We start from the raw sequence: 113,815 nt of genomic DNA on the forward strand, positions 1-113,815 counted from the left end.
ACTCAACAATCAACGCAAGGCAAGTTAACGTTAACGTTTTAGCTAAAATGCGTGATCCCAGGATTTGGGTTGAGGGAGAATGCATCGAGTCGCTATATAAAGCAGCCGCAGCGCCGCTACCTGCATATAAACTGTGTTGCGGACACCCCCATATTGAAATGACGCTATGCATTATGGGGCTCCCAGGGGCAGATAAGAGTTGGTCTCTCTCCGAGAATAATTATGAATTTAACAATGATTACTGCCTGATGACATTTTCCCAAATCTGCAAATCTCACTGGAAGGACACAAACCGAGGACAATATTTTCCTGATACAGGGTTTATTACTCAAGTAAGGGTAAAAAAAGTATCTGATAAGAAGGCTACTTGGGTACTGAGTATCATCTGATCTAATATTTTTAAAATGATGACATCAAACAGACAAAAAATAAGAAGTTATTGGCAAATATCGGTATTTTAAAGACTAAAGGGGAAAAATGTAAACACATAAATAACATAATTACGAAATAACACATTTTAGGCAAAATTTAGACACAAACCGAGGACAATATCTTCCTGATATACAGGGTTTATTTAGTTGTCTGAAAATGTAACACGTTTAAAAAACACTGCAATAATAGCAAAAAACGTGATAATTTTGGTCACAATCACCGTGAGGTTAAATTTTCACACCGTGACAACCCTGGTTGAGAGTCACTGTCTCTTGAAAGGCACATCTTTGTTCTAATTTCAAATTTAATAAAATATTAGCTTCCTCTTTATCATTGTTTAGCTTCCGAATCACTCACACATGGCATCCGTAGTGGAGGAGGAAGAGAAGGAGGAGGAAGGGAGGGATCCATTGCTTCCATGTAACGAGATTCCCAGCTAATCAGTGACTTTCCTACCTTATCTCTGCTATCAGGACGCTTGGGAGGCCGAGTAACCCAGGATGAGCTGATGTCATGCTGAGATGGGCAGAGAGGGGAAGAAGTGTGTGTGCGTGTGTGTGTGTGTGTGTGTGTGTGTGCGTGTGTGCGTGTGTGCGTGTGTGTGTGTGGGGGGGGGGGGGGGGGTGTATATCTCAGGGGCTTGTGTTTATGAGCACGAGATTGATTCTCGTCTGTATTTATGTGGTTTTCGTTATACACTTTTTTTTCCACAGAGATGATGTCAAGTCATGTGAGAATGACTAACTGAACATAAACCATGTGATGTAACCAACAGAAATGATTGCTGATGCATGTCTGCATCTCCGTGAGGACATTTAGGCTGGCACTCGTAACTTTAGATGGCTGCTTGGGGATTATTGTTTGGTCCGTGTGGCTTGGGTTGAAATAGTTAGAAAGCTAAATATTATAGATTTTATTCTTCTAAAGGGAAGCCTCAATGAAATATCAGACAACTAATTAATATAACACAAAAATATTTTCTGAACATGCTTTAGCATGGTGAATTAATGTTTTTCAAAGGCACAATTGGCATGCTTGCTTTTACCACCCCCTAGTGCCCATTATTAATTACCTGTGGTCAAAGCAAATGTGAAACATATCTCCATGCTGTGTGTTCATCCTTTTAACACCTTAATCTAACAACTGAAATGTCTCCCCAACCTTTTTTAGCCTACAGGAGTGATTCATCACTAAACAAAACAAATCAGCTGTGTTCATGATCTAAAACATGCAGGAAACATGCTGGAAGCAGACTCCAGCTCCACCATGTCCAGCATGTAACAGCAACTTCCACATAATGTCTCTGTGTCTAATTTATCCATCCATCCATTTTCTTGACCCACTTTTCCACGCAGGGTTGCGGGGTGACTATCTCCAGTTGTCTTCGGACAAAAAGGCTTGCACAGTCCATCGCAGGGCAACACCAAAACACACAACCATGCACACACACTCACACCTAAGAACAATTTAGAGAAACCAACAGTCATGTGTTTGGACTGTGGGAGGAAGCCGAAGGGAACTCATGCATGCACAGGGAGAACATGCAAAGTCCTTGCAGAGAGACCCCAGACCGTAATGTAAATGCAGGACCCCCTTGCTGCAAGGCAGCAGCGCTAGCCACAGTGCCACTGTACAACCCTGTCTAATTTGTACTTAATGTTAATGTGCTTAGAAAAGTTTTGCTTTCACTTTACAAAAACAGAGTCAAGAAGAAGTTAACAAAATACTGAAATTAGAAGAAAATAATGAGCCAGGCTTTGATTGAAGTTAATTGAAGTCCATCTCCTTGCCCAGCTAAGTTTAAGTAACAGTGAGCAGTTTCACACTCCCCCTGCCTACTGGTTGAAAGTAGAGCAACAACTGTCTCAAACAACCCTGCTGCAGCTAGCGCTAACAATGAGCTAACACTGACATGAGCTAACTTATAGTAAAATAAACCACAAAGTAAAACGATCTACACTGTTGGACAAAAAAAACATTATTACTTACAAGTCCAGAAGCAACAAAGCCAGGTCACCATCAGTTTGTGATTTTGTAGCCTCCTTTAGCTCCCTCAAACTAGTGTAGGCCATGCAAATGTTCACATGTTATTCCTCCAAATACATTACTCTCTGACTTTTACTTAAAAAAAAACAACCTTTTTCTTTATCTTCTTCTTGTGCTTTTTACCATTTCAGTGCCCTAGTGGTATGAGTGTCTGCCCTGGGACTGGGAGATCAGGGTTCAAATCATACCAAAGACTTTAAAAATGGGACCGAATACCTCCCTGCTTGACACTCAGCTTTAAGGGGTTGGATTGGGGGGTTAAACCACCAAAAGGTCCCCGAGCACGGCTGTGTCTGCAGCTCAACACTCCCCCGGGGGACAGATCCAATGCGGAGAAATTAGTGAAATTTGTTCTCAGTGTTCACAGGTGAATCAACGTTCATATTTTCGGACTTTTTCTGCTATTTGTTCTTCAATCTGTTCTGGGTCTGCTGATAAATATCTTCTTAATTTTTAACGAGGCAATGCCGGTGCTGGTGAAGAATTTACAGAAAGCAGTGTCCTGACCAATCACAAGATTGAAATCTCCATCACTTTCGATGGATGTAAAAATTTTGGGCATGTCTCCGTCACCCTCTGTGAGCCTGTCAGAGGACCCTTGTGCCAACGCATAATGGTGTTGCATGTCTCCGCACCAACGAAGACGGAGAAGTATGAATCAGGCTTGACTCAACAATCATTGAGATCGATGTTAAAGTTATTGCTTAATGTTCACAAAACTATCTATTGTTACTTGAAAGTTCTTTTTGTCTTTCAGTACCAATCACATGCTTTGGGAGTCTAAACAGACTTTCTACTTCAGGTTGACAGCTTGCATCATTGCGGAAGTCAACCAACGTGTTCTCTGGTCACCACCACAATTTAGAGGTTAAACACCCATGTGACTTTGTTCCACTTGACTGAATAAATGACCCCCCCACCCCCTAATCCCCATTTCCACCCAATGTCCCACTTCACACTCCAGCTTCTGAGTCGCAAAACACTCAGCGTAACTATAGACAATAACATTTGATTAGGAATCACATTTCTGATGCATACATTTTAAATGGAAAAAACTTGTGAAGTAAATAAAGAACACAGATTAGATGACTCAAAATCTGGACTTTTTTTTTTAACTTCAAAGGAATCTACCTCTTAAGGGGAGTTTTGTAAACAGACTAGTTCGTTTAAGCAGTTTTTGTGTTTTTCTTTTGGATATTTTCTTTCATGTTGATGTTTAGTAAAGAGATGAAAAGACTGGGTAACATAAACAATGAAACCCATGAAGTGAGTCCAGCTGTTGGATAAAACGTTTCACTTTGTTGTAAATGTTAAAAGTTATTTTCAGTCTTCACACATCATTTATTAGCAGAACACATGAGTCATTTACAGCTTGTTTGCAGTCCAGACAAATGGATCCAGTGTTTTAATTTGCTTTTCATACCACAACTCATTTGATTTTATCAGCAAATCTAAACTATGAGAATTTAAATGTGCATCCCTCCATCCATTTTAATCTGCTTATCCGGAGTCGGGTCGCAGGGGCAGTAGCCTAAGGCGAGAGGCCCAGACTTCCCTCTCCCCAGCCACTTGGGCCAGCTCCTCCGGGGGAATCCCAAGGCGTTCCCTGGCCAGGTGAGAGACATAGTCCCTCCACCGTGTCCTGGGTCTACCTTTAGGTCTCCTCCCAGTTGGACGTGCCCAGAAAACCTCACCAGGGAGGCGTCCAGGAGGCATCCTGACCAGATACCCGAGCCACCTCAACTGGCTCCTCTCGATGTGGAAGAGCAGCGGGTCTACTCCGAGCCCCTCCCGAATGACCGAGCTTCTCACCCTATCTCTAAGGGAGAGCCCAGCCACTCTTCGGAGAAAACTCATTTCGGCCGCTTGTATCCACGATCTCGTTCTTTCGGTCACTACCCAAACCTCATGACCATAGGTGAGGGTAGGAATCGACAGGTAAATCGAGAGCTTCGCCTTCTGACTCAGCTCTCTCTTCACCACAACAAACCAGTACAACGCCCGCATCACTGCAGATGCAGCACCAATCCGCCTATCGATCTCATGCTCCAGTTTTCCCTCACTCGTGAACAAGACTCCGAGATACTTAAACTCCTCCACTTGGGGCAGGACCTCATCCCTGACCCGGAGAAGGCATTCTATCCTTTTTCGAATCAAGACCATAATCTCAGATTTTGAGGAGCTGATTCTCATCCCAGCTGCTTCACACTCGGCTGCGAACCGCTCCAGCGAAAGCTGAAGATCACGTTCTGATGAAGCCAACAGGACCACATTATCTGCAAAAAGCAGAGACCTGATCCTCAGGCCACCAAAATGGATGCCCTCCATACCTTTGATGCACCTAGAAATCCTGTCCATAAAGGTTATGAACAGAATTGGTGACAAAGGGCAGCCTTGGCGGAGTCCAACTCTCACTAGGAACGAGCCCGACTTACTGCCGGCAATGCGGATCAAGCTCTGACACAGGTCATACAGGGACCTAACAGCCCGTATCAGAGGGCCTGGAACCCCATGCTCCCGTAGTACCCCCCACTGGGCCCCCTGATGGACGTGGTCAAACACCTTCTCCAAATCCACAAAACACATGTAGACTGGTTGGGCAAATTCCCATGGACCCTCCAGGATCCCCCTAAGGGTATAGGGCTGGTCCAGTGTTCCACGGCCAGGACAAAAACCACATTGCTTCTCCTGAATCTGAGGTTCAACGATACGACGGACCCTCCTCTCCAGAACCCCTGAATAGACCTTACCAGGAAGGCTCAGGTGTGTGATCCCCCTGTAGTTGGAACACACCCTGTGGTCCCCCTTTTAAATAAGGGGACCTCCACCCCGGTCTGCCAGTCCAGTGGGACTGCCCCCGATGTCCATGTGATATTGCAGAGTCGCATCAGCCAACGCAGCCCCACAACATCCAGAGCCTTAAGGAACTCCGGGTGGATCTCATCCGCCCCCGGAGCCTTGCCACAGAGGAGATTTTTAACCACCTCAGTCACCTCAGCACCAGAGATTTGAGAGGCCAACCCAAAGTCCCCAGACTCTACTTCCTCACTGTAAGACGTGTCGGTGGTATTGAGGAGTTCTTCGAAGTATTCTGCCCACCGATCCACAACGTCCTGAGTAGAGGTCAGCAGCACACCGTCCCCACTATAGATAGTGTTAGCGCACCCCCCCCCCCCCGAGGCACCGGATGTTGGACCAGAATCTCCTCAAAGCCGTCTAGAGGTCTTGCTCCATGGTCTCACCGAACTCCTCTCCTTGCCTGGGTTTTTGCATTGACGACCACTCGAGCCGCGTTCCGCTTGGACTGCCGATACCCGTCAGCTGCCTCTGGAGTCCCACAGGCCAAAAAGACCTGATAAGACTCTTTCTTCACCTTGACAGCATCCCTAACCGCCGGTGTCCACCAGCGGGTTCGGGGGTTGCCACCACGACCGGCACCGACGATCCTGCGACCACAGCTCCTGTCAGCCGCCTCAACAATAGAGGCACGGAACAGGGTCCATTCAGACTCAATGTGCCCCGCCTCCCCCGGAACATTTTGGAAGTTGTGTCAGAGGTGGGAATTGAAGCTCCTTCTGACAGGAGACTCTGCCAGACGTTCCCAGCAGACCCTACGAATACGTTTGGGCCTGCCTGGTCTGACGGCATCCTCACCACCATCTGAGCCAACTCACCACCAGGTAGTGGTCAGTTGACAGGTCCGCCCCTCTCTTCACCCGAGTGTCCAAGACATGCGGCCGCAGGTCAGATGAAACAACAATGAAGTTGATCATCGAACTGCGGCCTAAGGTATCCTGGCGCCAAGAGCACATTTGGACACCTTTGTGTCTGAACATTGTGTTCATTATGGACAATCCATGACTGGCACAGAAGTCCAGTAACTAAACACCACTCGAATTCAGATCGGGGGCGGGGGGGCGTTCCTCCCAACCACACTTCTCCAGGTCTCACTGTCGTTGCCCATATGAGCATTAAAGTCCCCTAGCAGAATGAGGGAGTCACTGGAAGGAGCGCTTTCCAGCACCCCCTCCAAGGTCTCCAAAAAGTGTGGGTAGTCTGAACTGTAGTTTGGTGCATAAGCACAGACCACAGTCAGAACCCATCCCCCCACATGTAGGTGGAGGGAGGCTACCCTCTCATTCACTGGGGTAAACCCCAACGTACAGGCATCAACTAGTATGCCCACCCCTGCTCAGGGCCTCTCAGTGGGAGCAACTCCAGAGTGGTAGAAACTCCAACCCCTCTCAAGGAAACTGGTTCCAGAGCCAGAGCCATGTGTTGAGGTGAGTCCGACTATATCTAGTCGGAACCTCTCAACCTCACACACCAACTCAGGCTCCTTCCCCACCAGAGTCTCATGTGCCAAGAGCCAACTTCTGTACCCGAGGATCAGACCCCCAAGGTCCCCGCCTTCGACTACCACCCGTCACACACTGCACCCGACCCCTTTGGCCCCTCCCATGAGTGGTGAGTCCATGGGAAGGGGGACCCACGTTTCCTCTTCAGGCTGTGCTCGGCCGGGCTCCATGGGTGAAAGCCCAGCCACCAGGCAGGAACACGGTTTCCATTTATATAATTCATCATAAGAGGTCTTCGGGCTGCCCTTTGTCTGATCCCTCACCTAGGACCTGTTTGCCATGGGTGACCCTACCAGAGGCAGAAATCCTCAGAAAACTTAGCTCCTAGGATCATTGAGATACTCAAACCCCTCCACCATGGTAAGGTGGCAGCCCAGGGAGAGACACCCTAAAGGAGCATTTAGTTGTAAATGGACAGGTTTGGACGGGAAAACAACATGCTATTACTACTTTTCTGTTGACAAGCTAGCATCTTATATTTGAAGACATTCTTCATGCATCATCTTTAGGAGAGTCTGAATATTTGTGTTTCAGTTTTATCACACAACTTCATGTGTTCTTTTATGATGGACGTATTATTTGTTTCCCTGCTTGGTTCATCTACTGACAGTGTTTTTAAATTTGAGCAAAAATTTAAGAAGAAAAACTTGACTTCATCAAAGGTTTAGCCTTTAGCGTGTGATTAATCTAGAGTTGAAAATGAAATAGTTTTCTTGTTTAAAAGTCATTTAGTTCAATTGTTTGAAACTTAGAAAATGATCAGTGTTTTTAATCATTGGAAACACTTTTTGAAATTATAATAAACAAATTGTTTGATTCTTGAAACTGGGACCATTAATGCCTCTTGTGATGTTAATTTCTGTGTTTATTAGTTCTTCAATTAGATCCTGTATTTTAGTGTAACTGCCTACAGCCCAAGACACTTTCTCACAAACGTTACATACAAACAATGATGAGCAATAGGAAAACGTGTGTGAACGCAGGTAGACAGGCAGGCCAGCAGAGAGACAAAAGGCAGACAAGCAGCATCTCCCTCATTGCCACAGGAGATGTCCGTTACATTGGTCCACTTCACAGTCAATGGAAAAATGATCTCCCTTCTTCAAATGACTTAATACCCTCTTGTGAGAATGAGAGAGACCTGACATCAGTGCAGCTTTACCTGAGAATAGCATGAGAGGGGAGCAGTCACCTCAACAGAGGCCCAAGTTTCCCAGTGGAAGATTGTTTTATTTCATACTACATGCCCTCTAAACATGGTCTAAGAAGTACAAAAACAGGCTGGTTTGCTATATGAGACTGGTAACCACTCTGAAACCCAGACTTGGCAGGTTTTATTTGTATCAACATGAATTTTTACTTTCTAGATATAAGTATTAAAAACAGACAACTGTTTGTTTACTCCTGAAGTATATCCTAGAATAATGCATGAATAAAATGAGAATCAGAAAGAGACATCTCCTGTTGTCAGACAGAAACTCTGCCTTATAAACAGAAATGAACTCTTTGTGGTCGCAAACTCTGTCCATCACTAAAGCTACAGTAAGATTTGAAAGGTGTCCAAAAGAACTGAATCTTGCTAGAACAAGAAAATTTTGAAAGATGCAGATATTAGCATAATAGCAATAATATGAATCATGGTAGTACTAAGAGAAGAAACTAAATAATGTAACCATAAAAGAAAACTGAGCTGAGACATGACCCCTGTGGAACCCCAGAAAGAGACTTTTTATTCTAGTAGGAATCTTATCTATATTTTGACTCATGAAGTTTTCTGTCCCTTGAGCATAATTAAAATTCACAAAGAATTTGACTAAACTCACTGGTGACTGATTGATGTAAAAAACATCAGCATGATCCAACAAAACTAAAAAAGAACTTCTTAAAGCAATTTTAAAAACTTATAGAAATAGTTTGATGATGACAGCACAAGAACTTAATTTGAGGAATATGGAGCCTAAGTCACGCCCACCTACTTTCGCACCACGGGTCCCTGGAAGAACAAAAAAATGAATGCAAGTCAATGAGACTAAAAACACTATTTTTCAATCCCGCTTGTTTATGTGCCATGGATGTCACATATGATGTCCGTGAATTTTAAAGAAGCATTTTGATACCAAGAAAGCACTTAACGGGGGAAACACAGTATTAGGTTTTGTGTGAAAATAAGTCCAAGACTACAAATGTGCATCACAAAAGTGACGTCATCAAACCAGACACGGAGGAAAACAGAGGGAAATTGGCTGTAAGTTTAGCAAACTTACATTCCTTCCTTCAGGAGGAAAGAAGCACCATAAATCTGGCCACGTGGTAAGTAGCAGCTACGCTAGAGTAGAGAAGATTCTGTGGTTACATCGTATATGTGATGTGCTGATGTCTGATTTGTAGCAGCAGTAGCTCAACAGGTTGAGCGGGTTTTCCAGTAATCGGAAGGTTGCAGGTTCAATCCCGGCTCCGGGCAGAGAATTCTGCTGTTGTGTTCTTGGGCAAGGCACTTAACCCACCTTGCCTGCTGGTGGTGGTCGGAGGGTCCGGTGGCGCCTGTGCTCGGCAGCCTCGCCTCTGTCAGTGCGCCTCAGGGCAGCTGTGGCTACTTCGTAACTCATCCCCACCAGTGTATGAATGTGTGTGTGAATGGATGAATGATACGCTGTAGTGTAAAGCGCTTTGGAGTCCTTACTCTGAGAGGCGCTATACAAGTGCGGGTCATTTATCATAGTCTTTTAACAAGCTGATAAATCTCTAAGTATGTGACTGGTGTGGTCGAAACACCCATCATTAGTTTTCATTTAAATTGCAGTACAACATATGTGTGATCCAGGGTCTAAGGCAAAGCGGGTTAGAAAATAGCTCTTTTAGCCCCGTTGAGTTGCATTCATTCTTTCGTTCTTCCGGAGACCCATGAGCCGACCGGAAAGGAAGGAGACTTATGCTCCCTATAACATCTTTCAAATCTTTGCTACATTTTAAATATGGACATTAAGCGTATGCTAATAGTAACTTAGTCAAATAAAACAACAAAGCTGGTCAATTAATTGTTTTAGTAAATGCTTTTCTGGATTAGAAAGTTTTTTATTTATTTTGAAATTCATGTGAATCAATAGAAAAGGAAAATGAAGCAGAATTAAAATAATTGTTCGTGCTCCAAAACACATAAGCTTTGCTCTGCTTGATTGACATCAGCAGATAGATTACATTAAATATTGTTCATTTTAACAAGGAAAAATCTTACAATGTGCTGTTTACACACAATAACCGTTCCCCTATTGTCCCTAATGAGAGAAACATGTTTGAGTCTAATAGTGAAGAGCTAGCCCAGTAGTCTAACTTTTTCTTAACACTAATAATAAAAGCCCTATTAGCCAACAATGCAATGGACAATCTATGCTTAGTGGTTTGATTCAGTGAGCTCATTATGTGCTCTGTTTTAGGTCAAAGTCCAAATTCCCCATTAGGTCCCAGACAACTCAGAACTGTCCAACTGTGAAATCACCAAGTGCTCAGGGGCTTTCTTCTTGCAACTTTTCCAAGACTTATATTCACCGCTTAATTGCATTCTTAGTTAAAAATAGGCACATTGTGGTCTAAGATAATCAATAAGTTGGTTGAGTTATATAAATTGCAAAACTGACACCCATTCCACTTTTTCACATTGTTAGAAGAGCGTTCTCTTATCCCAGTAATGGAATTTTAGAGGAATACAACACTCCAACAACAGTGCATGCTCATATGAGGGTGTGAACCTCCACTAAAAGTAACCTCCAGTTACTATAAATGTTGAGCTATTACCAACAGGCGTCATGTATCTGTCAAAGGATTCATTAGTGTAACATCACATGATCCCACTGGTATTAACACCCCCAAGGACACAGCTCATTGTAAAGGCAGTGAAAACACATCCACGCCGCTCCTGTTTAGATCAACCAGTACACCATCAAAGCAAACCCTCAGATTCTTGGCCCAGATGGTGCCTGATGCCACTAGTGCTGCTCACACATCCCCTGCCTCTAACTTCAAAAGACAGTCTGTAGTGTTGACTATTTTGTACCCATAGGAGATCAGCTCATCCCTACAGAGAAGGGTCACCTTCCATCTGTTGAGTTGCTGTAGTTGTCAGCGGGGTATGTTGAAGCTGGTAATAAGATGACGTGTATATCTCTGGAACAACTCGGATCTAACACCCTGACAGCCTTTGTCAGTTCAAAACATTTAAAGGGATCTGGAATAGTTCAAGTGTTGAGAAATAAATGTAGCATCGAAATGAAACGTATTACTCTTTTTAAATAAAACCTACAGATCTGCAAACATCTCAGGCAGAAACGGGTGTCATAACTCCGTGATTTAAAAATTCTATTAACATGTTATATTTGGGCTCTGTGTATCCCTCGAAGACTGACTGTCATGTTTTTCAGGACATCTGCCATCAAATTGAGTGATTGTATCTCTCATTTTTGTATGAAGCCAAACCAAACACAACCACCCACTAACTCAGGCCTCCAAACAGGGCTGTATGTTGTTTTGGTGGAAAGATCTGGAGGCATTGTTTACACCTCAGAGTTTACGAGGACTGAGAGTCAACACAAAATGAGACCAGTTCCCCAAAGAAAACAGTACAATAAGGGATCGCAAGACCGTGAAACCCCAACTAAAATGTGGAGCAGGGCTCAAACAGGCTAAAATAACTTGTATTAAACAGTTTCTTGTGTTCCCAAATCAAAACTAACCATTGCATTATGCCCAAACCATAATAGATATCCTTTTCATCAGAGTCCTGCCATCAACACGCCGTTGCTTTTGAGTTAACAGAAAGAGTTTTGATGAAGGGGAGCACATGCCTCTGGGCCTGTCCCACTGGTTTTCCCCTTATATGGATAAATAAACCAGCTGCATTGCTATAAATGACATAACAAGGGCTTTTTTGTTCTCTGACATTAGCATGGAAATTAAATGGAAAATGGGATATAAATGGAAATGTGGCTTCAGAGAGCCCTGGTGGCAACAATAGGAGGTTTTACTCAAAACTGGCACAATGTGAGCGGTTAGTAAGAGAGAGACATCAACAAGGCACCGCTGTGTCCTTTTACTGCTTTTAGAACAAAAACAATGCCTCCCACCCACCACACTCTTTGGTCTCTGAATGTTCCCTGGCTCGTAAAACAGCGCTCCTTTCATTGTGTCTACATCTAAACATGAATACATGCAAATCTGACTCTTTAAAAGAGGCTCAATTTACATAAAATGACTGAGGGTAAATGTGTGTGGGGTACAAATTTGGATGCAACATATAAAACAACTTCCAGCTCTCTCTTAACGCTTGTAGCTTCAAACAATGGTGTTCAATACTATCATCTTAGTTTAAAATAAAAACTTGATCGTGAAAAATTCAGTATTTAGATTTAAAGGTGCAATATGCAAGAATGAAGAGAGAATGAAATCCTGTGGTGTAATCTAGGTACTGCTGTCCATTTGTAGGAACAAAAACTCACTTTCTCACTACTGTTCTGAGTTTCATGGCCGTTGCCAGTTATATATCGGCACTAAAAGATTCTAGATGACAAGCAAAGATGAGTCATACATAGTTAGTTGATCAGCTGATAACATTGTCATATCTGGTGTTAGCACTCATGGGTGTGTTATGGTAGGATGCACTTACTACACATACCATGGTAGTATGTCTCGCATTACAAGGAGTGAAATGGTTTTACCGACTTGATGTTACCTTGTTGTTTTAGTTCTGAACGACTCATTAAAGGAAGTAAAACACCATGGTGTCTCGTTATTCACTTCACAAATACATCTCCCTGTAATATTGATTTGTTTGGAATTGAAATAGTAGGTTGAGATGTTTTAGAGCATTTGCTTCTGATTTACAATTAGCATTGATAGCACCACGTTAGCCTCTAGCCTGCTTCATCCGATATTAGAGCAAAACAAGCAGATGCCATAGATTTTTAGGAGCACAAGAAATCACTCCTGTTTACTGGCTTCTTCAAACAACTCTGGAGTTTTTTGCCTACTGATGTCGGATTACAAATGCCAGTGCTGCTGCGTTAGCTCACTGCAGATTCAGCAACCACACAAACTCACTGATTTAAACTGTGTTCCTCTTTGATTTTTTCCAAAAGGAGAACAACCTACAATCTCACAGCCGGCTGATCTGTTTCAGTGTAACCTTCCTTCCAACATAACTGAGACATTAGACTGTTTTGTGAATATTTCATTGTAAATTTCCCAGAAACTGTACCTTAAATTTTAAAATGTATAATGCAATCCAAGAAAACAATGATGATCCCAAATTAAAAGAATCAAATCTAAACAAACCATTCATTCACTCACTAGCTCGTTTATTTTCGTTACATACTCTTGTTTTTTTTTCACTTTTTGAGCATTTGTTATGAAAAATATATATATATATTATTTTACCTTTATTTAACCAGATGAGTTGAATGAGAACTCATTCTCGTTTGCAATGACGATCTGGCCAAGAGGCAGCAGCAACAGACACATACCGTAGTTAGCTTTACATCAAAGAACAACAGATGAGATTAAAAAAATACAAAATCAAAATAAGATAAAACAATTAGACATAAAGACAATGGACTGTTCTTATTTATGATGTGTACAGTCAATCAAAATAGACTAAAAACAATCTTTATCATCAAATCACTATTAAGGAATAGGGATAATCTAGTATTTCTGGTCAGTCATTCAGTTCGGTTCAGTCTATTTATATTGCACCAAATTACAACTAGAGTCATCTTAAGGAACTTTACAAAAGAAACATTCCAAATGAACCTTCTTTTGGGTCCAATCACTTAGACATTGTACCCAGAAAACACCTTGAGATTATAAATAAATCATAATGAGCAAAATACCCTGCTGTAAGGTATCTGAGAAGAAGATCCTATCCTCCAATCTCTCCCAGAAGATTTTGCACAAAATGATTCTGAGTAAGAAAACCCCAATGGTTTTCCATCCTGTTACTGATGCCAAGATTAAATTTCAATAATTACATGAGTATCAGCTTCATTTTCTACTTTCTATGCTATTAAAAAGCAAATTGGCTTTTGCTTGTGTTACTTTGGAAATTCTTAGGGCTGGATATTTTGATCTTTTCTCTCTTTTCTAAACAATAAGAAATGAGAATAGTTGTGTGTTTAAATTAACCAACTGTACTTACAAATATAATTCAGCACATTTAAATGTCTTGAATTTTAACCATTAATATGAGTTTTAACGTGTGTGTGTGTGTGTGTGTGTGTGTGTGTGTGTGTGTGTGTGTGTGTGTGTGTGTGTGTGTGTGTGTGTGTGTGTGTGTGTGTGTGTGTGTATGTCTAGGAGATTTTAGAGTCAGCTTTGTGTTTGTGTGTCTGGCAGCTTCAGCTGGGCCGGTGCAGCTGCATGGCAGCCACTCCTCTGCAGGACTACTAGTCAAAAACACCCCTATAAATGCTATTGTGCTCACCTGATTGATCTTTCACATGCCCAGTTCAGGCCAGACGGGCTGACTGTGGAGCGGAATGGCAAAGAAACGGTCGGAGAACAAACAAGTAGGCCAGTGTCTGCAGCCGCAGAGGCTGGGCTGCAGGTGGCTAGAAGGCACGCCTGGGTTGGCGCACTAGCTGTCGTCAGATGCCAACAGTGACATTTCCTGACTATGGGTTTACACAAGCAGGAATCCCAGCAACGGAGCAGTGTCATGGTGGAATGAAAAGAGGGATCTTGGTCTGATTTTTACAACACACATGGGCAAAGAAGAGACAAATGTATGCAAGTGCACATGCACAGAGGTATGCATTAAACATGAAACAGACACTTTCTCATTTAAAGATCCCTTTAATACACACAACCTCATCACAACAAAGAAAGTAAAGCTTGTTTGGGAATTCAAAAGGACTGCCAGGAAGTGACAGGGAGGCCAGAAACTGGGACTAATTCTGCATGTCCCCTCCAGAAGCTACATCACATCACCAAGAATCAAAAACCAAAAAAAAAACTATTCTTTAGACCAACATCCAGTTGTATGTTGGTTTTAATATTTATTCGTTTACATAAATTAGTGTCCTGAACCACCTTGAGCAGCAGCTGTGAACGGTGGAGCTTGTCGCCTTTTGTAAGATCACGCTACAGAGGGAGCTCATTAAGCTGCTGGGATTCAGGGTCTCCTTTTTTGTCATAAGGCAGATCACATGACCACAGGTGAAAATTTGAACATAGACAGATCAGTAAATACAGAGCACCTTTGAGCACAGTTATTTTCACCACAACAGACCACCCCAACTCCCTCAACACCTGCAAAGCACACATCCACCAGCCTTATCTCTCTCACCCTAAAATCTCCAGTGAAGACACAAAGAAACTCAAACCCATTCTGCTTTTGAGGCAGTTTGGTGACCAAATTGTGAAAAAAATTGGTTTTAAACTGAGACATACTCAACTTAGACATTACTGGACTTCTGTACTCATCATGGATTGTCCATAATGAATACCATGTCCAGGCATAAAGGGGTCCATATGTGCTCTTGGCACCAGGATAACTTAGGTTCAATGATTATCTTTGGCTGCCTTCACACTGAAGGTCTTGATGCTCAATTCCGATTTTTGAGTAAATTCGATTTTTGGGTTAAACACTCTCCAATGTGAACAGTTCACGACACCAAAGCGACCCAAAGATAAGATGTCACACAGTGGAGTTGAAACCAGGAGAGGTGAAGTTGTGATCTGAAAGCCTGCACTGACCGTTCATAAACAGTTTCAGGATCACACCTGTCAAGTCTCTGGTTTTCAGTTGGAAACTGTTTGACAAACTTTAAACATTTTACTTTTTATTCTTGCTATCTTCCCGTATTAGTATTCCCTGAAAATGTTCCGTCTTTGAATTCTTTCATGGAGGGGAACCCCACCCCCCACCCCTTGCGTTCTCACAGTGACCAGAGAGACACTTGGCCCCAGCAGCACCCCCATCCCTATTCTCACTCTCTCCCGTATTTATATTCCAAAACTTGACAGGCTGTCCAGACAGACCCCTGAATGTCTGTCAGAACTGCTCCTCAGTAACGTAAGAAAATGGTGCTCACCTCCGCTGAGTCAATGAGATAAGAAGCGACATGATTGTTCAGACTGAAGTCGCTTTCAAACACATCAGATACATATTAGATTCCGTGCCACATAGGAAAGTGACCTGGATCAGATTTGCATCGGTCCATGTTGGTCTGAGTAGTGTTCCTGGAAAGCCATCTTTTGTCTCTCGGCTGGCCAGGGAACGCCTTAGGATATCCCCAGGGGAGCTGGCCCAAGTGGTCTGGGTCCCTCAACTTGGGCATCCCCTACGACCCCAGAAACTGAAGAAAATGGATTAATGGATAAATGGACGAATGAACATACTTTGTTTATTTTGTGACTAAATAGAAACATGAAAAGTCACAACTTTTTGCAATTATGCCACATGCCACATGTGACCCAGCCATTTTGTATCCAAAAAAATGTGTTGTATGATTACTATATTCAATACTTTCTCACAAATTTATATCTCCAAATTGTGGGCAACAGGCATAGCCCAGTGGGATTCCAGCTTCATGATAAAATAATTGCAGTATGTCTGTTTAGATTAACAAATGAATGTAATATGGAATCTTTTTGGGAAGGTTGGAAACCCAAGTAATCCAGCTTGACCTTTGGCGGAAGTGTTCAACAAAATCGTGCAACAAACAGAGCGGTCTCTATTTTGACTGAGGTTATTTTGAGGTATGTATTGTTTGCTTCGGAAACAGGCTCCTGGATATAAATCAGCTGCTGTGGCTTTTCACACGGACAGGACACAAGGCAGCCCTGGGGTGTCCAGATTTGGCAGCATGGCTTAATAAGGATGTGAGATTGTTGAGAACTTACATAGAGTTCCGTCACCTTTGAAGAGAAACTGCGGAAGAATTGTTCTTGGCGCAAACACACGAGACACTCACACCCACGCTGCCCTGTTTCACACAATACGTGTTTGCATTAGGAATCATTTTCCAGTTGGTGAGGCACAAAGGCTTGGTTCACACTTCAAACAGGCTGAAAAACAGTAAGCCGGGGGGGAGGGGTAAATCCTCTGATCTCTAATGTCCAAAACTATTCAAATGACAAAATGAAAACTTTTTGATTCATAGTATTTTTGAAGACGTTTAATTGCTAAGTGCTCTTGATTTTTTATTTATTTATATTTTTATGTTGATTTACTGATCAATTTACATATGTGCACAATGTTATGAATTGGTAGACCAGAGCTGTAGAGCCCTGTGCAAAACAATTTTAAAAACTCTGCTCCTGCTTATTTTGTGACCATTATCACCTGCACCTACAGTCCATCTCTGTCACTTCCGTATGATCCTGCAATAGTTGCATCCAACCCACTTAGACACAACAATCATTACAACAACAAAAAAAAACATACTTTATCAATCAATCAATCAATCAGATTTGATTTATAAAGCGCTTTTCAAGCATAGTGCAACTCAAAGTGCTTTACAGAATTAAAATGACCCCAGATTCCCATAACAATTTAAAAACATTAACAGACATATGCACAGATGCACACACACACACACACACACACACACACACACACACACACACACACATCACATCAGTAAAAATTTATATTCAACTAAGTCCAGATGAGCCAAGTAAGGCAAGGCAAGGAAACACCATCAGAGGAGTCGTCTGCCCCAGCAGCATCAGGTCTTCCACAGCAACTAAGTCAGGGCGCCCAGAGGAGGGAGAGCATAAACCCCCACCTCCACTTAAACACTACCTGTAGAGAATCCAGGAAGAAACAGTTGACCACCGCCCCTGGGGCAGAGGGCCCCTACAGAGAAAACACTGGATTAAAATGCATAAAAATATGAAAATAAAGAGCTAATATTAATGACAAAAGTAAGAAAATGTATAATAAATAAAATGATATGGACAGCAAAATAATAACATTATTAAATAATGAAACTGTGCTAAAATATAATCATATAAAACATGCAAAGCAAGCAATGAAATATAACCATGTAAAACCAGAAATAAAAATATAATAAATAATTAGATAAAAGCTAAAAAAGATGGGTCTTGAGCCTGGACTTAAAAACATGAACGTTCTCTGCGGCCTTGAGGTCCTCCGGCAGCTCGTTCCGGAGGCGAGGGCCGCAATACTGGAAGGATGCCTTGCCATGAGAGTGTGTCCTGACTTTAGGGACCAGGAGATGCCTGCCAGAGGAGCGTAGAGGCCGTGAGGGTTCATATGGTAAAAGCAGCTCTGAGAGATAAGAAGGCCCAAGACCATTAAGACACTTAAAAACCATTGGAAGAACCTTAAAATTGATCCTGAAACGTACAGGGAGCCAATGCAATGAATCTAAAACTGGTGTAATGTGCACCCGCCTCCTGGTCTTCATCAGGACACGTGCCGCCGAATTTTGTAGAAGTTGTAAACCTGAGATGCTCTTTTTGGGAAGACCAGAAAGTAGGGCATTGTAATAATCTTTTCTACTGGTGATAAAAGCATGCATCAACATCTCTGTATTGGCCAGAGAGAGAATAGGGCAAACTCTGGCAATATTCTTTAGATGATGAAAACCTATTTTTGTGATGTTTTTAATGTTTTTATGGGTAGATATGCTTAAATACATGGAGAGTCTCCATTCTTTTCTTTAGTTTTATACTCTCTAGTCCCTTTTGTTACCACACTCAGCTGTACTCACCGTCTGACTACCAAATTTGGGATCCGAGAGTTTATGGTAAATGGCCTGTATTTGAAATCAGGATTCAAGATGTTGAACGGGTTGTCCAGTAATAGCGCAAGATTGCAGGTTCAGCAGCATCGTCTCTGTCAGTGTGCCCCAGGGCAGCTGTGGCTACATTATAGCTCATCACCACCAGTGGGTGAATGTGTGTGTGAATGGATGAATGATACACTGTACTGTAAAGCGCTTTGGAGTCCTCTGACTCTGAAAGGTGGTGTACAAGTGAGGGTCATTTATCATTCATTAGAAGAAGAAGAAGAAGAAGAAGAAGAAGAAGAAGAAGAAGAAGAAGAAGAAGAAGAAGAAGAAGAAGAAGAAGAAGAAAATCTCATTTCTATGGCGCCTCTCAAGATAAAAATCACGAGGTGCTTCACAAAAACAAAAAATGTAAAAATATATTATCATCAAAATAATATATCATCAAATATTATCAATTATATGGCACCTGTTTAGGGTTCTACAACTCCCCAAGGTGCTTCACAATACAGTCAATCAATCATCCATTCACACGCTGGTGGGGATGAGCTACAACATAGCCACAGCTGCCCTGGGGCACACTGACAGAGGCGAGGCCTGCCAAACACAGGCTCCACCAGGTACTTACCAAGGACGTTGGATTAAGTGTCTTGCTCAAGGACACAACAGCAGCATTCTCTGGTCTGAGCCAGGATTGAACCTGCAACAACATAGGGCTCTACAGCACCAATGTAGAAGAAAGAAGAAGAAAATATCATTTCTATAGCGCCTCTCAAGATAAAAATCACGAGGCGCTTAATGTAATTTTGGAGTTCAAGTCAGATCATGAGTGTCTAGTCCTGTTTCTAGAGGACCACTATCAAATATATTTTAGTTGTTTCCCTGCTCCAACACACCTGATTTGATCAGCAGGTGATTGCCAGGCTTCTTCAGAACTCAATGAGTTGTTGAAAAGGTGACTCAACCACTGAATCAAGGGTATTGAAGCAGAGGAACTACTAAAATATGCTGGAAAGTGATCCTCCAGGACCAGGATTGGGCACCCCGATCCAGATACATCAGTTTATTATATTTCTAGCATTGGGGTAACTACAAGGTAAAAGTCTGAAAGCAGGTTTGAGTTTTATGCATCTATAGGGCTTGAGATTATGTCGTCATCACCAGCATGGCCGCCATGTTGGTAATTTCATTACTTGTTTCTTGTTTCTTCATACAACAACGCTCTCAGTCTTGCGGGATCATTTAATCTATTATTCATTTGATTGGTTGTTACTCAACCATGGTAAATTGTTGCTGTGTTGTGGGATGCATACGTAGTATTATCATGTGATTGCCAGTAAAAAAAGGTGGAAAACGGGCTAACTTTTCAATTTTCCAGCTGAGAAACTATACCCCTCCAGCGTGTCCTGGGTCTTTCCTTAGATCTCCTCCCAATTGAAAATGCCTGAAAAACCTCACCAGGGAGGCATCCAGGAGGCATCCTAACTACATGCCCGAGCCACCTCAACTGGTTCCTCTCATGTGGAGGAGCAACAGGTCTACTCCGAACCCCTCCCACATGATCAAGCTTCTCACCCTATCGCTAAGGGAGAGCCCAGCCACCCTGCGGGGAAAACTTATTTCAGCCGCTTGAATCCATAATCTCGTTCTTCCAGTCACTACCAAAAGCTTGTGACCATAGGTGAGGGTAGGAACGTAGATCGACCAATAAATCGAGAGCTTCGCCTTCTGGCTCAGCTCTCTCTTCACCACGACAGATCAGTACAATGCCCGCATCACTGCAGATGCAGCACCAATCAGCTTGTCAATCTCAGGCTCCATCTTTCCCTCACTCGTGAACAAGACCACAAGATACTAAAACTCCTCCACTTGAGGCAGGACCTCATCTCTGACCTGGAGAAGACATTCATCCAAATTCCATTATCCTTTATTTACAGTTTGTTTGAATAAATGGGTAAAATTTGGAAAAAGTAAGGAAATTGCCAAAGTTCAGTTTTGACACACAAAGATTTCATTTCTGTTTTGGTAAACTAAACACTTACATGTGTGAGATGCCTTTATGGTGGTTTCATTGACAAACTTTATGTATTCAAAATGTTCCAGGACTGTTGATCATCTCATCTGTTCAGATGGTTTTAATATGTTTCTTTAAAATCAAAAAACAAACATCATCCTTTTTTTTTACTTTCATATCAAAATTCTTCATGGGTGTGATTGTTTCCAATGGTCGGTGCTCCCAGTAAATCTTCATGCGATGTCCTTGTATTGTCAGTAATCTGTATTTGTGTATCAGTCACCATCAACGTTATCGAGAGAAGGGGAGGAGAGACTAAAAGCTTTAGAGGAGTGACCCAGAGGTGTTGAAACCATGACCCCCCCCCCCCCCCCCATGACCCCGCAGATCTCACAAACCTTTTTTCTCCACATCCTCTTCTTCTCACTGTTGTTTTTGTTTGCCCGTTCAATCAGACTTTGTGAAAATATTCCTCAGATCAACTGTTCATCTTACCTCCATTTCAACACATCTCACTGTCTCTCCATAACTACCATAGCAGAGGCTATAATAACATTTCATCCATCCATCAAGCAGAGCCAGCTTGATCAATAAGCACTTTGAGTCCTCTCCACAGCTTGGCTCTGAACTTAAAATGTCTCCCTTCTGTCTCCGTCGGTACTTATCTCCCTGCTGACGAGGCTGGATGAGACTAAGAGGTAGAGGACTATTACTTCATGAAGCTTTGTGTGTGTGTGTGTGTGTGTGTGTGTGTGTGTGTGTGTGTGTGTGTGTGTGTGTGTGTGTGTGTGTGTGTGTGTGTGTGTGTGTGTGTGTGTGTGTGTGTGTGTGTGTGTGTGTGTGTGTGTGTGTGTGTGTGTGTGTGTGTGTTCTGTAAATGAAATACATGTTAAACGATCGATGGCTTCTGCTCAATGTTCTTCACTTTTACAATTCATCCAAAAGCATCTGGATATGCTGTAAATCTTGTGCGAGTTTTAAAGCCATTGTTATACCAGCACAGCAGCAGATGACTGAATATTTATTGTGTTAGTGCCTTTTAAACATGTGCTGCACTACAAACCTTTAGTGTATGCTTTAATTGTCCATTTATTGCATGCTAAAACATGTTGTGACCATTGCTCTTAAACTGGCTATTTGGCGGCACAGACAGCACCAAATAGCCAGGAAGGTTCCAGGTTCAAATCCTGGCTGCGGGCATTCAGTGTGGAGTCATCATGTTCTCCCAATGCATGTGTGGTTTTCCTCCCCTAGATCAAATGCATGCATGTCAGGCTGACTAGAGACTCAAAAATTCCTCTATGTGTTTGAGTGTGTGACTGGTTTGTCTGTGGACTGGCGAACTGTCCAGGCTGTCCCCTGCCTCTCACCTACTGACTGCTGATAAATGGCTTACAAGATGAATGAATGAATGAATGAATGAATGAATGAATGAATGAAGGAATGGATAATGAATGAACGAATGGATAATGAATGAATGAATGAATGAATGAATGAATGAATGAATGAATGAATGAATGAAAATCTATAAACTGTGTTTTTTGTTTCCCAATCATCCTGTTAATCAGTCCATCTCCTTAGTAATTGCTTCTCCCTTCACATGTTCCTTGAAAAACCCCCTATGATGTCAAATGTCCTTATTAATGGGGTCTTCAGGCACTTGGTATATAGCAGCCCCTTCATTATGTCTGACAGAACATAGAAAGTTGGTAAGTTTTATGCATAAAACTTCTGTAAAGAGGTCCAGTTGGTTTATCGTTGGCATGGCAGTGAATCCTTGACTCCATGTAGCCTCATACAAGCTTCAACCCATCATGTCACCAGCATCTTTTTAGCTTGTCGTGATCCTCTTCCATGCCGATTCCATGGGATCTACGGTTGTTTTTTCAAACGGTTGTCTCCACATACTAGTAGACAATGCACAACATCACATACTGCTACAGATTTTAGTCAACGTGGCAGTCTTTTTTCTAAATAAAGGACTTAAGTGCCTCTATCTGTTCTTGACTCAAAGAAAAGCCTATGTCTAAATAATCCGAAGTTGATGCCAAAGCCGTTTTAAATGAGCCATTGCCATCTTAGTTGTTCCACTCCATTGCATCATCTTGATGAAGCGCTGTGGTTTGCCCACCCAGCTGATAGACCACCAGATTGTCCATTATCTTTGATTTGATTGATTGATTGATTGATTGATTGATTGATTGATTGATTGATTGATTGATTGATTGATTGATTGATTGATTGATTGATTGATTGGTCAGGGCTGCAGAGGGTTGCAGAGGTTCCAGTGAAGCACAGCTAGACCGACATGCAGAGCAAAATCATTTCTTTCTGCTACTGTCTGTCTAGATTTCTAGGCTACTTGAGCGCTACCATTGCCACCACAGGCTGTTCACTTAAAAACAACCAAAGGCTCCCTGATGCTACCTTAGCTTTGCAACAAAGTGGCATCACAGTTTTATGAAAGAGGTTACTAAAATGTATCTTTTGGTGGTTAAGAAATTATATATTTTCAGAAATTACTGGCGGTAGGATCCCGACACCATCAAATTTCAGCTGTTACTCGGATTTATAATCTTTTTTTATTACATACATTTCTTCCTGGGCTGCCACCTCACCATGGCGGAGGAGTTTGAGTGTCCCAATGATCCTAGGAGCTAAGTTTTCTGAGGCTTTACACCTCAGGTAGGGTCACCAATGGCAAACAGGTTCTAGTTGAGGGATCAGAAAAAGTGTAGCCCAAAGACCTCTTATAATGATTACCTCAAACAGAAACAGTGTTTTCTCGCCCGGACGTGGGTCATCAGGGCCCCCCTCTGGAGTCAGGCCTGGAGGTGGGGCATGTCGGCGAGCGCCTGGTGGCCGGGCTTTCACCCATGGAGCCTGGCTGGGCACAGCCCAAAGAGGAAATGTGGGTCCCCCTTCCCATGGGTTCGCCACTTGTGGGAGGAGCCAAAGGGGTCGGGTGCAATGTGTGATAGGTAGTGGCCGAAGGCGGGGATCCATAGAGGTGTGGTGGGGAGGAATGACCCCCCAGTTCTGAATTTGAGTGGTGTTTTGTTATTGGACTTCTGTGATCACCATGGATTGTCCATAACACCATGTTCAGACATAAAGGTGTTCATATGTGCTCTTGGCACCAGGATACCTTAGGCCACAGCTCAATGATCGACTTTGTCGTCATCTCACCTGATCTGCGGCTGCATGTTTTGGAAATTCAGGTGAAGAAAGGGGCAGAGCTGGCAACTGACCACTACCTGGTGGTGAGTTGGCTTTGATGGTGGAGGAGGATGCAGGTCAGACTTGGCAGGCTCAAACATAGTGTGAGGGTTAGCTGGGAACATCTGGTGGAATCTCCTGAAAGAAGGAGAACTTACAAAATGTTCCGGGGTAGGGGTGGGACATTGAATCTGAGTAGGCCGTATTCCGTGCTTCCGTTGTCAAGGGTTGCCGCAGCCTGTCGTGGTGGCAATCCCCAAACCTGCTGGTGGACACCGACTGTTAGGGAAACTGTAGAAAGAGTCTTATCAGGTCTTTTTGGCCTGTGGGACTCCAAAGACAGCTGATGGGTACTGGCAGGGCAAGAAGAATGCAGCCCAGGCTGTCACAGAGGCAAATACCCGGACATTGGAGGAGTTAGGTGAGACCATGCATGAAATCCATACGACTTTGAGGAGATTCTGGTCCACCATCCGGCGCCTAAGGAGGGGAAAGCAGTGCATTACCAACACTACACACTTTACCACACTAAAGTGGCAAAGCTGTGCTGTTGATTTCTTCTCAGGACGTTGTGGATCGGTGGGCAAGTTACTTCTAAGACCTCTTCAATCCCACTGGCACATCTAGTGAGGAAGCAGAGTCCAAGGACTTTGGGCTGGGCTCTCCAATCTTCGGTGCAGAGGTCGTCACTGAGGTGGTCAAAAAGCTCCTCAGTGACAAGGCTCCGGGGGTGGATGAGATTCGCCCAGAGTTCCTTAAGGCACTAGATGTTGTAGGGTTGAGTCGGCTGACGCTGCTCTGCAATATCGCGTAGACATCAGGGGCAGTTCCACTGGATTGGCAGACTGGTGTGGTGGTGCCCCTATTTAAAAGGGGGACTGCAGCATGTGTTCCAACTAAAGAGAGATCACACTCCTGAGCCTCCCTGGTAAGGTCTATACAGAGGTTCTGAAGATGAGGGTCCGGCAGATTCAGGAGGAACAATGTGGTTTTTGTTCTGGCCGTGGAACAGTGGATCAGCTCTATACCTTTAGGAGGGTCCTGGAGGGTGCGTGGGAGTTTGCCCAACCAATCTACATGTGTTTTGTGGATTTGGAGAAGGCGTTCAACTGCGTCCCTCAAGGGGCCCTGTGGGGGGTACTCCGGGAGTATGGAGGACAAGGCCCTCTGATACGGGCTGTCAGGTCCCTGTATGACCGTTTCAGAGCTTGGTCCGCATTGCCGGCAGTAAGTCGGACTCGTTTCCTGTGAAAGTTGGACTCACGAGTGAGGGAAAGATAGAACACAAGATCGACAGGCGGATTGGTGCTGCATCTGCAATAATGCACTGATCTGTCGTGGTGAAGAGAGAGCTGAGCTGGAAGGCAAAGCTCTCGATTTACCAGTCGATCTACAATCCTACCCTCACTTATGGTCAGGAGCTTTGGATTGTGACTGAAAGAATGAGATTGTGGATACAAGTGACCAAAATAGGTTTTCCCCCACGACCCAACCCCAGATAGGCAGCCAAAACTGGATGGATGGATGGATGGATGGATGGATGGATGGATGGATGGGAATTTCTTGTTATTGTTCATATTTAAGAATCATGAAGTTTGTTAACCTTAAATAAAATAAAAAATAAAGTTTTTTTACATTGTCTCTCACAGTTGAAGTGTGTGATGAAAATTACAGACGTCTCATCTTTTTAAGTGGGACAACTTGCACAATCAGTGGCTGCCAAAAGCAAGTTTGCTCAACTGTACATGTAATTAATGGGTTTTATATTGAGTAAAAGTAAACAAAATTAGCAGCTATCCTGCCTCATAAAAACTATTCATCACTGCTGTATGGTGTGGACCTAACATTTACAGCCTTTTGCACATCTAAATGAGCATCTAAAAAGCATTGCACAGGAAGTAACCTGAGCAGACCAGAGGGTAGCAGAAGGGGGAACGCTTTTGATTCGCCTTCACTGTAAACACAAATCACACCATAACTTCGTTTTCTTTCTATTATTCAAAGCTTTATTAAACATTTGAATAAGTAACATTTCACAGCGCTTTTGCCCAAGCTTCCCAGTGAGCTCTAAATCCTGTGGTTTTCTCTTGGTGTGGACTTAAAACCACAAATATGCAACGAAGAATATTCCTCTAATTATTTATGTTGGATTTAAAGCTCTTTTTAAAATCTACATGACTTGTGGCACTTTATGTATCTGATCCCTGACACTCAGAAGAAACTTAAAAGCAGGTAAACAAGCAGAGCTTGGCAGAAGCAGAAAAACATGTCTAGACTTTCGTGCCAGGGCAGGTTTTTATGAATGAACTTTTTTTTTCCTTCCCCCTCTTTCTGTTTGTGAATGAAAAACAACTGGAAAATCTGGTAGAAAAAAAGCCCCACAGTCTGTCAGAGCTGATTGGACCACTTTGATTAAAGCTCCGCCTACCGTTGCTAGGAGCCTGACGAACCGGTTTCTGATTGGCTCAGCGATGGACGAAGACTTCATTCATAAGTCGGCGAATTCAACCGGACAAAAGCAAGAAATCTGACCTCTTAAATGAAATCCACCAATCAGAAACGTCCTCTGGTCCGACCTGGACGGGAGAAGCTCCATATTCTCACTAAATCACCTCTGCTGTGAGCAAATGACAGCGCACAAAGTCTGACACACTTTAAACAAACTCCGCTAAACTGTTATCTTCAGTTCTGATCCAGACATGTTTTTGTTGTTGTTGCTGTTGTTGCAACATCTGTTTCCCCTCAAGTCCCACAGAACCTGGAAATCTGTAAGACGTGGCAGAAATCACGCAAAAGATGGTTCGAATATGAGGCACCGTTCCGTTTTTAAAGTTTGATTTTCTTTTTGTTTTTGCACAAATTGGGGCCAAATTTGCATCGTTCAAAAGCTGATAAGTGGTTTAAATGCGCTCTCTCGCTCTCTCTCACACACACACACACACACACACACACACACACACACACACACACACACACACACACACACACACACACACACACACACACACACACGGAGAGAGACAGGTTTGTAAAGAGCCCGCTGGGTAATCACTCGCCATCACTTCCCCTCGGTATTTTTTTGTGAATGGAGCTCATTATGCATGCAGCCTCCACGCAGCTCCATTCACAAACAGCTCCCTCCTCTCCTCTCTCCCTGCAGGCTGCGTGGATCAGCTCAGCCTAAATGACCACAAACGGTTAACGGATGGATTATAAGATGGATGGATATTTGGACCAGCAAGTGCCTTACCCTTTAGCAAATGTACGTATGGATCAACTTTTGTTTTTTACGCGTCTTTTTGCCTCGTTTTCTTCGCTTTCATGTGTCTGCGCGTCGCACGAGTTTTGGCTCAGACTGCAGCTGCGGGACAGAAAACTGTTTAAGTCCAGTTAAAACTACCGAAAACCTCCACAAACTGAAACACATAAGTGTTTGGTGGGCGGGTTTTGGTTTTATTTTGTGCCAAATGGGTACTTTGGTGATAAAGACGCACAACAGAACAGCGTTTGTTTGTTTTTCTCCCCCAGCGTTTATCTGCCTAGCTTGATGTTCTGCACCAAACTTATTTCTCCTAATGATTTCATCAGCGTGGTTGCTGTTGTTTGCGGGCCCCTCTTCACGTGTTTTATCAGAGTAGAACTGAACTGTTTTGACTCTGATGTTGTGGAAGTGCCCTGCTGTAGTCTCTTACTCACTCCTCTCCTGTGGGTTTTGCAGAAGTCGCAAGGAAATGGGCCCCTAAATAGACTGTTGATGGCAGCAAAAAGGAAATTCATGGACACAGAATTACCCCCTCAGGAATCTGAAGGTAAAAAAAACTTCACAGCTTAGCTTCTTCACATAAAAGCAGAGATGTTGGGTTTTCTCATCTCAGAAAGGTTGTTTTACACTTTCCTTTTTTCTGTTTCTGCTCAGACCTCTTCCAAGATTTAAGACAACTCCAAGAGACATGGCTCACAGAAGGTGAAAGCTCATTTTTTCCTCTTTAGTGCTTTTTTTTTTAATGTTGATTTGTAGCTTTCTTGAAAGTCATTGATTAGTAGAGCTACTGGGATGAGTGGGAAATCACAGCGACGATTATTGTGGCCATTAAACCATTGTTATTCTTTGCATGGTAATACTAGAGTTCACAGGGAATCCCTGAGTGGTCTTGGGATGGGTAAAATTACTCTGTCTTATAAAAATCAATGGATAGATGGCCTAAAAAATGGTTGTTGAGATAACAAAATGCTTGTAGATATTAGACTCATTTTACAACTTAATTTATCTGTTTTAAAAGAATGTGCTAATTTAAAGGCAGAGAGGAGTCCAGAGGTCCAAGCAGGAAGTGAAAATGATCTTTTTCTAGGAGCTTTTATGTTTGGAAAGTTGACAAGATGGAAAATATTTTAAGGTATGGTGGTACAGAGCATCAAATATATTGAAGGCATTTTCTTTCATGAGCCATATGCCATCAGTGTGTTTTGCCCTCATTCTGCCATCTTAGTTATTTTCAAGCACAAAATATTTTAGTTTTAGTCTTCAGTGGAGGAAGATATGCTCATCACCCCATAGGCTAAGCATGATGCTGAATGTGACAAAATCTGTAAAAATGTCACCCTAAAATTACTCTTTTCTCTTTTTTTTTTACAATGGATTGAATTTATTCCAGTAGCTCCAAAGTTGAGAGGGTGCTCGCTGCAGAACCACAAAGGCGGAGCTGCATCATAAGGTGGAGCTGCACCAGAGTCAGCCCCGCCCATTCACGCAAACTCAGCCTAGCCCACTGACTTCCGTTTTTGTTTTCAACTTTATCGCAAACTGACCTGACCCACATGAATTACGGCTGTTACTAGTTTACAGTCGTTAATGCTATGTTCTATGCTCCAATTAAACAAGATAAATATAACTTGCTACATGACAAAGACTGAATATATCTCGAAATGAAAAGGTTTCTTTCAGCAAATATCTGCCCACAGCCGGTCTAACAGAAATGGTGTATAACAGCATTACAGACTTTTGAATGGGCTTTGGTAGTCTAGTGGTGAGATCGACTGAGTTAAGTTTTGCTTTCCCCTCAGCTGATGCTGGTTCGATTCTCGGTGGGGTCGTCAGCAATCTATTTAGCCAGCTGAAACATTTAATTTGTTTATATTTTAGTTGTAATGTTTATTTTCAGCAAAATATTTATGTCTGTAAAAGTTCTTTGAATTTGGTCGTTCCTAAACAGCATTTTTGTTGAAACTCTGCTCACAAATGGACTCACACTGGCTAAATAAACGAATAAATAAATAAAAAAACACATTAGTCATTATATGTTAAACTGTATACCAGTAAATTGTTGTAAACATAGTACTGGCAAGTGTAGCTAGAAATGAAGAAAAGAGGTTGTACACTACCTAAAACTTACAGTAATGGGAGGCAAACCTGCACAAAACTGCATGTAAACCTGACTCCATAACCACTACACCACCACATCTGTTATAACTCATGCGGCGTTACATCTAATTGTGCTGCCTAGTGTGTCTCTGAGATGGGTTGTATGGTTTTTCGGCGGTGTCTCAGTAGAGGTCATTTCAGAAATAATTTGTCAGAAAATTCACAGAATATCCAGATTTGAGAACCAAGACCAGACCCGCTTCAGGGGAGGAGACCAAATTGAAGCTGAGATGGGAGGAAAATGCATGAATGAGGCTAAAAATTGCTTTGGCATGCTTCTTATGAGGAAATGACAATATAACATGACTAAAAGTTCCAAAAGTTAGATTTTCAATTATATGGAACCTTTACAAAAACTGTTCAATTAACTTCTCAACTCCATCCTCAATCTTGCATTTTTTAGCTATAACACCCTCTTTGGTTCCAGAATGCTATCAAGTCTGACAACTGGAAGGAATTGGACTGACTCTGATGGAATGGGCAGGGCTGATTCTGGAATGGGCGGGGCTGACTCTGGTGCAGCTCCACCTTCTGGTGCAGCTCCGCCTTTGTGGTTCTGCAGCAAGCACCACTTGCCAAAGTTGGGTCTCGACGGTGGGTCATGAAAACCTAGGTTTGGGTTTCTGAGATGAAGTCCCAATTTAAAATCAAACAGAGAAATAGTTTCATCATCGAAGATGTAGGATGAGGAAAAAATCGGAGTTATAAATCAGTGGTGTAGTTCAGGTTGGAGAAGTTTGTTTTGCACTATTTTCTGTTCTGTTCTGTTTTTGATTCATTCATCGGTGATGTTTAGGGTTGTGAGTCTGCTGATGTAATTTGTGGATCAGCAGCTGAAAGGTTGCAAAACCTATGAAGTTGACGATTCTATATTCCTTCACAATCTACAACCTGTTTACCCCTTTAGTGGTTTTATCTGTGCTAACAATCAAGGTGGGACAGATTATTTAGCACAAAACGCATTCAGACAGTCTGATTTGTGATCCGAGCAACAGAAAAATGATGTAACACATCAGAAAACGATTGAGCACAAAAGAGACGCTATTAGCTTTTTAGCGTATCCTACTTTGGCCTTGGCGTGCAGGCAGCAGCCCACACAAACAAACTGACTTTTGTCACTCAAATAGCAAATTAGCCGACTTAGCTCTGAAGTCAGCTCTATAGGGGGATTAAACTGGATGTCAAGCTGTGGGTCTTTTTGTGTGATTCTGGTGCCGATCGAATGAAAAGCAGTAACAGGTTGGATGGACATTAACATGAGGTGTGAATGTTCATCTGACTGCTGCTACGCATGCTTTGGTGTGTACCCTTGGTGTGCAGCCTTAAAGGGAGCTGCTCATTTTTGACATTTATATTCTAAGAAAAGGGTCCTCTTTGCTCAGGTTTTTAGCTGATTTGATGGTTTGCGCTTCAGTTTTTTATTGTTGTGCACAAATGAGACAGTTTCTTAAAACCTGATGAAAAACCTTCATGAACAGAATCCCAAATCACAAGTTGTGCGAAAAGATGTGCAAAGCCTTTCACATTGTGTGGTTAAACCTGTTGTTGCTTTTACAAAGCTCTGAAAGAAGATTTGTTCATTTTCTGTCAATTTTTCTACATGAATTTTGTTTTTTAGCTTCATTTTTCAAAATAAATGTCTTGATGTGAAACATAAAACTCAATTTCTAAAGAGAAACCCAAACCAGGAAAAGTTTTCAAATGGATTTAATATGGTCATATTTACAAGTCTGCGTTTATTCAAAAGGTTGAAAACATTTGTCTGGCTGATTTGGTTTAACATCTCAGACGTTACCTCAGATAAAAGTAGATCATGTTTTTTCTCCCAAGGCTTTAGGAAAACCTTTTTTCTGCTGATCATGAGCAAATATAGGGACCAGAACAATGCTGTCTGGTTTATTTTTGTAAAACGGTTCATTATTAAGAGCTTTGTAAATACGCTAATAAAAACAAACAAACTAAAATTTTCATGTTTAAAATCCAACACGGTTTAACCTGAAATTCAGGCAAACTTTGACTGAAAATACCAAATCAAATCTAAATTAGTTGTAAGATTGTTATATTTGCTGATTAAAAAAACACAAATTTGATTTATTAACTCTTGTCAAACCCTTAAGTCATAAAGAAACCTTTAGTTAAACAAATGTCCCACAGCCTTATGGGAAATACATTTAGGCTTTTAAGTTGGAGAGTATAATGTTCTTTAGTTAGAACTTCTGTAACAGAACTTTTTCTGTTTCATTAAGTTTTACTTTAGTGTTGCTGAGGGTTACCAGACGGTGTCCTTAACTGTAAGCTGGTTTATGTTTCTATTTCACCAAAAACTTTCCGTTTAGCGTCACTTTTCTTTCTTTTAAAGGGGAAGCTATGCTGAAGGTTTACAAACATATCACGCTTCTTTAGAAATCCAGCTGTTTCATGAGTCACATGATGTTGTGTTTTTCTGAATGAACACTAACTGATCAGTTGATTTTCTTACTTCTATGTCAGCAAAAGTGCCGTAAAACATCAGGATCTGATGGAGCGGTGACTCAGAGTCATCCACAGTCCTCTGAGGATTAACAAATTGGTGAAGTAGAGCAAGAGCAGTCGGGCATGGTGGAAGCAGACAGACACGAAGGTTTATGGTTCTCATCAGCTCTTAGTTCTTTTCTCATGAAGAGTCTAAATCCTGCAAAGTCACTTCACATCAGCGTCTCACAAAGAGGCAATAAAACAGCAACAATACATCTCACTGATAAGCTGGAGCCTATTTGAGTTCAGAAATGTTTACTTTTAAACTAAAAAACTGTGATTTACATTTTTAAAAAATACTTTTATCAGATTAATAATTATTTTATCAGATCTTTACAAAGATCAATGTTCTAAGAAGCTGGATAACCCCAAAGTGAAAATGTCTTGCTCAAAATCAAAATGACTTGTTTTATTATATAGTTAGAAGGAAGCAAGCCTTTTAAATGACAATAACCGGAGTTCACTAATGCTGTTGTGGCTCATTGCTGAGTCTCAGATAGTTTGAGGCAACAGAAAGCCGAGAGATGGAAGAGAAGCCGTATCAAAGCGTTATTTAACCCTAAGTACGGGCTTGTTTTCAGCTTGCCTGGCTAAGACCTTTCCTTTCCTGTTGCATTAATTAAAGACCTTATCATGACTGATTGCAGTTGTGAGGGATTCACCGCAGTTGTAAAAGCTGGTTAGCTGGAGGGATTTTTTTTTAAGTCTGCCAGAGGAGAGCGGAAGCTCAGAGGAGACAGGACGGGTGAAGTTCTGAAAGGTAAGAGTTCAGGAGCTTGTCACATCTTGTCTGATTTTGGCCTTTGGGTTTATGTGAGTTTGGATCCTCTCAAGATCTCCTGTTGGGAGGGAAATGCATAGAAGAGAATAAACGCCTGTGCTCCTATAAACACACTTTCCTTCTTGTGCTGACTTGCACAATAGAGCTTCTGACAAGGTGTTCCTGGAAACGAATCACATCCAGAGAGAGAGAGAGACAGAGAGACTCTGATGATGTCTGATCCCTATCATTTATTTTTTCTGTGCCTTTATGAGGTCCAGTATGTTCCAGTTTTGGACATGTTGTAAATACTGAAAATGATTGATTTTAGGGGTTCTCAGAACTAAATATTGGCTCTGTCTCTTGCAACAGTTATAGCCCTCTCCCCTTAAGGGCGAACAAATAGAAATTTAAAAGGAGGTAATATTATTACAATATACTAAATCACAGGATGCAGTGTTATATAAGAAATCAATGTAATTTATCAGAACATGCTGCAGAACAGAGGCATCCGGTTTCCTTTGCAGAGGAAGGAGGAGCGTGATGACAAGAAAGTGGATTTGAATTTCTTATTTCCTCTTTTTGCCATCTCCGTCTGCGAGTTTTGGATTCTGCATTGTGGATCACTTTCTGGAAACTGAAATACTGGAAGAGAAGAGAGGGATGAACTTTGTGCAGGATGAATGCTTGCTCAGATTTTTTTAGCTGTTGGTTGAGGTTGCAAATAAAAAATGATGCAAAGTCATGGTGCATTTTCCAAAAATGCTGTTTCTTTTTCCTTTTTTTTTTGTTTCTTTTTACACAGAAGTGCTTACATTTATTTATAATGAAAACAGGGACATGTCTGCAGACTTTTAGCTCACATCCAAGTGTCTTTGGTGTATTTTACAGCCCAATAAAGCCAGTATGTCACTGAGCTGCTAACAGTTTTTGCAAGGAGCGTCTAAAATGTCTCAAAACCTTTATGAAGGCTCTCACCTTCCTCACAAGAGTCACGGTGGTGGGATTTTTATCTAACTGGTTTGGAGATTTGTCACAGAGGTCTGCAGCACAGCTCATAAAAAAACATTATGCAATGCAGACTCTACCTTTTTTTCATTTTCCAAGCTGTTTATTCTTCAGTTCTTTTGTGATTTACCCTCATTCTATTTTCGAATTGGTCTCCAACCCCTCCCAAAGAATTTTCACACTCTCCACACACAGACTCTCAGTACCTGAACTAAGAAGGCTCCAAGGCATCTGCACTGATCCTGACTGTTTTGAGGGTGAAAAGTTTTGCAAATTCTTTGAAAGTGTTTAAATTTCAAGCAACGTGAGATTTGAGGCATTGTGACTCAGTCAGTGTGCCCCAGGGCAGCTGTGGCTACATTGTAGCTCATCATCACCAGTGTGTGAATGGTTGAATGATACACGTAAAGCGCTTTTGGAGTCCTCTGACTCTGAAAGGCATTATACAAGTATGAGTAATTTATCGTTTATCATTGCCCTGTTCATGCGTTTTTTTCTGAAAGCAAGGTGGTGTCGCTATTTGGGGGGGTGTTAAAAAATCAAGATGTGGAAAAGGCCTTAGTGGGCAAATTGAATGTAAACTGTCACGAGCCTTCCGGACATGGTTAAAAACAAAAATTAAGAAAATTCCAATTAAATAAATGTAAATTTGGGTTCAAATGAGCACAAACGTGTTTGTTTTGGCAGTTTGGACAAATGCAAAAGTGTTCCGACTGTAATTCCAGCAACCCAGTGATGTAATGGCTTAATCCCAGAACAAGTTTGATGTTAAGCTGTCATCAGATTTTCCTTTGTCATCTCAAATTGGGGAAAAACTCCAAACTTGTGAGCTGGAATGTGACCAGTTAGGGTTGGGTAATTGATTCGGTGGTAGGCAAATACAATTCCAGCACATGAATGCCTCAGTCGGGCGAATCTGACCTTTTCACCTCTACAGAGAAATCCTGGCAGATGAGTGATTCCGGCTTTGCCTAACATGTTTGTGGAACTCTAAATCCCCAAACGGATAGTGGTGAATGGGTTTGGGAGTCCTTACAACAAGGAAAGCTGTTTAATGGTATCTGTGGTGCTCTGATGCACCTGATCAGCCACTGGTTCTGCTCATTTAGACAGATGAGTTTATTGTGGGAGAGAGCCAAATCGGGGCTTCTGAAACTCGACACCACTGCAACATTGACCCATCTATTTTTACTAATTGGAGTTTGATGTCAGGATATTGTTTCTTATTCATTGTTGAAATGTAATTAAATGATTTAACTGAACAGGAAAGGCATTTTGAACCTCAGCTGCTCTTGTTTCATTTATTGACTCATATTGTCTGTTTGGACTTTTTTTATGCACATTGGCAACAAAATCCAAGATGTTCCTGTTTTATTTTTTTATTTTTTTGTATTTGTTTTTTGGTCTGTATTAGTTTGGGGACAAAAAAAGGTAAAAAAAAAATTTTAAAGCCTTTTTTTATTTGGAAAAAAGGAAATCCTCTCACTGGTTCAGCCTGAATCTCCTGTCCTGTCCGGAGTTTCTACCATCGCTGCCACAGGTCAAACGGGATTCTTGGTTTTTGCTTTGTATGTTTGAGTAGTTTCAGAAGATGTGATTTTTTAACAGTTTGTTTACAGACATTTGAGAGCAAATCCTTAAATAAAATGTGTATATATGTACACACACACACATACACACACACAAACATATACATGCACAGTGCCAGAACTTCTGGTCCCAAACGTGTTTAGAAACTTTTAAAATGATCAGACACCCCAATTTACAACTAATTCAGTACAAAATTCTGCACAGAGTACACTATATAGGTCATCGGATGTTCAGAATGGGGTTTGTGTCGTCTGACACCTGCACACATTGCACAAACAACATTCCTGACAATTACACCCACGCACTGTGGTCCTGTCCACCTGTCCAGGAATTTTGTGGTAGAGTATGTGAAGACCTGTCAAAGTGTCTGAAATGTCATATCCCAACTTCCCCCTCTCTTTGTTTGCTGGGAAACCTGGACGATGTCCTGACTGAAACAACTTTGGTTCATGTGGTTCTGACTGCCATATGCATCGCTAAGAAAACTATCCTCATGAATTGGAAAAGAAGAAAGAAAAAAGAAAATATCTTTTCTATAGCGCCTTTCAAGATAAAAATCACGAGCCGCTTCAAAGACTACGTTTACATGCAGCCAATATCCGGGTTATGATCGGGTTAAGGTCGGTATTCGGGTTTCTGAGTTGATCAGAATAACCCGTTTACAAGCACAAATAGAGTTACCCCTAACTTGCATAACCCGATGTAAATGCGGACGTTGGGGTAGCGTCAGGACGTGTGGACTACGTCCAGACGCAATATGCGTCATTTCCGGTTCTTCTCGTTCCGGTATCCGTGAAAACAACAACATTTTTCCCAGTTCGGAAGAGATAGCGACCGCGTTTGTTTGCGCTTTAGTTTCCTCGTCACTCCGAAAGTGTGGTGCTGTGCCGCGACTCGCCATGTTGCTCCCAACTTGTTGTTTACTTCCGGAGTTCTGGCGCATACAAGACGTCTCGCTACTCAAAAGACCAAGATTCCTTGCGAACAGAGCATGCGCAGAACACACGCTTTGATGGGGATATCCCGGTATGCGTTTACACAACCAAACATTCGGGTTAGAAAAGGGTTACCCCAGGTGTAGTAACCGGGTTTTTAAAAACCCAGTTATGAGCATATCCGGATTTCTAGCGGTGTTTACACGGATCTGTGGAACCGGGTTATTGTGACTATTCGGGTTTTAAAAGGGTTACTGGCTGCATGTAAACACACTGAAAGAAAATCCTGGTAGGAATCATTCCGCTCCGGTAAACAAACAGGGAGGTACGTCCTTGGTGCATCTTGGGCGATCGTGAATGAACGGAAGGACAAAAGAGTCTGGCGATCATAGGAGATGGTAGCAGGGACACTACTGAAGAGTATTGCAGACAGGAGCAAGGTGGAAAAGAGGAGGTTAGTGGAGAAAAGTTTGAAAAAGTGGCCAAGCACAGGCGCCATCTTGTTACCGACCGGATGAGGATTAAAAGCTCTAAAAATAGAGATACTCTTTTCCAAACAGTATAGAAATCTTTTGTTAGATCATATTACACTTGATACAGCCTCTGTTTCCACTTCAAGTCAATCTCTCTGGGCTCCTTTGATCGGTGCTATCAGAAAGCGATGATGGGGGGTCATTGGTATTGTCCCGCGGGATGATGCGGGTGATGGGGCGGAGGGTCTGAGTTTGGAGTATCCAGACGTTCCCTGGAGGTGGGTTCACTGGGGGGGGGGGGGGGGGGGGGCTGCAGCCCCCCTCTGGAAGTGCTTGGGTTGCCTCGGGGGGTGGACTACTGGCAGTTGTGAGTGGGGCCCCTTTGGAGGTCTTGGCGGCAGCCATGGGTTGCTGCCTGGCGGCTGCTTCGCCCCTGAGTAGGTCTGGGTGGGGGCCTGGATGCTCGGGGTGTGGGGGTGGGGTTGGGCCCCATGTGGGGATCTGGGCGGGGACTTGGAGGATGGGGTCCTAACTCGTAAGCTGCTGGGAAGAAGGCAGAAACAAGTGGCAGTGCATGGCCCAGGCTCAGGGGCCTCAGGTGGACCGTGGCTCCTCTTAAATAATAACAACTCTGTCCCATAGGGACCCAACCTTACCTGGATGTCTCATGTCTTACATATTCTGGAAGTTGTGCAAAAGCAGGGATGGGAGTAGATATTTCTTCTGGGGTGGGGCTGGGTTGGTGCCCTCGGACTCTGTGAGGCTCTGTGATGCTGCTGCTTTGGGCCCTGGCAAGATGGGCTGGGGTCTCCATGCCTTGGGGGGCATTTTGGTAACAGAGGTGCCTATTTGGACCAGTGGGGGAGCTGGCTCCCTGGGGGGCTTAGACCAACCAGCCATTCCTCCCCATCCCCATACATTTTTCTACTCCTGCTCCTTCACATTATCACACAATCATGCACATACGACCTTGGGGATGGGCAAGTCAGGGGTGCAGGTATCAATCCCATTTCCGCATTCCTGTGGAAGCCTGCCCCCAATTTTATTTGCACATTAAACACTTCCACCAATGACATTCCACGCCAATACACACTTAGGGCCTTGGGAGTGAGCACACTCAATGGCAATAGGCAAGGGAATCTTTCAGCCTCATCCCGAGAGCCGGTGAACACTTCAATTTTAAACTGCACTTAGACACAGAGGGCTGTGGGGTTGTGTGGTTGCATCAGCTGGCGTAGGCCAGACGATACCTGCACTGCCCACTCACCACAGCCATGGAATGCACCTCAACATGCACAAACGCTGTATTGGAGCAGGCAAGGAGACTAGGGGTCTTAGCCCACCTCTGTTGTTGCTTGGCTTCCCGGGGCTGGAGGTTAGGAGGGGGAGCTGGCCGTCTTGTTGGGGTCTGGGGTGGTGGGATGCTTTGCTCAGCATTGGGCGGAGGTGCCTGCTCATCATCACCCCAGCAGAAAGGGGCAAACTGGTCGCTCCTGGGTTCCGGGCTTGGCCGGCTTGGGGGTGGGAGGCTGCGGGCGGGCCTGTGGGCTTGCTGTTGATATCTCCCGGGACTCTGCCAGCTGTTGGTTGTGACCCCCTGGGCAATCCTCTGCGCCTCTCGAGAAGGGGCTGTGGCTTTTCTGAATAGTCTCCCTGGGGTCCTGGATCTCTGGGACTTGGAGATCCCTCCATCTCCTACACATCTTTGGGGGGCAGATCTGTGGCCCCTCACACTCTATTGGACGGTCCTATAGAGAAACCTAACATATACAAGCGCATTTACAGACACAGGTGCCCACATGGTGCTCTCATAAGTATGACTTGGGTATTTTCAACACATGTCTTAAGGCTGTGGTTGGCACTAAATTCACAGTGATTTATTATCGTGTGATTGTTCAGTAAAACAATGTTGATTTTATATTTCCTCATCAGGTTGACACAGTGATGGCTTGCTCCTGTTGTATTGTGTGTCTCCCTTTTATTTATTTATTTTTTGGTTTGTTTTTCTCTTTCTGCAGGTGAAGAAACAGACTCTTGTTCATCATTGATTGTTAATTTTTGTGGACATAAGACTATAATTGAGGTGTACTCATTTTTGCAACATTGGCTTGAATGGATTTGTTAGGAAAATACTTTTTTGTTTATGCAAATGAACAAATCTTGTTTGCAACTAAGGGCCACATTTGTGGGAGTATTTTGTAGTATGGTATCTCATAGAACATGTTGATTCTGACCAGAAACTAAAGGTTGTCTGACAAATGTAGTGGGGTGTACTCAGTTATGCTGAGCACTGTATAAAATTATTAGTGGTGGGCATAGATTAATTTTTTTAATCTAGATTAATCTCACTGTAATCTTGGAATTAATCTAGATTAATCTAGATTAAAATGGCTCATTCAAATTCTGCCAAGGGCATATGTGTGTGCTACCTAGATAATGAATAAAAGCAAGTCTTTGAGAATGGAGGCATATTTCTTGTTTCAGTAATGCATCACAGACTGATAAAGCAGTTTTACTACGATAACTGATGATGAAAATAAATAATGATCAATAAGTATTTGTGTTTAATAGCTGTTTATTCAGTTCAACAAATTCTGCACTGTAGGTCAACAGAATAGGTCATGATTAACTATTTACAGTTAGTTGCATTTGGTCAATCAGTCCAAGCTCTATTTCTCCTTCTTCCACCAGTCACTCAAGCAGACCAGCTTGTTCACATTGTCTGGTGAAGAACTAGATCTTCTATTCTGCACAATATGGCCTGCTAAAGAAAAAAGTATATAGATATATACACACACACACACACACACACACACACACACACGCACACACACACACACACACACACACACACACACACACACACACACACACACACACACACACACACACACACACACACACACATACATACATACATACACACAGACATACATACATACACACAAAGAAACTATCTGGCCTGGGGAGGGGGTTAAATTTCTGGGGTGCCCTTCCAATGCCCCCCTTTAGTTTGCATGTAGGATCGCCTCTGGTGAATAGGAGCGAGAGCTGGAAATGATGCCACAGCTCACCTGTATGAGCAGAAGCCAACTGTTGCTGTTGTTGTCTCTGAAAATGGCAAGGGGAGTTATCCTAGCTCAACTTTTCTAAATAAATATAAAAATTTATGAGTAAAACATTTATTATTACAGATAAAGTTGAGTCGAAGCCACATGAACAACGACCTGTAGAAACAATTTATCACTTCATCACAATAAACAGCTGCTAAAATAGCTAAACTTAGTTGGAAACCGCACCTGTCTGAGAAAGTCTTGTCTCGGTTTTCTCACATCCGAGCGCTGCTTCGGCCGCGGACGGTGAAGTGTGGCCCGGGGAAAGCCCGGCTGGAAATGTCGAGGGTAAACAAAACAAAATAAAAATAATGAAAGTCGGATTTATGGATTAAACTCTGGTTAAAGTACATAAATTATTTACTTGTCCCGCGCGATGAGATGGGAAAAGTGCTGCTGGTGGTGACGGTGCGACTGTTCGGCTGCATGGGGAACATTAAACTCCGCGAGCCTGGCGTCCGTCCATACGTACAATGATCCGCGCCAAGTACACATCCGCGCCAACCAGGTATCCATCCGCGCAATATGAAAGTCATCATAGTTTACTTAGTATAGACCCAGATCCCAACCCAACTTTGAGAATAGATTAACGGCGTCATTTTTTTTATCGCGCGATAAGAGTCTGGCTTTGCCGCAGCGCGTTAACGCCGATAACGGCCCACCCCTAAAAATTATATAAATTAAAAGAAAGCAGCAAATAAAATATGTGAATTGTTAGTTAACTGAAAAACTACAGAGTGTCTCATAAAGACATAAATCGTAAAGATTTTGTCCAAGGTTGATTAGACCAGGTGGGTTCGTATCTCATATCCAGTTTAAGAGCTTTGTGTTCTTTTTAATTGAAACGTCGATGAAAGAGGTCCTTATGTGAAAATTATGTACTGAAGGTCAAATGCACATCTCTGACAGGTTTCGGAGCCCAGGGAAAGTAAGACCAAATGAAGGAAAAAGAAGGTCAGGTTTGATGTAAGTTATGATAAAATTAAAGTGTTCTCTTTTTTTTCTTTTAATCTGTCATTTCAGCTCAGGTTCCAGACAGCGACGAGCAGTTTGTTCCTGATTTCCATTCTGAGAACTGTAAGTACTCTTTTGATTTTCTTTATGAGTGTCCATGATGCATTTTGTGTCTGAAGAGCTTAAGGGTAAAATACAACAGCAAAACGTGAAACACAGCAGCAAAAATAGACCAGGTGTTAGGAGAAAACACTAATTCTGGTCAGAATGTGAGAAAAGTGTTGTGTATTTAGATTTATTTTTTATAAAATAATTCTTATTTTCAGGTTTTGTTGAGTTTCCCATCTCAGAATTTTTTTTCTTTCATTCAAAGAATCATATCCACATGTGATGCATGCAAATTAAATGAAAGATGAGTAATGTTGGTGTACACGCTCTCATGATACAAAAACCTCCACAGCCTGGTGCGATTGTCTGGTTGATGTTGGCGTGTTGTAGCAGCTGAGGGTGATGGCAGTCAATAGGTGTGAGTTCCTTTTCTGTGTCTGTGCTGCTGTTGATCCGTCACTGCTGCTCTCACAGATGCAACCACAAGTTGTACCATCTGATTAGATTTATGAAATGAAAATGGGATATTTCCTAAACTCAGAGCTTTATGTTGTTTCACCCAGCCCTTTTGGCTCTGGTCCAACAATTCCAGCTACAATACCAAAGAGGATAAAAGCTGGGGTCAACATTGGGCTGTGAAGTCTGCAGAGGTATGATACTGTAATTCACTGATTGTACGTTCTTCGGGGGTCATTACCAAGGATCTAATCACCCAGTCATCGAGTGAATCTGGATCCTGGCTAAATGTGCTGCTGTCGTTCATTTGCATGCCTTTGAAAGGCTGAATGGGTACAGCCCAGGAAACCAGTAGGAAATTATTCAGGGCCCAGGTACAAAGATGGCCCTTTGTGCACATCGGAAGGTGTAAAATAGAAAAGCAAATTCCTGGGCGGCACAACAGAGCTGCAATTTGAATGGGTTTCCCTTTCTTGTTGTGTGTCTGAACAATAGTGATTCAGGATCTGGGTGGGGGGGACGTCTCGCTCTACAAACAGGTTTTTTTTTCTCTTCCATTCACTTCTGACACTAAAATGGTTTGCAGCAACTCCCCAAAAGGGTAATCCATCCTTCAAAGTAAAAACCGGCATCCCTAGATGCCACTCAAAGCCACTTCCTTGTCTTTTGTGTCCAAACATCGTGTGACTTAACAAACTCAAAGTCACAACTGGTCAGACCATATGTGACACATGCTCTGAGCAACATTGTGGCCATCTGATGGCCAGCAATGTGCAGGAGGAAGTGCAGATGAACCTCGGGGCAAGCGGGGGTCATGTCGACTTAACCCACTGGCCTCGACGCCCAATCAGCTGTCGGGCTTCTGCTAACCGTTGACCTGGCTGTGATTTGCAGGGTCAGAGAGGCTTCAGGTTGATGGGCAGCTCCTTTACACACTCCTTCTGCAGAAAGTCTCCCTGCTGATCATCATCAATACCATCAGAACATCCTTCAACCTAAATTTAACTGATTGAAACACATATCCACCCCTTTTGTGTTCTCTGCTCATCTCTGTTTGACCTCAGAGCATGTGAAAGACATTCCCACAGTCTGATAAACACGAAAACAGTTGACTCACCTCTTTTGGGAAGTCTATACACACGCACGTGCACACACACACACACGCACGTACACACACACACACACACACACACACACACACACACACACACACACACACAAACACACAAAAGTCGAAAGCAAAGCCTTAATCCTGGCCGATCGGAGGATAATTGAAGCTTGCATTGAAAGCTGCACCCAGGTAAAATTAAACATAGTTGTTTACGGAGTCAAGTTGTTACCTGCTTGGGTGTGGTGGTGAGAGGGGGGAGGCAAGAACACATGTTGGAATGCTACATGGGGGGGGTGGGGTGGTCAGAGTCAGAGGTTGTGCAATACCTGCACATCTGGTAAATCTATCTCATCTGATCGTTTCTCCTTTAATTCGTTGCAAACAAGCATGCTCTGTTTGCAGGCTGCTGCCGATAGAGGGTTATGCAAACATGCATACCTTTACATACTGGCCTGTGCTTATGTGTGTTCAACAGTAATTGAGCCATGTTTTTCTGCGTTGGCCCTACGTGATTGGTTTGGATGCTCTAGAAGAAGGATTTGATTTTAATCCGGCAACGGGAGGAGGGCTGGTGTTTGTTTTGGGGCGCTGACCGCACCTTCGGGGGTTCTCTTTGCCTGACGCCAGCCTGTCAGCCTGGTTCCTTTGTCTGTTTGCTGCCTGCAGGGAAAGAAACACACAGAGGTGTCTGTCAAAGTGATGGTGCATGAACTTAATTAAAATAGCTTTACTGTGCCACTAATTTGATTTTCTTTTATAAAATGGAAGATATGGTTGGCGCTTTCACTGAGAGCTTGTTCTCCTTTGTCAAGGTATGTTGTTTACACTTGGAACAGCTCAAGAGATGTGACCCATTCATAAATTTTCTTGCCTGCATGCGTAAAAGGAAGTGTGCCTCCCCCACCCTCCCCCTGCTCCTCTTCTACTTTCTCCCTCTCCGTCTTCGGCAGCACTCTGCTGTCCTTCGGTCTTCATTCATAAAAATGCACCTACAGTACTCCGTCTCTCCAAGTGGATACTCCAGATCCCTCCCTCCCTTCCTGTTTCTGTACAAACGAAGTCAAATTTAAAAATCTCACACACACACCCTCCATCCCCCTCCCTTCTCTCTCTTCGCTCAACCTCTTCAAGCACTCACTCACATTGAGCGGTCCAAGATGTGAACTAATCCAGTGATTTAGAGTTGTGTAGGCTGATTGTTTAGTTTTGTGCCTTGCAGTAATTATATGGGAAGTTGTGGCTATAGAATGCCGATACAGTGTTTCTTTGAGAGCTGCTCGGTAAGAGGACGAGACAAAAGGAGAGACGCTGTGAGAGCAGAGGAAGTGAAACCAAACTCCTTCAAAAAGTAATTTGTGTCTTTTTTTTAATGCTGAACATTAAGTTGCTTTTACCTGCAGCTCTTAATCACTCTAATGACACTAATGTTCAGTTGTATTTAAACATTATCACCCCCAACCCCGAAAAATGTGTATATCTGACCAAAGAAAGTGCATGTGGATCATTTTCAAGGTATTTCTTTATATTTTAACATTTTAGTCCTGTGGGATTCTCACTGAACTCAGGGAATGCTCCTACCCATTTTAAAGCTTTGTTGTTACAATTTAACACTAAAGGAAGTTAAGTTTGAATAATGATCTCAATCACTGAAGGTACATCTGCAACTAAGAAACAGTTCAGCCTGGTTGAAGATGGCAGCAACAGCTCAATGGTCAGTGTTCGAGATATGAGTTAAGACTTGGCGTCATCCTAAACACACACACGCCAAGCACTAACTGACAGAACTAACGTACTTCGTCTAAAACAGTGGCATCAACTGTTTTGAGACATTTACGTTTAACTTCCTACTTCCTCATTTGAACTAGCAACAGAAACAAGGCTGTAACTTTTTTTTACTTTTCTAAAACCCATTGTTAAATATAGACAACTACTGACAGTAAAGGTTGAGTGAATTGTCAGTCTTACTCTGGACTCATGGGTGAAGCTTTCCAAGTTTTTATTTCTGATGGTCGAAGCAGAAGGAAAGAAAAAAACTGCATAAAGGTTTTAGTAACTCGTGCAACAAACTAAATCCTGGCTCCCTTTGGCTCAACGATTTCTGCTTTGTCATGAATTCACAGCCTTTCTGTTCTTTTGGGTTGTTCTGAACCGGCTCAGTCAGGAACATCAGCCGATGGGTGAACAAAGCCCCTCCCTCGTTTTCCCCCAAAAGAGAAGCTTGCAGCCCTGTGTCCTTCACTTTCCAAAATACAGCTGCTATGCAACAAAGTTTGTAAAAACACTCATGTGCCTGCCAGACACACACACACGCATGCACGCATACACACACACACAGATGCCAGTTTCTCTCTGAGCCAAGTCACTTTGTTTGTTGCAGCATTTTGTTTTGTTTTTGAGTAAAATGGTTGATTTATTTCACATGAACAGATGATTTTTTGACAACCTCTCATCCACTTAAAACAGCTTGTTTCGCGCACACACACACACACACACACACGCACGCACGCACGCACGCACACACACACACACACACACACACACACACACACACACAAAGGTCCCTGCTGTTTTATGAATGGACTGGTTGTGAAAGAAGGCTGAGGAAGTTAAAGGAAGTTGAGTGAAAGGGAGTGAACCTTCATTCATGACTGATACAAGGTTTATTTCTCTACCAGCAGCACCTTTTTCTCGTTGTGGGTCCTTATTTTCAACCAAGAAGAGTTCAAGTTAATCAACATTTAGTTTTGTTTCTAAAAATGGTAGTCTATTAAATACCTTTTAATTGAGCTTTTTATTTAGTTTTATAATCAACAGTATTCATCCTCATCAACTGGTCCTAGAGTAACTAGACTGAGACGTGTTGTTTTCTAGTTTAAACCGAGGGAAATACTAGCTGGACTTTACTGAGTTTAAGCAGAAACAGTGCTGCCAAAGCTGGGGGAGGGTTTTTTTTTTTACCAGCGGGACACAAGAGTTTGTGAATGTTGGTCCATCCCTGTGATGCTGCAGCTCACTGATGTGGTTTCTTTGACGGCTCTACTTCCAGCAACAGGAATGTTGTTTTGAAAGAAGCTGGTTCACAGACCAAAGATGAGAGTTGCAAGGTGGTAGAAATAACAGTAGCCGAGTGTGTAAATCATTTACACACAGAGGTGTGTCCCAGTGTTGTTGGACACCGTCTTTTTTAAGGTTTTGTTGGTTTTTATAACCGTTTGTCTGTTCTAATGAGACATTGCCCGCAAAACTTTGAGGAGAGGGTGGGGCCTTTAGACTTTTTCACTTATTAAAGTTGGGAAAACAATCTCTTGTGACTGTTGGGAATCTGGGACAGAAGCTGAGGATCCTACACTGATGGAGTTGAGAGGCGTTTATTTTAATTATTTCTACCACCTTAAACTTTCACTGATTTCGGTTTGGTAAAATCGTTTTTTTTTTTTTTTTTTTTTGTATCTTATTCTGTGTTAATGTTGGCAAAATGTCTCATGAAATGCTGGATACAATTTTTATTAAACTTAAAAAAACTACAAATACAACTGATTTAATTTTGGAGACAACTCAATTCGAGACTGCTACCAATGCTGATCATTAGTAGCCATTACAAAAATGGCTTTAAAAAGCAATCTGTTTTACAGAAAAGGAGCTGAAATTACCGTAATTGTTGAAATGACCGTTTTTTAAACTCAGTCACTCAAAATGAAAACAAACATGTCTAGCAGGGCCTCTGCATGTAGGTGTTGTTTCTGTACCTGCTTGTAATTTATATTGATACTAACTTGTCTAAGGACCATCCAAAAAATACAGCCTGGCGCAGCGCCTGTTAGTGGGGTAATGTTTTTGGACAGATACTTTTTATTTTTACTTGATTATAAATAAGTTAAAGTAGTGCTACGCTTACTCAGGTGATATCTTTTGGGCAGTAATGAAGTGTCCGAGCTGCGTTTGTTACCTTTGAGGTCGTAGGGATCTACAGTGTTGATTGTAGACGGTTTCTAAAAATACCGATCTCAAGCCTCCTTCAGAAGTTTATCCCTGTAAGGGATGTGTTCGTCCTTGTTTTTGTTATCCATCTTCCTTTTGACTATTTTTCTGCTTCAACTTTAGCTGCAGCTTACCGTAGCAATGTGAGTCATACACCTAAAATGTCGCTAAGGGGGTGTGGTTGACATGCAGGTCACGTGTCTTACAAGGACCGATTTGTAACTTGGTGGATTTTGTTTATGTTTATTTATTTGGCAGACACTTTTATCCAAAACGACGTACAATTTTGTTGTGATTTGTGGGGGAAACCGGAGTACCCGGAGGAAACCCACTCATGCATGGGGAGAACATGCAACTCCATGCAGAAAGGCCGCAGACGGGTTTCGAACCTGCAACATTCTTGCTGCGAGGCAACGGTGCTAACAACTACACCGCCATGCAGCCCAGGCAGGATTTTGCCGTAAAGCCTTACTTAAACTTCTCCGTCACTTTCACACTGTAAATTTGCATTCACAGACTTCCCCATCTTGGTTTGCGACCATGGAAGATTGTTAATTTAGCAGCCAGTAGAGAGCAGAGCGAGTCTCGGCTAGGATAAGCTAAACGTTAGCATTAGCAACTCCACAACATGGTAGAACTCCTTCAGGCTGGTTTTATTTGTGGAGATAAAACATCTGTGTTTCATATTTTTCCCCAAGAAAATACTTTTTACATTCATTTGAGTTTTGTTCACAAAGGCAGTGAACGGGGCAGTCAGAGGCCAGTTATTCACAAATTGTATATTAATTAGTAAGACTCTAAATCCTGTTCTTCCGTGACTTACACACCTCCAGCTAACCTCTAGGAAACAGGAGTGCCAGAGTTTTTTCCCCACAGAAAACGACACCCAAGGCAGTCATACTAGAGAACACGGCAGATTTACTGAAAAACAAATGTGTGCTCTCTTTAAAGAAATGTCGTCAATAAGGTGGAGAAGTTTTAGAGTTCAAATTTGAACCTGTCCTCCTTTTTAAGATCTCCCTAAAAAAGTTTCAACATTTTTTTTTTTTTCAGAAACTCAACCAAAACCACACTCTGTAAATTAAGATTTTTACCATTCTTGTCTTTGGCACATGATGAAATTTAAGGCAATAAAAGTTAAGCATAAACAATTTCACCACTTGAAAGCTGAAGATCCTACGGCACAATATTCAAGTAGCTCTTCTACCACATTGAACCATCTCTAATTTCTTGCAGTAGAAAGGTGTAAGACGCTTAAAAAACTGCCTTTTCATGCTTCTGAGAATACTTGCCTTGTTAAATTTGATGTCTAATTTAGACTACATTTACAATCCAGTGTCAAAAATATGATTATTAAAAAGCAGCTACTGGTACTTGATCAACACACTGAGCATACACATATATCAGCACATTAAACCCATACTGGACATAAAGTGGAGCGGGGGAACGTTTAGTAACCTGCTGACAAAGACCAGAAGGTGTGCAGAGTGAGCTGAGATTCAGCGCTCAGTGATATTGATCCTTTCTGATCCAGGAGCGGAGTGGGAGTGGATGGAGAGGGTTGATAGATGGCTTGATAAAGATAAAGAGCAGATAAATCAGCCTGAAAGCAGATGAGGGAAGGAGAGGGGTAAGAACAGGTCAAATGAGCTTTGAAGAGTTACGGTTGAGATCATGATCAAGCAGTGAGGGTCAAGGAAGAGGGTGGGGTTGGCGGGAACTGTGGATGAGGCATCAGGCTGATCATTTTCAGCAAGGTGTCCTGGCATTACTGCATTATCTCTTCTTGATTTCATTATCCTCACCTCGAGACTCGGAGGCAACAAACCCATCCTCCCGTCACGCCCTGGGTGGACAGCTGATTATATCCATTCAGTAATGGGGGGAGTGATCGATCGCTGCATTAAACATTAAAAGGGGACAGCTATATTAGAAGTTGAGGGATTGAGAGTAAAGAGTCAATATTGAGCCAGATTAATTACATCCAGGCCTCATCTGTGATGGGACGTCCCTCTGTCCCGAGACAGGGATGTATTGTATCTGCTCCACTAAACGGCATTGGGGCAGTAGATTTATAACTGCTCAATGGCCATTCATAAAAAGCTAACTCTGCACAGTTGAGAGTGAATTGGACAACAGGGAAAACATAAAATGTTGGAACGTGACTTAACGCTTCATCCTCTCAGCCTATGAGGAAAGTTAAGTTATGAAGCTGATTAGCATAAACATCCTTTTTTCCTGTAAGCAGGCTTCCATTTTCTTTTCAGCCATACTCTTTCATCCACAACTAATAGTCTGTAGACCCTTTTTTTAATATTACAGTTAAAGCCAGATATTTTGAGAATGTCTCAGTTGTTCTTGCACTTTGCTTAAACTCCAGAATACAACAAGCTGATCTGATTTATTAAAGACTCTTCCATAAAAATGAACCTAGACCTAAAATCCTTTTTACTGCATCACTGTCCTGCTTTGTTAATACAAGTGAGGGTAATTAGGAGTTAAAATCGTGGTTGAATTAAAGTGAAAGGGGAGATTAGGTGCTTCAGATGGAAGGTGGTGCTGGAAATGTATTTGTTCTTCATATTTTACCATCAAGGAAACTAGTGACTGTCACTGTTTTGCACTAAAAGTGCACATGCTGGAACCTAAATCAACCATTGATTGGAGCTTAAAGTTGTTGTCGGGGTAAATAAGAAAATCCAATAAGCCATCCATCCATTTTCTTCAGCTTCTCCAGAGTCTGGTTGCAGGGGCAACAGCCTAAGTTGAGAGGCCCAGACTTCCCTCTCCCCAGCTATTTGAGCCAGTCCTGCAGGGGGGATCCCAAGGTGTTCACTGGCCATCCGAGACAAATAGTCCCTCCAGCATGTCCTGGGTCTTCTTTAGCTTTCCTCCCAGTTGGACATGCTCGAAAAACCTCACCAGGGAGGAGCCCAGGAGGCATCCTAACTAGATACCCGAGCCACCTCAACTGGCTCCTCTCGATGTGGAGGAGCAGCAGATCTACTCCAAGCCCCTTCCGGATGGCCAAGCTTCTCATCGCTGCTTGTGTCCGCGATCTTGTTCTTTCGGTCACTACTGATTGACCGGTAAATCTAGAGCTTTGCGTTTGGGCTCAGCTCTCTTTCATCACAATAGACCAGTACAACGCCTGCATCGCTGCAGACGCAGCACCAATCCGCCTGTCGATCTCGCGCTCCACCTTTCCCTCACTTTTGAACAAGACCCCGAGATACATAAACTCCTCCATTTGAGGTAGGACCTCATCCCTGACCCAGAGAAGGCTTTCTACCCTTTTCTGACTCAAGACCATGGTCCCCGATTTAGAGGAGATTATTCTCATCCCAGCTGCTTCACACTCGGCCTCACCATGGCAGCAAATAATAGTAGTGTTGCCACCACAGTGTGGCTTATGAAAGCACCATGGCAGCATGGCAATGTGAGAACGTTACAGCTTTTGTGTCCTCAAGCTTGATAGTAATATTATCGCAACAGTGGACTTCTGAATGAAAATCACACCTTCGTGTATCAGATGGTGATGTCATGATCATGTGTTGAACATCCGGGTGGTTTGTGGGGGAAAAAAAAAAGATTCAATTGTCATAAAAAACAATTTATGTCCAAGCTTATGATCATCACCCCCACCCACCACTTTATACCACCATTACGTAATCTTTTGTTAAAAGCACACAGTAACGCCACATACCGTCAAAGGCTGACCTCTTATGAATGACCAAAGGTGCCCTGATGTTATCTTAGCTTTGTGGCAAATTGACCCCATCGTTTTATATAAGAGGCTTAAGGAGAATATTTTGGACAGACTAATATTCTGCTTAAGGTGCAGGGATTTTACTGCTGAGGACTTAGATGAAGGTCTGTTTCTCTGATGAATTCTCTCTCTCACTGTTTGGGCTATCTGGAGAAAAGATTGGAGAATAAATAGGAGAGCACTCCAGTGTTGTGTCCTGTAATGCACCATTAAATCACTGGTGGGTGTGTGTTTTGTCAGTGAAGGAAGTTGATTTACTCACAGTCTCACCTTAAGCTGGGCGGACGCTGTACGACTTTTTCACTCGTAGCACTCGGCTCCAGCTCAAACTGTACGACTTCCTCGCAGAGCAGATCTCACGAGTCATGTGCTCAAACTGTATGACCCAGTTCTTGGATGCGAGCTGACTGCTAACACTGTACGTGTGGCATGAACTACCGCAGCTAAAAATTAGCCAGTAGATGACCCATCACGTTAGAATTACAAGCACGAAGACGAAAACCCCGGAAGTAAACACCAGGAAAAAGAAAGACAAGCGTTCGGTTCAGAGCAGAAAAGCACCTGCATGCTCCCGGTTAACCACAGTAATACCCGTGAAAACAAGACGTTTGTCTTTGGCTCTTCTTGCCATCATGTGTGTTGATGAAAAGAAACCGTTGTTTGTTTGTCACTTCTGCTTCCTTAAATTCCACCCCTGCTTTCGTGTTTGCGCATGCGGCGTGAACGGTTCTGATACTTTTTGGGTTGCAGCTGCTCGCATCACCGCTTCAACAGTGCAATGCCCTCAGGAGGGACGAGCAAAATATCAAACACGCCAGAAGTCCGTGCAAGCTCACAATTGCTGATCGGTAGCTAGTCACGTGGTGTTACTCGCCTCTCATAACCCCCTGTATACTACACAATGCTCAGCGCAAAACTCGCCCCGATCTTGTGGATTCTCGCACGAGTGGAAAATTGTCTCAAAAAAGTGAAAAAGTCACACAGTGTACGCCTGGCTTTAGAACACACGAATAACAAATGGTACCAAATCATCCTCCCAGAGGAACTCCTTCAGTCATTTAAGAACAAATTGGTGAGGAACAGTGTATTTTCTAGCATGGTGGAGTACCAGGTCACATGGATAAAGCAAGTGGGTCAGCAAAGTAAATATTAAAATATTCTCAAGATGTGGATGGACAGAAAAATACATAATCTGTAAAATCTGACTCGTGAAAAATTTTAGAGGTCTTGAAAAGGAAGAACAAACTGCAGATATTTGGGGCTGCATTAACTTCATGTTGTCAATAAAAGCCTTAACTTGTGAAATTCTTGTTATTTTACTTCAGTATTCATTAAAATTAGTTTAAACAGCTTTAGGAAAATTAACATTTGTGTCTCCACCCTAAACCTTTCTCCATAACTGAACATTATGATTGGTAGTTTTGATGGAGGTATTTTTCATGATGACCATTCAAAGACTGAAAATCACTGTCTTCTTGTTTGACAAATGTACAGCTTCTCAAATTAGGGAATTGAAACTATGATGCTTGCAAATTTCACTGAGCAACTCCCTTTACCATGATTAGTGTCATTCACATCTACATCCTGTTAGTCAACTCAAGATATAACGACAAATTCACAAAACCTTGTGTAAAAGGGCCACATAGCTCCTCAGACTTGTCTTCTCTTCTCTGTGCACTTTATATCAATCTGGTTAGCCGTGCTTGAAAGGTATCTGACAACTGTTTTTTAAATATTCAGGGATCCATTATCAGATGGGAAAGGAGGATCTGTAAATCAGATAGAGCAGACGCTAATGCATCCAACACTCCAGGTCTGAAAGAGCAGGCTGAAGCCATTCTCCACCCTGTTCAGGGACGAGGACGGGTTCGTTTGTGCTGCCTGGTCTGCTCGAGTCTCTGCCTGTCTTTCTGATTGTTCACTGACCCAAGAAGCATGCACACATGTCCAGCACATGTTTGCATGCACCAATGGAATGACTGGACTGAAAAAGTCTGGATCACATTGTATTGCCTCAGCTTCTTCTACCATAGCATTCTCACTGTTACTCTAAAATTATTCACATATCTGAAACACGCTTTGCAAAATGCAATATATCCAAATTTTCCAAAATACAAAACAACTTCACTTTTAGCATCAGTTTTATCCTTTTGAGCTTTGTAAAATCATGCATGTGTAAAGAAATAGTTGTTTTCTCTCGAGTTCCTGTGAAAAAAATATTTTGATTTGTCAGATTTGCCTCATTGAATGTGGTGATGCTACATTTTATTGATACTAAAACCTTATTTCCAAAAAATCTATGTGCACATTTATCATTTATGAATAGTAAACTTGTAATGTTGATTGAGTAGTGGCAAAGGACTATGCATTATGGGCTTGACACACAGGAGGTGACATCACCTCTCCTCCATTCATTTTCAATGAGACATGTACGACAAAGCGATAATCGCGGGTCTCCCTCCTACCAAGCGAAATGCGAAAAATGTGCGTGTGAAATTTTGCGCTTGTGCACGTGTCGTGCACAGGCGACCCAGCGACGCGATCCCAGAAAGTTGAAATATTTTCAACTTTTCATCGCTGTTGCTCAGACGAGGACCAATCAACAGAGGTTTCATTCACTGACCAATGAGCGGACAGGATGCTCCGTACATCTCCGAGCAAACATGAAGGAGAAGTTGATTATTATTATGTTTTATATAGTAAAATCAGAAGTAAGATTTCACATAACTCTAGCAGCACCTTGTGAAACATATCTACCACTTTATTAACTCTGAACCGCTTAAATAACCTTAATTCCCTCCAACCTGACACAGCCAATCAAAACAACGGAAGTTTCGATTTTGCCATGGAACGGAACGCGTAGACGGCTTTGCCGCTGGCCGCTGCCGCGGATCGCCTCCCGTGTGTCAGGTAATAAAAGCGACAGCGGCAAATTTCGCTGATCGCGGTCGTTTGTCGCCTCCCATGTGTCGAGCCCATTATTAGATGTTATTTAAGCGGTTCAGAGTTAATTAAGCGGTAGATGTGATGTTTCACAAGGTGCTGCTAGAGTTATGTGAAATCTTACTTGTGATTTTACCATTTAAAACATAATAATAATCAACTTCTCCTCCATGTTTGCTCGGAGGTGTACGGAGCATCCTGTCCGCTCATTGGTCAGTGAATGAAACCTCCGTTGATGGGTACTTGTCCGAGCAACAGCGATGAAAAGTTGAAAATATTTCAACTTTCTGGGATTGCGTCGCTGGGTCGTGCACAAGCGCAAAATTTCACACGCACGTTTTTCGCGTTTCGCTTGGTAGGAGGGAGACCTGCGATTATCGCTTTGTCGCGCATGTCTCATTGAAAATGAATGGAGGAGAGGCAATGTCGCCTCCCATGTGTCGAGCCCATTTAGGATTTGGGGCACTTTTTTGCCACTGATGGGCTAAACATGAGCAATGTTTTTGTTTGTTTGCATAAAAAACTGGATGCATTTTAATTAAACTTATTAAATAATCATTAGATGTTTAGTCGGACTCTTGATGTTTTTGACATAAAACCTAGGTCTGTGGTTGGCACTAAATGTACTATTAATTATTACCGTGTGCTTTTCAGCAAAAAATTGTTGCTGTTATATATCCTCATGTTGTCGGCGCAGTGATGTCCGAGTACTGTAGTATTTTTGTGTCCCCTTTTTTCTTCTCTCTCTCTCTCTCTCTCTCTCTCTCTCTGCAGGTCTAGATGTGGATTTTTGTACACCCTTTATTGTTTATATTTGTAAGTTTTGAAAATGGTCGTAAATAAGTTGAAAACAAAAAAAAAACAATAATTAAATACATTAATTGATAGAGAGAAAGAAAGAGAGAAGGAAAAGCTTTGTCCCTAATAATACTCACTGGCTTAAATGAAGAAATGATAGTGCTTTAATCATTGAGCTCTACTTCATTATGTAGGTGTACATGTTTGTTGAATTCCTTTAGAGTTCATTGCAGCTTTGCTCTGATGCCTCAGACGCGCTGTAGTAGCACATTCAGAAGTTAACTGTAGCATTTGTTAACTGACATCCTTCTTTTTAACCCTTAAAATGATTGCACCAAAGAAAGGAGCAGGAATGGGACACCAGGTACCTTTCCAGCTTTTATTTAGTGCATCATGCACATGCCTTGTACCACTTCACGTTCTAAACACACATCCTGTTAGATAAGAACCAGATCCAGAGATAACCATGCACATCCCTTACAAAGCTGAACTTTATTTGTATAAAATGGACCCACTGAGTGGGTGTTTACAGGACACTCGTGTTCTGCGCTTTAGTGAGTTCCTGTCACCCTGTTAGACACTCGGCTGATGTCCAAAGAGTAATTGTGAGGGAGAATGTCGTGTGCTGCAGACTTCCAGAGGCTTAGGACTTGGCCAGGCTGGATATAAACATCCAGTGTAAGACTCTCCAGATGTTCTCCTGTCTCCATGCTGGATTTCTATGCACTGAGGCCTTTAAAGGTTGGAAATAATCTGGGTCTCGTCCACTGCATGACAACTCATTCATTTGTGATATTGAGTATATTTGACAGATTCTGAATGTGTTAAACCTCTTCATTTTGTGTCTCTAAGCAGCCCCACCAAGCTGTTTTTGTGCAGCTGTTTCAGGGTTCTGTGTGCTTTTATTTACCGTAGGAGTCCTGACATTTTCACACCAGCTCTTCAGGGTTCAGCTGAGGGGCCCTATTGTATTGTATTGTAGTGTGTGCGTGTGCGTGTGCGTGTGCGTGCGTGTGTGTGTGTGTGTGTGTGTGTGTGTGTGTGTGTGTGTGTGTGTGTGTGTGTGTGTGTGTGTGTGTGTGTGTGTGTTGGGGGTGGGCATCCTTGCTCATGTGATTGTTTGTGGTAGGTGTCCATTGAATGAGAGACCTCCCTGTGTAATGATCCCTCTACTTCCTAAAGCACTCAACCATGACCATCACCTTTCACCCCTCATCCTCCCCCCTCTAAGAGCCACATTTACATAGGTAAACACCCATCCCCACCTCACTTTTTGCTGAGGTCACCTTTATCTTTAGCCGGGGAGCAATCAAGAAAGGCAGGAAACAAGGAGGGAGGATACGAGGAGTGTCAGAAGACCTTATCTGTTCAGGAGGTGATGGGAACCGGTCAGAGAATTGTAAACCCATTCATGCAACTGATATTCAATAAGCCTTTAATAATTTACATTAAATGGTGATCTGTTAAATAAATGAATCCCAGAAAGTGCTACGAAAAAAGAAGTGCTGCAGCTGCAGCTAATTAGCTGCAGTCACTTAGAACTTAAATAGCCTTTAATAGCAGAATCATGGACACAAACATTTTGTCATGAGGCAGTTTTGATCAATTCATAATTTCTAGATATATTTTACTGAAATGAAATAAAACTTTATGTAAATGAGCTCTATGACCATAGCTTCCAAAAATAAGTGAACGATTTGCATCGTTGCCCCCACCCACACACATACACACTTTTGAAATCTAAAAATATGTTTGCATGATGAAACTTGAAAATTTAGAATATGGTGCAAAAGTCCCTTTATTTAGTAGTAGTAGTAATATTGCAGTGATTGTCTGACCTATAAACGGTGAGGGGAGGTGATGACGGGGGAGTTACTGCCAAGCTCCGGCTGGCATCTATATGGAAGATGAAAGTAAAAACAGACAATAAGTTTCACTTTTGTAAACGGAAGCAGCTGAAATAATAAACTGAAGCGATCTAGAGCTCTGGTAGCTTTTCTCCTTTAGAGCGAGAGGTCAGCTCATCAGAGACTGCACGGGGACTGCAGGCGACACCTTGAGGAGCGGCTTGTTAAAAAATGTAGACGTCGCTGTTGTGCAATCATTTGTAAAAAGGACACGACTACGCCACATTACCGCCACGGTCTGACCACTTTTAAACAACCCAAGGCTGTTGCGGCAAATTGACGGCATTGTTTTGTAAAAATGGCTACCGTGTGACGTAGATCTGTCAGGCCTTTGATATCCTAGAGTTTCCCCGTCTATTTTCTATCAGAAGCTAACTCAGGAGACAGGTGAAGACTTTTTTCATGTTCAGCCTGCAAGAAAATCTCAGAGTGACCCATTATGATCTGAAATGATAACTAAAAGGTGTTTTTAGTAAATCACACCTTTTAATGAAACAAAGGCTATTTTTGATTTACTAGTCGTTTCACAACAGTGATCCACTTTGGTTTTAGCCTAACTGCTTGTTTTCTTTTTCTTAACTGAGGTTGTTGGAAAAGCTAATATATTAAGTGTTCATAATCATTCTATAGAAACCCACAGCAAAACTATCTGAACTGTCACATTTTCTCAGAAATATTCAGCTTAACAGGACATTAACTGCTGTGTTTAGAATTCGTCTTTTCACTTTTAAACACCTTTCAGTGACTTTTGCTCCATTTATAAACTCACAAGGCAACACTTCACCTTGAAATATGAGGATCTCTTTCAAAGGGTGATGAAATATAAAAAAAAAACTGGTTAATGGAGGTAATTTTGCCCCAAAATAAAAGCAGGAAGAGAAGGAAACCTGAACAGTGTAACTCTGCTCAGATCTGTTTACAGGACTGCCAGCAGCTTATAAACCACAGCAGCAAATCTGACATCATTTGGACAGGAAGATTTACCGTAACATGCAACACAGTTTATAAGAGTTGGTGAGAACCAGAGTTTGTTTTATTGGAGGAACTATTTTAGACCTAAATGCACGATTGTATAAATTTAAGGACATGGTTTTAAAAGTCCAAAATCCAAACTCAAATCTGAGCTGGTGCAATGAAGCTTGCTGCAGATATCTCCAGAATATGGTTAATTTGGATGATTGTGTTAATCTGGCATCAGCAGCAGCTCAAATTGTCTCTAATCTCAAATGACAGCATAAAACTCAACAAGCTTAGCTGAATGTCTCATCTCATATGAGGAGGGTGGTGAATTTAGACAGGGATGAATGCATGAACGAATAAGCTGAACTAAGGTTTTTATCTAGGATCTTCAAGCTGTGCTTTTCATGCACACACCACTGGAGCTGGAAGCTGCCATTTAAAACAATTAAATCTGTTGCTCAAGTGCATTTAGACAGTAGGAGTCAAGAAATGAACCAACAACCCTGCACTTATCGGAAACCCGCTGAGAATAAAGCTTGGTTTATGCTACACGTGGTACACGCACGGATTGATGGAAGTGCGTTGCCTTCAGACTTCTTCGTCATCTGGGGAGTGTTGCAAAGCAATTCCCCGCCAGGGCAGCAGAGGGTGTAGCACTGTTCTGGGGTATCCTGTCATATATCCGGTCCAGAATAGTGCATTTACTTGTGTTTCTTTTGTGTTTTTGTATTTCAGAGACTTTTTAACATGGGCAAATTTGTCCCTCATTCTCCTCCACCTCTTCATGTGCCCACCACCTCTAAACCCACGTTTCCCGTCATTTCCATCCATGAATAAAATGCTTGCTGCCAATCTTTTTACTTCTCCAGTCACGGGTGAATAAACGGTCATATTTTTTTGAGTTTCTTCGCTAGGTATTCTTCAATCTGCTCTGCCACGAGATATCTTTGTTTTTGAGGGCGCAATGGCGGTGCTGTTGACAAAAGCGGCATCCTGACCAATCACAAGCTTGCATTCTCCGTCTCTTTCAACGGATGTTCAGAAAAGAGGGCTCGACTCTGTCTGTCCTTGCGAGGGCTCTCCAGCAGGCTCGCAAAGACGGATAATGGCGTTGCGTGTCTCCGTACCAACGCAGAAGCATAAACCAAGCTTAAGAAAATAAAAAAACACTGCAGCTGAATTTCATGAACTTTAGCTGAAAGAAGTGGAACATTAATGAATGTTTAAACTTCCCTGTGGATTCACTTATTCTAATTTATCATTTGTAAGAGGAAGTTAACTGAGAAACATATTTTGTTCTTTTTAAACACAAGCAGTCACCCTGAGTTTCACATGCAGGTTAAACATTTTCTTCATTCCCCTTCTCCCTTTCAGCCACAGACCCGCGGTTGGATCAGAAAAAACATTCCCTTCTACGTCACAGAGAGATATTTGGATTTATGGACTCACCCACCGTGGGTGCAAGTGCGGAAGACTGATAATGATTTAGCAGCCCGGAGAGAACAGAGCACAAGTCAGCTAGTAGAAGCTAACCGTTAGCGTTAGCAGCACAACCACACGGCAGAACTCTTTGTCTCCTTTAAAAAGCAGCTTTTCTCCTTTAGCTGAAACTCACCTGTTCAGGCTGGCTCTGGTGTGACCTTCATCACCACCCTCTCCTTATGCTGCTCTTCTACCTATTCTGCCTTTCCCAGGATTCACTGATTTCCTTTTTTCTTATTCATTTTCTCTCTCCCTTTCCTTACATTTCTTAATCACTATTTACTTATTCTTTTCTTATTTTAAATGTGTCCTTAATCATTTTTAAAATCTTTTTTATATTTAATTTTTTGGTTTTGTGAAGCGCCTCGTGATTTTTTATCTTGAGAGGCGCTATATAAATGTTTGTTTTCTTTTTTCTTTCTTTCCTCCAGGCTTGTTGTTTATGCAGATAAAACGTTGTTATATTTTTTTTACCCAAGAACAAAGACAAATGACAGCAGTGGTAAAGTCATGTTGCTTTTAGCCAAACATTCTATACATTTAAATATCATGAATATGAATGCGTTAAATCCTGCCGTTTTCTACCTTCCACTTCTCCAACCAACGTCTACTTCCCGAAACAGGAGCACGAAACTTTGTTCCACAGAAAGGTTTACATGGCGTCATTTATACTGTCCTAACAGATGATTAAAACAATTAATAAAATGTTACAAAAGCAGAAGTCACGTGAAAGTGGAGCTAATTAATTACAATGTTTTGAGCAAAATACGCAAATAAATTGAAAGGCCCTCAATAAAATCCATCTGGTGGTTCTTGAGATATTTTTGCTAACAAACACGCATGCGCAAACTGACTGCATGCATCAACAAACCCCTCAGAAAATCTAGTGACATCAGAACATCCTCACGAATCGCCACATCAAAAGCCTCATTCATGCCAACCCCACCAGCAGTGGCTCGTCATGCTCTATGAGGATTGTTTGTAGTTCATGACCAAGCCTGAGAACAGGATGAACGTCAACAGACAAACACGGTTGTATTATTAGAGTGGTGGTCATGTGCCACCCTCCGTGTGCACCAGCAGACGGTCTGTCGGCGACTCGGAGGAGGCCGGAATCCCCACCACGTCTGTCTGGGAAATCTGGGTAAATGCTCTCTAATCCTGTTGATCCCAGGATAAATCCAACACTTCCTCACCTGCCTGCCTGCCGTGGGAGAGTGAATACACACCAAAAGCAGGAAGCTGCATGACTCTCTCGTCACTTTAATGTGTTTATAGTTTTGATGTTAAACAGGTTCAAGTGAAATGGGAAAGTCTAAATCAAATGTTAAAAGTTTTCCTTAGCAAAATGGAGTAGAATTCTTGGCAAGCGTTTGCGTTTTTGTAATTCTGGCAACAAAAACAAGAAAATGTTGTGAATGTCAGGGAGTTTTCTTTGCTCACGTTCTACCTCTCAGCCATTTTGTGTTTTGTTCAGCGAGCCAGACGTTTTTTTCCTCGTCTTTTTGTGAATGGACGACTCTGCTATGTAATTACCTGGGCTGTGCTTTCAGTGTGGCCTGTTCTGTTAGCGCCACACCCACTGCACACACACACACACACACACACACACACACACACACACACACACACACACACACACACACACACACACACACACACACACACACACACAATCAAGCAAAGACAGACAAGCTAACATTTCATGACGCTAACACAACGTGCACGCTCACATGAAGGCATGCCTCCCCAGCTGGAAGTGCACAGCTGCTGCTGTTTACCCTGTCGGGACCAGAAAAACATCCTGTACAGTTCTCTGGGTGAAAACCTCCCCTCGCATAATAAACACGAGCCCTCTGCACAGTTTGAAGCTCCACTTTGGGTGGTTTCTGTGGCCATCAAGGCAAAGGTCCCCTCCAGCAGTCCAGCTTGATGGACACTTCAATATGTTACAGATTAAGTGGACTCCTTTGGGTCAACATTAGATACTTAAAATGTTTGTGGCATCCTTAGATTTCCTTGGTTAACGCTGAAGTGATGCAAAGCCCCGTATGCTCTTCTGAAGAAGGTGTAACGTACACTACAAAGGTGTAACATTTTAGCTGCTGTTGTGTCTGGAAGAGCCAAGAAAAGTGTGGGAAGGAGGCTTTGGACTTTCAAATGACTGCTGGAATGCAGTTGTGTGCAATGAAAGCATGTGTGTTTTTGTGTCTGTGTTTATGCAACTGTGTCTTAGACGTGGCTGTCTGCTGCATTGTGCTGCTGCTGAAAGTCGCTTAAGCATTTTGGGTTGGCACAAAAGACACATTCCTGCACAGACAGGAGATTTAGTTTTGACTCGGGCTGACGGTAGTATTAGGGCAGGGCTGAATCACAAAGGAATCTTGCTCACGTCTGCTTTCTGTTTGTTGTCTCCTGCAGCAGTGGCGTTTCATAGTCCTCCAGTCACTATCAAGAAGGAACCACAGAGTCCAGGATCTGACCCCAGCCAGTCCTGTAGCCACAAACAAAACTTCAACTACCCCAGTGGAGAGCAGTGCCTTTATGCCAGGTACCCCCTCATTTTTGGTCATTAAAGGTGCGATTTATAAAAATTCTACAGTGAAATAATCACAAAACAGTCTAATATCATGTTGGAAGGAAGGGTATACTGAAACAGATTTTATTCTTAGCTGGCTGTGGGATTGTCTGTTTTTATCCTTTTGAAGAAAAATAAACTTTTTTTTTACACTCTTAAGAGTTTGTGAGGTTGCCGAATCTTCAGCAAGCATTTGTATTTCAACACCAACAAGCAAAAAGCTCCAGAGTGGTTTAAAGAACCAAAGCCAGTAAACAGGAGTGACCCAGAAGTTATTTCTTGAACCCCTAAGAAGCCACACGGTATACTCTAATATCAGCTAACGTTGAGCTTACAATGCTAATGGTGGATTTGAAGCAAATGTTGTGTCAAAAAATATCTCAAGCTACTTATTCAATTCCCAACAAATCAATATTACAGTGAAATGTATGCGTGAAGGGAATAATGAGTCTATTGGTGCGTTTTACTTCCTTTATTGAGTCATTCAGAAAAGCAAGCTAATAGTAAAACGGTAAATTACCACACTTCCTGTAATGCTGGAGACAAATTACCATAATAAGTGTCGTAAGTGCTCCCTACAGGAAAACGCCTAAGAATTCTAACATCAGATATGACTATATTTATTATCTACTTACCAACTTCCTGTTGACTCATCTTCACATGTTCTCTAGATTCGTCTGGCACTAAGCTGTAACTAGGGCTGGGCAATAAATCAAAAATGTATCGTTATTGAAATTTCTGACTCTTATTGAGATAAATGTTCCCTTGTCAAAAAATGTGATAATGAAAAATGAAAAGATGTATGTAGGTTGGCAACATTCATGTCTGTTTAAGAAGCTGTACCACCTTGAGTCATGTAAAAATGTGACAGCCCCATCTAGTGGAAAACTTTTGTTTCTGTGCATACCTGTAGTTATCGTCCATTTATTGTTATCGAGGTGAAATCCTCAATATAGCGTGATATTGTTTTTAGGCCATATCACCCATTCCTACTCTGTAACTGACAACAGCCATGAAACTCACGAAAGGGGAGTGAGAGAGAGTAATGTTTTTACTTGAAATAATGTACTGTAGTAGCCACTTTTGACCACATGATGTCATTCTTACAAATTGCACCTTTAATCCTCGGAAACAAACAAACAATTCTGCTCCCATTTAACCAGATTCCATGTAAACAGTTTCCTTCTTCCAGAATAACCTTTTCCAGACAAAACATAGTCAACAGTTTTCAGGAATGAGTCAGGCAAATATGTAATTTAAGGGCTTTTTTTTTTCTCTGGAAATATTTTTTTAGACAGAACTCTCAGCACAAGACAAAGGAAGATTCATTGTTTCTATGCATTAAACTATCAATGGTCAGAAGCTATAATAGGATTCCTGTTAGCTCAGTTGTAACCAGTAAGTGTGTTTTGATGTTGTTTTTCTTACAGTGCCTATGAGCAAAAGAGGGCTGCAGGAGGAGCAAAGAGCTCCTGCCCAGGGCCCCCCATGTCTCCTATGCAGCAGCATTACTCCCCAAACCCTGCAGCAGCTGGACGGCCAGACGCCGGCTACCTAAACCCAGCTGCCACCTCCCAACCCTTCCCCAGCAACAGTTACCATATCAACACCAGGTGATGCAGCAAACACAAAATATATGGCGTCTACACATTAAACTAGAAAACGCTAATAGTTTTAAATCATCTGTCCTAAATGAAGAATTTTCATTTGATCTTTCAGTTCCAGGTTTCAGGGCCCTGCAGCGGATCCCATGTGTCCCCAGTTCCCTCCAGCAGGGCAGACCTTCCAGAGGATGCCTTCTGCTCCAGCCGGACATGGCAGCAGCCGTGAGGGTAACGGAGCTGGAGGAGGGGGAGGTGGAGGTCCAGGGGGTGGAGGTGAAGGTGGGTGTGGGGGTTTTCATCGGCAGCACTCTGACCCCTGCATGCCCTACCTGCAGCAGAGCTTTAAGCAGGAATACCTGGACCCGCTGTATGAGCGGGCAGCTCGTATGGGGGGTCCGGGGCATGGACATGGTCATGGACCTCAACCCCACCCTCACCCGCATCCACACTCACATCCACACCGGTTCCCACCAGCCCACATGATGGTCAAACAGGAGCCCACAGACTACACCTATGAACCTGGTGAGTGAGACCAACTGACTGCTGTAACAGAATGAGAGCACACTTACCTCCTGCAACATTATCTTTAAAAAACACCATTAAACCACTTCATAAGGAGACTTTTTTTCTAAACGATTAAAGTTCACTGAGGAGGCCATTTAAATTATTTTTTAAATATGATCAGTTACCCTGAGTTCAACATGCAGGCTGAATGGGAAAATAGTCTACCACTACTTCCTAGCCGCCAATAGAAAATAGACGAGAAAACCATCAGATTAGAAAAGCAAGACAGATCTACGCCACACTGAAAATTAGCTTTCATGGGCTCATCCATCTTGACTCAAAATGGGGAAGGATGTTGTTGGTTTAGGGTCCAGGAAACAGCAGAACACATCTTGGCCGTTTCTCAATACTCAAGGACACTAGGACGTTCTTGTGTACTAGACAAGTTTGTTCTTGGCAAGGATACCTGAAAGTCTGTTCTACCGAGTACGGGAGGATGAGGACGGCATTTGGAACAGAACTGTACTTCATTGTGTCCTAGCAACAATCGCTGCTTCTTGCTACAGTTAAAAATACAACCCGACATTAAAATAAAAGTGCAGTTTGTTCCTTAAATAACAAAATAACAACAAAAACATATTATTTGTATTATATTTGGCTCACTTTTGATCAAAACTATTAAAATACCAGCATTTCTCGCTCTGTAATGAATATAAACAGTTTATTTTTCATCAGAACAAACCTACGCTGCTTTTATTTTGATAGTGAGCTAGCTAATTAGCATTTTTAGGGATCGTGAAGAGTAAAACTCAAACACTCACTGCAAAATTTACAGTTTACATACATTTATTTACAATAACGGACACCTTTATTTTGTTTTATATTTCTAATAGAAAACATTGCAGGTATTAGCTTCTGACGTTCGGAGTGTAATGGTTTGCGATACAATGCGTTGTGGGAAACTTTGCTTTCCATGCGCCAATAAGTTATTTTCTGATCCCGTTTGAAATGGGCCATGGATTTCACATATGATGTCAGTGACATTTAAAGACATTCTGATGCCAAGAAAGTGCTTCTGTTCAACAGGTAGTAAAAACTACTTTAGGATTTTGTGTGAAAAGACGTAGTGGACTACAACTGCTCATCTCTACACCATCAAACCAGACACAAAGAACAAGAAGTGTTTCTATGAAACTGTTCCTTTAAAGAAGGTCGTTGTAGTGAGCGAGGGTAACAGCAGAACAAAATGTCCAAAAGGCACACAAACTTATTCGCTGCACTGGCTGCCTAAAACCCCTCCTTTCAACTCCCTGACACTTTGCAGCAAAAAGAAAAAAACTTTTTTTTTACAGTTATACTCCTCCCTCGCTCTCTGTGAGAGACAGGCAGAGGAATTTCATTGAGAAAATGGAGGGCACTGGAAAGACTAGAGTCCCTGGTGGAGTGCGGCGGGGTTTCAGGTTGCACCAGCGGCTTCCTTTTTCTGCAGGCAGATGAACTCATAATGGAAAAATGAGTGTGGCCACGGTAACTCGAGCCGCTCACTGGCTAGGCTGTAGGAGGGGGTGCTGGGGGGTGTAACGGGTGGGGTAGCCAGCTCAGGCACTTCAACAACAAGCTTTACAAGCAGAGAGCAAAGAAACCAGCTCCTCTTCTTGCTTCTTTCTAAGAAGTCCAACACTGCGCACGTTCTGCCCTCATTCACCGACATTAAAGATGCTCCTTCGGCTGGGACCTGGACATCAGAGGATGGATGCAAAACAAGCCCTCCTCTGATGAAACCAGGATGTTCCATGCAAATTTAAAGCCGTTTCGTTTCACCCAGTGTTATTATAACAACGCTGACAGCAAATCACACAATCTTCAAAAGGAGGGGGGGGGGGTGCGTCCAAGAGGATGTGACCCTTTTGGAGTGTATCTGATACGATGCAGGATTCAGTGTTAGATCTACAGACTTCTGGTTTAAAAGCTGGTTTCGCTTTTTAAAAAGTTCCTTAATGTGTCCAACTTTGAATCGTTTCAGCTGCCATTTCATCTTTAATGTGTCCGTTTTAACACAATTTTATTCAAAGCTGCTCTAAACGGATGTACTTTTAGACCGTAGTGATCAGTAGACATTTCGTTTTGGCTACAGTTATGGTACAAAAATCTATGTTTAAGTTGTTGGGGTTTTTTGCCTCCTAAAGGCAAAAGGTGAGAGCTAATGTTTTTGCCTGTAAATAAACAACTTTTGTCACTTTTAGAGGTGGAACAGAAGATGTTGTCCTTGCTATTCAAGAAATTTAGTTTTTAAATGTACAAAACAGTTCAACACCCTTACTTCAGGTGACCCATCCCCACAGCTGTGTCTCCAGAGTCAAGAAACGCACAACGCTCGTTCCAGAGGGTGCAGTTTTACGTTTTCAACATGTTGTTGTCACCTTCGTAGGTGTATTCATCGTATAACAACTTGATATGCTAGCTAATACAGCGAGGTGTCTTTATGGTGAAAATTGAAGCTGTTTTTAGCTTTCTTGGTTTATTAAAAATAACAGCAACTCAGTGTCACCAACAATCTGGGAAAACCACACACACACACACACGCACGCACGCACATACACACAGATGCTGCTTTAGCAAATTTTTTCAAAAGCTGAAAAGATTTTTTTCATGCTTCTGCATTCTAACATAGTATAGCTATAAATATATTCTGGAGATTTTAAAAATTAAATAAACAAAGTGGTTCTCTTGCATTTGTCCAAAAATCTCCTCCAAAACCCCATTTTGGACCAAAAGCAACTATTGAACCATTCAGTTGTCGGTCTCGCTGAGTCGCCACACTTCTGCACTTGCCTGGGTCCTCCATTCATCACACACTTGTGTATGTAGCAACCCAACAGAACACCACTGGTCTGAGTGGTTCTCCGCTCAGTATCAAGAGAAGGAGAAGCAGCCGACTGCTACCACTTCAACTTTAGGACCAGAGTCCCAAAAAGAAAAACACAATTTGAAGCCACGGACACGGTAGACGTGGGACCAGGGATTATACCCTTGGGGTGGGGTTAGTGTTCCGTGACGGTGTTTGCGTTGAGCACCTAGCTTGTTGGCAGATTTGCTATAGCAACTTTAACTTTGTCACCTAAATGTCTGCCAACAAGAACATACTCTAAGTAGAACATGTAAAACAACTCTTTTAATGAAATTTGCAAATACAACAGAGCTTTCCATCTGTTACACTAGGCAGCTTGGCTCAGGCTTTGCTTCTTGTTTAACTGCTCCAGGTCAACAATGAGTGATTCATACACATAGACCCCTTTGTGGAGGGACAGTCGGAGGAGCGGTTTGATGGACAGATTATGATCATTAAGAAAGGAACGTGTACAGTTAGTGGATAAGGTTTTTACAGAATTGTACCTTTCATAGGCGATTGAAATATTGTTTTTGATGAAGCATTTAACTTACTGGTTGACATGTGAAGAGCATTTCAAACGAGGCACAAAATGCTCCAGAACAACATCTCACACCCCAACTTTAACAAACCGAAACAGCTAGCAGATTACAAGATTCTGCTTAATAATATTCTCAAGATTTCACCAAAGAGCAAGAACTCCATAATTTCTCAGCCAAAACCATTTTTAACTGGTTAAAACCAGGAATAATAAAACAACTTGGCTGAAAACTGAACGCTTTTAAGACTGACATGATTTCCTTTAAGGAATTCAAGTCCTTTGATCTGTTGTGTTTTGGTTGAGTGTAGATTTGACAGATTTATTGCTGTAAGTCTGAGTTTACTGTCTGACGTGTGAGGAAATGGTTTTGCTGCTTTTAATACTTTTCAGTGAGAGATGGAACAGAGTGAGGAAAAAAGCAAAAACCAATCTTGATCTGCCGATGTGGTTTTTCTTTGGATAATTGAATAAATGCACTTCAATATTGACTTATGGTATTATTTCTGATGCCATCCAGATCAATTTTGCTCATTTAAATTTTATGTTAATGACAAAAAGTAATGGAAAATTGATAATGCGACAAACAAATGGAGCTTTTTTTTAGTAAATGAAATATGAATACTGTCAAATGCTGGCAGTACTTTGTCCTTTTGCGTAGGGACTGAAACTCAGTTTCACACACAAATTAGCAGTCCAGTGCCTAATCACTGCTATTGTGTCGCATAAAAGACAGAAAGTGGCCGTGTCATGGAGTGCACAATTAACCCTGGTGCTCTCACACCGAATCTATCCATGTCTCCCTAGTGAGACCTCACCTTCGCTGGCAGACATATTATTTACAGTATGATCGAGTGCTGCTTCCCTGGAATGGAGGGTTTGATTTTCCCCTGTGGCATCTTATCAAAACCACAGTGCTTGGCCTGCATTCCCCAGGAGTGAGTCACTGAAAGAGCCACAGGCAAAGGGCTGCCCATTTTGGTTCTTATCTACTTACTTTTCTCATTGATGCAGTTGACAAATGGCCGACGAAACAAGAACGTGCACTCACTCGTAGAATAGTCAGTGACTCACCTCTTTTGTGTGTGAACAGACAGGTAAAGAAAATGAAAAGTACACAGACCAAGGTGAGCAGCTCAGCCAGAGGAAATGAAGCACAATTCAATTCAATTCAATTCAATTTAAAGATACTTTATTAATCCCAGAGAGAAATTAGTTTCAGTACACACAATTCAGAGATCAGACATACATGGGCAAGACACATGACAAGAATTGGTGACTGTGGTCATTCACAACCCTGAATCGCACTACCTTAATAGAGATCAGAGGGTTACATTAGGGTTGGTTCAGGTGGAGGGAAAAAAGGCACTTCAGAGTTACTCTCCACTGGGAGGGCAGCTTTGCTCTGCAAGAAAAAAAAATCCTCAGACAGATATGCAACAGACTTCAGACAACACACAACATAAGTGTCCACTAGGTGGGGTGGTGGGTTTGGGACTATCCACGCTTCGGTTCCTGCAGCCACAGTAAGCAGTGCATGTCACCTCAGTCTGAACAGGGGGAGGAGCATTGAGGGTTGGAGGGGTGCAGTGACCCTGGAACGATTTGGCGGCCTTCCCGCAGTCCCGCCCAGGCTGGGATAGGAGACAGTTGAGTTGCCATTGCGACGGCACATTCCACATATCTTCTGAGGGGGAGTTTTCGTTCGAGCCTTGCAGGCTCAAGGGCACCAGATTACGATTAGAAAATGTTTTGGGGCCAGACAGAGATCATTTCCTCTCTGTCTTAAAGTTCCTTGGTCCTAAACCTCTCAAAATCCCAATAATGGACATTAATCTATCCCAATCCGTGCTGATTCGTCCACTCTATCCTTGTTGGCATCCATGTTTTGTGCCAATGAATGAATCTCGGCCAAAGTTCCAAGCTAACGATTCATCTAGACAATTATGTGAGTCTGAATTCACAGCACGGTGCAAACCATCTCTGAGCTCCGGGAGCAGGTCAGTATTCCTCGACAACTCGTTAATTTTCCTGTAAACCAGGAAGCCTCCAAGGCCAATGACCAGGAAACCTGACACCAACACCACAAATATCCACACATCTTCAGAGTCCTCCACAGACAGCTGAGATAAACAAATCAAGTTCCACTGTTTACAGGAGTCCATGATGTGTCCAACTGGGTCTGTCCCGGAGGGGCATCCAGAAGCCCCTTCTCCCATTCTCATCGTTGAAAAAATTTTATCAATCGCGTTGAGTGACCAACTGACGAGGTCCATTTTAGTGATTTCAGTTTCCAGTTTCCAGAAAAAATCCAGAAGCAGCCGTGCACCAGCACACAGAGACAGACAAAGGGCCTTGATGATAAGATATGGAGGGGAGGAGGAAAAAAGCGTCTGCACCCTCCTGAGAGCCAGAAGAAGATACTGAACACAGTATCTTCAATGGAGTACAATGGTTTTCAGAGAACGCATTATGTGTTAAAATGACTTTAAAACGGTTGGCATTTGCGGAGAAGTTTGCTTGAATGGTTTAATTGGAGGAAAATGAAATCTATTTTGGTGAATAAAGCTATGCAAATGAGTCTGTGATGTGACCAGACAGGAGCCGTTCTACTATACCGCTGTTCTGGCCTGGTGGAGGTGCTCGTCAACAGTCTTAGAGTAGCAGCAGATCAGTACAGGGGCTGATGTGATGGATGCTTTATTTGTCCTCCCCATCCTGTTGTAATCTACAGAATATACCTACTGTCTCAAATGCATCTTGCTCTTTGAACATCTAGTGGTAACAAGGTATTTTTGTACTTATGCAGTTAAAACTAACTTTTCCTTTGTGGTTTTAAAAAGGTCCCAGTTTGGTGAATCTGTAACTGAGTAATTTACTGTTGCTGCGTGGATTTCTGTTTCAGATGTGCCTGGTTGTCCCTCAATGTACCACCACGAGGGCTTCCCAAACCCACAACACAGCAATGAAGGTAGCTATTTGCATTTTCTGGTTTATTTTATTGCAAAGATCTTTTCATTTTGGTTGTTTGTTACATTTTTCCTCATTGTTAGTCACCAGTCAGCATTTTTGTTGCCATAGACTAAAGCTGGAGAAATCTGAAGCCTCGTTCACCCCAAATGCAAAACAAAGGTGGTCCGGTTTCCATACGACGTCCAGATGAACTGCCATTCACATCGACTACGGTTCATGTGCTGAACCTGTCCTGAACTTTGCTCACGAGTTCACGTGATAATGGCTACGTAAACGGAGAGGAGCTTTTAGACAAAAACACAATCGTCGTCTTCTCGAACTTTCATACATGGTGAACTGATGTACCGGTCATTAATAACTAAACTAAAGCTGGGAGAAACTATAAAACACAGGTTTTATTTTTAAAATATACCAGATGCCCATCGCTGAAGCAGGTCTCACCTCCATGTCTGCCTCGTGTAATTTCTTTAACTTCATAACAATCCGCATGCGGCACCTGGAAAAAATAGAGTCCACATGAGCTCTGCACTGCAACGCAGCCTTGGACTCGATGATTTTTGGTCTATGCTGAAGCTGTATGGTGTTCGGACCACATCCATTATGCACTGTGTGTTAAACAGGCTTTAGTTTGGACATCCTTTAGCATTCCAACGTCCCGTCCATGGGACAGAACACATTACTTTCATGTGACCAGGAATTTTCAGGGGGTTATTCCAGCTAACACCTACCTTAATCAATACAAGAGTGTCAGCCCGCGAAAACAGCCCATTTCATTTTCATTGGACAGGTGTTTTAATTAATCTTTTTAATTTTAATATTGTTGCTTTGCATAAAAAACATGCTAAGGATGAAAAAATAAATCTGTCACAAGAGGAAAAACTGTCCAGGTGGACTCAGAAGATTAGCAATACAATATTTTAGCGGCCAGTTAACAAAATTAACATTCATATAACAGAACAGCAAAAATGTTAACAGAGATCTCTTCCAAAAGTAATGAAGCGTAGAAACACTTAATTTCAAGTTAAACGTTTGTTGGGTCAAACTTGCTTTCATTAACGGTTTGCTGAGAATTTGTCTCCAAGTTTCCTTAATGAATTCCCTCTGTGGTCTACTGCAGGTATGGTACAGACAGCTTAGTTTTAATTAACCCTGTTTTTACTGAGCCTTAATGTATGTTAGTTGCATGCAGCCAATCTCTTCCATCTATAAAGCTTTATCTACTTTGAGCCTTCACTCATTATAGCTTTGCAGTCATTGGCTAACCAGCGTAGAGTGTCCATGTTTCCATTGGCTAGCCAGTGGTGTGTCCATGTTTCCATTGGCAGACCCTCAAAGCTCACCCCTGCCTCATGAATCCCTGAATAAACATAACTCCTGGAAAAAGCTGGATAGTTCCCCGGCAAAAAGGAAAACAACCCCTCCCTTCGCTCCCTTTGTTTGTGGGACCATTTTTGGTCATTTCTGCTGTTATTCAGTCAAATTGAGTATATCAAACAGCTCAAAAATGCTCTCACGCTTTCACATGTTTTAACAATGAAATCCACTCCCCTTTTCTGGAGTTGTCCGTTGTATTTTTGTTGAATGATATTCAAAGGTTGGCCCTGATCCCATATGAACAGTCGAGTTGTGCTTGGGTCCAGGCTGCTTGATAACACATCTCCCCTCTTGTCTCTCAGGCTATCTGTTTGAAAACGACTCCCGCGTTGTTCCAGAGAAGTTTGAAGGTGAGCCTGAACACCCTGAACCCCGTTGCATCTGTGTTCACACACATCTACACACCACAATCCCAACAGTTTATGTTTATGTATTTAGCAGACGCTTTTGTCCAAAGCGACTTACAACAGTTAGTTTAGGATAACCCCTGTCAAAGCTACTTCAATCTCTACACCTGAATGTCAGCTTATATAACCTGAGATCCTGGGATGTAAACAAGTCAGAAGCTCGTGGATTAGGTTCCATCGTGCGTGCTGTGTGGGGCTCCTCTGTCACAGAGACAAGCAGATTCCCATGGTGTCATTGCTTGAGTGAAAAGCCTGATGTGTCGCCTCTGGTTGATCCAGTGAAGTGTGCACGTTCTAAAAAGACAACGGCAGTAACTCTGCTGCTCTTCTCGTGTTCCCACGTGTATGGGCGTAACATATCCGGTAACGGGTAAACAACAAAGAACCAGAAAACAATCAGTGTACATTTACCTACTAAATGCTTCATTAAGTGTTGTTTTTGTTCTTTAATTAGGATGCGTCCTTGATTTTACCTCATTTATTTCAATCTAAAAATGTTTTCTCATCCACTCTAATTTGATTTTACCATTTCTGTATCTGTTCATGTGCATTTTTTTTACTTGAATGTTTTTTTCTGAAAGAAATGTTTTGACTCATTACTTTTCTGTATAAAAACAAACAATTTAAGTAGATTTATTTCTCATGTAGTTACAGTTTCTCATACTTACATCTCTAATATAAATTATACCAGCTCAGTGGCCTAGTGGTACGAGTGTCCGCCCTCTATCTGGGAGATCGTGGGTTCAAATCCACAGTCAGGTCACACTAAAGATGCCGTTCTGCTTGACACTCAGCATTAAGGGGTTGGATTGGGGCTTAAACCACCAAATGGTTCCCGAGCGCGGCCGTGTCTGCAGCTCACCGCTGCCCCAGGGGATGGGTCAAATGTGGAGAACGTATTTCACACACACCAGTGTGTGACAAGTGATCTTCAATCTGAGTGTACTGATCACATCTCCACGTGCAAAAAGGAGAATGCAGGTGTTTTAAAAAGCCTTGTACTGTGTCCAGGTGAGGTCAAGCAGGAAGGAAGTGGTGTTTTTCGCGAGAGCACGCCTTACCAGCGCCGAGGCTCCTTGCAGCTCTGGCAGTTCCTGGTGGCCCTTCTGGACGACCCAGGCAATGCCCACTTCATCGCCTGGACTGGCCGTGGCATGGAGTTCAAACTCATTGAACCTGAAGAGGTACGACTGAATTCTGAATCAGTTTCTTATTCCTCATCACCAGATGCGACATAAAGCGGTTTACTCGAGTATCGTTGCTAGCTTATGCAGATGTCTTGAAGTGCAGAGACACTCCAAATGAAGTGTCTCTGATAGGGTTTAGATAATGATTCCATGTTGTTGTTTTTTTTTAAAGGGGGAAATAAAGAAATAAAACGTGGTATTTCTTTTGTAAAGGGTCAAGAATGAGAAGCTTTTTGATTGTGTCTGCTGTATTTGAAGGTGCTAATCAGATCCTGGTGATTAGGAGTGGCATTTGGCTGCTTTGCTCATCGTCTTTGACCCACCTTCCATTTGTTCCACATTCATTATTCAACATGTGAAACGCTGAATTGATAAACGAAGGACAAACAAAAATCTCCCAACACCCCAGTTTCTCTTTCACCTGCTTGCGTTTCTTTGACTAGGGACATTTTCCCAATGTTGTGGTCTGTAGTGTAAATAGGTCACACCAGCCGGTGTCCGAATAGGTGAGTTCCAATCCGGACAGGCCCAGATTGTATTCTCCATTATCTCTTTACTGTACATTAAAAATGAATGGGTTTTACAAGAGCAATTAGGGCTGAAAGCACACTCAGAGATGAAACAGTGCTGCTGGCTGCACCGTCGCTGTGGGATACGACCTGTCATGAATCGCTGTGCACCCCCCACCCCACTGCTTTACAGTTTCCACCACTACCACCACCCTCCAACAGAAAATACATGCACTGCTGCTAAAAGGTTTGATTTACTCCCTCTGGATGTGTAGGGCTGTTGTGAGACGTTCTTTTCTATCAGACTTGGCAGCTTTTTATCAGCTCAGCTGAGTTTATTTGAGGGCTGAAGGAAGGTTTTATGGTTGTTCTCTGACAGCCATCACTCCCCCTTTCCTCTGCAAACGCTGTGGGACTCTGGTCACATTCAAGTGGTAATGGGCAACATAAAAAGGAAGTAAATCCATATGTGAAGACTCGCTCTGGTCCTGACTGGTTGACACAGTCGAGGCGATTGCAGAGGCAATGTTGGTTTGCCTCTGAGGACCCTTAGTGGTCACACAGCTGCATTACACACACCTGGATGCACCTGGGCAGGATCACTTGACATAAAATCTGCTGGCATGCAAGTGATCCTCTGACATGTTGTTTTCCTTAGGTTGCCAGACTGTGGGGCATGCAGAAGAACCGTCCAGCCATGAACTATGACAAGCTGAGTCGCTCTCTGCGCTATTACTACGAGAAGGGAATTATGCAAAAGGTGCGAAACGTGCGACTACTCTGAAATATGTGTAAAAAAAAACATGTTTTTTTATTTTTTATTTGATGGAATCATTGATGAGTTTCCTCTGTGTTCAGGTGGCAGGGGAGCGCTATGTTTACAAGTTTGTGTGCGAGCCCGAGGCTCTTATCTCCCTGGCCTTCCCCGACAATCAGCGACCCAGCCTGAAGGCCGAGTTTGAGCGTTATGTCAACGAAGAGGACACGGTGCCCCTTTCACATCTGGACGAGGGAGTGCCTTACACCCCGGAACAGCTTCCCCAAAACATGGGCCCCCAGCCCTACTCCAAAGGCTACATGTACTAAAGCCAGCCTCCAGCCTCCCCTCTACACCCACCATCAGATTCCCTCCTGTTGAACCAGCCCACCATCTATCATCTTCATCATCATCGTACACATCCTGAGACCCCAGCACCTCTTGCACATGCCCACCCCTTCCTCTTGTATATAAGGCTATGGTGTTTTTGTTTTAAATTAAATCTCATTAGGGATTTTTGTTTTTGTTTTTAAGAGCTGCATTCCTCTCACATCTGAGGCCTATTCAATAACTATGACTTGGTTGAAGAGATTGCTTAATAATAAATACCCATAATATTACCCTCCAACTAGAGTCCAGATGTTTTTCTTTCCACATTAGCAAACAGCACGTTGAGGTGGATTATAATTGGTGAATAACAGATTGGATAATCTGAACTATGAGAAAGTGATAAAATGACCTGCACTTGTGTAGTGCCGTTCAGAGTCAAAGGACTCCAAAGTGCTTTACACAGTGTATCATTCATCCATTCACACACACACACACATCACATCCTGGGGCTCACTGGCAGAGGTGGGGCTTTCGGAGCACAGGCATCACCGGTTCCTCCGACAACCACCAGCAGGACGGGTGGGTTAAGTGTCCTGCTACAACAGCAGCATTCTCTGGCGGAAGTCAGAAATCGAACCCGCAACCCGCTCTACCTCCTGAGCTACTGCTGCCCTGGAAGTGCCCTTGAGTAAATCACTGTTAGACAACATTTAACTAAAGTCAAATGACTAAATTCTGTTCACAAATTTTTCATAGACTGATTGTTATAATCAGTGATTATTGCAAAGGAATGTATGTTTATTTGACTTGTAAACAAATTTATAGATGAATGTTGCAGCTGGAATGTTTTCCATTCCCAAAAGAATGCATCACAAGTCAAATACGTTTTGTCAAATAAAATAAAATTTCTGCTACAAGAACCAAACTCTTGGGTTTGTTTTTTTATATTTTCCTTTTAAGAGTTCAGAGAAAGGATCTACTGAGGAGTCAAGAGGTGAAACACCACCACCTGCTGGTCTTTTTGGGACAGACTAGTCTAAACTTCAACTCTGATCAGCAGAGACTTAACAGTTTTACATTGCTGGTACATTCTCTATAATGATCTTAGAACAGCTACGGTCCCCTACACGTCACAGCAGTAAGTCTATATAGCCCCGCCCATTCTGAATGACATTTCAGCAGAAATGGATGAGGCTGCTGCTGGCCTTGACTCTGATGCAAAAGAGCCACATTTTGTTGCTGCTATTGATTCAGTTTCATGCAACGAGGAGTGTTACATCAGATATGACAGAAGAGCAAAGGTTTATAGAATAAAATCACATGAAAAACAGATTTGGGATATAAAAGCTGTTTTAGAACCGCATCAGGACTTTAATCTGAGCTGATCTCAGACTAGCTCATCTATAAACTAGTTTCAAACCAAGGTTGCTCAGGAAGTGATGAACTCTTAAACCACTTCAGAAGGGAGAAGTATGAAACAGAAACATGTTAAAATGATAAATAATGGTGAATGTCTTCAGTGTTTTAGATCCCTAAAAGGATCTCAGCATAAACCCACAGGTATAACCTACACCTTTTGGTTTCTTTTGTTATTTATGTATTGTTTCATCTTTTTCTACTAAAAATAACAAAATTAAACAAATAAATGCACAATTGATCTTTGAAAAAGCCAAACTGCAGTTAATTTTTATCAGAATCTCTGCTGCAAGTTACAGGTGAAACTAGAAAAATGAGAATATGGTGCAAGTTTATTTCAGTAACACAGCTTAGACTGAGAGACCATCTAAAGGCTCAGCAAACCTTTGCAGGTGTTCTGGATTCATTAGCTGATCAGAGTGTGACACTGAGTCAAGAATTTTGAGCCTTTTCACAATATTCCAAATTGTCTTGAGATTTTGAATGTGGGGTTTTTATTAGCTGTAAGCCATAATCACGGTCATTACAAATAAAGGCTTGAAACATTTGGATTTGCATGGAATAAATCTGTCTCACATATTAGTTTCACCTTTTAAGTTGAATTATTGACATAAATTAACTCTTGCACCATATTATAATTTTTAGATTTTCACCTGTAAACATGGCTACATGTAGAGAGAGGGGAGGCACACTCCCTTAGAAGATTTGATCATCTCTCTGCGGCAGGATAACGGTCCAAATTCCTATTTCCTAACTGGATGGTTAACAGGAATGACCCTGACAAATTTCAAGTTGACAGGAAAAAGGAAAAGCAGTTGCAGAACTCTATTTGTTTCACTGGGAAGTGCAGCTCCGATTATTAGCTTTATAACCAGATTAAAATAAAAACTGAAGTTATGAGTCAGAGGTAGCGACCAGGAGTGGGAGAAACATCAGATCTGCCCTCTGGCTGCATAGAGACATTTATCTGAGTGGATTGATAAAAATGTCTGATAAGCATCTCCGGTTGTCACGTGGGACCAGAGGGGTAGAACCGGCACAGGAAATATGGCAGAAATTTCATCCTAAAATTAAAATATCAGATCAGTTGGATTTGCTTCTGGATTTGTTTCCGGTTGGAAAAAGTGTGTGAGAGACAGAGACTAATGCTGGAGGAGCAGTGACAGAAAACACATCGTTTAGACCAGGGGTCACCAAAGTGCCCCCAGGAACCCTATAAGGCACCTCAGACAAGTTCTAAAAGTAGCACAATTCACCACTCAAACTCTAAAATTATTTGCTTATTTTCTGATGCCATTTTTATGAATCACCCTTTATGTGATTGAAAACATGGAAGCAGAGATGGCTTACAGAACCGTGGGAACTACGCAAGAACGGAGCTCATGAGTGGTGGAAGCTAGGGTTGGGTCAGAAGTGAGCATTTGTGAGCAGTAAAATGGTTTGAAGCCAACCAAGTGTGCTACAGGTGCTACTTTTGCTTTGAGGATGCTGATGGAGAAGTGTAGAGATGGTCAGAAGGATGTGCATTGTGTCTGTAGATTTAGAGAAAGCACGACAGGGTGCTGAGAGGAGCTGTGGAGCATGAGGAGGTCTGGAATGACAGAGTATAATGTTAGAATGATGCAGACCATGTAAGAGCTGTGAGGTGTGCATCATGGATCGGCTCTAAGCCCATTCTTGTTTGCTTTAGTGATGGACAGACTGATGATGTCAGACAGGAGTTTCCATGGACTATGATGTTTGCAGATGAGTGACCTGCAGTGAGAGCAGGGTGCAGGTGGAGAAGTTAGAGAGGTGGAGATATGTACTGAAGAGAGAGGAATGAAGATTAGTCACAGCAAGACAGAATGTGTGTGTGTGTGTGTGTGTGTGTGTGTGTGTGTGTGTGTGTGTGTGTGTGTGTGTGTGTGTGTGTGTGTGTGTGTGTGTAAATGACACAAGTGAACTGGTGATGTTACAGGAAATAGAAGTAAAGAAGGTAGAGGACTAAGGATCTACTGTCCAAAGCTACAGAGGGAGTGGAAAAGAGGTGAAGAAGTGTGTGAAGCAGGTTGGAATGGGTGGAGGTGTCAGTTGTGATGTGTGGTGAAAGGGTTTCAGGTGTAGAAGACAGGAGGAGGAGCAGCCATGTTGTGCAGTTTAGAGGCAGTTTCCACGAGGGACAGACAGGAGACAAAACTGGAGGTTCTCTTTGGGAGAGGCGAGGATGGATGGGATCAGGAATGAGGACATCAGATGGACAGCTCATGTTAGATGAATTAGATAAAGATGGAGTGAGATGGTTTGGACATGTCCAGAGGAGAGACAACAGTTATAGGAAGGATGATGAGGATAGAGCCACCAGGCAGGAGGCTGAGAGGAGCAGACCATAAGGGGAAAGAGGACATGAAGTAAGTTGGTGTGAGAGCAGAGGATGCAGAAGACTGGACTAGATGGAGACAGATCGGCAGTGGGTTAGTGTCTGTCATTCATGAAGTTTAGTTAAAACTCAAACCTACTCTGGGTCAAAGGTCAGCAGTGTGTACATGACTAAACTTGGTGCATCAACCTGGTAGCCCTTCATACGGCTCAATAATGGCTTCACAAAGGTTGGTGACCCATTGTGAAAATGTTAGTTAGCTAAAGAGGAAACTCTTGGCTGTGGAAAAAATAACTACCTGTTTTTTCTGCGTGTATGCTAGCGCACGTGTGTGCCCGACTAGAACCTAACATCTTCATTTGAGGTTACAAACTTACATCATATCAGATTTAGAAAATTCTGGATTTAATGAGGCAAAGTTCCAGGAGTTCTGATACAATGGCGTATCACAGTTATCAGTTATCTTACAAAATATTGTGTTACACATCTTTTGTGTCTGACACCAAAGAACTAAAATACAAAAGCCAATTAAATTGAACGTAGAGCTGACATAAATAGTCCATGGTTTGGTAGCATCTCCTCATGAAGGTCCATAAATTTGCTCTCATTGGACAGATGTGGCAGGCTGTTAATAATGATGTAAAATCTTAATTACCAATCTCACAGGAAGTCTGCGACCGATTCTATGGAAATATACAATGTTAACAATTTTTTTAAAAAGGGAGCCACTTCTTGAATCCCTGACCTAGAGCTGGCACCACACCCACCACACCGTCCAGATCTGCGTGGTAGATCTGCAGCAGCACTTGCATCAGCGACGTCTGAAGGCGCGGGAGATCCTCCAGGCATTGGGCTCCTCGTAGCGGTTGTACAGCGGTTCCAGGCGCTGCTGTTTCTTCTGCTTGCTGAGGCGCGTGGGGTCAGACACTTTAAAGAAGGCAGGGGCGAACTCCACCAGCCAGCGAGGATCGATGGTGGTGACCTCACGCATGTACTCTTTGGTAGTCAGCACCAGCTCATGGTACACAACCCTGGAAAACAAAGGAAACACATTAGATATCTTCTCCCACCTTCTAGTTGTTTTGTAGTTGCTGGAAAAGAAATGTTAAATCTACAAATATTGTTTTTGCAATATTCAGGATGCAAAATGTATTCATTCTTTGTTAAGGAAAATTTCACGCTATGTCATACTGAACACACAGTTAGGCCCAGCAACAACTCACACAAGGAGGTTATTAATCCCTAGACCAGGGGTAGGTGACCCTGGGCCTTAAGTGCTGTTGACCAGCATGTTTTAGTTGTTTCCCTGCTTCAACACACCTGATTTTAACCAGAGGGTGATTAACTCATTCACTGCCAGCCGTTTCCTGATCACTAACGGCCTTCGCTGCCAGCGTTTCTCACCGTTTTTACTGTTTTTTTAAGAATCACAGAACGTTGCACGCTAGCATGATGTCGATGCCAAAACAACCAAAAAGCGGAGACTCACTTCTTACATCAGGAAGAAGCCGCGTGTTTCGAGCGTTATCCGTTCTTTCATAATCCGTTGTCGAATTGTGATCGGCAGACGCTTTTCCGGTTCGCGCCTCACTTTTTTTACAGGAACGGCCCAAAACGATCTCCAAACACATGGATGTGTTGCTTCCTGATCATGTGATCTGTGACGTATGCGGCTGAAGATCGGCTTCAGGGCTGAGATGTTTGTTCTCTCAGCGCGGGGGCTCGTTCCGATGCTCAAACGGTAAAAAAATGCAAATGACGACTTTAGTCGTCAATGGCAGTGAATGAGTTAACAGGATTCAGCAGAACTTGATAACCAGGTTATTCAACTATTGAATCAGGTGTGTTGGAGCAGGGAAACAACTAAAACATGCTGGATAGGAGCACTCGAGTACCAGGATTGCCTACTCCCGTTGTCAAGTTAAAGTCCCATTAGTCATCACACACTGGTGGAATTACGTCTCTGCATCTGACCCATCCCCACTGAGAGCGGTGGCTGCACTCAGGAACTATTTGGTGGTTTAACCCTCCCAGTCCAACCCCTTAAAGCGGAGTGTCAAGCCGGGAGGCACTGGGTCCCATTTCTAAAGTATTTGGTATGACCAGACAGGATTTGATCCCCGATCTCCCAGTCCCAGGATGGAAGCTCTACCACCAGGCCACTGAGACGGTTGTAGACTAGTGTCATCAAGTTGCATCAAACCACTTCTGGCCTTAAAGCAGCCAGATAACAGGATGAGTCTGAAACAAGTCAAGACTAGATATCGTATTATAAATGTATATAAATATCATATTAGTAAGAAAGTAAAAGCCCTTCTAGGGACAGGTGGTGTGAATTAGCCGCGGCTATAAACACTGTGATACAGGCATTAGATTATCTCTATAATGTTTGTTTTTCTTTCGTGTCTGTCCCCATTAAAATACACAATAAAACAAACAAACAAACAAACATTTTCAGTAAAAAAATATGTCCATGGGTTTTTGTCAAAGCCCAGAAAATGGCTGCACACGTGGAAAAACTAATTTCAGAAGAAAATGAAAATAGTAGTAGAAGTGAGACATGGTCGCACCATTCAGGCTGCCGGTTGAACAGAGCACTTGAGGGGTGGATGTAGACCACTTGCTGGTCTATGAGGGTTCTGTAGCCCTCTTGAGGATCCTTCTTAGCTGCATTTCTGAAGAAACCACTGCAGATGGCCTTCTGGACTCGAACTGTGGCTTTCCCACAAGACACTACATCTAGTTTATGTCTGAAGGAAAAGGAGCAAATGACGTGTTCATAACATGAAATATTCTCTATGATGTCATGTAATGGTTTAACTGGATGGTGCAAGTAAAGTTTACCTGTCCATGATGCCCAGCATCTGTTTGCGGATGTCCTGAGCTCTGCGTAGAGAGCGGGCCTGGATGAAGTTCTCATAACACCAGGGGTTGGAAAACTTGTTGTTCTTCCAGGAGTTGTAGACAGCAAGCAGCGTGAGGTGGTCACCTTCAGGTTGGTGAAACTTGGCTTTCTTCTGGTCAGCCAGGGCTTGCTTGTCCTGACAAACAGAAATGTTTTACTGAAAACAGGGTCGGAATATCCACCGGCTGATGTATTTCAAAATAGCAGTTTTTATAGGTTTGTTTTTGTTTCTTTCTTTGAGCAAACACACACAAGGAACCCATTTTCCAAACAGGTCTAGATCATTCCTTCAAACTAAAAATCGTGATGTTTGTTATCCAACTACGTGTACAATTGAGCAGAAGCTGACCTAAAGTGAAAAGGACCACAGGTGCTGGTGTGTTTGTGGTTTTATGATGATCAGTAAGTCACTAGAAAAGCTCTGAGTGTCCTGCACTGTGGCGGGCATACCTTTGGCCTGTAGAAGACGTTTTGCACAGACAACATGGACACAATGGTGAGCATCTCTTCACTGCAGCCCAGATGGACAGACATGATCAGCATCTTACACAGCATTGGCTCCAGAGGGAACTCAGCCATCTAGGAGGAAGACATTTTGTTTTTGTCACAGTGAATTAAAGTGATCTTCAGATGGTTTCGTCATTGAAAGCCTCCTCACCCTTCTCCCCAGTCGTGTGAGTAAACCCTCATTGTCCAGAGCTCCCAGAGTGTAAAGCTGCTCCATGGCTGTGATCAGTGTCTCCATAGGAGGAGCGTCCATAAAGTCAAAGGACAGGAGGTCATTGATGCCCATGGCCTGACGGACGGGAGACAAACGGCAGACTCAGAAAGATCTGAACGATGAGAACATAAATACCACGCAACACATCTGTACCTTCAGAGACAGCACGGTGCTGGCTAAGTTAGTCCTCTGGATCTCAGGAACGTTGGTCGTTAACATCTCATCTCTGTAGGCTCGCTCTGTGTAAAGCCTGTAACACTTCCCAGGACCGGTTCGGCCGGCACGACCTGCCCTCTGCTTGGCCTGAGCCTGAAATCACAAAACAAGAAAATGATGCATGCAATCATTCATTCATTCATTCATTCACTGAACCCACTAACCCCGTACCTGTGAGATGGGAGTCACCACCAGCTGGTCGATTCCGGTCTTAGAGTTGTACACTTTCTGCTTGACGAAACCCGGGTCCACCACATAATAGATCCCATCAATAGTTAAAGATGTCTCTGCGATGTTGGTAGCTATGACAACCTGAGGGGAAAAAAATAAGTTTTTATTTTTAACACTGGTTCTAAAACCAAGATCCATAAACCGCTCAAAGGAACACACAACGCTCCTTAAATATGCAACTTAACCCAGAATCTGAACGGAAACAGAAATTATGTTGAAAAGCGATGTTATTTAGAAAATTATACGTTCTGTAATGTTACAGGATCAGTGAGCACTCACGGGATGGGGTCGAACGACTCAGTAACTATGGCAACACATTCTGGCTCAGTATGTGTAAAATTGATGGTCATTTATAATCACTGCTGTATTTGTGGAAGCCAACATAATTTGGATTAAAGTTGATCAGTTGCATGGTTTTATTCATTTATTCTGAGTTTCATTTAAATCTTCCAAGTGGTTCATGAAACACTCTGCTGCTGAAGAGACGGCAAAAACTATATCACCCTTCTTCAACACACAAAACCTAATGAATGAGTCATGACAACATCTAAACTAACTTAAGAGACCAAACAGTCAACAGAAGTCATATTCAGATAAGACATGATGCACCGATTTGTTCCAACTCACCTTTCTGCTGCCTGGGGGCGCAGGGTCAAAGATTCTGGTCTGCATCTCACTGGGCAGAGCAGAATAAACTGGCAGAATGATGAGTTCAGGGACATCAGGCCCAAGAGACTTCATTCTCTCATACAGGATCTCACAGGCTGTATCGATCTCTTCCTGCCCAGTCAGAAAGACCAGGATGTCACCTGCGCAAGAAGACGTTATGAGCAAAATGTTGATGTTCACCTATGTTAAAAAGACCAGGGTTTACTTTTGACCTGGAGGCTCAGTCAGGTGGATCTGCATGACCGTGATGAGGCTGGCATCCAGGTAGTCCGTCTCAGGTTCTTTGGTGTACAGAACCTCCACCGGATATGTTCTGCCTGGGATTGTGAAGATGGGGGCTTCGTAGAAATACTGAGAGAACTTTACCGCATCCAGTGTAGCAGAAGTTACAATCAGCTTCATGTCTGTGCGCTTCTGCACCGTCTAAAGCACACAGAAACACACAGAACATTTCCTTAAAGCCACGCTGACCAACGTGAAAAGCCAAAGTTCTTTTCTGCAGGTTTCTTACCTTCTTGAGGAGACCAAAAAGAACATCAGTGTGGATCGTCCTCTCGTGGGCCTCGTCCAACATGATGATGGCGTACTGACCCAATTCAGAGTCAATCAAGCACTCTCTCAGAAGCATACCGTCTGTCATGTACTTAATGACCGTCTCAGGGCTGGTGCAGTCCTCAAAACGGATGGTGTAGCCCACCTGAAACACACGGTTAATCAGATATGACAGGTAACGGCGCTCTGCTGAGCAACAGAAACACTGTGGATACATTCAGAATCATTTCTTTAAAAAGCTTCTCATCAGCAAGAAAATCTGGACTGCAGCGGCTCACCTCTTGACCCAAACAGCATCCGTACTCCTCAGAGACCCTCTTAGCCACAGACATGGCAGCCACACGACGAGGCTGCGTGCAGCCGATCTTCCCTCTGGTGGTGTACCCCGCCTCTGCCAGGTACTGTGTGATCTGTGTGGTCTTACCAGAACCCGTCTCTCCAATGACAATCAAAATCTGGTTGTCATGAACAGCCTGGGAAATAGTAACACAAAGAGAAACTTACAACATCGGAGGTGCTTACTAAAACATAATCACACTCAGGAATATTCTTAATGCTTAAAACCTGAATGAGCTGCTCCTTCAGCTTGTAGATGGGCAGACTCTCTCTCTGCTCCAGGATGGAGAGCTGGGTCTTCTTCCCATAAGAGGCCTTGTTCCCTCCAAAGGCGTGCTTTTTCCACTCTGGAATGTCATTGGGCATCATGCCGATTCCTCTCATGTTGGCAGCAATCTGCCGCCCGTCAACTGGAGAAGAGGAGCGCGCTTAAAGATCCGTCCTAAATAAAATCTGAAGCGCTTATTCTAACAGACACCAATAACATCATGATGTCAAACCCTGGAAACAGCCTAGACCAACATTAAGGATGGACTGAACAAGCGAGCTTCAACATCCGGACACATGGAACTCAGATAAGCATCACCAGTACCGGCAGGCCTGAGGGTCTATTTCTGCCAGCGTGGAGGAAGTCTCAAGTCTGACTCAGACCCGCCTGTGCTTCTAATAAAACACAGATTATCACACAACCGCACACTGAATCTGATTATTGAAGCTTAAGAAACAAAAGCAAGACAACATATTTTAGAAGTTTAAATTCAGTTTAAAACACACGTAGCGTAAAGTACAACGTAAAGGTTTCTAACCATCTGGGAGCGGGTCGACCCAGTGTTTGTTCAGGCCCATGGGGATGGAGTCCATCTCAGCCTCCCGAGCCGCCTGCTTCAGCTCCCGTCTCTCTTTAGCCAGAGCACTCTGCATCATGGCCGCCTGGGACAGCGATCCGTCTGGATTCTGGACAGAACCGACAAACTGCTGAATGAGCTTCAAATCCAAACAAAATCGGATTTATTGAGGATTTCAAGCTCAGGTCAAATATTTGCTGACATTTTATTAGTCTCAAATCCTTTAATGTTATACTTGGGGGGGATTTTTCTCCTACATATTTTACATTTCAATATTGAAGAATCAAACCTTCACATTTCAGTTTTCAGGCATTTTGGATAAGTTTACTTTCAGTAAATATTTCTGCAGGTTTAAGAGGAAAAATTTAAAAATATAGGTAGACATGAATCATTTAAAGACCCACTAATTAAAATGGTGTTTTTTCTGTTTTTAACATATTACTGAGGCCTTTTTCTTATGCTACAGGACACCTCTAATGAAATTTAAGCTCAAAATAGCACTTCTGCATTCAAAACGCTGAGAATCAACAGCAGATGAAAAAAATGCAGCCTAAAACTGACTGGGTTTGTGATGTCACAAATCCACTGGGCGGAGCACAAACACCACCCCGTCGGGCTCGGAGGAGTATTATCGATGTTTAAATATAAAATGGATAGCTCAACTGGTAAAATACCTGACTTAGAGGCAAAGCAACCGAGTTTGAATCCAGGCTGGGCCATATGAGATTTAGGCTCAATTTTTTTATACGGTAATACATTACAGTAATAACGCGCCCAAATTTTAATTAATAAACGTCCAAATAAGACGCACCGAAAGACGCAGAAATCAGTTTGTCTGTTTTCTATTGAAAGTAGTTAAATAAGGAATAGCGTAAAATGGCAGGAGCCGCATATGAAATGTATTTTCTAGTTTTTTATTTATATTTTTCAATTATCGATCATATGCATTTTTTTAATCATTATGCTTTTAATCGTCCAGCCATACTTCTCAGTTCGTCAAAAGGAACCAAACATTCAACATTGTTAATAAAACAAAGAATTCTGATTATTTGAGCCATTTCTTTTGATTTGTTAAGATTTCATCTTTTAAAAATATTTAAAGTCTAAAAACTCTCCTTGAACCGTCACCTCATCGTGGTGGAGGAGTTTGAGTGCCCTAATGATCCTAGGAGCTATGTTGTCTGGGGCACTTTGTGCCCCTGGTAGGTCTCCCATGACAAATTGGTCTTAGGTGAAGGGTGAGAGAAAGAACGGTTCACAGGATCTTTCATGGAGGTAAATTCAAACAGTCGGAGTACCTGGCCTGGAGGGTTACTGGGGTCCCACCCTGGAGCCAGGCCTAGGGAGCAGTGTGGATCGGGTGGCAGACCAAGGCGGGAGCATTGGCGGTCCGATCCCCGGACAAGAAAACTGGTTTTTGGGACATGGAACGTCACCTCGCTGGCGGGGAAGGAGCAGGAGCTTGTGGCAGAAGTTGAGCGGTACCGGCTAGATATAGTCTGACTAGGGTTGTCACGGTAACCGGTATAGCGGTAAACCCCGGTAAAAAGTTGACAATAAAAATAACCGTCCAGTTTTTAAAAAACTATATTATCTCGGTGGGTTTACCGTGGCCGCGGTTTCGGCGCGGTGACCCTTACCAGCCACCGTCGCTTCAGCTGAAGTTCCCGCGGCGCGCACACGCACTTTTTACTTTGCAACGGCACCAAAACTTTGAAGCTGAAATAATGGCCGAAGGAGGAGACGGCAGCACCCAGGACATCCATCAGCCCTCAAAGAAGACTCAATCGGAAGTATGGGCATATTTTGGATTTCTGAAAAATGCTGAGGGACAGTTAATAGAAGACTGCTATCCCGTTTGCAGAACGTGCAGGAAACAAGTGTCTGCAAAAGGCAGCAACACTTCGAATCTAATGGCACATCTGAGTGACCATCACCCACGTCTCTACAGCCGGTGCAAGGTAAGATAACATTAGCATTTTAGCTTAATTGCATGACGTGAGGACTTTTGGTTGAGGGAGAATGCAACGAGTCACTATATACTGCAGCCGCAGCGTCCTCTGCCAGCATTTAAACCGTGTCACGGACACCCTGTTGCTGGATGAAGCATCTTAGTTGTTGATGATGAAGAGAAATATACAATTAGTTCCTTGTCATTGATTTGTTTACTTATTCATTGCCATTTATACTTGAACATTTGGATTTGATTACATAGTGTAGTAGTTATTTTAGTAATTTGTTTAAAGTGGCTATTTGTTTTAAATACACATATTTTTTTAAGGTTGACTTGTACAGTGCTCAAGTCAAGTGTGGACTGGAGTTTTAGATTTTCATTTTGATAATGAAGAAAACAAGTATATGAGAAAACAAGTGGTGTTTCTTTGATTTGTTTACATATCGTTTATGTTTTGAATGTTTGGATTTGTATAATTTAAACCTGCACTGACTACTGTAACACGTTCCAGAAAAATAAGCTATTTGTTCCTTTACTTGTGAAAAGTTGCACTTTTGCTAAGGCTTGTGTTATTTTAGGTTTAATAAACACTGTTAAACCTTTTCAGAACTATTTCAGTTTGTGAAGAACAGGACTATCAATGCTTTCTGAACATAAGCAACACCGTTTAAAAAATACCGCGATAATACCGAAAACCGTGATAATTTTGGTCACAATAACCGTGAGGTTAAATTTTCATACCGTGACAACCCTAAGTCTGACTCACCTCGATACATAGCATTGGCTCTGGAACCTAAGTCCTTGAGAGGGGTTGGACACTCTCCTTTGCTGGAGTTGCTCCAGGTGAGAGGCGGAGGGCTGGGGTTGGCTTTTTGCTAGCCCAAGACTCTCTGTCTGTGTGTTGGGGTTTACCCCGGGGGACGAGAGGGTAGCTTCCCTGCGCCTTCGGGTCGGGGAACGGGTCCTGACTGTTGTTTGTGCTTATGGGCCAAATATCAGTTCAGAGTACCCACCCTTTTTGGAGTCCCTGGGATGAGTGCTAGATAGCGCTCCATCAGGGGACTCCATTGTCCTGCTGGGGGATTTCAGTGCTCACGTGGGCAATGACAGCTTGACCTGGAGGGGTGTGATTGGGAGGAACGGCCTGCCTGATCTGAATTCGAGTGGTGTTTCGTTATTGGACTTCTGTGCAAGCCGCAGTTTGGCCATAACGAACACCATGTTCGAACATAAGGAAGCCCATCGGTACACTTGGTACCAGAGCAGCCTAGGTCGCAGGTCGATGCTAGACTTTGTAGTCGTATCATCTGACCTGCGGCCATATGTTTTGGACACCCGAGTGAAGAGAGGAGCGGAGCTGTCAACTGATCACCACCTGGTGGTGAGTTGGATCGGATGGCAGGGGAAGATGCCGCGTAGACCTGGCAGACCCAAACACATAGTGAGGGTCTGCTGGGAACGCCTGGCAGAAGAACCTGTCAAGACGGTCTTCAACTCCCACCTCCGGCAGAGCTTTGACCGCGTCCCGAGAGCAGTGGGGGACATTGACTCCGAGTGGGCCTTGTTCCACTCTGCGATTGTTGAGGCAGCTGTTGCTAGCTGTGGTCGCAAGGTGGCCGGTGCCAGTCGTGGTGGCAATCCCGCTGGTGGACACCAGAGGTTCGGGGAGCCATCAGGCTGAAGAAGGAGGCCTACAGGGCGTGGCTGGTCTGTGGGTCTCCGGAGGCAGCAGACGAGAACCGGATAGCCAAGCGGGGTGCAGCAGTGGCAGTTGCCAAGGCAAAATCTCGGGCGTGGTAGGAGTTTGGTGAGGCCATGGAGAAAGACTATCGATCGGCTCCAAAAAGGTTCTGGCAAACTGTCCGGCGCCTCAGGAGAGGAAGGCAGCAACTCGCTCACACCGTTTACAGTGGGGATGGGGAGCTGCTAACGTCAACTGGGGATATTGTCGGACGGTGGAAGGAATACTTTGAGGAGCTCCTCAATCCCACCTACGTGCATTCCGAGGAGGAACCAGAGCCAGGAGACCTGGGGATGGACTGTCCAATCTCTGGGGCAGAAGTTGCTGAGGTAGTGAAACAACTACACAGCGACGGAGCCCCGGGGGCGGATGAGGTTCGTCCTGGGTATCTCAAGGCTATGGATGCGGTAGGGCTGTCATGGTTGACACGTCTCTGCAACATCGCGTGGTCATCGGGGGCAGTTCCTGTAGAGTGGCAGACCGGGGTGGTGGTCCCCATCTTTAAGAAGGGTGACCTGAGGGTGTGTTCCAACTATAGGGGGATCACACTCCTCAGCCTCCCTGGAAAGGTCTACTCCAAGGTACTGGAGAGGAGGGTCTGATCGATAGTTGAATCTCAGATAGAGGAGGAGCAATGTGGTTTTCGTCCTGGCCGTGGAACTGTGGACCAGCTCTATACCCTTGCAAGGGTGATGGAGGGGGGCATGGGGGTTTGCCCAACCAATCCACACGTGTTTTGTGGATTTGGAGAAGGCTTATGACCGTGTCCCCAGTGGCACCCTGTGGGAGACGCTCCAGGAGTATGGGGTGGGTGGCTTTCTGTTAAGCGCCATTCAGTCCCTTTACCAGAGGAGTGTGAGTTTGGTCCGCATAGCTGGTAGTAAGTCGGACCTGTTCCCCGTGAGGGTTGGACTCCACCAGGGCTGCCCTTTGTCACCGGTTCTGTTCATTACCTTTATGGACAGAATTTCTAGGTGCAGCCGTGGTGTGGAGTGTGTCGAGTTTGGTGGCAGGAGAATCTCGTCTTTGCTTTTTGCGGATGATGTGGTCCTCCTAGCTTCATCCATCTCTGACCTTAAGCTCTTGCTGGGTAGGTTCGCGGCCGAGTGTGAAGCGTCTGGGATGAGGATCAGCACCTCCAAATCTGAGACCATGGTTCTCGACCGGAAAAGGGTGGCTTGCCAACGCTGGGTCGGGGGAGAGGTCCTACCTCAAGTGGAGGAGTTGAAGTATCTCTGGGTCTTGTTCACGAGTGAGGGTAGGAGGGATCGGGAGATCGACAGGTGGATTGGTTCAGCGTCTGCAGTGATGCGGACGCTGAGCCGATCTGTTGTGGTGAAGAGGGAGCTGAGCCAGAAAGCCAGGCTCTCGATTTACCGGTCGATCTACGTCCAAATCCTCACCTATGGTCATGAGCTTTGGGTAATGACCGAAAGAACGAGATCGCGGATACAAGCAGCCAAAATGCGTTTCCTCCGTAGGGTGGCCGGGCTCAGCCTTAGAGATAGGGTGAGGAGCTCGGACATTCGAGAGGGACTCGGAGTAGAACCGCTGCTCCTCCAGATCGAAAGGAGTCAGTTGAGGTGGTTTGGGCATCTGGTCAGGATGCCTCCTGGACGCCTCCCTGGGGAGGTGTTTCGGGCATGTCCTGCCGGCAGGAGGCCCCCGGGTCGACCCAGGACACGTTGGAGAGGTTACATCTCCAATCTGGTCCGGGAACGCCTTGGGGTCCTGCCGGAGGAGCTGGTGGACAAGGCCGGGGAGAGGACGGTCTGGAGCTCCCTAGTTGGGATGCTGCCCCTGCGACCCAGACCCGGATAAGCGGAGGAAGACGACAACGATAGTCTAAAAACAAGATTTTAAGGTTTATCTGCACTTGTGAAAACTCTGGGAGGCACTGCATAAACCCCAGTAACACTGGTAATTTCTCTTCAGCTCTACACAGTCTGATTCAAATGGATTTAGCCAGGAAAATATCACGCTTCAATACCTTAACGATCTTGACGGGGCTCATGTCCATGCTTTGTTTGGTGTGTCCTCTCAGGAACGGAGGTTCCTCCTCAACCAGCTCAATCTCCAGATCCTCATCTGTTAGAGAAGAGAACGGAAACGGAGCAGAATCCACACGAGGTTTATTCAGACGTTAATATCCTGTCAAAAAAGCAACAGATCACCTGTCGTTTTGTTTCATTTGATCTGTTTATGGGATCATTTAGTCACCGCTTTACAATGCATTATAAAAGTCATGATTGATTTTCATGATCTTAACACTTCTCAAAAAACACACACACACACACACACACACACACACAAAAGAATAAAAATGAATTGCATGCCCATTATTAACATAGTGTTTTAAAATTATTTATTTTACATAAATAATTACTCTTACCTTCTTCATCATCAACTTTAGGAAGAATTCCCGTCTCATCATCAAAATCTGGAAATTCTTCTTTGGACAACACGTTGGCAGCGATCATCTGAGTTCAGACAAACAGCAGAATGCTCTGATTACTTAATCGTTTCTAATAAACTCAAAGTGTTTCTTGAATGAGTAAATAGAGTTCCCTAATTTAATTTTAGATTTTATTCAGCCCTTGGCAGCCCAGCCACAAGGATCAATAAGCTGCTGAAGACCTGTTTGATCTCCCACTTCTCCGGGTCAGAGATCTTGGTGAGCCTCTTGCGCTCCAGCGTGTCATCCTGCTCCAGCTCAGGAGCGTGGCCCAGGTTCAAGTTGTTGGGTCTGTCTGGGTTCCTCATGGAGACATCTTCTCCTCCTTCAGGGCCCACGTTCCTCCTCCTGTTGGGGTTCAGGTCTTCTCCGGTCTCCTGGTCCACATCCTGTGAGAAAAGAAGCAGGTCATTTATGGTCTGACTCCCCCTGAAGACTGGACTGTTTGCAACCCGAAATTATTCAAACATTCATGGACGGTCTCAATACTCTTGCAAGTTCTTATATTTAGTTTCCGTGAGGCAGAAAATACAAAAAATGCAAAACCTCAGGAAGAGTTGGAGACCAAATGGATAAAAAGAGACAATTACAACTGGTTGTGACTCGATTGTGACAAGAAGACTGAGAAACATCCTGTTTCCTTACCTTCATACTGAGGCTGGTCTTGGAGCCGGTGAAAGACAGAACCTTCACTTTGACTCTTTGGCCCTTACTAACAACATCGGCCACGTTAGCCACACGACCCTCTCTGCGCAGCTCAGAAATGTGCACCAAACCCTCCCAACGTTTTCTAAACATAAACAAATCACAAAACAAACACAAATGTAAGTACTTTGTATTTATGAAGCACACTGCTGCTGTTTTGAGGTAAAAGCATGTTTAGGAATGAAAACACATTTTTAGTAGCCAGTGGGTGACCCTACAAATAGTTTGAGACATTTAAATGTCAGGCTGATGACATCACACCGACCTCAGCCCCTCCAGCTGAACAAAGCATCCAAACTGCATGATGCTGGTGACTTTCCCATTGTAGATGTCACCCACAGAGGGCTCCTCTGGAGGAGGTCGGTCCACATGTTTGTCCTTCCACCTGTCAGCATCTCTTTCTTGGTCTTTTCTGGGGCTGGGGGTACGATCAGCCCAGCGAGAAGATTTCTCTCTTCTTTTGCCTCGATCCCAGTCCCGATCCCTGTGCCGATCACGGTCCCAGGAACGAGATCTGGATCTGGAACGTGACCGGTGCCGTCTCTTCCTGTCCCGCTCCCTGTCCCTGTCTCGCTCTCTGTGTCTGTCTCTTTCTCGGCTTCTACTGCGACTTCGACTGTGATGCTTACTTTTTTCTGATCTACGAAAATAAGAAGAAATGACAAAGTGGAAAGCAGTTTAGGTCAAGCAAATGTTCCTTTTACAAATGTTACAATAACAATAAATTTATAACTAAAAAGTAAAGTTGTCTTACTTGATCTTGGTGACTTTGGGGTCTGCCCCACTAACACTGGGCATAAACATCTCCAGCTCCTTCATTGCATCAGCTGCTACTTTCACATCATCTTCATCTAGTAGCCGCTAGAATGTTTAAAGGAGAATTTGTTGCACTGAGTTGTGCTGCACGTAGTTTAACAGGGGAAAATGAAGATGATACAACATTTATGACTAACATAGTTTATATACCTTTGGTGATGGATCGTTTGGTCTGCACAACGCAGGAAACAGCTCCTTTAGTTTTTCTTTTTCTGTTTTTGGCTGGACAGATGCATCAGAGGCTAAAAGTAAAATGTTTAATTAGGTGAGTCAACGTGAATAAACGCGATTAACACTTGAATGAAAACAAACAGCTAAGAAACAGCACCTTTACTTGATGCCTTGGAAGGAGGTCGCATCGTCTGAATGAGTCTGAGTAAGTTACTGATGAGAGAATCCTGAAGTAAGCACAAAACATGAAATAAATCAGAGATGCGGGATTAGTTATTTAACGACTGGTTAATTGAAAAGCCGATTAACTTGACTTACTGTGAATTCGGCTCCATTTTCAAGCAAAAGAGCTTTAAAACCATCGAAGCTCTGTTGTTTTTCAGCGAGACTGATGACGAATTCAGCTACGAAGCGCAGAAACAAACAGGAGACACGACATTAGCCTTACTCAGCTAACAGCATTTGGTGTTGAGTAGAAGAGGTGAAAACTAACACACGACAAAGAATACGCCACTTCAAATCGGAAAGCTACGTTATCTGTACATTTGAACCCGTATTTCATTAAAAACACTTTATCCCGAGGAAAGTCTGACATTACCGTCAGGGTGCATAGCTAACAAATGCTAGCCCTGTTGACAACTTCGAGGTTTGAAATAAATACTCACCTAAATCTTTGTCATTTATTCCCAAATGGTTGTCAAGCTCCGTGCAAACCTTCGAGACCAAAGACAAATATTCCAGCTGAGATAGCTCGTCGACTCCACCGTCTGCCATTCTCCACGAGTTTTATTTTTGTTCAGTAAACGGAGGTTACAGCAGACATATTAGTTGTGGGCAGCTTCCGTTTCCGCCTGTAACGGAAATACGTAAAAGAGTTGGCGCGTTTCTCCTACTGGCCACACAGTGGCGCCAAAGGTCTAAAACGACAAAATGTGTATTCAGTTATATAAACTGTTGATTTACTGACATTAAACAGAGCTTAAGTAACATTACAAATACATATTTAAACATCATTTCGTTTATTTTTTAGAAGTTTACATTGGAGTATTTAAAAATGTCGGCCTGAGATCATTCATTTTTCAGTGAGAAACATTTACCCATTCTCTCAATAAATAAACTTTAAATAGTTGAGCAAAACTGAACCCTTGAAATGTGAAAAGTGTGTGGAATTAATAATGTGAAAGTAATGTAATAAAAAATTAAATTAAATTATATATATATATATATACTTTAAAGAAAAAAAGGGGAAATATATCACAAAGAATGAAGGAGCATGCAACTTTAAGACTTCTTGTAAGATCAATATCGACTTTTTATTGTCTTAGTCTGATGACACACATTTGTATGTGTATATTCTCACAGACATGTTTCTGGAAAATGTTACTCACCTCGAGGCTCTCTGTGTGTGTGTGTGTGTGTGTGTGTGTGTGTGTGTGTGTGTGTGTGTGTGTGTGTGTGTGTGTGTGTGTGTGTGTGTGTGTGTGTGTGTGTGTGTGTGTGTGTGTGTGTGTGTGTGTGTGCTTGGTGTGTGCTGTTTGAGCCTCCATGGTTAAGTACATGTGAGGAGGGGGCGTGTGCAGGGCAGATCTCACAGTCAGCAGTCCTCATTTGACCTGATTTTAGAGGCAGCGGGGAATGTACGGGCATCGGGAACGAGGAGTGGCTTGGCTCACGCTTACATAATCAGCTTCTAACGTATACAGATAGCACGGGGTCCGTACATGGTTTCTCTGCAGACAAGTCCTTATATAACCATATGAATTACACAATCCAGTGTTACCCTGCATAGATCTGTGATTCTGTTTGTTGTGGTCACTTCTCTGCAAGCAAATAAATCATCCACATTGTTGATTCTATTGAAACTTTCATAAATCTAAAGTCAGATTTAGGTCTACAACTGATCAACTTTTGGTCAACCCTATTCCAGGTGGCTGCTAGCTAATCAATATTAGCAAATACAAAACGACTAGAACATATCTAATTCAGCTCATCCAGCTAATACAGCTTTTCACAATTGCTAAAGCACAATTCCTGAAACCTTGCTCCCTTTTCTCAAAACATTAAACCTCAGCATCAAGCACGATTTACAAAACCTCTCATTCCTCTTGCAAAATCAAACTTTCGCCTCAAAACAGTTTTGGCTGTGCTCAAAATCAAACACCACTCTAAAATCATAAACAAATTACTCAAAATTACATACAACATCAAGCAGTCAGTAAACAATACACCAAAAAATAGAAAGCATAATGTTCAGGGCCATACAATTTGTTTATTGTCCATTTTTGCTACAGTGTACAATGACAGGGAAAAAAATACGTGAAATGAAAAATATCAAAGGACTAAACATGTTATCAATGGGATTCTTCTTGTCTGTGGGCTGGGTCAGGCCACAGCATTTCATCGACATCACATGCAACATTTTCCCTCCTGAGGCTCAAATTGGGTTGCACTCCAAGTCCTGCTTCCCTCATCGTCAGCACATGGACAACAACATGGTCCATGATTGTTGCTCGAATTTCATTGGCTATTTCCACTCTTTGTCTTGTTCTTCCTCTTTGTCCTCCTCTTTCTCTTTCTTGCCCTCCTCCACATCCCCCACCTCACATACGCATCCTCTCACATGAGTTCTTCTATCCGCTGTCACACTTTCTCATTCCCACCTTCAACAACCTGTTTGCTCTCTGAACTTGCTCATATTGGTTGTCACATCATTTGAAACAAGTGAAATTTATTTTTGACTGATTGTGTTCAATCAATGACATTTGTGCTCTTGTTATGGATAAATGTGTGCCACTTGTGTTTACCGTTATGGACGGCATGTACATTAGAGTGCAGAATGTGTTTTAAGAATGAGAATGTGTTTAGAGTTTTGCTAAACCGTGTGAAATGGTTTAGGGTTTTGACAACAGGCTCAACAGTAAGCTTCATGAGTTCAAGCAACTGAGAACTTTCTTCAGCCAGTGGATTTTAGAGTTTTAGCAAATGAGTAAAACTGTAATCAGCACCGATCACACAACAGACTGCATGTGGCTGCAGATGCTGTGAACCCTTAACAGAGTTTTAACTTAGACATATTTGGGAATTCTTTGTAAGTGTTGTAGGATGCAATGCATGCGCCACAGTGGATCCAAATGGATACATTTTAAAACAAAGGCCTCAACTCTACAGTTTCCCACAGCTTGACATTTCTTCCCTTCTGGCTTGTTGTTTGGTTTTGTGGTCAGCAGCTTGACCTGCTTGATTCAGTCTTGGAGCGGTGGAGAGGGGGAGACAGTGAGAATTATCCAGTTGGAGGAATTGGAGAGAAAAGCAGAGCTCTACCACTGGAACAAATCCAAAGGATTCCTTAGGAGGAGAGTGTTTGTAGAGGGGTAGAAATAGGCCACTGTGCCTCTCTGCTCAGGCGTCCACACGACAAAGACATGTGCATAAAGTTCTCTGCAGAGTGTTTTGCAGCACACAGTCCAGGCCATGCACAACATGTATGCTGCATATGTGCTTTAACTCGTGACGCAGAAACAAAAGTCAGGGGGAAAAGTTGGGAGGAACCGGCTGAAGGAAAGAGGGCGTTTACAGACAATCCTTGAGATCCCAGCGTACTCTGAAATTGACAGTACAGCTGGCTGCAATGTTCTCCTGCTGCTGAGTGGAAAATTCCTGCTATGACAGAGCAGGCAGCATGACAAGTGAGCATCATGTACATGTGTGTGCACGCACACACACACACACACATGAGAGAGGAATGGAGGTGGGGGGTGGGTGGCTTTTCATCCCAACAGCTGGTGAGGGATTGGTGGATGGAAAAGCTGCCTTTATGAGATCACAGCCATCACAACAGCAACCAACCACACGATGGACCAGGTATTCATCTAACCAATTAAAGGCATTCACAATTAAATACAACATTCAGAAAACTCAATTATAAATGTTATAAATGAGCCAAACTCAACCTTTTATTGTGGGACTGTGGAGCCTATCCCTCTGATATTTCCCTTAGAAATATTTGTCTAAATTAGTGAGAAGACTGGTGTAATCAGAGTACAGAAAGAGATGTTTTAAAAAGTATTAGAAAATGTTAAATGTGTATGCCTAGCAACATTTTTGTTTAATTCTTTAAATGAACTCAGCTCTTGCTTACTCTAGGTTTGATTTGCTATCCTGCTGAATGTTTTATTTTGTGGTTCCTTCATGTTGGATGCTTCTCTCACAGCTCTTTCCTGCAATGAGCAGCCAACTTTGACTTTAAAAGTAGAATAATAAATATTTTAGCACCCTTCTTATTTAAAATTTCACAAGTTCACATGTTGTTTAACTGTCACTGATTTGATGTTCTAAGTAACCAGAAAACGTTGTGTTGTAGAGACACGGATGCAAATCCACTCTAAAGACAAACAAATCAGGAGCCAACTTCTGGTTTTCTACAACTAATAAAACAATGATGAGACAGCACAACGCTTCTGATGATAGACTAGATCTTTGAAATTAGGGTTTAATTTTTATCTAATTGATATTTCAGCTTCAGACATTTACAATTAGAAATAACAACAATAACAACAACAACAACAACAATAATAATAATAATAATAATAATAATAATAATAATAATAATGTTTGTGTGTACATAAAGGTGATTTATTCATTTTCCTTAAATGGCCACTTTTGAGGTTTTTTAATTGCATAAATATAATTTGGATCAAAACTATTTGGTCATAAAATAACTTCTCTGAGATACAATAAAATTCATAATAAATAAATATTGAAACACTGCATTTTTTTTTGACTGTTTGGATTTTTTCACAGAGAAAACTGCTACATGAGGCAGCATGATTTGTTCTTTGGTCTCTGACCACCAGATGGAGATGCGCTATCAGCCTGTCTTTGTCTTCAGCCCGTGACCCCACATAACCTGGCCCTCTCTGCAGACCTTTACCCTGCATCACACTCTGCATTTCCACAAGCTGCAGCTCAGAATCCTCCATGAATCCAGAAAACTAAAACTCAAAAGATCTACTTAAAACACACATAGTTCCACACCAGTAGTTGCCCGTGTTTTTTACTGAAAGAATCCATTTTTAATGAGGACACAGAATAAGTAAAATCATTAAGAACCTGCTCGCTAGAAACATGTTAATCTGTCAATATATGTGACAGGATGTGGTGTGTGTGTGTGTGTGTGTGTGTGTGTGTGTGTGTGAGAGAGAGAGAGAGAGAGAGAGAGAGAGAGAGAGAGAGAGAGAGAGCTGAGCAGATCAGTCTCTCTAATCTAACTTTTTCTGTTGCTCTGTGAGCTTCTTCAATATTACAAAAAGATTGTTTAAAGAGAGGTAAACAATGCTGCCCTTAATCTTAGCAGGATTAGGTAATCTTGGATTATATAAATGGTTAAAAAAGCCATTTTCCCTGTTTTAAAGGCAGAAAATGAAAAAGAAAAAAACTATATTATATAATATAAATAAAAGTTAGACTTTGTTCCCATCATTTCATAAGATTTGTGATTTTCTGAGGACAACTGTCACAATAAGAGCTCAAAATGAAACCAAAATTAGATACAAATTTATAAAGAATTAGAAAATAAAAGGAAATGAGGACACATTAGTTGGTTAAGTAGAGAATGTTTCTAGTTATGAACAGATACAGCTTTACTTCTTTATTCTGACAGCATTAAGGGAATTAATGTTTTTTTAGTCAAACTTGATCTTAAAAACTGTTTCCTATTTAAAGAATGCAAAACTTTGCATAAAGGAATAGAGGTTTCTATTACGATGATTAAAATGTGACATTGGAAAAAGAAAACTGATACAAACTTAAACGATTAAATCATACAACGCAGCATTTATCTATAAATAAATTAAGGAATTAAAAAAAATTGAATTCAGAACATGAGAGCCTCCTAGAACATTTCAGTAATTGCGGCTGTTACGACACATTTCTCTAAGTGAAAATGGTGCAGCCTTTGTATAAGTTTTCATATTACATATTTTAAACAATAACTGTTAAGGCCCAATTAAAATGAATTATCTGTATTCATAAGGACATAAAATAAATTATAATTCAGTTACAGATGTAAGTTGTAATGTATTTAGGATTATAAGAAAACAAATGTATGAAACTAAATACCTTTTAGATATTTTATTTAATGATTACTTCCAATTGCTGAATTAGTTTCTATTTATTTTATTTTAACACTACACTATGCTCATTGATTCTTATAATAACAGGATTAGATGTCTGATTATTTGTTTTTCTGGTTTTTAATGTGTACAAAATGCAAAACAGGCATTAACTAAATGAAGTGTTAATCAAAACAATTTTATTACTATTAGTTATGAAAAATGTAAAAAAAAAGATGTTTCCCTAATTTTCCAGCCAATCACAAGGTCACCCATAATTAATAAATGATCAAGTAAACGCATTTCTAATCATGAGAAGATAAACAAATAAACCCCCCAAAAACAGACACAATCAGACAATAAGAGCAGATTTCCATGTTTTATTCACGAGTCCATTCCATGTGACTCAACTGGTTTTGATTTGAGAGCAAATATCAGACCAAAGATGTACGTTCAGTCACATATTTATTACAGAAATATATAATAAAATAGACCAGCAACAATTACCATAAAAATATTTCCCTTTGAAAACCCGACGGGAAACGAAAACGTTTGAAAATCACACACTTTAAATAAAATCATGCTGATTGTCTGGACCTGTCTGAAGCAGCCCACCATTTATACCTGACTTCACACCACCCACTGGACTCAAACTGGGAGGGGTCGAGGTGGAGGGAGGGGATGGGTCCCGAGAAGGAGGAGGAGGAGGAGTGTGGTGTGATGAAGGTGTGGGTGGCGTAAGGAATCACAGTGGATGTGAGTCAGAACTAAAAACTTGTTGATCCCTGCGCTTCACGGGGGTCCTGGTGGTTCTTCTTCTGTGTTGCTTGAACATTTTAGATGAACAAAGAGATAAAAAAGAACCAAACTTGGGTTGATAAATAAAAAAAAATCTGTTTTTATAATTAAAACATCTTTTTGACATTTTAATACGAAATGAAACAAACTTCTCTTTCAGCGGCGACCGGAGGAATCTCTTCACTCTGCAAACTGATTAACTCTGAAGACACGTTTAATTCCACTGTTGTTTCCAAACTTGCTTTTTCTTTGGCTTTCCAACAACTTCGTTATGCAGAAGATCCATTATCTAGGACGGCAATGTGTACAAACATGTCATCCACGGCCTGAAAAGAGCTGACGCGTGAAAGGATGAAATCTATCTCCATTAAGAAACACAAAACTGAAAAGCAACAACAACAACAACAAAAGAAACATTGGGAATAGAAGCAGAAAATAAAAATCTTAATTTCTGTTGCTTATTGTGTTTGTACTTGACCACTGGTTCAGAAAAGCATCCGTTTTAATGATGTGACAACATTTTCTGCTCATGCTCAAGGCAAGCTTTTTAAACCTGCTTGTTTACAGAATGCTTATAAACCCCGACCTAGACACGCAGCTTCAAACGTCATCAGCTCATTAAATGATCTTTTTTAATATTTACAGTCCTCTTGTGTTATCTGATTATCAAGAAACATCATGAGCTTTGGTGATTTTTGATTATCTCCTTGTTGTCGTGTGATGTTCAGGTGCAACTTTAAAATTCAAACATCACAAACTATTAGACTTTCTTTTAAAAGAAGAAAAAGCCAACAGGGAGCACCTTTTAAAATCTCTGCTCAACATCAATGTTGAATTTCAGCTTTAAATTCCAAATGAGTCTAAAAACATTTTAGTTTCCAGGAAACGACTAAAACTACTGATGAACCGTGTTTGTTTGTTTTTACAGAACCTGCAGATCAACTGTGAACAGCAGGAAAAACCCAGCTGTCTAACCTCTGTTTGTGGGAGAATTTAATGATAGATGGTTTAAAAACAGAATCCTCTGAGTCGGGTTGACTATCTGCTGGTACCTCGGCTCTGAAACCACGCTGATGATGGGTTGTCATGGCTGCTTTAGCCTCTTACCTGAAAAGGCTCAAATGCAAAAAGGCACTCTGCTGCTGTGTTAACACTCAGGAGACACGTTTCAACTCTAAACAACCTTCTGGGCAGAAGTGGACCCAAGAATCAGAACCAAACAAAAGTCTGGTTATAAACTACTGTTGCCCTCAAATTCAAGCTTCATCAATAAATGCTTAAGAAGGAAAATCACAACTATCCATCTCCAAGACCAGCTCACAGGGGTCCAGGAGGGAAGCTCAGACGTTCCTGCTCTCCCTAGCAACACTCTCATCCCACGGTGTTCCCAAGAAAATGGATTTTAAACTCCTCCATTGAGGTCTTCCCAGGGTTCTCATCCGAAAGCCTGGAAAACCTCCAAAAGACCAGGAGACATCCTCATGAGGAGCCTCAACCACCTCAGCAGATGAAGAGGAGAAGCAGCTTTACTCCAGGCTCAGAAAGATGAAGCAGATTTTTTATAGTTCTTCGTTGTAGTGTGATGAGGGTTTGTTTTTACCTTTGTTGACATGTTTCGATGTCTCTGCCGTCTTCGTCAGGGTAACCGCTGGATGTTGGTGGCGTCACTTCCTTTTATCCGCGGACAGCAGAGGACGATATCGCCCTCTGCTGTCCGCGCCCTCTCCGCTGATCACAGCGTCCCATGAATGGTCCAGCGTGTAGACTCCTTCCTCCCTGGGTCCACGCCTCCTTATTTCACCTGCTTCTTTGATCCATCTTTTGAAACTTTAGTTGTTCTGTGTTTATGATCCGTGTGTTGTCCCAGTCCGTTATATGATTTTCTCTTGTGCAGTGGTCTGATATGGCTGATTTTTGTTGTGCTTTCTGCTTCCTGTTTTGCTGCTCTTGTGTGTCTTTGACTTGTTTCCTTCTCGCACCCCTTTCTATGTTCTATTGCTCGTGTGTTGAGTTGGCGTCTGGTGCCTCCTATGTATGTTGTGTTAAGCTTGGTTTATGCTTGACGCATTCACTTTCCGCTTGGTGATGCGGCTCGCGGCTGGAACGCGCTTCACAACTTGCAGCGTTTATGGTTCGTGCGGCTCGTCTCTGCGGTGAGCCAATATTCTCCCAAACTGAACGGGGCAGCATGGAGCTCTACGGCATGCATCCAACACTACACCATAGTAGAAGTAAAAATGACTGTTTACAACATGGCATTCCAGCATTTTTAACAGCGTCCTCGTCTTTTCCGACAGTGCGAGCTATTTCTCTCCAAGAATTATTAACAACATGTTGATCACGGTGATCTTGAGAGCTGAATCATACAAATGTCTGTATTTACGAACCTCTGCCATACTAGTTCTTGCCGGTCCGCCAAGTTTTTCCGCGTCCAACCGTCCGCGTGGTTAGAAAATTTCCGAGGTGCGCGTTGCGGAAATTTTGGGCCATGCGGAGATGCGGTGGAGGGGCGTGGTTGTTAAAATGACGCAATTTCGCCGCGCGGAGCCGTGCGGACCTCGCGGACGCGTCAAGCATAAACCAAGCTTTACAGAGTTTGCATGGGATTTCGTATATGACTCCAGATGTTTGTGCTGATGATGTCTTGTGTTTTGGGTGTACCAGTCTTTTCCTAACTGTCGTTTACGGTTTTGTTGGTGTGTTTATGTTGTGTTTTCCATTGCTGTTGTAATCTTTTCTGATATGCCTTTGATGTATGGAAGGGTTATTGCTGGTTTTGGCTCTGTGTTTTCTGGGATTTTGTTCAGGTTTGTCTTTTCTTTTTGTTGTTACTTGTTGCTTTCCTTTGTTAATTACCCATGTTGGGTATCCACAGGTTTGTAAAGCAAGTGACGCCACCAACATCCGGCGGTTACCCTGAGGAAGATGGCAGTGACGTTTAAACATGTCGGCAAAGGTAAAAACAAACCCTCATCACACTACAACGAAGAACTAAAGAAAACAAAATCAGAAAACAAACACAGTTCGAAGGTAACAAAGATGTTTAAAGAGGAAGCTTGTTTCAGCTCCTTGGATTCAAGATCTAGTTAGAATCTAAATCTCCTGACTAGAGATGAAAGTCAGGGTGGACAGACCCGTAGTCAGCCCTGAAGCCTCAACCCACTGATCTGTTACCCCCTCGCTCCACTCATGGACAAGACATCCATTCGGCACAATGACTCACTCCCAACTCGGAGAGAATTCCACCTTTTCCCAGCTTTCTATGAGCTCAGACTTGGAAAAGGCTGACTGGAACATCTCTCTAATTTATGGGAACAACACCTGTCTTTAATCAGCTGATAACATTTGAATAATGTGTAAATTTAATCTGACTTTAATGTTTTCACTCCAACTGCTGTCCCTGACCTCTGAAAGTCTGCAGGACAGATCACAGTGAAACATGACCAGAGGGAGAGGAATATGTGATGAGAGGAAAAGTGCAGTTTGTATTGTATAAATTTAATAATAACTACATTTGTATAATCAGTTTTTAATATTCATTAAAGTCTTGAGGTTAAGTGTGTGTGTGTGTGTGTGTGTGTGTGTGTGTGTGTGTGTGCAGACTGAACAAGGTCCTTGAGAAGAAATAAAATAAAAAATACATTAAAAAATAAACATCACTATCTTGTAAATTAGATGCTTCTTTAGCTGAAAATATCCAAACATTTAATCTTTACTCACGTTTAGCAAAATAAATGTGTTTGTGTATTTTTAAATTTGATTTTATAATTGCTGTTTTATGTTGTCGATTTGAATGTTTCGTGCTGTCCTCGCACCTGGAAAGCTCGTTGAATTGCTTCTGTGTGTGAAATGCGCCATACAAATAAAGCTGCCTTGCCTCGGCTTTTAAACTCAGAGTTAGACCTTTTCATGTAAACTCAAAGAAGTAAACTCATTGCATATTATCATCCCCTACAAGCCGTCTCAGATCAGTTCTCTAGTAGGATGCACATAAAAAACAAATCTTAAGTTATAAGAAACAAAAAAGACACGGGTGTTCATTTGCGCACCATAATGCCATCAAGAAACGAGTCTGAAGTAAAACATATTAGCTGCAAAACAAAACATTGTGTCCACTGAGCTGCTGCTGCAGAAGAAAACCTCAGTGAAGCAAAGCATGTCTGGGAACATGGCAGCATCATGCTCAACCTTCTGCACATGCAACACAGAATCATTGTAAACATGTGAGCACATCAACCTTAGCAGTGAGGCGGTTCTGGTGACCTGCTGGTGCTGTTTAAAGTCTCTGACCTGCTACATGGTGACCTTTGACACAGGATCCATAGTTAGCCTTGCGTGGTACTGTGATAGGTTGTTGCATGTGTAATGTGGATGGGACAACAGACACGAGACACATCATGGAGAGGCAGTTAAGCACCGTTTGAGGCCGGTTCATCACCTGAGCAGCTCTGAACTTCTCAACTTTGCTTCAACCTGACAAACTTTGCATATTTTACGCCGGAGCAAAGATCCGACTCCTTCCTAATCTACTCAGCATCTGGCTTTTCCTAAATTAGTGCACATTGTAATCTCTCCTTTCCTAAAACGCAGTGTGACAGTGAAGCTCCCACCTTCAGGTGTGTCTTAGTACGGGTGTGTGATTATTCATAATTAGCAACCAGACAGATGTGGACAGTTTTAAAACAAAGAAAGATAAAGCCAGTGATGGGAACCTGATCCAGAATTTTTATTTTCTTCTCTGAAGAAGCTAAAACAATTTCCCAAATAAGCTGTTAGCTAGATTTATTTCAATGGCTTAATAAAGTCAAAGTCCCATTAGTCATCATCACACACTGGTGAAATCTCTGCATTTGACCCACCCCTGTGGGGAGCAGCGCTCAGGAACTATTTGGTGGTTTAACCCCCCAACCCAACCTGTCAATGTCCCATTTTCAAAGTCTTTGGTGTGACCTGAGCAGGATTTGAACCCTGATCTCCCAATCCCAGTGTAGACACCCATACCACTAAGCCACTGAGGTGTGGTAAAGTAGTTGAACTTTGAGGTCCCACCCCTTCAACATAAATGAAAACTCAATTTTTGTAGCTTATTTTGATCACCCATCCCGTATGAGCAATCCCACATGGAGAGAAAGTTATTCCATCAATAAAGGCCTTAATGAGATTATTAGTAGATTAGTAAATATAGATTATATGTATCCAAATTTTCCTGCTTGGTTGCTTCAATTCAGCATCGTCAATTCATGCTTCAAAAACTGTTTTTGTGGTCAGTTTAACTCCATTTACACTCTTAAATCACTCAAGCTAATTAGTATGCCCTGTCTGATTATTATCAATAATAATAATTTATTTAAAACTGGTTTCACCTAGAAATAATAAAAATTGTTGTAACCATCCATCCATCCGTTTTCAGCCGCTTAGACGGAATCGGGTCGCGGGGACAGTAACCTAAGTCGAGAGGCCCAGACTTCCCTCTCCCCAGCCACTTGGACCAGCTCCTCTGGGGGAATCCCAAGGCGTTCCCTGGCCAGGTGAGAGACATAGTCCCTCCACCGTGTCCTGGTTCTACCTTTAGGCCTCCTCCCGGTTGGACGTGCCCGGAAAACCTCACCAGGGAGGCGTCCAGGAGGCATCCTGACCAGATGCCCGAGCCACCTCAACTGGCTCCTCTCGATGTGGAGGAGCAGCGGGTCTACTCCGAGCCCCTCCCGAATGACCGAGCTTCTCACCCTATGTCTAAGGGAGAGCCCAGCCACTCTTCGGAGAAAACTCATTTCGGCCGCTTGTATCCGCGATCTCGTTCTTTCGGTCACTACCCAAAGCTCATGACCATAGGTGAGGGTAGGAACGTAGATCGACCGGTAAATCGAGAGATTTGCCTTCTGATTCAGCTCTCTTTTCACCACGACAGACCGGTACAACGCCTGCATCACCAATGCAGCACCAATCCGCCTATCGATCTCATGCTCGTTTTCCCTCACTCATGAACAAGACCCCGAGATACTTAAACTCATCCCTGACCTGGAGAAGGCATTCTACCCTTTTCCGAATCAAGACCATGGCCTCAGATTTAGAGGAGCTGATTCTCATCCCAGCTGCTTCACACTCGGCTGCGAACCGCTCCAGCGAAAGCTGAAGATCACGTTCTGATGAAGCCAACAAGACCACATCATCTGCAAAAAGCAGAGACCTGATCCTCATGCCACCAAAACGGATGCCCTCCACACCTTGGCTGCGCCTAGAAATCCTGTCCATAAAGGTTATGAACAGAATCGGTGACAAAGGGCAGCCGTGACGGAGTCCAACTCTCACTGGGAACGAGCTAGACTCACTGCCGGCAATGCGGACCAAGCTCTGACACCTGTCATACAGGGACCTAACAGTCCCTATCAGAGGGCGTGGTACTCCATACTCCCGGAGTACCCCCCACAGGGCCCCCGAGGGACACGGTCAAACGCCTTCTCCAAATCCACAAAACACATGTAGACTGGTTGGGCAAATTGCACCATCCAGGAAGCGTATAGGGCTGGTCCAGTGTTCCACGGCCAGGACGAAAATCACATTGCTCCTCCTGAATCTGAGGTTCAACAATCCAATGGACCCTCCTCTCCAGAACACCTGACTAGACCTTGGACCCCCCCCCCCCCGAGGCGCCGGATGGTGGACCAGAATCTCACCCAGAAGGGTGGGTAGTCTGAACTGTAGTTTGGTGCATAAGCACAGACCACAGTCAGAACCCGTCCCCCCACACGTACGCGGAGGGAGGCTACCCTCTCATTCACTGGGGTAAACCCCAACGTACAGGCACCAAGATGGGGGCAACTAGTATGCCCACCCCTGCTCGGCGCCTCTCAGTGGGAGCAACTCCAGAGTGGTAGAAAGTCCAAGCCCTCTCAAGGAAACCGGTTCCAGAACCAGAGCCATGCGTTGAGGTGAGTCAGACTTTATCTAGTCGGAACCTCTCAACCTCACACACCAGCTCAGGCTCCTTCCCCACCAGAGAGATGACATTCCATGTGCCAAGAGCCAGCTTCTGTAGCAGAGGATCAGACCACCAAGGTCCCCGCCCTCGACTACCACCCGTCACACACTGCACCCAACCCCTATGGCCCCTCGCACGAGTGGTGAGCCCATGGGAAGGGGGACCCATGTTTCCTCTTCGGGCTGTGCCCGCCCGGGCTCCATGGGTGAAAGCCCGGCTACCAGGGGCTCACCAATGTGCCCCACCTCCAGGCCTGGCTCCAGAGGGGGGCCCCGGTGACCCACGTCCGGGCGAGGGAACACGGTTTCCATTTATATAATTCATCATAAGAGGTCTTCGGGCTGCTCTTTGTCTGATCCGTCACCTAAAAATTGTAGTATTTGGTTTAAATCATCTGACAGTTTTCCCATTTTCTACTTCCTGTGGTTTATTCCGGAGCATATTGGCGGATTTAATGTGATGTACGAGTTAAAAATCCTTCTCAGAAGTCCTGACATCCACCCTGGCATACAAATCCACTGTCACATGCAGAATTATTAAAGTGAGCGTCTTCTTAATAAATCCCCTGCTGTGTGACTGAAACGGTGTAGAACACGCCACAGATGGGGGAAGTGAAAGCAATCAATAGGGCCATCATCTGAAGTGAAATAAAAAACCGCAAAGCCTTGAAGTTCAGATGAATCTGTAATCTCTATTCTGAAGCAGAATTCTGCTTGTGTTGGTCGGGAGAGTCGGAGCTTCGCCTTTGAAATATTATTCATTCTTCCTGCAATTCATTTCCCGTCTCCTGCGATCTCAGAGAGAAATGTTTTCCTTGTTCCCTTTCACTTCTTCCTCCGGCCTACAACGGTGTAAAATACATTCTTTTGAGGAAATAACACCGCAACGAGACAAACGTGTGTTGTGCACCGCGGCCTTAAAAGGTGCTTTCAGTGGAGTTTGAGAGAAAATAGGTCAACCAAGACATGGCACCACAGACGTTCACAACAAAGCAGTAATAGCAACAGATGTTAGCATGCGCACAAACACACACACACACACGCACGCACGCACACACACACACACACACGCACGCACGCACACACACACGCACGCACGCACACACACACACGCGCACACACACACACACACACACACACACACACACAGACACACACACACACACACACACACACACACACACACACACACACACACACACACACACACACACACACACACACACACACACACACACACACACACCTTCAAACTCTCAGAGTCTTGGTTTTACCTGCTCCAGTCTTTTAGGACATCAGAATCTAATCGGCATGACGTGAAGCAGACGGGCATGTTGGAGGAGGAACAACAGGAGTTATTCCTCCCTGAGGATGGATGAAGCCTGTTTTGGATCACAGCCACGTGTGTTTACCATCTGAGTGGGTGGGGGAGTGTTGTTTATTGCTGCACGCTCTTTGACCATAAAGGGAGACGATTCACAGACTGTTGATACAGATCAGACTACCTAAAAAAACAAAAAGGTACCAACAACCAACATGTACCAGGAAACAACTCCTGATTCCATCTCATATTTCTTGTTTATGTATAAATAAATGAAGATATGGGTCGGTCTGAAGTAAAAATAAAATTTCTGATGATATCATGAACAGTTGAATTTTGGGTATTCAGTTAAAAACCAAAGAAAAAACATACTTGTGGGAAGTTTGCTAATATTATTTTATGATATTACAACCTGCTCTGACTTTTGCAGCATTCTTCCATCCAGTCATGAATGAAAATGGTGTACAATATTACTGAAGGTGTAGTTTTGTTGTCCATAAATATCTTAACCATTACTTTTTAAAAAAGAACGTGTACCGTTGAAACCTAACCAAGTAGATGTAGGACTAAAACAACCACATAATTAACCAGTTTTAGTGCCTAAACCTAGAATCTAACAAGTTTAATGTTGAATTTACTTAACCAAGTTATGCTAACTGGTTCCACTAAACCTGGTAATGAGTCACATACATTGTTATTCGTCATTATGCTAGAAATAAATGTATGTTACTTTTTAAATTTTAAGCAGCAATTCAGAGCTTTCCCCATTTTCAGGAAATCCGTAAAAGTGATATAATGTAGGCAATACCTCACTTTTATCTTTGCTAAGCGTGTCCCCGTCCCACAGCAGCCCCTGCAATTTGAATTGAGCGCCACTCAGCATTAGCCAATGGTGTTAGACATCCGTTTACATACAGATGTCAATCACAGAGCCAGTGAGCATGTTTGCAGAAGTACTTGTGCTGATGCAGAGTTGGTAACATCTCGTGTACATATAAACAGCACAACATAAGAATATTCATATAGTGTTTTAGCTCTGTTGGCGTGTTCACAAATGACAGGCGCTGCTTCCAGCTGTAATGACAGAAGTAGGGAGAGGAGCTTAAAGGTGCAATTCATTTCTCTAGATGGTGCCCTCTGAAATAAAACTTCGAATTTCTGATTTAAAGAGGTCCTTCATTCGTATTTTTGATACATTTGCAGTGGTCTCCAGTAGAAATGAATGCCTTGTAAGTCGTACTATAGGGAAAAAAGTTCAGATGTGCCTGTTTTAGGAATTCAGGAACACCAATCATTTAAAGCTTCTCCTGATGTCTACATTGTTAACCAACCTGAACTAAAATAGTTGTAGGCTTTCAGTCTCTTAAAAGGCTTTTGGTTTGCAGTGGAATATGAGATTTGCCACGAGATAGTTTATGTCGATGGCTTCAGTGTTGGATAAATCCTCCAGCAAAATAACAGCATTTGTTGAAAATGTTCTATGCATACGTACGTATAATGTTAACTGCACACTTTCAATAAATGAACCTAGTGTTTTATAGGTTCAAATAGACACAAAATCTTGTTTGTATTCATTCTACTGGTAGTTTATTTTTCTCAAATTGAAATTGAGGCCTGCCTCTAATGGGCCATTCCCATCTGTACCGGGTCGGCCCCGGGCCGGGTAGCCCCAGTCGGCCCCAGCCTGGCCCGGTTGATTCCACACATCCTTGTCTTAAGCCCATGTGGGCTGATTCTACCCACCAATCAGAGGCTTGCTCTAATGGAAGGTATGAATTTGCTGTCAGCAGTGGGTGTGTTGGCCCTGGTCGGCCTGAAGCAGACCCCCTCGAGAAGAGGGCCGAGAATGAGCCTTGGTTGGCCCGGAAAAATACCAGGCCACCCAGATATGTAAACAACCTACGCTACCCAGCCCGGGCCGACCCGGTACAGACGGGAATGGCCCATAATTCTGGCCTCCCTCCAATAAAGGCCTGAACTAGGATGCACTTGAGTAAAAAAAAGGCCTGGGGCTGTATTAGAGGATTTACGGTATACTATATTAAAATGTTGTTGAAAATGTTTTTAAGCTAACTTGTCTTCCAAATCTGTGATTGTAGCTTTAAGCAACAGGTTTAGTGGAAACAGTTGGCAAAACATGGTTAAGAAAATTCAACATTTTAACTTTTAAGACTGTAAGAGATTAAAACAGAGTAGTTAACATGAATTAATAATTCACTGAGTCATATTTAAAGCTACAATCTCTTCTCTGCCCTGATGAAAATCTCCAGAAGCTCTACGTTTCTACAGCCTCGGACAGCGTTTACCATCTCTGCGGTGTGTATTTCAGGTGCATGAGTGGATTTGACAGACTCACAGTAAGGGGTGCAGTGGAAATGAGAACAGGGTGTTTATTTATTGTTATTTTTAAACCTATTTTTACTTATAAGGTGTGGCCTTTCTCAGCATGCAGTACAAAACTCCACCCAACCATCAGAGCAAATGCCCTCAGATAAAAAGATCTGTTTTAATTAGAAGTTTTGAAAGAATTAAAATAAGTAGGGCTGGATGATTTCTGCTTGAATTCAAAGTTTTGTGTATTTTTCATCCACAAACTCGTCTTTGTGAACTGATAACAAAAAAAAAAAAAAAAACAAAAAAAAGGATAACAAAGGTTTTCGATCTAACGTTCATCATTTATTTAGAAAATGTTCTTTTACCTGAGAGAATCCTTCAATAGCATCCTTTACCCAGTCACAAAAGGTCTTTAGTGTTTGTGTGTGTGCACGTGTGTGTGTTCACAGGGTTATGCTGATGCTCTCATGGAATGGTGCAACATTTTCTCTGAAAGTTCAGATTAGACAGAAAATATATAAAACTCACTCAGTTATTGCACTTTGTTAAAATTACTGTAAACTATTAAAAAAAACATTTAGCCTAAAGGCTGTTTTAACTTTTGGGGTAAACTAATTTAAATAAACATTCAATTGATAAATATGTACATTTTTAAGGATATTTCCCCCTTTATAAAGAGTTTGGGCCTTTCAAAGTGCTTTCAGTTAAGTGCTGATGTAAGCAGAAGGTCAGCAGGGCATGATGCCATTTGTTTGTGTACCTAATTCAAAATCAGATTTAGAACGTAAAGCAGAATCCTGTTTTTGGTCAACTTAAACTAGAGTGCAACCCATCAAACTAATGGTACACCAACTTGGTCACAGGGCGAGTATTTAAGGTGTCACACTGATATTCCCGAAGGTCTAAATTTAGCTGCTGGATTTAATTTGTAAGTCTGAAACTCTAAAAGCATCCAACAATGAGAGCATCACATGACGCAAACATAAGCAGAACCCAAACTGTGACACACATGCACACACACACGCAACACTCACGGAGCATTTTACAAAAAAAACAAACATCACATCTCATAAAATCCATGTTCTCCACCACATCCAAAGTCACCCTCCTACTTGTCTGGGACCCAGACTGCAGTGAGGGGTTTCTGCACCTCAGGACCAGCCAAACAGCAGGGTTCGAGGCCAGCTTCACTGGGAAGTCCGGGTGTTTGCCCATGTAAAGTAGCAAGAGTGTTTGGGTCACGCAAAGAGCCTCTGGAATTCAAGCCAGGCTGAATTTGATTTCATAAGTGAGGCTGGCTCATTGTTGTTACGACAAGCCTGTCGAATGGAGGGATTTGGAGAGGAGATTGCATAGACAACTTTCTATTTGCATGCCTCAATAAACTCTACATTTGGTTTGGAAGGGGAACATAAAAACAAAAGACATTATAGACAATCTACACTCTTGTCCAAAGCACAGACGTGGGCGAACGAACCAGATTATGTGAGAGAATGAGCTCCGAAGCTAAGCAGAAAGGCTCGGTTTGCCTTAAAAGGTGCTCTAATTGAATTTGGAACAGACGGAAACTAAAGGTCACAAAAATTAAACCTCATGTACACTTCATGCCACTTGAGCAGATTAGTTATCTAATAAAAAAAATCTGCTAGGTTACATAGAAAAAAAAAACAAGTCAGAAATTTAATGAGTGTAACAGGTCAAACTGTTTTGTCTCCAACCCTGCAGGACTTCCAGACTGGTTTCAGGGAGCCACTGGAGCTTTGGACAAGCGTGCAGATCTACTTTGTGATGTGAACATTTAGCAGCAGGGTTCATTTCTCTGAACTCCACTGATCTCCTCTCCTGCAAACACTCACAGCGTTACGCTTCGAGGACTGCTGCTGACTCCATTGGCGCGCACACCAGCAGATCCAGAGCCACTGGTGTGCAGCATTTCATACTGGGGTAACACTGTGAAGGGCTGGCTTGTATCTCTTTGCAAACAAGAGGAGGCACAAGGGTTGTGATTAATGTCAAGGGGCACTTTTTGAATATGGACCTGCATGCACATGTGGGAGCGTGCACACACACACACACACACACACATAGAACTTGTAACGAGCACTTACACATTTCTCTGCTCCTCCACAGACATGACAATGGGATGGAGCTATGTTTACTTTTTCTTTACAATGATTCTTGAGTGTTTTATGTTTGTATTTACATCCTTAGTTATGGCCCAAAATACATAAAAGAAAAACAAAATCAGAACAGAAAACATACAAAAGTACATAGCATAGTATTGCACCTTGCAAATGGGCAATATATATTCTCAGTTTTTTTATTTATTATATTTTTTTATTTTTATTTCTTCTTTTGTTTTTAACTTTCTATAACGACTGGGTGACACCACTACTCCTTCTGCTGGTGTGTGGAAGTTAGGTTGTGGGAGCCGGTTCAGGTCCAGCGCCCCCTCTGTCAGCTACATTCAGCTCCATAAAACAATCAGCCGTTACAGAAGGACAGATCCCCCAGTCTCTGAGCCATTCACAGTTACAGACTGCACCTTAAAACGGGTATTTCAGACAGTTTCAAGTGTTTTTCTGTGTCAAAGCTATAAACAGTCTCTATTTCACCGATGTACTGTTGTAAATACCTTCCAGAATCAACCTGATTGTGACTGGCTTGCAGGCCTGATGAGCTAATTGCTGGTCTGAGTGAAGCCAAGACCTAAACAATTGATCCAATCTACTGAATTTCACAACAGTTGATGCAGGCATGACTTTATAAACCTTTACAGGGTATTATGTGTTTGCTTATAAGTATCAGCAGTCAGGAGGGGCTTTTGTAATCCCTTCAATTTAACTTGTACACATAGAAACACCTAAAAATGTCCACAAATCCCTTTACATAGGGACCAAAGCTGAATCATTTTCATGCTAAAGTTTCACCTTCCACCAAATCAGTAAAAAGGCACCAAGGGTTGAGGGAAGAGTCCTTTAGTAACTTACTCTGATCTGTTCACACAAGCACATTAATTTTTTTTTTTTACCTTTTATATTCATCTATGCACTCTTCCATGTGCCAGCAAAACTCCTCCCAAGTTTGTCTGAGTTTTGTGTTGTGTGAGGTAATGACAAGATTGTGTTTCAGTTAAATTTTTTTTGTCTGTTTCAGTTTAAGGTTGCATTTTTTTTCTTTCTCCAAAGTTGTTTTTCATTTAAAAAAAAGAAGAGAGAGAGAAATATATATATAAGTATAAAAAAGAAATTCCCGTTTTGTTGGTTTGCGAGATCCTGCTGATAAAAAGGGGGACGGAAACTGGACACACACACACACACACACAAAGGGGTTATGAACACAAAAGAGACAGACGTGTAAAAAGAAGTGAAACAGTTTCTATGTTACACTGCACGCATGGTCAAAAAAGTGACTACAGCCGTTTGTTTTCTCTCTCTCTTTTACACAGAGCAGTTAAAGCGTCAAAATACAAACAGAAATAGAAGTTAACAACGAGGGGGAGAAACACCTCCGATCATTTTCTTTTGGAGTCTCTTTTTTAAAAAGTCTTTTCTTTTCATTTGTTTCTATTTTTTCTCGTAAGGTAAAGCAGCATTTTAACCCCCTCAGTCAACACACATACCCAGTCAGCTCAACGAGGGACGTCCAATCTTCCTCCTGTTCTTTTACAAAGACGTGATTCAATCCTGCACCTCTGGAATGTGGGATCTCCTTTCTGACCCTCACGGGAGTAAAAGTAGGAGCTGAGAGGGAAAAGTTTGGGAGCAGAGGTTAATGTGAGGCCGTAGGGGGGGGGGGGGGGGGGGGGATCCCAACATTTTCCCATTCGTGTCTCTACAAACATCCATGTCGACGATGGCAGTGAGGGTTGAGGCCCACAGCTTTTATCTTCTCCTCACATTCTCATTCTTTCTTGCAGCGACTGCTTTTGCCGTTCACATTCAATCGGTGGTGCTGCTCTGACGGCAGCTATGGCCAGCCTTGTCTCACAAGGGAGAGGCCCGGATCCTGTTTGGTGTCAGCGATTCTCAGCCAAACTGGTGGCAAACTACTCAGAGGTGAGTGACAGCTAGAGGTCTGGAGGAGAGGGAAAAGCTAAGGTTTGAAATGTGGACCGACTACGCTACCGGGCGGTTGACGGGATGATTCAAGAAGGGGTAAGTGCTAAAAGGCCCTCCTGAGCAGGGATCTCCTCCCACCCTCCTTTACTGTTGGTCTAATACTGATGACAGGACAGGTTTGGGACTGAGCCCACTGGATCTGTTACACAGGGATGCCAGACTGGATGATTGAGGGGTTAAAGGGAGGACCGCTGCAGTAGTGCAAAAAGTCCCACCAGCCTGGCTGAGTGAGGCTGCGATGGTGGTTTGAGCTACGCTCCAGGGAGGGTGATGCGGAAAGCAGGAGGGTGATGATGTGCTTCAGGGAGGGGATCGCTTCCTC

At 42.7% G+C, this 113,815-nt stretch overlaps 2 protein-coding genes across 2 annotated transcripts; one reads left to right on the plus strand and one right to left on the minus strand.

The window, feature by feature from the left end:
• Positions 1–26,827: 26,827 nt before the first annotated feature.
• Positions 26,828–74,037, plus strand: etv4 (ETS variant transcription factor 4). The gene is made up of 13 exons (XM_054749370.2): positions 26,828–26,884; positions 26,974–27,075; positions 27,532–27,622; positions 27,730–27,777; positions 40,649–40,702; positions 60,513–60,642; positions 62,100–62,282; positions 62,389–62,795; positions 69,108–69,173; positions 70,852–70,899; positions 71,968–72,140; positions 73,311–73,412; positions 73,511–74,037. Exons 2-13 carry the CDS (start codon positions 27,019–27,021, stop codon positions 73,736–73,738), a joined length of 1,587 nt encoding a protein of 528 aa, XP_054605345.2. The 5' UTR covers positions 26,828–26,884; positions 26,974–27,018; the 3' UTR covers positions 73,739–74,037.
• A 3,860-nt stretch (positions 74,038–77,897) lies between these two features.
• dhx8 (DEAH (Asp-Glu-Ala-His) box polypeptide 8) lies at positions 77,898–92,682 on the minus strand. Its single transcript, XM_015962663.3, has 23 exons — positions 92,497–92,682; positions 92,150–92,235; positions 91,989–92,058; positions 91,811–91,902; positions 91,599–91,705; positions 91,110–91,484; positions 90,785–90,929; positions 90,322–90,528; positions 90,077–90,164; positions 89,675–89,772; positions 83,951–84,098; positions 83,373–83,554; positions 83,087–83,281; positions 82,768–82,953; positions 82,469–82,679; positions 82,215–82,396; positions 81,528–81,668; positions 81,294–81,449; positions 81,078–81,215; positions 80,870–80,998; positions 80,359–80,555; positions 80,085–80,264; positions 77,898–78,545 (listed from the first exon to the last, which is right to left on the minus strand). Exons 1-23 carry the CDS (start codon positions 92,603–92,605, stop codon positions 78,326–78,328), a joined length of 3,642 nt encoding a protein of 1,213 aa, XP_015818149.3. The 5' UTR covers positions 92,606–92,682; the 3' UTR covers positions 77,898–78,325.
• Between the last annotated feature and the right edge of the window lie 21,133 nt (positions 92,683–113,815).

This window comes from Nothobranchius furzeri, chromosome 16 (genome assembly GCF_043380555.1).
Source record: "Nothobranchius furzeri strain GRZ-AD chromosome 16, NfurGRZ-RIMD1, whole genome shotgun sequence".
Taxonomy (NCBI): domain Eukaryota; kingdom Metazoa; phylum Chordata; class Actinopteri; order Cyprinodontiformes; family Nothobranchiidae; genus Nothobranchius; species Nothobranchius furzeri.

Excerpts from the sequence above, each read along its gene's own strand:
- etv4 (XM_054749370.2), top strand. The coding sequence starts at position 27,019 with ATGGATTATAAGATGGATGGATATTTGGACCAGCAAGTGCCTTACCCT. Across the intron at positions 27,076-27,531 it reads TGCCTTACCCTTTAGCAAAT|AAGTCGCAAGGAAATGGGCC; the intron begins GTACGTATGGAT and ends TGGGTTTTGCAG. Across the intron at positions 27,778-40,648 it reads AGAGACATGGCTCACAGAAG|CTCAGGTTCCAGACAGCGAC; the intron begins GTGAAAGCTCAT and ends CTGTCATTTCAG.
- dhx8 (XM_015962663.3), bottom strand. The coding sequence starts at position 92,605 with ATGGCAGACGGTGGAGTCGACGAGCTATCTCAGCTGGAATATTTGTCT. Across the intron at positions 92,236-92,496 it reads AATAAATGACAAAGATTTAG|CTGAATTCGTCATCAGTCTC; the intron begins GTGAGTATTTAT and ends TGCGCTTCGTAG. Across the intron at positions 78,546-80,084 it reads TTCAACCGGCAGCCTGAATG|GGTTGTGTACCATGAGCTGG; the intron begins GTGCGACCATGT and ends TTTGTTTTCCAG.